A 144,179-nucleotide genomic window follows, 5' to 3' on the forward strand; every position below is an offset into this window, starting at 1 on the left:
TGCAGGCATATTGTAAAGGCATATACCCTGTGCATAAGGGATTGATCTCCTGACCCAAGCACTCTTCTTTCCCCACTCAAATTCCTCTTTAATTCACTTTTTCTGCAAAGGATTTAGGGATAATCTGCCAGTGAAAACTTTTTTTGTACACGTTCCTATTTAGAATTTTTTTTTTTCTCACAAAAGCAACATAAAAATCTGTACAGCAGCCAGGTTGGATAACCTTTTCTCCAGGGAATGTCACATCTCTCAGAAAACTATTCTTCAATTTCTTTCACCAATATCCTCTGCAGTTTGTCCTTAGCCTGTGATTTTGTTCCTTGTTAGACTCTCAGAGGCACTGAATTCCCACTGGAGTTGCTGATATTGAGTGAGATTTGCAGGTAGCAGCTTTGGAAATTCAGTGAATTATCTCAGTGCTTATAGAAGGAAATGCTGACGTTTTGTCTCCTAAATTCATCAATTCTATCAGAGATCTGGAAATTTTTTATGAAATGTTGGAAGGGCTGAAATAACCAGGGGAAAAACTGTTCCAAGTAATCAGCAGTAGAGGGATGAGTGTCCCAAGGAGTGTGGGGTGTTTTCAGCAAGGTTGTACTTGTGTCTAGGTGCTCAAATCCTTTTGAAACCTCAGGTCACTGGCCTCATTTCTTGGTGATGCTGCACCTGCTTCAAATTGCTCTCCTCAGGCAAAATAAACCATAAACCCAGAATAGTTAAGAGCTGACTCTGCCTCTGTGGGCAAGGAACAGGGATAATGGATCCTACACATCCCATATCAGCTGGGGATTTCTTCTGCTCTGTGGTGCTTGGCTAAAAACCATCTCCACTCAGTGTTACAGCCCCTTTGCTACAGTGCAGAACCAAAGGTGCTGGGGATGATCTCACACTTCTCAGGACCTTGTTCTGTCATAGTCAGAAAAGCCCATTAAAACACATAGCATAGAGATGTTAGGAGCTGATGGGAATTACCTGCATGCACTGCAGAGCCATGGGGAAAAGTGAGGTTTCTTGCAGGAATTAGAAATCCTCTCTAGCAGGGGGGAGGTTATGTAGGGCTTCAGTGAAAGTGCTACTCCAGCCCAGTGACTGTAATGGCTGCTCTGCAACTGCTGAGCATCTCTTTCCCACTCTTACTCACATTGCTCTGGGAAAATGGTGAGAATGTTAGTGCCTTCAGGTGCTTGTGTGTAGCTGTTAACAGAGAGAGAAATCAGAAATTCCCCGAGTCCCCAAAGTATCAGGGATTTATTGAACATGTTAAACTCAAAGTCTTGTTATGGACAAAAAGGAAGCACTCTGGGTAGGAGTGAGAATCTGCTGTTAGCAAAATTGAAATCTAAATGATCTGATCACAATAATATTATTAATCCAGATCTAATTAATATACAAGAGAATGGAAATAAAAGAAAAAAATGTTACTATCGAAAAAGTTTCAATAACAACGATACAGCTAAAATGGTTGTATCCTCTCCTAGTGTCTGGTCCTTCTTCCAGTGTTTTGCAATCCTTTCCACTGCCCTTCTGGGTGCTCAGATTGATGGCTTCACACCAAGGGGATGGGGAGCAACAGCACCCCTGTGTACCTGGACAAGTTTGCTAGTGTCTTCTTCCTGCCCTTAGGAGCCAAGTGGGATATTTTTTGTAAATTTGCTAGTTTGGTTCACACCTTGATTTGCCACTCTGCATTGCAACTGGATCTTACTTATGTTAGATACTTTTTCTTTGCTGTTTGCTACCCCTGACATGTGCTTTGTGCAGCTTCCAGGTCTTCATTTCTGGAAGTGCCCATTGGTGAGTTGTTTACAGCCCTGGGCTCTGCCATGTCAGACTCTGCCCTTTTCCCTATCATCCTGCCTTCCTTTACACCACTTCACTGTGCTGAGACATGAAGGCCTCATTTTGCATGGAAAAGATCTTGGTTGCTACTGTCAGTGTAAACATTATGGTTATAGCCTGCAAAAACAAGCAAAAGGAAAACTAGTCAAGCATAGCTGCCTGGCCATTGGGGGAAAAGAAAAAAAATAGCAGATACAAATAACTATGCTTAAAAGAAAGCGCTAGGAAGATTAAGGAAAGTTCAGACAAAAAAAGGCAAATGAACCTCAGCTCTGGGACCTTGGAAACTCAGCACTGCACTTAAGGGCCCCTTATGAGCACTGATACCCCAAAGAACTGTGATGACTGCAGTAATTTCCATATGAGCAGCATCCACAGCCTTCCCAAACCAGGCTTCCTGAAGGGCAAGCAAAGTAAAAGGAACTCAAATCACATGTGGAGTTGAAAGACCCCCCCCCCTACTGCTTGGGGATATATGGGGTGGGAACTGGAAGGCATGGACTATAACTTTGGAGTAGAAAGGCTCTTTCAGATTGTGGCAAGGAAAAGGTAGAGAGGGAATAAAAAAGGGCTGAGCTACTTTGACACCATCACTCTCACGTTGTGTTGACATCTTCCCACCAAAAGCTGACCATCAGGATCAGCCAGCTGCACAAACAGCTGTATCCCACATATATGTGTGTAGATATCATATTAATAAGGAAGAACCATGTGTCTAGACACTGAAGAACCCAAGAAATCTTTCCAAGATAAAAATGCAATATACAAAAAAATCCAAAGAGTGAGAAATAAGAAATAGGCCAATCACTAAAGTGCTGAAGGTATAGAAAAGACAAGAAAAAAGGCAGATTTCTTACTAAGAGAAAAGGCTATTATCCATTGCTTTGCATTTCTGAAGCAGCTAGCTCAAAATTTTCTCAGTGCTTGGATGTAGGAATGAGGACAGCACCACTGGAGATCTCAAAGTGGAAATACAGGTGCCCAGGAGGTCTAGACAACAGCAGAACAGTTTAGGATAGTCTCAGAGAGCTCGGGTCAGACAAGCTCTTCTGCAACATGTCAGAAATGGTAGCAAAGAAGGTTAGAAAAATTCTGATCCAAATTCTGCATGTAAAAATTCATTGGACCTGCAGCACTGGTTGAAGACAGACATTATGCAGGTGAAAAAAGGCCTCTGGGAACCTCCAGAAGAGCTCAGAGTAGGATCTTTTATTCACGTTACTTACATAAACCTGTCTCAGTAAAACCCAGCACTTAGATGGGCTGGCTGAAACACTTCCTCTTCTCAGCTGGTTGTGAAATTCTTGGTGACAGAATAGGCTAAGCTCTGAGAGTGTTGTGTTGGCCAAGCAGAAATTGCCAAGTGCTGTGGGATCACTCCAGGTTTTAGGAGTTGGCAGTCAGCTGTGCTGTGCCCCAGAACTGGATTTTGTCCTTCATACTTCATGCAGGGAATGCTGGAAATATTTTTGGGCAGAGCTGGGTAAGGGCACCTTGTGCTTCTGCCCACGGCAGCCTGCAGCACAGCCAGGTCATGATTGTGGGGTGGGAAAGGAAGATCTACTCATCCCTTCCTGAAGGATACTGGCAGTGAGAGAGAGCTTGGGCAGCAGGGTAGGAGACACTCAGCTAAAGACAAAAGAATGCATTGAAAGAGAAGGCAATTATGGAGCTAAACCAGTAGGAGTGATCTGGGCCCGTGTTGTGCTGTCTTGGAAAACTTTCAAAGCCTTTTTAAGCAATTGGCATGAAGCTTTCTGCTGGCTATAAAAAGGCCTTTTGAGAATCATCTCCCATTTGTACTTTTGCAATTCGTGCTTTTAATGTCAAAAGTGCAAGTTTTCTTGACAGTCTGAAATAATGGAGTTCAGTCCAGGCAACATCAGTAGCATCTCAGCATTATTCCTGCCCTGCAAGTCTCAACCCTGCCTTGAAGAGAAGTGTCTTGGGGTGAAAAGCAGGTCTGTTGGTAAGGCTGCTCCCATCCTTTGTGTGGCTGCTGAGCAGGTATGAGCTGAATCTGGGTTGTCATAGCAGCTCTGATCATGATATCTGTTGAGAAGGAGCTGCCCACAGCCAATAAGTGAATTTCACACTGACACAGTAGGGTTAGATAACGCTCCTTCTTGGCTGGGTTGAAGCCAGCAGGCACAGCCATGAGGCAGAGATTCCACTGGGAAAGCATTGTGTGTTTGGTGTACTTTACACAAGTTTCTGCTCCACTGAAGCAGAAGGGAGTTCGGTGTGTAAATGAAAGTGCCTCTGAATAAAGATGGAGTTCAGTGCCTAGTTCAATACTCCTGAAACTGGAAATGTAGCTATGCAAGACTACAGACTTCAACCTCTATTTCTTTCTTGATGTTCTGCATCACTTAGAATTCAGAAAGTTGTCTTTATGAGTCATCACTAGAACCATCTCTATCCTGGAGCTGAGGAAAGGAGTCAGCACCCCCCACGCTGGCACCACAGCACGAGTACAGGGCTTCCTTGTCCTGCCCCAGGATGTTGATTTGACTCCTGAGACAGCTGAAAATACATCAGAGTAGGCCTGAGGCTCTGCTCAACTTCAACCATCTTCTCAGGTGGTGAGGCTTCTTCCATACTCAGCAGAGAAAGAGCAGGACAGTAAAGTGAGCCCCTGCTCTGGCTCAGTCACAGGAGATCCTGGTGTTTCTCCATTCAAAATGGAGACTCTAATCAGATGTGCCAACTGACTGACTTCCCTAAAACTGTGGTGTCAGCATCCCTCCTGTGCACCCAGATGTGCTCTTGTGCCAAGCCCAGCTTGAATAATCTGGACCTCTATATTCCATTAACAATCCTTTAAGTTCTCCAATCTTCTCTTTTGAATGTAATGCATTTTTAATACTGCAAACTTGAGTGTGTAATTCAGTGCATATGTTTTGGGAGTGGGGAGTCTATGAGAATGCCAAGCAAATCAATAAAAGTTCAATCATTTTTCATTGTTGCAATGCCATGAGGCATTTTGTACGCCCTTAAGTAGGCAGGGGGGAAAAAAGAGGAAAGCTGTTATATGAGTAGTAAAATTTGATTTGAGAGGAAGAGTTTGCATCTGAATTGCATGAAGTCTATTAAAATTTTGGTCTTCCTCAGACTAATAGGATTATGCCATTCCCAAACTGATTGTTTCTAAGCAACGATGCAGATCCTAGTATGTGTTGGCTTATCTCTTTAGTTTGCTGCTAAACCAGAGAAGCTTCCAAAGATAGCTGCAAAACTGATGATATCAGGTGAAATACATAATTTTGAAGACATTGTTTTGAAAAGATGGTTCATTTATCTTCCATTTGGAAGTTGTAAAAGTGCATTGGGACTTGCGTAAGGCAGCTGGAAAGTGATTTTTATTTAATTTTTTTAACAAAGGAAATGACCTGCACTGTCACCAGCATGGAATGCTCCAGTATGCCATTTCCACTTGTACACAAACACCTTAGTGTGTTCAGGGGGAGCTGCTCTCCCTGAGGAACAAATCCTAAGTGGTAGCTATGAATAGCACTGCAAGGCTTCAGAAACTGCAGTTCCACAAGGCTTTCCAAATGCTCTCCAGCGTGGCTGCCTGAAGGGCCAAACTCCCCTACTTTACTAATTAAAAGCTTCCTTCATGTATTATAAAGGAATGCATAGCTATATAGACTGTATACTAAATAATAAATAGCCAGTTGGAAATGAAGTTGCCACTTTATATTCAGAACTGTCCAAGTTGTGTGGAGATTTTGAAAGGTGTATTAGGAAGAGATTAGAGTATTTTCTCTCTTTTCTGGATGCTTTTGGATTTGATGACATAATGGGCTAAATATCATTTAGGAATCTATGCTTACTCTTCTGGCATTTAAAAAGGCTGCTTGAAGAACTCTGTTGCTTAACATCATTCATGCATTTTCTTTATAGTAAAAAAATTGTGCATTTATACATAATTTAATATGAAGAAATGGCTTTTTAGAGTTCTCTGACAGCTGCATAAAGAACATAGTGCAGCTCTGCAGACATTTGAATTTCCATAGGAAGCAATTGATCACCTCAGAAGATAAATACATAAGCTATTTAGTGATATAAAGCAACAAAGAACAAAGTTTAGGACTGTAAGTGAAAAATACTACTATTGATAGAAATTTTAGAAAGAATTTACTGTGGCAGAATGTAATTACCCAACTGGATGGAGTGCTGTGATTTATGTTTGTGCCCATGTAAAGCACTTTGAGATGATTAATAACTGGCTCAATCCTTTATATTCATAACAACACTTTTGGCACAATAGCTCTGTAGTGGTCTGTCACTCCAGCTATTGTGTTAGTGGATATATAAGACCCCTGCATTAGGCAAGCATGGAGTCTTGGGGCTGGTGAGCAGGCAGATGCAGTCCCTTTGCTATTTGCATTTGCAGCCTTGCCAGGGATCTAATAAGGGCTCAAAGCCCTGCTGGGCCAGGTGCTGAGCAGTACTTGAAATGAAAGATGGCTTTCCTTTTCAGAGCTCACAATTTAATTATGTGATGGGAATCAATAGAGAGATAGAGCAGAAAAGGAGGGCTGCATCATAGGAGTTGTTGAACTTCATATAGTAAACACCAGAGTCCATCATCTGTTTGCATTTCTTACAAGACACACTATTTGATGAGAAATGAAATTATCTTGTGTACAAATTGAAGGCAGATATTTGATTTTCATTTGTACTTCAGCAGGAGCCAAAGATAACTGAGTTTGTACTGTTCAGAGTTTGACTTCACCATGATTTGCAGGGAAAGGAAGTAAAATATAAGAGAGAGACCCTGAAAACATCCTATATGATATGATGGTATCCCCTTTAATTTGGCTCCCTGGCTCTTTGAAGGAAGTAGAGCACTGAGGAAAAGGCAGTGAGGCTGGAACATTTTCTCTTCCTTGGCTGGTTTAATGGTGGTGCACAATGACTAAAAAGAAAAACAGAGTGAGCAAGATGATGCACAGAAGTGAGAATATAGTGGAGGAGAGGGAGAAGTGAGAATAAAGTGGAGGAGAGGGAGGCAGAGATTGATGTAAAGAGAGTGAGGCTGAGATGAAGACTTTGCAGGGCATTGTGAGGAGCCTATGAGTGGAGATTGAGTGTCCCAAGGGAAATTAGCAGTGTAATGATACCTAGTGTCTGATAGCCTTTGAAGACTGTTTCTTGCAGTTGTTTAAGCCAACCTGGCTGCCTTGGCTTTGAAGCTGGCACTTACCATACTGAACAACAGGACTTGACATTTGCAAGCAAAATTACCTGGTTTCTGAAAGAAGTGATAATGCGCTCAGGACACATTTTCTTTCCACCATGACAGTGAAAGAAAATAATATTTGTCACATAAAGAAACAATACAGAGGGAAAAGCAGAATTTTTTTCTTTAAAATTTTTATTTTTGTAAAATGAAATCACCAAGGTCAAATTTGTGCTCTCTGGCACTGTAAAGAGAAAACAGTTATACTGGAAGAGTATACCTGGACTTACACCAGTGTCAATGAGGAACATCTGGCTGATGTTCTCTCCCTGAGGAAGGCCATGGTTACGAGTAGCTGTGTGGTTAGAACTCTCTGGAACCGCTTTATTTTGTGCATTATTTTGGCTGATGCTTCCTCTCTTGGCTGAAGTGCACACTGCTCTATTTCTCTTCCTTGTTTTGTGCTTTGCTTGCATCAAGGTCTCCTCCCTCCTCCTCCTCCTCCTTTGCAAAACTGGCAAAAAAAAAAAAAAAAAAAAAAAAAAAAAGAGGAAAGAAAAGAAGAATAACAGAAAGAAAACTGACAACCAATTTCGCATTGCCCTTTTCAAAGGACACGGCAAGTTACGGAAGATACAGCGGAGCGCTGGCAATAAAGGCTTGCAGCTAAGAAAGCCGTCTAGCCAAGCCGGCTCCCCTCCCGCCGGCTGCCGGGCGGTCCTGCGAGGATGGGGCGGCAGTCTCGGGTATCCATGGGGTGGGCAGCCCCTCTCCCTGCCTGCCTGTCCCCTCCCTGCCTGCCTGTCCCCTCCCTGCCGTCCCTCCGTGTTCCAGTCCCTGCAGGTGCTCCCTGTCCATGGTGCTGAGCGGCGGCTCCAGCGTCGCTCCTCGCCCCGCGCCGGCAGCTCGGGAAGCATTTTTCCTTCAGGTTCCGTAGGCTTCTACCTTGAGCTGCTGCTACCACCTCCGCGGTGCAACAGATGTTTTCCAGCCTGGATTTTCCTCTTTTAGCCACCATAAGAAGGCAGGGAGATTAATTAAAGCCAGAGTCCCCATAGGTGAATTGGCTCCCCGCGCGCTTGCAGGGCTCTCTCACTTTCCCTGGCTGTATCTTCATCAGTTGCTTGCATAGGAGAGGGGATTAGATGAACACTGAAAACGCCTTCTGCCTTGATTTGTTTGTGTGTTTACTTTTAATTTTTAGGATATCTGCAGAAATAATGAGAAACAGCAGGGAATGAGAAACTGATTGAGATTTATCGTTTTGCGTATTTGGCTTGTGATGACCTTTGGGGAAAGTGGGTATTTAATTTTTACTGATGTTGTAAAGGCACAGACAAAGTCCTGACCTTTCTGATCCGGGGTGACCACTATGAGCATCCCACTGAGAATTAATTACAATTGCCTGGAGCGGCTCCAAGCAGCATTTATTAGAGCACTATAAATGTGGTAAAAGCGATCAGTATGCCTGGGAGAAGCCATTCCATGTGCCTGCTGTGACACCAAAGAGAAGCTCAGACTTGTCGGTTTGTTGTATTGTTTTGCTGTTCATTAACAAGACTGAAATAGGAGAGACAGCATTAGAACTCGAGGGCAAGCATTTCCCATCATTCTGCTCTCCACACAGATACTTTTGTATTAGATTAAGGCACAATAGATAGAGCCAAGCACAACAAAAATCAAACGCTCCCCAAGAGAGGACATGGTTCAATTCTCTGATTGTACAAAGCACAGTACAACAGCTTCTTTAGCAACCTCCTAGAAACGTAAAGTGGAAGTGAACAGAATGCTCCACACAAGAACTCTGTACAAGGAAGTATTTAACACTCAAGGTATGCTATGTTGCCATTATACTTTAGCATCTAGCACAAAGCTGGGACTATTAATCCCATGGGATCCTAAGTCCTTTCCCCAAGAGATCTGTCTAAAAATGGAAGACCAGCTACATGTTCAAAGTTTATGCAGAACTACTTTCTATGATGATTTTGTTTGATACTCTGAAAAAAGAACTGGAATTGAATAAGAAAGTTTAAATACAAACTGTAAAACCATCTTTTTTTTTTTTTTGAGAAAGATTTAATTGGGAATGAAGATGAAAAAGCTAGAAATGCGGATTAACCTAAAATGGAAAGGACAGCCAAGTTACAGCAGATGGCTTTTTCTTGTTCTTTGAGTGCCTTATAATGAGGAAAATATGCTATGTAATGACAGTTGTTTCTAAACTGACTTTTTTTTTTTTCAGCTGGGGGAGCATGTGTGAGATGTGGTTTCCCATGCAGCACTGGTTGAAAAAGGAGAATAAAAAAGACATGGCTGCAGACAGTCTGTACTGAACTGTTTTTGTTGCAGAGTTCTGGAGCTCGGTTTGATGTATAATAGGAAAGACAGCCATCTCCCATTCCAGCTAGAACTGAATGAGCAAATAGCCTCTATTTCTCCTTGCTGCCTCGCCTCCCTGAGCATCTACATTGCATAAAGGCTCTGCTATTCTCTTTCTGCAACAGAGCCTCCCAATAGCCCTCTCTGTGGGTTGACCAAGATTTTTTTATTCTGACAGGTTTTTGTTCTGTCTTGCTGTGGTTGCCGTTATTTCCTTTCAGTGTCAGTTAAGAATTCCTCTTATAATGTTGTTATCCAAACAACATATTTCCCTACAGCTGAAAAAATGCTGTAAAGAATTACTTAAAATCTCCTCCTCATTCCATTTTTTTATTCCTTCCTATCCAAAATGGGGTTGAGAGGGGGAGGGAATGAAAGAAAACGGAAGAGGCAGCCTATTCTACATGACATACGCTTGATTTCCCAGCAAGGCTTAATTACCATTGGGAGCAAGGACTCCTGTTCCTTTTGACACAGCGAGCATGCAGAGTGCAGCCCGTGCCTCTTGCCTATTCCAGTTTGCATGCACTCGGATGAGATTTGATTGCACACCAGGGCACGTGTGAACACAATATGAATTGTATATGAGAAAGGAGAGCCTAGGCATGTCCCCTGAAGGCCCCAGGCATCCATGCAGCTTTCAGGCAGATGTAAGAGCCACAGAAAGTGATACTTTTTGTGCTCTTTTCATATCAGGTTTCACCTTGCAAAGAAATGAGCATGCTGGCGGAGAAAGTGCAGGTGGAACTTCAAAACTCCTATGTAGCTCAGGCAGAAGGGCCTACGATAATGCAGAGGCAAGGGAGCCTTGCAGGATTGAGCTCATGACCGATATCTGAAGGGACTCGTGCTTCATGCTTCATGGGTACACAAGTCTGATTGGAGACAACAGGAGGCATAATGTGCAAGATGGAAACCCATCACGGTGATTGCTCTTCAACTTTGCATAAAGACATGTGCATTGTTCTTGAGGAGGAGCATGATTTCCCTTGCTTTTGAGTCTAAAATGTAGCAAAATTGAATTAACTCTAGCCAAAAAGGATAAAATCTAGAGAATTCACATGCTGAAGCTATGTTGTTAAGGACAATAAAGAATAAGCTTCAAAAAAAGGAAACTAATAAATACAGAATTCCAAAACTTCATAAAAAAGAAAACTGTCATTTTCAAGATCAATCATTGTGATGTGGACCCTCAGTCATGTGAGCAAACACTCACATACAAATTACTTATTGGTGCTCAAAATCTAAGGACTTTCTTTGAGTGAAAATCCAACTTTTCCCCACCTGGAAAAAACGCCCAGCTGTCACTGTCTATTCAGAAATATTGTTTTGTCTCTCTCACAAAAATACTAAATGTTCCATAACAGAAACAAGAGATAAGCAATCAAATTTAATATACTCATGAATTCTAAGGAAATTCTTAACTTCAGCTCCCTTTAAAACATTGGTATAGAGAGAGATTTTTAACATTGCTAGACGTTCTTTTAAGAAGTTGGAGAAGATTGTTTGGAAAGCAGTGATCAGGTAATAGTTAGCAAAGGTTCACCACTACAGTGGAAAACTGTTGCCTGAGACTCTCCAGGGATATGTCCTGAGTTTGGTAATGTTTTGTATTTACTTCAGGGACCTGGATGATGAAGTAGAAAGTATGTTTAGCACATTTGCAGATGTCACAAAGCTGGTGGAGTAACGATCAAAGTGATCCTGACAAATGGGACAGCTGACCAAAAAGACTAGGATGAACTTACTTCAAAGAGGAGAATGCAAGGTCTGCACTTAATCTGGAAAAATCAAGTGCATTAACACAGAATGGGAAACAGCTGACTAGGCAGCAACTTTGCTGAAAAAGATGTTGAGGTTGCAGTGACTCACAAGTGGGATATGTATCAACAGTGTCATACTATTACTGTAAAAGCAAACATGAGGCTTTGCTGTTGAGAGCTGCATGTCTAGTTCTGGGCAGTGAACTTCAGCATATGTGGAGGCAATTCAAAAGAAAGGAAAATGACCAGAGGATTAGAAAACATGTCCAATGAGGCAAAAAAGAGCGAGCTAGGGCTTTAGTTTATTGAATGAATAACTGAGAGGCTTTCAAATAATCACAGGTTGTATCTGTTCTCTGTATCCATTGTAGATATCAAGAGAAAAGAATGTGCTAAAATTACATCATGGAAGAGTTACATTAGATATTGGCAAAAAGTTTTTGACAATAGAAACTAGTCAAGAATACATGGGGACATGGTGAAATTCTCTGCTTTAGATTAAATACCTTAAAATAATAAAGCAGACATCCATCCATAACCACATCACTCTCATTTATGCAGGCTTGGCACAGGAAGGTGGATTAAGATAACTCTTTTTGCCATTTTGGCCCCATTTTCCATGTTTCTATCACTCCTCTCACAATTTAATGCTAGGGTTAACTTTTCTATTTGCAGTTAATTTATATACATTTTTGAAAGGTGGTCTCAGTAAAACTCCATCTCACCTCTATGATTCATATGTTTAATTTTCTTCTGGTGGTCTCCAATTTTTACCTCTACCTTCACATCTTAATCCTTTACATCTCAGCTTCTTCCACTCTGGGACACCAGATGCCAAATCCATTGTGCAAGCCTAACTGGTGATCCAACTCTGTCTAGAAGCTGGGGACGGGGAGTTGGATAGTCATGTCTCAACTGGAAAATAAAATCCTTGGTCAAGCTGCTGGAAGGAGACAGTGGCCTTGTGTCACCGCCCTGTCACATTGCAGGATATAACAGCTCACTTGTCACAGCACTCCTAAGAGGAAGCTGTGTACAGTGGGCCAGGGAAAGTTCAGAAGCATTTTGTACTCACTGTTGTGCATCCTCATACACATGGTCATTTGATCCCTGCCATCTACATGGCTGTGCATAAATAAAAAGAAGCTGATACTTGTGAGGCAGACACTGAGATCAGTAATCAGGGTGCTTCCCTGACAGCTTTATTCCCATGAGGTATGTATGCTTGAAACGGATGGATTTTATATTTTTTCTGGTTTTATCCATTTTTTACTGTACTCCTCATGTTTGTTTGCTATGTAATATTCCTCCTAAGAATTCCAGGATATGCCAGGGGCATATTTTGTATTGGCACCTACTATGATTTTTAAAATTGAATTAAAAAAAAAAAAAAAATTGAACGTAATTCATCCCTTCATCACAGCCATCTCCATTATTCCTCCCTCACCTTACCTTACATACTAGACTGCAGCTGATGTTGTTCAAAGGAGTGGGATGCTGCTGGGACATTCCAAGATTTTGAACAAGCTTGGGTTTGGCTCTGCAGTTTTGGGCATCCATGTGTCATTCAAAGTACTTTCATATTTAAGGCAAATCACAGGGGTTCAAATAGCCAAAGCCACTTCTTGTTCAGGTAGCTTATCTTCACCCTGTCCCTGTGACTTTCCCAAAGTCAGAGATGGTAATGGAGTACAACACTGAGGCACTCACTCTTTTCAATGGATGAGAAGAGAGATTTCTAAGGGGCCCTAAGGGACCTAGATGATAACCTCTTGCTGAAAGTCAGTGGGAAATGGATGGCTGCAATCTCTGTTGTAAACTTTACCCTTGAGAGAGACAAGAGGAACAGACAATCAGATGGAGCAGGCTACCAGTAACTATTGGACATCAGGCTGGGAGCAATCCAACACAGTTACCATGAATCTTTCAATATCCATGTCTGTTTATGGGCTTAGTAGAGTGAGAAAGCAGCTAGGGATTTCCCAGAACACTGCATAAATCCTTTAACACTGAACAATATGCTGTTATTCCTTACCCTTTTATTTTTCTCCAGGAAAGCCCATTTTTACCTATATAAGAGATTTCTTATGATATTACACCCCTGTTATGATTGGTGGCCATAACACAAGGAGACACAGAAGTTTAGGAAAGGACTGCTGGGTTTGTAAAAAGCTATAGTGAATCCAGCCAGGAGAAAAAATAAAAATGAGCTCCTCTTTAGCTGATGGGAAAGTGTTTGTTACAGTACTCTTTGAAACATTTCACACTGCCCTGTTTGCAGAAACCCAACTTTCCTTGTGACCTTCCCCTTCCCCCGGTTCCCAATTTTTAGTTTTATCCCATTAGTCCTACCTGTGCCACACTGAATCAACAGTGCACTGCTAAATAAAGCTTTCTGCATATAATTTTTTAATCTCTCAGGGAACTTGGCATCATGTCTTTCTTGTGTTTATTTTTATAAAGGGAGCTTGTTCAATTGGCAACGCTGTAAAACCATTGAGAGAGTCTGTCCACTCCTGCTATACATCACCAGTCCTTGCTTCATAGGATATCCTGCTACACTGCCCTCCCAAAATGTCAGGGCCAGCAAAGAAAAACGAATGCTTTGCATAGCAAATAGTTATTATGACTTATAGTTAATGGACCTTACTATTAATTGGCAGAATTACAACTCCTGTTTAGTTGATGAAAGTAGCTGTCTTGAAAAGTTATTAGGCTTCCTTTTGTTCTTGCTTCCCTGCATTTTTTTTTCTCAAGATTGATTACACAGTGACTCTTTGAACTTATGTTGAATGTTTCCTTTGAGGATCTACTTGCATCTTGGTTTCATATTCTTTGTTAGTCTCTCAGTATTCCAGCAATCCAGGGATAGTAGAAGGAAAACAATAAAGAAAAGCAAAATAATTAATAGTGTCAGGAAAGTATTCCTGAAAAATGTGAGTCATATGGTAATATCAATAACACTGAAAATACGAATAGTATGAGAAATACATATGCAGCCTTATCAAGGCTAAACAGTTTTGTGTTAAAGGAAAATAAACTCCATTAACAGAGACGTAGTAATTGATAGAGCATCTTAGGTTGTGCAGTGTCTGTACCTGCTGGCTATCCTAAATCAATTACTTCAGTCAAGACATGGTTCCCCTTTCTCTGGGGTGCGACTGTGGATGGAGGGAAAGCAATTTATCTCAAAAGCTGATTCAGCAAGAAACTCTGCAGGGGCCCATCAATGTACCATTAATAATCAGAGATACTGCAATGATTATCAGTGGCGTTGTAAATCATTTGCACAACACTATTTATTTTAACATTATTCAGCAATTTTGTGTTTCCTGAAAGACAAAAAGGTTTTCATATCATGAAATATGCTCTTCAGCAGGAAGCAACAAGCTGTATAACAGGCTTTCAAAATGTTGTTCCTTTTTACACTGTATCTTTTTTTGTGTGTGTGTGAAATTAACTATTCAAGAAGATGAGGTCCTTTTAAATTTGATCTAAACCAGTGATATTATATGCAGACATCAAGAAAATGTCATGCTCACTTCCACTAACTCATCTTGGTTTCAGTCCCCAATAACCCTCCCTTTTCATTCCCCTCTGAAATCTGGTTCTTCCTTCAAGTGAAATTAATAGAAGATCAATCCTGTATATCTCTTGGTGTGCCAGTCTAAGCCTCTATTTACTGCATTCAGAGGGCTTTTCTGAAGCATCATTTACCTTAAAAATAATATTGGTTGATACAAATGCTGATTCAATTATTCCTTGCATTTAATTTAACCACCTTTCTTTTTCTCTTAATGAAAACTCAATACCGATTCAACCCAAATTGTTTGGCAGATTTGCCTTATTTGCAAATTCAAAAGCAAGGTCAAAGCAGCAGTAATAAAGCTGTGCCTGAGCTCCTTTCTTACAAGATCTAGATGTTATTAGAAATGGCATTAAAAATGTCATGAATACAGAGGAGAAAAATGAAAGCTAAGAAGTAATCCAGGAGACTGGGAAGCAGCCGGAACGAAATAAATGTTAATTAATACCTTGCATCACATAGGCTACTTGCTTGTATTGATGGAGCAGAAAAAAAGTACTGGTAGAGATAGGTCTGTTTGAAATTAATATCTTTAAAACCTCAAGATCCCATTTTCAGCATGAAAAAAGGACCACTGAATGAGCATGTGTGCAGCTGTATTTTAACAATAGCAAGTAATTTTCCTTCTGTTTTGTTTTACAGTCTTTGAAGAGTTTCCACTTGCTGCATATGTGTTTCAGGAAAAAAACCTCTCTTTTTGGGTAGAGAATTAATTTTTCTAAAAACCTTGAGACTATTTTGCTCTTAGGATTTTTGTCCCACTAAGCCCTTATGCTGAGTAAAAAGCCTGCTGTTTCCTTCTTTTAGGGCTATGTTCCTTAAAGACTTCTTTTCTGTTTACTTTGCTAGTGATCATAAAACTGTCACCATCAGCAGTTCAAAGCTTTTTGCTGTGTAATCTGGAGTGATTACAGCAGTGGTTCTCAGCTGTTGCTTCTTACCACGACTCACACAAGTACCTCAAGTACAAATATTTTCTGAGAATTATAGGAATTCCACATACTGAGTTTTTGTGGGTTTTTTTGGTGAAAAGGTGCTTGCGAGCCTGCAACTTTGCTGTAAGGCAAGATGTGGGTAACTGAAGTGGCTCAACTGGGTTGAATTCAGTAAACTTTTGGTTGCTAATTGACTGGAGATGGTGTCTAAAAAACTCTACTTTCAGCTGTGATTATTTTTATTGACTAAATAGTATTTATTCAGTATGACTCCAGAGAGAGTGGCTGCCCCTTCAGCTTTCCACAGCCCGAGACATCACTGCCTCACCGCTCCTCGGAGTCCGAGTGTCTGCAGCAGAGCAGCCCGAGCCCCCATGCATGAGAGCAGGCTGCTGAGCTGGTTAGATCGACTGCTGCCCATCACTGCCTGCTCCCCTTCTGTAGAGCATTATTCCATGATCATGGGGGTCTTCCTGACCTCTTTGTCCCATATAAAGGCCAAGCAGAGGCTCTATCGATCTGGACAGCCTGCTGAACGGGGCAAAGCAGCTGGTCGTCACCTTCATGGGCTTGCCGGTTTTGGGTGTCCTGTGTTAGTTGCCATTAGTTATTGAAGTCGCCCGGGCCATTACAACAAATTTAGCGGTTGTTCTTCCCACCCTGCCCCTCCAAATCTGATTCACGTGATACACTCCCACCTACTTTTTTCCTAAAGGCTTTGCGTCGCGCAACAAAAGCCCCGCCGCAGGGATAACCACAAAGGCCGGCAGCTCGGGCACAGCTGGAAGGGGCACATGGCTGGGGCTCGGTCGGCAGCTGCAGCCCCCGCAATGCACCTGCCCAGCGGGGAGAGAGCCCGTCTGGATAAACATGGACCTCTTGGGGGCCCGGATGCCCAGGAGCTGGATTCAGCAGGAATTGGGTCGCAAGGGCAAGAAGAGGGCAGCGGGGGTGGGTGTGCTGTGGCAGTCGGGAATGAGGGCAGAAGGGCCGCAGAGGCCTCTTGCGGGCAGAAAAGGGGTCGGGGCGGTGGGTGGGTGACAGCACCGACCTCACGGGGGACGTAAGGGAGGCGCCAGATGGCCTCGGGGGCTGCGAGGGACTGGGTACCGCGGTCCCGCAGCCGGGGCCGGGCGGGGAAGTGGCGGCTCGGGCACTGAGGGGAGAGGCGGCTTCTCCCGAGGGGAACGACAGGGAGCCCCAGGGCAGCCGCCACACCCTGGGCGCTTAGGCGGCCTCACGGGGCCAGGCGGGACCCAGGCCGGGCCGGGCAGGGGTCGAAGTGGCGGGTATAGGCCCGGCGGCCAGGAGAGAGAGATGAAAGGATGAAGGGATGGATGAGGGAATGAGGGAGGAGGGACGGAATCGCCATCCCTCGCGCCCGGCCGCTCGCCAGCCCCAGGTAGGGGCCGCTGATTGACAGCTGGCACCGCCCCCCGGCGCTCTCATTGGCCTCTCCCCACGCCGATCAGAGCTCAGCCCCGCCGGGACCTGCTTCCCATTGGCGGGATTCGCCCCGCCCCTCGCGCAGGAATCATAGTGGCGGTGAGGGGGCGGGGCCTGCGGCTGACGGGGCGGGGCGGCGGCGGCTTAGCCCGCGAAGGCGGCGGTGGCTGGAGCGCTGGAACGGCGGCGGCTGGAGCGGGATGGGACGGAACGCGGCGCCAGGTGGGTGTGGGGCTCTGCTCCGGCCCCTCGTAGCCACGGTGCTGGGAGGGCAAGAGGGCGGGCGGCCGCCCTCAGAGGGTCCTTTCTCCGCCTGCGAGGAGCGCGGAGGGGGAGCAGCCGCTTTTTAGCGGTCTCCAGCCCGTGGGGATAATCCCGGCGCTGCCCTGCGGGAGCCCCCTTTCTCCTCCCGGCCGCGGCGGGGGCGCCGGTGGGTCGCTCGGGAGCTGCTGGCTGTGCTCCGCTGGCCCGGGCTGAGCTGTCCGTCCTCGGGCCCTCTCGCCTCAGCTTTGTTCCGAGTCCTTCGCCGGCCTCGGCCCCTCGCCGGTCCCCGGAGCCGCGGGGCGCGTTCCCCTTCCCCCCGCGCTCTTGGGGGGAGGCTCCGGAGCCCTCCGTGCCTGGGGTCGGGGGCGGGCTCTCGAACTGTTCCCCGTGTTCCCCGCGGCGCTCCGTTCGGGCAGCGGGAACGCGGCGCCCATTCCCGGGAGCCGCCCGCCCGGGTGCTCTTTCCCCGCTCGTGTTCGCCCCCCGAGAGCGGCCCCCGCGGCACCGCCGAGGCTTTCTGATGTCCAGCGCTCTTCAGTTATTTAAGAAATAATCGTCTTTGGCTTTGAAGGGCGCTTGGAGTCCTTGACAGCTCAGGAACTTTTAAACCCTTCCCCGCCCCACCACGTTTGGGATTTTTTTTTTTTTTTTTTTTTTTTTTTTGTTAATTTTTTTTCCCCCTACTTGGCTCTTAAGTAAATGTGTCGCTGAGAAGAAGCCTGGAGTCTGAGTGAGTGCGGGCGTGTCAAGACAGGGATTTATATCATCTGCTTAATGTGTAACACTGACCTAAAAGCAGTTAAAAATGCTTTGTTTATTCTCTTTCTTTCTGATATAGTTCAGTATTCGCTGCAGATATCAGGAGAAGGGCTGATAGTTTTAGGTTGAGCAGTAATCTGTGAAGTAGGGCCAGTACTTGAGTGATTGGATACAGTTGTGAGATTCCTTGATAGAAAAGCACTTCAAAGCACAAATGGTGTAGTGTGCGTGAAGTTTGTGCAGGAATAGAAAAAAAGCTGTGCTTCTTTGTGCCTCTTTTGTAAACTGCAGCAAATGAGGAGACGGTATTCCTATTAGAGAAAGATGGGGCAAATTATGAAAGCGGCCTGGAACTTCAAGAAACTTTAAATCTGGGAATGGGAAGGTTGTTTTTTCTTGCCTATCATGCAAGACTGGCCTTCTTTTTAAAACTTAGGGAATCAAAAAATATTACATTTAGAGGAGACAGACTGTTGTTTTGACTTTGGCTGATACAGTATTTTCCATAAACTAATAGTGAGTGTACTTGAGCAGAGGAATGAAGTAATGGAATAAGGTTGCAGTTCTTATCCTCCAGTAGGCTGTCCCACACGACAGTGCTCTGTAGTTCAGATTCGAAGTTATGTGGCCTCTAATATATAGAGGCTGACACGATACAAAATAATTATGCTGCACTAGTGCTCAGGCTGGAAATCTGTGAAAGTTGCTGGTTACCGGGCTTGCAAACTTCAGTGATTGAAGATTAAACTCTGTGTTTGAGCCGTGGAACTGAGCTTTGTTGGTTGTTATGCTATAGCTTTTTGCCTTTTAAGTTCTCATCAGAAGAAAATATGCTAAGATGGAAGGACAGTTATCTGCCCACAGGCCCCAAGTCATTCTTAGTAAGAATTAGGATGTTTTATCTGTAGCTATTCATTTGAGACTAGGACCATACTATGTTTCCCTTAAGTGATGTGGAAACTTGATTTGTTTCCAGCTGAAATCTGGGGATGAGTTGTGCAAAGCAAACTTTTTCTGTCCCTTGCTGGAAGATTAGTTCTGTGTTTATATAGCTAGCGGCAGTATGAATGGAGTTATTAGGCAGTGAACACAGAAGTTTTGTTGTACATGAAATAATGTATAATTGAGCCAGTCCTCTTCTCGTTTTCCATGGCTGTTTTCCTCAAATAAAGAGAAAATAGAAAACATTTTTTATCAGATACTGAAACAATAGTCTTGATTATACTCCATAGTTACAGAAATTGAATAGTCTTTGTTAATCTTCCTATTTGTCCATGGAAGTATTAAAAATTACTTTACATACCAGAAATAGAATTGCTCGGGCTTTAAAAAGGTATTTTCATAGCGGGAGTAAGTTACTGTGGCTTCATGTTTGATTTATATGGTATAACACATGTGACATTTCATAGTTCATAACAGCATAAATTTGTTTTGTTTTTCAGTATATGTTTTATCTGTAAAACATGCCTCAAGGGATCATGATTTTAGGAGTAGCAGTATTAAGTCCTTGTACGTCAGCTACTCTTTAGTGTCCCTACTTTAGCTCAGGTTTATTTACTTTATTCTTCAGTGAGAAGGTACATGCCATTTACTTTTCTGAAACGAGAATAGCACTGTCTGTGGGCAGTATTGCTGTATGGAGGAAAGAGAAAGAAAAGCCGTCATCTGACAGATGATAGAGTGTTTTGAAGTGTCTTATACAGTGATGAGAAGGACAGGGTTTCTGGAAAGCTAACCAAACCAGAGCACATACTTTGGTGAAGAATTCCAGAAGAGCTGATGGTGACTGAGTGTTTCCATCACTGTATCAGTGTGACCTGGACATGAATTAGCTTTCATGCCTTTGCAAGTCTTTTATTTTTTTTTTTTAATTAAATTTCCTGCATGAACAGTCGCATATTAGTGTACTCTTTGTTCTTTTGAGCAGTCTTAGAGCACTGTCTTCCAGAGTTCTCTTGACTGCTTTCTGTGAGGAAGAAGCAAAAAATACTACTGCAGGTAATTTCAGTCTGCTCTTGCAGGCCTGTCTTTAGCTGATGTGTACTTAATGTTGTCTTGTAACTGCACTGGAATCTTGTATAATACAACTCTTCTTGGACTTTTCAGTTCGAATGGGATGTGTTATGACTTCCTGGTTCATGTGTGGCTCCAGTTAAAATTATTAGACAAGTTGTGGTCATTACTTTTGACTTGTTTTTATTTTATTTTTGCTTGCATAGGATCCTGAGCCACAGGCAGTGTATCACATGAATTACACTGCTGGTGTAAGTTACTGGCCAGGCTGTGTGTGCCCAGTGGGTTATGATACTAAGCTTTGTTAATTATCTCCATAGCAGAAGTACATTAGGATACAGTACTGATGGGGAGCAATTGGTCTTGTCAGGTTAATTTCTTAGTTCTCTAATCTTAATGGCATGCAGTATATGGAGATCATTGATAGGATCAGATTACAAATGTCTTCCAGTGTAGGCTATAACTGTACTGTGCCTTTGGAAGCTTCCCTGTGCAAGGAGTATGATGAATCGCAGGCTGTCACTGCTTATTCTCTTAAAAAGAAAGGTGGAGGTAGAGGGTGACTATTAACTTCTCCATATGGGAGACTGACATACAGAATACCTGTAATCTAAGAAAAATTAGCGTCTTGACCAAGAACTAAATTAAAGCATCTCGAGCTTAGCTCTGTAGCAGAGCTGCCGTAGCACTTACATTCTCTCCTGAGAACTTAGTCTGCCTGTAGAGGTAAAAATGACAATAATCTCAAGTTTCACTAGAATTCTTTGTTACAGTTTAACCAAATGTTTTCTTTCACATTTAACTATTATTTCGATCCAAGCCAACCTTTGATAAAAGTTGATTAAATGTTGCATTGGGTTATTTTCTTAATTGGTAAAGCACAGTTGTTTTTCACCCCTCTTTTGAACAAAATTCAAATAATTGAAATATTTTTAGCTACTGATGGATGTAATTTCTTCTACCACAAGAAGAATCAAAATGCTTGGGAAGAAATTAAGAAATTTGTACAAACAGCTGGAGATCAAAATGGCGGCCTTTGTGCTGATTTAAGCTGCAAACTTGGATCTTATCTTTGATTTCTTCATTTTTGGCAGGGGAGGTAGCTGGAGAATTATTTTGAAGGCTTCTAAGTATGGTAAATATTTATTGGATTTGCTGGGGTTTTTTTTTGTGTTGAGGATTTATAGGTGTCTGGAATTTCAACATGTTGTGAATTAGTTTTTCCTTTCACATATTGAAGTATTCTCCTGTTGAACTGATGGTGTTTTGTGCATCTAGAAATGACCCAGAATGTATGGGGATTTTTTTTTTCCTGGACCTCTCAATTCAGCAGAATTTTAGTTAATCCTTCAAGATTCTGGATCCCCTTCCTATCTAACAAATATAATCTCTATTCCAACAGAGATTTGGCAGCCAAATTCAGTGCTAGAGGAGAGCATGTGTTTCTACTGAGTGTAAAGCATAGTATGCCACATTTCTTGGGCATATTCACAGTGGCAAACTACTTTGCTCATAACAAGTAATAGTTGGAGAGCTTGTGTATGTAATGGGTGATGTATAATACATCAAAACATGTTAGTAGTATCCAGTGAACATTGGAATTGATTTCTTGATGTTGGATTTGAAATCTCGTGGTTGAAAAGGTCAGTATCAAATGATGCTGAGGAAAACCATTCATTTACTATGGACGTGGTGTTGTCGTAACAGAGCAACAGGCAGCTGTGGAGACTAATGTGCTAGAAGACAAGGCCTGCAAAGCTTGTTTTATTTTGAGACTTCAAACAGCCTTTGGAAACAGTACTTTGAGAAGTTCTTCTGCCTCATTACATGTGAATGGATAAATGAAGTTTGAACTTGCGAATTAGAAGGGGGGCTTTAGTGGCAATGTGGCTTTTTAGTTTGTTTTTCTGCAGCAGTTAGGTCTTGCTGATCAGTTTTCTATAGAATGTTGAAATTCTCTGGAACTTGTATCAGCACAGATTTACTGCAGAGTTATTTCCTGGGAAAGTAGTGTTTTTCTTTATAAAGCTTGGCTGCTGCTTTGAATGCTTAAACAGCTGCAAACATGGATAAGAATACATCACTTCAAGTGAAGCCTTTGATTTCATGCTGAATTTGAAGACACTCTTGTATCAATGTTTTTTGCACATGGAATATTGAAGTTTCTTCTCACCTCTGCATGCCAGCTTGAGCTGGAGTGGAGCTGCAGTTAAATATGTTAATCTTAAATCATATTTAAAGAGGATGTCTTGGTACAGTTATACTAGTGGTTTGGTTACAGTATCAGATTATTTAACTGAATAATAGGAGAAGTGTATTTGCATTGCTAGACAAGCAGATGTGCAAGCCATGTGCTTTCTATCCATTCTTCTTTTGGCAGAAAGAACCAGGAACTAGCATTTCAGCAGCTTCTCTTTTTTTTTTTCCCTAGATGGAGGAGATCTTGTCTCCTGTTCAGCCAGCTTGCTTCTCTTGAAGCTTTACCTTCCATTCTACAGGTCTTGTACATGGTCACTGTAGCAGTCAGCAAGCACTGCTCATGCTCTTGAAGACAATGCTGAAATTTCAGTTATCCTTTGATTCAGGGTGGGTAGCTCCACAAAAGCACATAGTGAACATTAGGAGCTCCACCTAGTTATAGCTCAAGCTATTCATGCTGTAAAGACAGACCTTCATGTCTAGTTGCTGAATTTCTGTACTGGATTTGCACTGGTAATGACAAGAGAATCTTCCATGATGGTGGACTAATAAGTGGTAAAGTTTATAGCCTTAAGGATTTTTATCATCCTGAAATAGCTGCATCTGAAATACTAATGTAACATCATTGGGATTCTAATTTTTTTCTAGATTATGTGCCGTCTTACTGGAGAAGGTGTGTGCTTTGAGAAGTGTTGTTCTGGTTGCTGTGCTAACAATTCTGAGAGCCTTGGATCTGCAGCTTGCTGCCATGCTTGGTCACACAGCTGGCTGAAGCACTGTCTGACTAGTTGGCTTGGTGCTGGAGCGGGTTTAGCAATCTTCTGTAATTTCTCTGTCTTGGAGAGTGATGGCAAGGTTCTGCTCAATGGGATTTGGAATTCTGTTTGCAAAAACTGGGGAGAGGGAGATGATACTCCACAGTTGGGGAAAATTTCAGAACTTCTGTTGTCTTAGCTGCTTGGACTGGACTAAATATTTTACATTATTTAGTAAATGGTCCATTACTATTTCCGTGCATTATTAATGAAGGACAGAGTCAAATATTGTAGCAGACTGAACCCTCATCTTAAACCTCTGGCTTTCTGAAATGTACAGAAATAAATCTTATATAGTATATAGTCCAATCTGCATGTTTCTGTTAACCATTTTGTCCCTTAATCTGAAACTATTGAGGCAGCAGTGAAATAACCACCTTTACTGGATATGTGGAATGTATTACTGCTGCCTGTGACAATGACTGCTGAAACCCCAAATTCGTTGCCTTCTCTCCCCGTTTCATGCTTTAAAATGAAGCTGTTAAATGCTTTGTGTGCCACTTCCTCATTTGCATTTTCTGTTCCACTTCCTCTTGCTGCAAACTCTCGCTGATGCATTTTTTCTGAGGTCTTTTACTTCCCTTCGAAAGTCGCTCCTACATCCTAGTATTCCCCATAAAAAAAGACAAACATTATGATGAACTTCTGCTTTGTGTCATTTCTAGTAAAACCCACTGATGCCTTATTTTTAGAGAGTGAAATACTTGGAGATGTAAAAAAACCAAACCCCAGCAAAAACCACAACAAAAACCCTTCCCAGTTGCCACGTGCATCCCCAAAGAAATATAAAATGGAGGGAAGTAGATGCAAGACATGAAGTGTAAATCCTTGCCAAATGTAAATCCTTTTTCCCTTAGCTGAGTGAACTGCTTACTATCAAATTTCTTTAAGCCACAGAATGTTGGTTTTGGCAGGAACATCAGAAAGAGTTTTCTTTCTTTTAAACAGTTGTTGTTTGGAAAACAAGCATATGTTTGGCATCATTGTAGACTTCTAAAAGAGGAAAAAGTGATTTTATTTTCAAAACATATAGTAGAACTGTATTTTCAGCAGAATCAAATGTTAAATGCTTCTGGAAGCTTAAATATAATAGTATGTCCATACAGTTGGTTGTCAAGGTTGAAACAACAAGCACAGTTAGCCCCGAAGCTGCTAAATGCTAATCCAAGCTTGGCAAGTATTTTTCTCAGTCAAGTGAGCTGAGGAAGTTAGAGAAGCACATAGGCAGCCTGTAATAATCAAGTTTGCTTTTTAAAGCAAACTTAAATGTTGAGGTTCAGTTATAAAGAATGCAGACTTATTTTATACTTTTGTTAATGGTGATGTTAACTGTAAGATCCATGACTGTGAATCTGTAGTTTGAGTATCCTCACTATTATTCATCTTGGTGGAATTATTGCTGTTAATGCTTTTGAATATGAAGCATTAGAAAGTATACTGAATTAGGTTTTGTGAACCTAAGGGATGACAGTCTAAATAGTGAAGAGCATTGATTTGTTGGTCAAAGAAAGATAACTTTCTTCATGCCTCATGACAGGACAATAAACGCAGCATAGAGCAGTCTGGGTTACTCAAAAAGTTTGTGTAGGCTCATTCAGTTATAGGGGTAGGCTAAGAAATGAGAAAAATGACGTGTTTTAGCACTGGGTGGGAAACATCATGGAGATTGAACTGTTAGGGTTAAAGTATGGGTGTTGAATCTAGAGGAATAAAACCAGTGAATTTAACTGAGGGTTACTGAGAGTTGTTATAATCTCTTTGAGATGTTTAACCTGATATTTTAGAGCTTAAATATAGAGGAGACCTTCAAACAAAAGCTTGTCTGAGATGCAAAGCTTGAAGGACAAGTGTTCTTTTGTCAGAAGTGTATTTTTGGGGCTTCTAAATCCACTTTGAACAAAATACTAAAATAAATGTAACTGTAGGAAGATAAGACTGTAGAAATAATTGAATTCCACTGTGGATTAGTTAATTTGCATTATATTAGTAGTGTTCTCTGAAAAATGCTTTCCATACTTTTTTTGCTCATTTCTGCAGGTGTATAATGAAGTGTTCATCCTCTTTTCTTGTTCAAAGCATATAGGACTTGATGATTTAAATCAGATTCTTATTGGGTATTAAAAGAAGAACAAACTTGGCCAAAGTGGGAACCTTAAGCAGTATGGTTTTTTTTGTATGCTGGAAACAACTTTTGGTGATTCTGCATATAAGGGAACGTCTCCTATGGCACAGCTGGCCCATAAGAAGTAGTTTTGTTGCAGAACAGACTTATTTACATGTGAACTTGGTAATAGGCTACTCCTAAATAAATGCCTTTCTCAAGGGCAGAATATCTTTATGCTATTGTTATACTTGAAAATGAGGTAGTTGTGAAAACATTGGATCTTGAAAGTGTTGGGGGCACTTACCTCTTAAAAAAAAAAGTGTGATTCCCATGATAATCTGCAGCAAGGTTTTCTAAAATAACAAAGCCAGTATTCATCTGCACTGTGCAGAAGGAAACACTATATCATTTGGGATCAGATGATAGTTTTAAGTGGTACTTAATAAAGGAGGCTTTGAAAAAAAAAAACCAGCAAACCCCAAACATCAACAAAAACCTCCAAATAAACAAGGTTCCATGTCTCCTTGGATGATCTGTTTTAGTTCATTGTAGTTGATGCAGAATTTGCCAGAGGTTTCATAACCTGTAATAACATGAATAGTCAGCTCAAATGATTGTGGTGCTCACACCTCCTCAGCAGTTGTTGGTCATAGAGGTCGTGTCTGAAGAGCTACATGAGCACCGAGGTCAGGTGTGGTAGAAGAGAAAAGGCATCAAGTTCTGCCTCTGCTGTGGCTCTACTTGCAGCCTTCCACCCATCTGCAGTGCATGTGCTGGTGCTCTTTGAACAAGAGCTTAATGCACAGCATATCAGTAGTTTTAATTGAGCTTCCCTGTTTAGCTGTATTTTATTCCTCTACTGCTCTCTGGCCAGCACCAAGCAGCTGTTAAATAAAGAGGGAAAAAGGAAGCCATGTGTCACAGCTGTGCAGCTCTGGTCCTGCCCTCTGGGAAGTGGAGTTGTTACTCTTCAAAGCATTGTGTGGTTTCTGCATTTTATATGGAGGTGGGAAGAGGTGGATTTGAAGCTGTGCTGGGTTTCCTGCTGTTTTTTCTCTCTTCCCATCCCAGAATGAAGTGGTCAGAAATATCCAGAATATCATTGCTTCCATTTTTGAATGTAAGCCACACATTGCTGTGGAGCTGTCAGCTGCTGCCTGGGCAGGCATGGCATTGCCCTGGGACATGGCATCCCTTCTTTCCTGTGGCACATCCTCTGCCTCCACTCCTGCCTACATAGGGTTAAACAGAATAGCTGCTCTTCAAATGAAAAAAAATTCTTGCATGTTTATTGGCAGCCCATGTCTTTCAGCGACCAGTTGCCACATTAAATGTTTATTTTTTTTTCCCAAAAGTCAAGATATTTTGCATCTTACATGATGTAAATCTGTATTTAATTTTTGGAAATCTAAATTATTTATAGTTTTCAAAATGTTAATAGAGGAAGGCAAAATTGAAATGGGTATTTTCTGTTTGTTGGAAGACTGAGGGAGGCAGGCAGACAAGAAACCAATCCAGAACAGGATAATTTACCAGCAATCACATTATTATGGAGACATCTGAGATGTATATATTGTATGTATTAAGTAATTTAGGTTTTCTTTGTGGTCACATCATATCTTAGTTATTGTTTCTAAATCTCTTAATGGAAGTTACTTTGTAAGATGCTGCATTTGTGGCAGTTGACTGCCTCTGCTTCCTCCCCCCAGTAGAAAATACTAAACATGGCTGTAAATGTCATAGTGAAGTAATCTGAAGGATAAGATTTATTGAATTTATGGGAATATGTAGAGAGAACAGGTAAAATTAGTCTCTTTAATTAGTATCAACTGTGTGGTGTTGAATCTGTTGGTAAGACAGTAGGTGACCTGGATGGGTTATGTGATTAGGATAATCAAGTTGATATTTTTCATCACCCATATTTTAAAAAAAAGTATTTAAAAATTCCTTTTTATGAAAACAGGTCTTAATTAAAACCATAAAAATCCCACGGTAACAGCAGGCATGATTGTTTTAAGCCACTTCAGCCTTCTTTTCAAAAGAAAAAGTGGACTTTATTTCACATACTTCTGGATTTCTGGTGATTTGTTTGATCTTCCTAAACTGCTAAGCTCCTCTACATTGAGTGAGATTTGAGGTCACAGATCCATGCAAAACTGCTTTAGTTTAACTGGCTTATAAATAAAAATGTTTATAACAAAAAAGACCCAGAAGAAACAAACAAAACTGTCTGCTGCATCTGGCCCTTTAAAAACAGAAGGAGGGAGGGAAAAAACCCTAGAGAAACTGGGATAGACCTGAACCATGTAGCTAATGCTAAAGTATGCTAGTCTCTTTCAAGAACAGCTTTCCAGCTGGGATGAAATAAGGAATAATTCAATACATAAATTTCACCTGTTTAAAAGCTTTCATTTCTGTCCCTCCCTTCTCACCCACCTTATTTCTTTACTTAAGAGTGTCCAAGCCCATAGGTCAGCTGTAAGGAGTCATTAACTCGAATTGAATCGAGTTTTAATTTTATAAATGGTGGCTCTTTAATGATTACTCTGAATGAAACCTCTGTCTGTTTGAAAACAATTTATATGGTTTTTGAGACTTTAAAACTGGGGGGAAGCCCCACACATTTCACAAATACCTTCATAGCGATAAAACATACTGGTTTTATGTATATAGAGAGATCTGTATCTGTGTACACAAGGCTTTATAAATGAAATAACTACAGCATTAGCTGTAGTTATTTCATGCACACATGAGTATGTGCATATGAGAGAGCTGTTTGTAAGAACAGAGTGTTTCAGTTGGAAGGCACCTACAGCCATTGTCTAGTCCAGCTGCCTGACTGCTTCAGGGCTGACCAAAAGTTAAAGCATGTCCTTAGGGATATTGTCCAAATGCCTCTTAAACACTGTCAGGGGTTGAGGCATCAACCACCTCTCTAGAAAGTCTCTTTGAGTGAGTGACCCCTCCCTTGGTGATGAAACAATTCCTACTGTCCAGCCTGAACCTCCCCTGGAACAGCTTTGAACCATTCCCATGCATCCTGTCACTGGATCCCAAGAAGCAGGGCTCAATAGTTCTCTTTTCACATCCCTTGGGAAGCTGTGGAGAGCAGTAAGGTGACCACTCAGCCTCTCTTTGTCCAAACTAGACAAACTCCAAGTCCTCAGCCATTCATTACAGGACTTTTCCTCACAAGCCTTCTCCAACTTTGTTGAGCCTCTCTAGACACATTCAAGCACCTTCACAGCCTTTGTAAATTGTGCAACTGAGAACAGTAGACAGTCCTTGAGGTGAGGCTACTGCAACACTGAATGCAGCAGGACAATCTCTTCTTTTGCCTGGCTGGTGATGCTGTTTGATGCATCCTGGGATGGGGTTTGCCCTCTTGTCTGCCAGGACTCACTGCTGACTCAGACTGAGCTTCTGCTCACCATGTACTCCAGATCCCTGTCTCTCCCAGTTTATACTTGTGTCTGACATTACTTTGTCCCAGGTGCACAATCTGGCATTTGGACTTGTTAAATTTCATGCTATAAATCATAGCCCAGTGTTCCAATCTGTGTGGATCCCGCTCCACAAAGCTCCCTGTTTCTCATGAAAGCCAAAACACCTCCCAGTTTGGTATCACCAGCAAACTCAGTAATGGTGCACTGCACTCCTGCATCCAGAGTTCATTGGGAAGTACAGGAACAGGACTGGCCCTGGAACTGACCCCTGAGGAGCACTGCTGGGGACCAGTCACCAGCTGGATGTGGCCCCCTTCACTTTACAACCCTCTGAGCTCTGCCCTTCAGCCAGTCCTTCACCCAGCACACCACTGAACCTACTTGTCCTGCAGCTGGACAACTTGTCCAGAAGGATGCTGTGACAGTATCAAAAGCTTTCCTAAAAATCCAGGAAAAGGCATCTACTGCCTTCCCTTTGTTAGATCTGTGACTTTATCAGAAAAGGTTACCAAATTAGCTTATTAGTTATGACTTTCCTTTTGTGAGCCCATATTGACTGTGCCTGATAATTGCATTATTCTTTAAATGCCTTTCAGTATTACCCAGTATAATCTTTTGTTCCATAATTTTTCCAAGAGCTGAGGCTACATTAATAGGTCTGTAGTTTCTTGGATCTTCCTTCATGCCTTCCTTGTAAATTGGAGTAAAACTAGATCCGGATCAGCAGGGACCTCTCTCGACTCTGAAGACTTTTGGTAGATGATGGACAGGGGTGCTGCTGAAGCGTCCACTGGTTCCTTCAGAACTCTGGGATGAATCCCATCATTCCCCATGGAATTGAAAATATTCAATTGATTCAAAATATTCAGCTGATCCCTTCAAAATTTCATTGTCCATAAATGGAAACTCAGTGTTCCCACACTCATGGTCTTCCATCTTGGGAGTGGGCAGCCCCAAGTTGATCAGTATTGTGACTGGAGCAACCTGACCAGCAGGTTGAGGGAGGTGATTTTCAACTTCTGCTGCACTCTTGTGAGATCCCACCTGCAGAGCTGCATCCAGCTCTGAGGCCCAACCTAAGAAGGATGTGTTGGAGCAAGTCCAGTAGAAGGCCGTGAAACTAATCAGAGGGCTGTACCACATCTCCTGTGAACACAGGCTCAGAGAGCTGGGGCTGTTCAGCCTGGGGAGGAGAAGGCTTTTTGTGACAGGACAAGAGGTAATGGCTTTATCCTGAAGGAGAGTAGATAAGAAGAAGTTCTTTACTCAGAGGGTGGTAAGGCACTGGAACAAGTTGCCCAGAGGTTTTGTGGATTCCCCATCCCTGGAAGTATTCAAGGTCAGGTGGCTCTGAGCAGCCTGGGATAGTGGAAGGTGTCTCTGCCCCTGGCACAGGGTTTGGAACCAGATGATCATTAAAGTCACTTCCAACCTAAGCCATTCTGTAATGGAGAAAAACCACTGACGGCCATTGTTTTTAATTCACCACTAGCAGTCACTTAATCATCTCCCACAAGTCCAATGTTTTGTTTTAGACCTCTTGCTATTTATATACTTTAAAAAGCCATTTTAAGGGATATTAAAGCAGTTCCCAATGGAAGCAAGCTTCATATCTCAGTTGTGTTTTTTTAACAAAGGATGTGGCCTCTTAGGAGGATGTAATAACAGGGAAGGTGAATTTTTTTCCATATATCTACCCAGCTCTAGATCATAAAGCATTATTCTGTCTGCTAGGGTGAAGGATGTGCCTTCTGTTCTCCAAACATTAAATCCGAGTGCTCTTATGTTTTTTCATTTCTCTTTCACCACCAAGCTGTGGGGAAATTAGCCATGGAGTGATGTGAGTTGTTGCTTTCAGCTAGATCCAGATGTAAAAATATGTCTTGGCCCTGAATGGGGTGTGCTAGAGAGGGCAGCTGCTTGCTTGATCCAGGCTGTGACCATCTGCATAATTCTGATTCCATGGATTTGAAGCTGGCTGTCAGCTACAGCAGTGCTGAGTTGTTTAGTAGGACCTTGGTGCTGCCTCCTTCCCTGTTGCACTTCTTTATTGGTGTGGTGTTTTTTCTTCTTTTTAAAAACCACATCAGTTCTGTTTAATTTCTCTTTCTTTCCTGGACATTCTGAAACCTACTAGATTTCATTTCTCAATCTTGAGGTGTCTCATTTGTGGTTTGTGTGTGTGTATATATAGTTTTTTTGGCTAATGCTTTTCAGCTGGGTACTGTGGCCTGTGCTGATTCATGCTTCTCTTACTCTGCCACTTCTCTCTAACATAGTGAAACTGTAGAGTACAACATGCATGACCCTCTACAATTTCTGGAAATGTGTGAGTGAAGAAAATATTAAGTTTTGTGCAGCACAAGGTGAAATCTGTTATTTGATTTGAATGTTGGCTGTTTATGACCTGACAATATTTTTTGATTGATTTTTGTCACCAAATTCAGGTGCTTTAATGAAACATTTAACTTGAAAGTCACATCACCTAGCCTTGGACTAATCCCCTTAATGAACCTACAGGTTTTCTGTCTGGAGTACTTACACAAAGCATATGTCTAGATATTCATGCTTTTTAGCAGTGCCTGCTAACAACAAGAAGTGAGTTTGAATGCTCCAGAAAGTGCAATTTAAGGGACTTTTCTATTTCAAGAAACATATTCTTAAATATTAGTAATTGAAAAACTGTGCTATGTAGTGCAGGGTGGGTAACAACTGAAATCAGAGATAGTGTCTGCTGAGGATGAGCCACTTTTAGTGTTGTTACATGAAAGTAGGGATCCACTTGAGTAAAGGCATTGGCATTCCTTTTGTGAAGCATTAGGGAGATGTCTCTATAGGTTAGGAGTGGAGCTAGGAGGGAGCTCTTTGCTCTTCTGTAAAGATGTATACTCTGACCTTCTGGAAAAGAGTGCAGGGCTGTATTGGGAGACGGAGCAGGCTGATTGATAGTACAGAAAACTTGTACTGTGGTATTAGGGTTGTTATCTGTGAAGAATTTAGGGATGGTGAATGCTGCCAGCAAACCTTTTCAAGTGTTTGAAAACATTTTGATATTGATATCCCAAATGAAATCTGTTCCTTTTCAGAGGTTTTGGCCTTTTGTCTTTCCTGGTGATGGAAGAAGTCTCTCTTTTTGGAACAAAGACAAGAGAGCTACTTCCTGTCTCTTGTGATTGGTACTAGTCATTTGTGGTTTAATCTTTGTTTGGCTTCATTTGCAGTGAAGAGTCAGTGCTGACCATAGAAGAGAGTGTAGTCCTGGGCAGGCCTCTTGTTGAGACACCAAAGAAATTATAGAGGTGGGGATGGTCCTGTTTCTTACCAGTGAAGAACATCTGACAAGCCACTGCTGTTACTGGCTGGCTTTGTAGGCTTGAAGGGCTAGCTTTTGTAGATTGCAGAATCTCTGAAGGTCAAGTGTTTAACCTCAGATAAATTCCACAGGATGTTTAGGATTTTGCAAGCCTGCTGTTTAGATGGGTTTCCTCTGTCCAGTACTGAAGGACTGCTATACTCAGTCAAGTAGTGAATATTTGTACCATAATCCAGCAAGTGAAATGGAATAAAAGAGACACCAGGAACACAGGTTGGATTTTTTTATTTTATCTGCCTGTGCTCTGAAGAAAAATTTCCAGAACTTGAACTTGTTTGTTCCTTGGAAGGAATTGGTGGCAAAGGACACACTGGGTGTGGTGACTAAGTCTGACTGTCAGAGTGGTTTTCAAGAAGATGAAGAGTGGGAAAGTATCCCTTGAGGGCTTGTCAAAGGTTGTTCTCTACGCAGTTTGCTCTCTGCACTCCAAGTACAGTGTTTACCCCAAGTAACTTTGCATTTCTGGATGCTGCAGAGGCTCATGGATTAGATAACAGTAAGTGAATCTTTAATTAAAGACCACCTGGAAAACATGAGGTGCCATGTCTTTATGCTGCTTCTGTTCTGTGCTCTAATTTAAGACTGGGATATGGAACAATCTAGTTTAGAGATTTAAAGATAGTCTAATTTAAAGAGAATAAACTTTTGAGTTGTCTTGATCAATCTTATGAAAGCTGCTTAAGATGTGCTCTTGAGAGGCCCCTCAGTTTTAAGTAACTGATTGTATGGCTCTATTACAGAAAAGCCCCTGTCCTACTGTAGAAGTACAAGATCAAGGGGGCCCTAACCGCTAATTTATGTATGGTTCTATTCTTTGAAGACTTCAGAACCTGTCTGGGTTTTCCATATGTGTGTTGCAGTTACAGTAGTTTCTAAGATTGAATTTCATGCTTTTAAGATTGAATACATGCACAAATTTAACAAGGCAAACCAGTACTGAAGTTTTAAACCACTTTCTTTTTTGTGTGTATGCATTGGTAATGCAGTTACTTGAATTCAAACTACAGTGGTAAGCTTTGGGTCTCCATATATGAAAACATATTTTAAAAACCCTCCCCCTACCCCAGAAAGCAGACTTAAAAATAAAATCCTTTTTTCACCATTTTCATGATGACCTGCCATTTGGATACTTTTAATCCTCAATCTGTGTAAAAGTTATGTCTTGCATTAAATCCTTTGTTTTTTTCCTCTGGATTTCTGAAGTAATCCTCTGCGTGCCATACAGCTTGTTCTTCAAATTGCTTGCCTATAATATTCTCATTTCTAGGAGTTTTGTTTAGAAAGCTTTAAAACAATGATTTTAAACAAAATTCAGTTGGATATAAATTTCTTACCAGAAGTCAGTGTTACACTTTCTGCATGTCTAAATTCTTATCCTATTGAAACTGTTTAGTACTTTCTGTAATTTAGTCAGCGAATGCATCAAATGGGGCACTTGGCAGGAGTCAGTGATGTTCTTGATAATGAGTAAGAATCTTTTTATAATGCTTTTGTTGGGGTTGTTTTTTTTTCCCTCTTGGGGATTTCATGGGAAAGAAAGAATCCATTCAAAAGGGAATGTGTGTGTTTTCACAGTTGGGCAGTAGACAGGTATTGCTGGACTGTTAGTGGTGTAGCAAAACATATTTTCCTTCCAGTATCTTGTGTTTTCATTATAGCTATGCATCTTCAATGTGGAACACATAGAGAGTTCAACACTTTGTCTCTGGCTTATCCTGGACCTTTTTCAATATTCTACTTTAAAAAAAAAAAAGAATCAAAAATCTGATTGCAAAAAAAATCTAAAACTGCTTGGCATTGACCATGTCTTGATGTTTTTATTTAGCCAGGTAAGGATTTATACTGAAATACACGTCAAGATAGTTGATTTGATTTTCACTGTGAAAGATGAGATTTGTCTTTATGGTGTGGTAGTTCTCAGCTTTTCTATCCCTTTATAGGTTCTATATTGTTGATCTGAGTGAGTTCTTTTATCACAAAATGGATTCAGGGATCCTATTAATGTAGTGCAGCACTGCAGACAGTGTGTAAATGTAAATGATGGAAGTAAACTGCAGCATGTGGGCAAAAACATGTCACTCATGTGGGGAACTGAGAACTTCCTGAAGTGCCTTTGCTGCTGAGGATAACGTAGTGTGTAAATACATTCTCAGACACCCTGGTAGTACTAGAGGGTTTAAGATCTATGTAAAGTTCCAGTCACCTTGTACTACAAGTGCTTTATGATGTCTGTTCCATAGTGTTGTTAATGTTAATCCCATCTTATGTTAACTTAGGCAAATAACTTTCCCTGTATAGTACATGTGTCGTGGTAATGAGGACATGAATGAATTGTATGTATGTGAGCCTTTACAATGTGTCTCCTTAATTTTTCTCTAAGCAAATAAACACTTAAGTGAGGACCAAGACCTTGGCCAACTGGTAGATTTTACAAGCAGGTTAACTATAGGACAGTGTTTTATTTGGAATAGGTGGTTACTGCACCAGTGGTTAGTGGAATCAAGATCTGGGCACCTTAAAGCTGTGGTATTCTGAGGGAGAATGAAGGAATGTGAGCAAGGCAGGTGGTGACAGAGACCAAACAGGACACTGCTGTCTTGCCTTTGAGAAGTCTGTGTGGTGACTCTAACAGTATCTTGCTCTTCTAGATGCCTTGTCTTTCTTATACATCACAGTTTATAGTTGTGTCCTTTAGATAAAGAAGTTTTTTCCCTCTTGCAAATTTTAATTGTCTAAAATATTTAGGCAAAAAAATGCATAGAAGCACTTATTTAAAATTCTGTCGATAGCATCAGCCTTCTCTAAGCAAGTGATCTGTTTTAGAGATCATTTTTATATAGTTCTAGCAGAAAGGGCATTTATATCTTAACTGCAAAAAACCTTAATTTATAAAAATTTAGTGTATGACTAAGTGCTAATCTATAAGTCACAGTGTTCTCTTGATGCTAGGAACTGTAATATTTTCATGGAAACATCTCACTATTTAATTTTTGTGAGAGATTCTCTTTGCTTTTTTTTAGTCCATTTTAATGGGTTTCTGTTCAGTAATATTTCATTTGCTGTGAAGAATCTCAGAGGGATTTAAGACTGCTGTTTTATAGTGCATTACTATAGGCTGTTACATCATTTTTCCATCCCTGCAGTCTTCAAGTGGGTAAATGTTACTTTCTCTGCTGATACTTACATTTAAAAATTGATTATAAAATAACACAAGCTATTTTGTTACCTTGAAAAAAAATAGGCTGTATCATGAAATATTTAGCACAAAATGGTTAAAACTGTCTGGATTCTACTCATGCATATTTTACTAAGTTTTTTTTAGCTGATTACTGAACCGAGCCCCAGTTTTAATGAATATTTTTAATTATTCTCTTACTGAAAGGCTAAGTTAGATTTGTCTTTGTTTGCAGAAAAAGCCACCTGAGTGTTCCAGGAAGTTAGAGAACAGCTGTCTTCTCAAAGGCGTAAACAGGACGGATATTCCACGCTCCTTTTTAAATGGTAAGTCATTCAAGAGAGCTCTTGCTGAACGTTCCTTGTCACTTACTTAGCATTTGTGTGAATCTATTACAAATAGCTTGGACGACTGTGAGAAGTCCCTCAAACTGAAGACCAGTGATGAATTTTAGAAAATTTTCCAGAAGGTGCTGAGTTAGCCTTGGGAAGGAGGTTTATATTTTTGTGATATTGAAGATGTGCTGTATTAGGCCCTGAAACAAATGTCAAAAGCATTGCTCACCCAGGAGACTGGTAGCGTTTAAATTCTAATCTTATTGTAGAAACCGAAATAATTTACTTTATTCATGGTTGTTCATGAGCTGCTGGATTTATAAATTTGCATCTGTTAATTACTTTTACTCTGTATAATCTGTACTTTGTTGATGTATTGTCTAAGAGATTTAAACTAAATCTGCTGAAGTTGAATGTTTGCTGGCATCAAAGTGCAACGGATAATAAAAGATTTGTATTTATTGATATTAAACTAGCTGTGTGGGGAAATACTTCCCTGCCTCCAGTCTGTCTCACTGCCACACTTATCACCAGGGACCTTTAGATAAGGATTATCTGTTGGTGTTGCTGGCAGAGTAGCCCTTCCATCACTGTGTGACATAAGAGGTGGGACACACCTGGGGATGGGTGCTAATGAAGGACTGCTGGCAATGTGCAGACAATTTTGTTACAATAAGTAAAGCTGATAGGTGTGTGCATGTGTGTATTTACAGGGAGCTGCAGCTTGTTGGGATCTGCAGTGGGAGAGAGAAAGTTTTTGAGCGGGGGGAGAAGGTGAAGAGCAGATTTATTGTTCTTCCTTCTGAGAGGATGAGGTTAAAAGTAGTATTAGCTACCTGTAGGAGAGACTGTTTTCTTCCTGCATGGCAGCACTGCAGCGCTGCCTTTGACAGAAACCACGGCCAGCCTTGCTTCAAGGTCTCTGAGAACAGTAAAGTATGCAGCAGTGCTTTAGGAGGCTGTTGTTTAGGGTACTGTTCTCCCATGTCCTAGAGCTGACTCTGTCTATAACCCTGCCTATGATCCTTTGCCACACTTTACCCCTCAGCTGAAATTCATTTATGCTTCATTTCAGTTTTGAGTTCTGAGGATATGCTTGATGATACTCAAGATGCTTTTCAGCATATATGTTCTCAAAGAGATTGTACTTTAAGTTAGGAAAAAGAAGACTTCTGGAAAATGTTTGCATTCACAATTTCAAGTAGGAAACTGTTTTGAGGAATGAAGTAGAATAAGGAAGCAATATCGTGCACACTGGAGTGGAGAGTTATGGTAACAGCTTTTGAAGGAGAAGGGTTAAAGAAAACCCACTTTTCCCCCCATTCCCCCTCTTGCATTACCCATTAAATGGAAAGGTTAATCAATGGTTATATACTGAAATTGTTTGGAAAAAAGATCTCTTGCTGTAAATGTCAAAAATGGAGGAAGTGTGTCAGGGAAAGAAAGTGGTCTGTAAATAAAAAAAAAAGGGGGTAAACCAAATGGGCATATCCAAAATTGAAAATATGCTTCACTACTAGATTATTAAATTAGCATATTGCTTATTATTTAATCAAGCAGTGAATGTTACAGCACTGTTACATTTCAATTGTGTTTCATGCTGCATGGAAACATCCTTGCTTTTATTTACGGGAAGCTATAGAAATTAGTTACTACAGGAATAAGAACCTTGGTTTTGGAATATTTTACCTAGGTTATATTTATTAATAAAGCTTCAAAAATTATTTTGAGCTATTTGCTGTTCATTCTCAGTGTAATTTTATCAAGTATTTTCTGTTTCTTTGTGCAGTTTAAGCTCAGCTTTCATGTAGAGTTTAATTGAAGTGTAAAGTGTTTAACTAGTCTGGAGATTAATGTAACTGATGGGTGTATAAAGACAGTGCTGAACATACTTGAAAATATCAACCTTTGAGGTTTTTAAAAAATATTAAAACCTAATTCTAGTGAACAAATTGTAATTTTTGATTAACATTGATCATTCATGGATCACAAACATTTGGATTGGACATACAATTTAGAAACTACCTGATCAAAAAATGAGAAACTTGTATTTAAAAAAATAATTGATTTCTACAGAAATGTAATATATTTTCTTTTTAAATTTCTATTCAAACAATTTCACTTACAAGTCAATAAAAAATTTAAACAACCTAATTCACCTGCATGTGTAGTAAGGCGTTTGAATTGAAATTAAGTCACTCATTTTGTCACTTGGATTATAGTTGTGCCTTGTCTTGCTTCTCTGGACTTCCTAATATGTTTTGCTAATATAAATGCCCCAAAAAAGTTGTCAGGTTAATAAAAACACTATAATAAAAATTACATTAAACCTGAAACACTACAGTACAAAAGTGTCTTCCACAGAGAAAGTTAGAGAGCATGCAGTGAGAAATGAAATACCAGATGCAGGGCTTGAAAACAGCCTCTGATGCTTACTAGCCCGAGCTGTCAATTCAGTAGACTACTCTTTTGTCATCACATACAAATAATTCTAACAAATACGCCTTTACACTTATTTTGGCAGATAACTGAATACACTGTATTTTTACATGTTTTGAAAAAAAGATATTAAAATTATGTTTGTGATTGCTGTGTGGATAATACTCCAGTCTTTAGAAATACTTTTATTGGGAAAGCAGCTTGGATATTTTCATTCAGGTTGAAACCAAATTTATGTGCCAAGACTTTTGCTCGTACTGTCTGACTTTCAGTCGTGTAATCTGTATCCTTTAACCTTCATGGCTGCTTAATTATAGTTATTCAGTAACTTATATGTTTGATTTAAAACAAACCGTTAAGAATAGGCCCCTGAAAGAAAGCAGCTTTTTAGATTGGGGCAGACTGAGTGTGAAAAGTAGGTTGGCCAGGAGAGAAATAGTCTCTGGAGAATGGTGGAGGCTTTTTGGACTACTTGACCAGCCAAAAACTGGATTGCTAATTGTGTAGCAGGGGATGGGGGGAGTAGCAGGACAGTGTTTAGCCAGTGGTCTCCCAGGGGTGGAAAAAGGCCTATGAGAAAGGTGAAAGTCTGTGGAATTCTTGCATTGCAAATGGTAAAGCCAAAATGAGGTGGAACTGGTTTTGGGAGAGACTAACTTAAAACATGTAAGAGAAGTGATCACAGATTTCCATCTTCGTGCATTTTTGATGAGCCTTTTCTTGTTTTCTATCTGATATTGATGTTAGGAGAGGCTGAATATTTCAGCTTAGCTTTTGCCTATCTGGGGTTAAACAGTTTCAGTATGCACTTATTTACATTTTGGACTTGACTGTGTGGAGTTGAATTAAATTGCAGCCTGGCAAAATGGGTTTGATGTTAGCAAATTTCTTCTCTTTGTGTATTAAAACTGGTGTCTGCGCTGTGAGAGCCTTAGCATGCTCATCATATATAGAAGTAATCTTTGTTATCACTGTCTGAGACTGGAAAATTTTCATTTCTGCAAATAAATGCAGTCATTGGCCTCTTCTCTGAACTTTTCTGTGATTGGCATCATAATAACTTCCCTCTGAATTATGCAGCTAGTGCACAGGGATCTGCTTGAAGATGAGGTTTAAATCTTGGTTGCCTGTGCAATGATTAAATAAATCAGCTTCTAAATTTAACTGATGTAGTTAAATTACTTCTTGAACTGTGTGTAGATTAGTCTCTAATGGCTTGATTTTTTCCATATGTGCTTGTAGTCTATGTAGATTATACTGATTATTTTAAAGTGTAGTTAAGAGCAATGTAAGTATTGATAGATTTGTTACATAATTTGGTGGGGTATATGGAATATCCATGTAATCACAGATAACTTTAAATTACAGTCTTTGAGAGTTGGAGTCAATGTGTTTGTGCCTACAGTCACCCTGTCAGTCCATAAAAACAAACTGGTCTCCAGTCACAATGGGTTTTGCTTGGTTTGATGTGATTCTAAACCTCAGGAAGAGTGCCAGCAACCACAGCATTGCCCTTGGAGCCTCATCACAGAGATGGCAATAGCAGGCCTTTTTCTGTTTAGCAGCCAGCTGGTCACAGCTGTAGTTAAGAAATCTATTCCTCTTGGATTGGGGGATCTCATCAGCTCAATGGGTTTTAAACTAATAATTGCATTTCACAGGAGAAGATTTTATCACCAATATAACAGCAACAGCACTGCTGCGAGGGAGGCAAGTTTAGAGTAGGTTCACTTCAGAATTCAGCATCTTTCTTTGTTTCTGTAGTATATTTAAAGAAAAACAAAAGCTTCTTGAATATTAACATGCCAGGATTTAATTCCCCCTCCCCCCTTGTTTTCACTTCAATATGGTTAGGTTCAAAATCTACTTACTAGTGTTAGGAATGAACATCTAGGAAATCTTTTTGTTCAAAGCAATTTAATGATAGGAAATAGTGAAAGTGTTTTGATCCAGTAGGCATAATATTTTGAGGTAAACTCATGGCAAAGTTCACTACTAACCACTGTGGAATTGGAGGGGTGAAAAACATCAGTTGGGTTTTTCTTTCTTTGGAAATAGGTGCCCTAATTGATTTCCAACTGCTTTCTTTAAGTTTACAAGAGACTGCTTGATCATGATGGCTGCCCTTTCTTTTTTAAATTCAGGAATAAAGTTAACGCATATTTCATCAATAGTCATTGCAGTGTTATACATTTACTTGTAAATAAAACATTTAACATTTAAAGCTTCCTCATTTGTTATTTGGTTTGTGTATTTCATGGAATGGGTCAGGTTGGATGGGACCACGGTCATCATCTGGTCCAATGTCCCTTGCTCAAGCAAGGTCATCCCAGAGCACATGGCACAGGGTTGTGTCCAGGTGGTTCTTGAACATCTCCAGTGAGGAACACTCCACACGCTCTCTGGGCAGCCTGTTCCAGTGTGCAATCACTGCACTCTGAAGGAGTCCTTCCTCATGTTCCGGTGAAACTTTCTGTGGATCGGTTTCTGTCCATTGCCTCTTGTCTTGCTGTTTGGCACCACTGAGAAGAGCCTTCAAGATAAAACAGACTGCCCTGAAATTATCTGGTTGCAACTATGAGGTAGCCTCAGCTATGGATTAGAACAGTATAAAATGAGGCATTAATGGCTCCTTATACTTCAAAAATAGAGTGCTGAGTCTTTGCAGATAGCTACCTGGTCTGTAATCTGTCAGCATTTAGTAAGCTAGGTGCATTTTCCTTATTGTGTAGGGAGAAGCAGCATTTACTTCTGAGGGTTTGTGGAAAGAGTTGACAAGTTATGGGGTGTGTTGGAAGAGATTTCATGTTCAAATAAGAACAGCCTTTGAATAGGACTGACAGTGCGAGGGGAGTTTGGAATGTCTCTGAAGAGTGGATAGGAAAGGGGGAGGAGCAGCTACCCCATCTTATTCTTTTAGTTACTGGACTCTTTCTTCTGAGAGTAAGAAAGAGTCTTTAAAATCTGTCTCTGAATAGTAAACACTTTCAATAATTAAAAAAAAAAAAGTTTTGTACCAAATAGGACAAACACTGGATTGTAAAACTGCAGGAGTGAAAGGGTAATCAAAAGAATTAGTTTATATCTCTCCTCTTAACTACCAATACCTCCAACTCTTGTTGGACCAGCTGGCAACTTCCAAAGAAACAGTGAGACATGGCATTGCAGAAGTGAGGTGTAGAGAGCAGAGTCCAGGTGAGTAGAGGAAAGCAGCTGTAGGGCATGTGAAGGACACAAATCTTGGCTGCTGTGTTGGCAGCTAGAGTGATGAATATGCACAAAGCAGAGGTGCTGGATCTGAAGGAGGAGATAAAGCACTAGCAGTAGGACTCCTATAAAGGAGGAGAAGGTTGGACTGTGGCTCTAAAATAGGGGCAGGGCATCCTATAATCAGTATAAAACTGGGTGGCTTCAGGTGTTTGGCTGTGGGATGCTGATAGATGCAACTGGGAAATATGAATGTGATCATTTCAACATGCAGTCTGCCTGTTTGCATTTTATGACTAGTGATTAATGGTAAACAGCTAAAGAAATACTCTGTTCTCTGTGAATTACAAGATCAATTTGGATGAAATTTGGATTTTAGATAGAAAACATAGAGGGAATGGTTCCTTAATTTTTTGTAATGGTTTGTCCTTGATTCTGCCTTAGTCTCTTGGAAAGAAAAAAGGGACCTTCACAATTTACCAGGAGCTAAGGGCAACTACTTTTCTCAAGATGTGATGGTACCTTTCATCAGATACGTGACTTCTTGTTCCTGAGAAGAGGATACTAAATTTTGTCTTGAGTTGTTATCCACGCTTCTGTTTCAGAGTACTGTGTATTTATTTAAAAAAGGACACTTTTAATATATCATTCTTTAAATATTTAAGACCAAAATTATTTTTATAAGTCTACGCTGCTTGTCTCTTTTTATAAACAAACCACAGAAATCAATGTATACCAGGTTAGCACTCACTAAAAGCGTGTTTTTCAGAAAGAGATGGAAGGACAGACATAAATGACTTATGTGGCTAACATGATAAACAGAATTTGTAATGCACACATGGGATATCTGTTTTTCTTCTGTTCAGTAAATTTTTTGTTGACCTACTCAGAGTTTAGGATGCCTATGTGATTTTTGGGAAATGTGTCAGCAGAAAGTTCCTGAAAATTGCAAGAGTTCTGAGCTCTTTAGTGTCACTGGTTTTTGTTCCTACTAATAAGATGGACTAGGACTAGAGAGAACAACTTCTGAGGAGCAGATGAGGGTACTATGTGTAATCTTCAGGAAGATTGTCTACAACTTCCTTGTGAGGGGGGTGGAAAGGGAGGTGCTTAACCAGCCTGTGTCAGGTGTCCAGTGACAAGATGCAAGGGAATGACATAAAGCTGCATCAGAAAAGTTTAAACTGGATGTTAGGGAAAAGTTGTTCACTGAGAGTTGTGGTCAAGCACTGGAACCAGCTCTGCAGGAAAGTGGTTGTGACCCCAAACCTGTCAAGAGTTCAAGAAGAATTTGGACAACACTTTTAAGTACCTGGATTAACTTTGGGGTTGCCCTGTATGGTCAGGAGCTGGACTGGACTATCCTCACAGGTCCTTTCCGACTCAGCATATTCTATGACTCAAGTAAAAGTCTTTTAATGTGACAATATTGGTGCCATTTCCTGTAGGAAGCAGTTGCTAATCTTTCAGTCTTGTTATCTAGTCACTTGGGCTTAGCTTACTGTTCACCTACACAACTGAACACTGTAACTGGGTATGAAATGGGAGTTCAGCTTGAATTGCTTTGTTTTTGGTTTCCTTTTTTTTTCTTTTGTCCTGAAGCAGATTGAGTGCTTTCACTATCACTTCCATGCTCTCAGATATAAGGATAGTAATTCCATAAACTGCTTTGACTTCTTTCCCCTGGATTAGATTTTTGCTGACTTCCAATCTGATTCCAGCAGGAGAAGCAGCTCAGCCAGGAGCAGCAGCTGTAATAGCACAAATGTTGAAACAGGAATGGGAAAAAGAATCCATTTAATTAAATCAAGGAGCGGTTGGCTTGCAGCTGTCTTAAAAAGCACAACTTTAAGTGGAATGGATCTTAAGGCAATGACTGGATTTTTCTTCTGAGAAGGAAACATAACTCATCTTCTGGTTGAAACATTTGTTGCTAAGTATTGATGTGATCTAGGTCCAATTTCTGATCCTTCTGCAGGCCTTGATGGTGCTGACCAGCACACAAGTGGCTCTGGTGCCTCTCAGCAGTATGAATGAGATGCTGCTTCTTGCCTTTCTCATGTTTGGAGAGTAAGTTTAATGCCAGGGTGTACAGATACTGTAGGAGTGCAGGTATTTGGTAACCTTACTGTAATAGGCTTGGGGATGCTCCTTGGCAGTTGCAGCCTTGCTAGGTTTAGGCAGTCAGTTCCTCTTTCAGTGGGTCTGAGTTGGCTCTATTGCCAGGATTTTGTTGTGTGTTTGACTGACAGTAAGGAAGATGAGGTCCTTCCCGAAGGATTGGGAGGCTGAGTGCATTATAGGGAGTTAGAGGATCAAGGTAACACTGACTCCTGTTCATATTTTTGTTTTATTCCTCCCTTTTCCATGGAACATTAATTTGTAAGTATTGGAGGGAAGCATAATTAGAAAATACTGTGACATATTTTTAGCCCTAAGATGATTCTTTTTCTTTCTAACCTGTATTTGCCTCTCTTCTTACATCTTGTCCTGACAAAATTAAAACAAAATAAAACTACTCTTTTTCAGCCTTTATATAGCAAATTAAAGCATGCTGAAACAACATTGTAGGATGTATTATGCTGTAGGTTTGGTTTGGATCCAGGATTATATTTATGATGCAAATTCCCCAGATGTGAAGTATATGAATTCTTTCAGATGAGTGTAAACCCAAAACATTGTCTGTGGGGGCATATGTGACCGTGTCAGCATCTGATGGTCCAAGGACTGGGAGAGCACTAGCTTGGAACAACTATTCCTGTTTCCTTACAAAAAAGAGTGTATGCAGGATGGACTCGGGATCATCACCAGCAGCTATTCTGCTCTGGAAGTGCTTATGCTCCTATTGTACCACACAACTTGCTAATGCAGTCTCTGAAGTCTTTGAAGATCCCCAGAGGCTCACAGGTGAAAAACCTGATGGCTCATGCTGTTCTTTATTGTGGACTCCATGTATTTTGATGGTTTGTGCTTTTATTATTTTAGGTAAGACTGTTTTCCTTCAAGCTCACACTTAGCAGTCACCCACACTTGGCATTGACTAAAAGAAGAGAATTACAGACATAGCTATAAATCACTGTGATGCTTTCAAGTACTGTTAGGTTCTGAAATTTCATAGTTCCTTATAAAGCTAAGTTTACATTTTCAAGTCATATATATATGTATATATATATGTCTTGAAGAAAGACAGACAAAAGGTTCCACAAGAGAACCTTTTAAAGCATTGATTTGAAATACAGGAATAAAGCAGAAGTAAAAAATTTAGTGTTATCGTTGATAACTTCTGTATCCCCAGTAATCTTAGCTGTGATTTGATGATTTTTAGCTAGGAGAAAAATTTGCTTAAGCCTTCTTAGTGATTATTTGTACATGGTAAGAATGCTTTTTTCATTGAAGCTGGTTTCTGGAGCACTCTTATCCTGCCAGCTCCATGGAGATGTGTTGATACGATGCCAGATTTCATGGAACACAACTTTCTTTCCAGCCTTCAAGTATTGAAAGGGGATTTTTACAGAAGACTAACTGCTGAATTCTGTCTGAGACTCACTATGGTTTTACAGTAGCTTGTTTGTCTCACAATGGGAGTTACTGTATGTGTAAGAAGGAAATCTCTTTAATGCTGAAAATGAGGTTTTGTTTGTCAGTGTTACTGTATCAAAGCATGTTATTTGTAGTACTGCCTGACACTGATTTTAGCTTTAACACCCTCCCAAGAAAACTCCAACCAAAAAAAACCAAAATAACCAAAGCCAAAAACCCCACAAAACTCCAATACAAAATGCTACTAAAACCTCAAAACAGCAGAAAAAGAAAAGTCTGAGGCCAGCATTATACGTTGAATTATTAAGAAGGAAACGGTGGGCAGAACCTTGACATCTAAATTTGTGATCCTAGCAGGAGAGAGGATCTGTCACAAAAGAGCCAGAAACACCAAGAGAGGATGTGATGTTTTGTACCTGTTTACAATCGCAGTGTGCCTTACATATCCATAACAAATATATCAATTGTGTTTAGATTCAAGTTTTTTACTGAGATTTTATTTCTCTCAGTATTCTGTTTCAGGTGAGAGGTACAAGTGATATCTGCCCATGTAAATTAGGTTTGAAAAAATGTCTTCAGTATTGATAAGGGCAGGAAAAAGGAGTACGATCTATCTTGATTTCTGCTGGACCCCGTGTTACTCACTTGTGATTCTGTTGTTGGGGTACAGGGAGCTCCTGTACTTCTGATAAGTGGATGTTCTGCTGTCATCTGTAACTGTTAGTGTTTCATTTTATGAACTGAAAAATTACACATTGCTTATTTCTCATGTGTCAAGCAGGAATGTTTTTTGTGATTAACTTGAAGATGTTAACAGTGTGGAGGAGAGTGAGGAAGATTAGCTGGGAGAGGGGAATAGCATCCTTAGTGCTCAGGTTACTGTACACAGGCAGATCACATAGGAAAGATCATATAGGAAAGACATAAAATGTGTCCCCACCATGGGAAAGTCTCTGACCAGAGCTCAGCCTTCTTTAGGCAACAGAGTGAAATAACCACAACGCAAAAAGCTGTATTAACAGGGGACCTGATAAGGCTGCTTGAGCTTTGTGGTGATTTTTTTGGGGGTGGTGGGTTGGGGTTTTTTTGTGTTGTTTTTCTTTGGTTTTTACTTTTTACGACTGTCTTGAGTGTTGCTTTCTGTCACTCATAGTATCTTTCTTAATTTATACACCAGTCCTTGATCACATGGTACTTAGTGATAATGCTGTAGTACATAGCTACCAGAAGACGGACTTTGTGGGAACAGATGGCACACTTGGCTCAGGATAAAAATAGTTGGGAATTTTCAATTCACTTAGACTCAGCTGTTGGATCCAGACACAAAATATTTAGTTCAGTTTTTCCATGAAAGCACCCAAAATAAATCTGGTTTTCACTCACATAGGTTAGTTGCCATTTCCACGTTTCTGGTATATAGGTAAAGTCAAGTATTGGTAGGAGTGTCAAAATCAGGAAAATTTGTGGTGTGGATGTAAAGCTTCACTTGGAGGAACTCCAGGGATATGGCTTTATTTTGTAATAATTTAAATCTTCTTGGGCTGTCCATGTGTTTCCTTACACACAGTAGGAAATTTCTGCTGCTGTTGTGTGGCTGATCAGATGGATATTGAAGTTGCTTTGACTGCAAAGTATTTTAAGGATTATGTTACATAGTGTGGTAGATCATAGTGTGATGCCATAGAAAAAGCATCATTGCAGGTGTTTCCCAGTGGTAAAGTATCTTTCCTGCCTGGTGAGAACTGGGAGTGGAGGAGGTTCGTTGGGAGCAGAGGTGGAGAAAGTATCATGGCAATTCAACATTAATCTTAAGTGCTTTTTCTTTTGCTGTTTGACCCACATTATTGGTCTCTTCCATCATCTCTGTGTGTCATATGTATAATAAATGAGTATAAACTGTGTGTGTATATATAGAACATAAATGTACACAAAATGTGTGTATATACATATGTGACATCCAGAGGGTTTCTTGTGCAGAAAAGAGCTATAAGAAAACTTGACACTTCTCTGTGACATTTTAAATTTTGGATTAACTGAATTATGTTAAAATGTAACACTTCCATAGGACATTTTAGATCAACTGCTGGGAGTAAAAACAGTTTAAGAACAGATTTTTTTTTCCTGAAAAATCCTGTTTTAAAAGGTTTTTCATGGTGAATATTAGATATGGGAAATGGGCAGCACTGTGTATTACCATAAAATGGATATTATTTGACAAAAAATTCAATCCTTCATTCCTTTTTTACTTTCCCTTCCAATTTAAGGTTAATTGGAGTTCTGAGAAACAAATTACTGAATTTGCTTCTGGTTTAGCTTGAGGTCATTGGAGGATCTGAATGGCATGTTGTCCCTGCAGGAGGGCTCCTGAGGCCTCACCAGGTGGCCTTTATCACATGGACTGTGACCCAGACAGTTATTTCGAGCACTTTAAATCCAGTAAGGCTCTGTTAAATGGGATCAATGTAAGTCAGCAAGCCTAGCTGCAACTTAGGTTTTCTTTATATAAGCAAGGCATTTGCTTCTGATAACCCCTGCTGTTTGTGAAGGAGGAAGGCTGGGACAAATGTACTTTAAATGGTCTGCAGGAGTTATTTGTATATTACTGTAGTCTGAAACACTAAGAAAAGGCTTGTTTACAGCTGTTTCAATATTCTATTACGAGTTCTTCCAGCATCAAATTGTCTGAAGCAGTGTAAAGAAATTATAGGATAATGGTTCTTGTCACAGAATTTTTCCATTTCTGTATTGTAGATAGAATGCCACTGTATATAACTAAACTCTTAAAAGAATGTTCATCAGATAACCAAAACAGACTTAAAGTAAGCAGTGCAAGGTGTTTAATGCCATAATTCAAGAGACTATTGAAAGAGTCATACTTACTGTAGCTTCTCAGTGGTGTTTCCTAAATTGGGACACGAAAAGCTGTGTTTTCTCATATTTTAATTGTCAGATAGCTGAAGAAGGAATGTACTTGTAATGATGCTTTTTGGACTGCAGTAGGTGGGTACGGAGCAAAGAAATTTCCTTCAGGTGGGAAATATCCTGGTATGGTTAATTGTTATTTACGTAATAATGTTTATTCAATAGCAGTTCTCTTGGTTTTGTCATATTTTATTTTTTTAAAAATTATTATTGTTGCTTTGTGGTATTGCTGTGGTAGAAAAATTAACAGGTACTAAACAGGTGGGAATGACTAGCGTTGCAGCACACAGCAAGTTACTTGAACCATGATTTACATTTAAGGCTTAATTAATCTTAGCCAGTTCATGGGAATACTTCTGAGTTTTGAGATAGTGGCCTGTAGACATTTTCTCAGCTGTCTGGGCTGCTGAGTTTTGCCGCGGAAAGTGAGAACTGTGTGGCTCTGTCTGCATAGCAAACTCTGCTCACATCTGATTAAGATCCAAGCCTGTTTCCAGATGACATCTGGAAGCATTTCGACCTTCTAGTGGAGGGCTGTTCCTGACCTAATTAGCTCGGCGGTATAACTAGCTCTCTGCTGCTTTGTGATTTTGATCGTTTTGACTTCATCTAGTTTACACTTCTCACTGAATGTTACCATGTAGGGTACTAAAGGTTAAAACAAAATTAGATTTTACAATCTGCTGCTCTTCCAGTCAGTGTTTCAGTACTTCTAAATTTTCATACATGTAATCATTAGGTATTCCAAGTACAAAGAGCTGAATAATTCAGCAGCCGTATGGCTCGCACATGTCAAGATGATACAAAAGGGGGGATGATCAATCTAAGTCTTCTTTCCTGTGCTGTAGGACAAAGCACTGCTTCCTCCTCTTTCTGTTCTGAGTTTCTCCTAGCTCTGCCTGGGTGCTTCTTTTCAAGAAAGAGGTGGTATTTTTAAAGGGTAAATGCCACTTGAGAGGTAGACAGTATAGTGTAGTAAGGTATTTATATTTTCATTTCTTTCAACCCTGCTTAAAAAACAAAAGGCTACCACTATTTCTTTATATGCACAAGCAGAGTATTTTTTCGCTGCTGTATCAGACTGGACAAATGAAATTTAAACAAGCTCCAACAAATGCATAGTGTGTGTCTTTGCTGTAAAGACAAATAATAAATTCAAAGGGAAACAAATGGTGACTCAGTTCAATTCTGTTTGCTTGAGTAGGAGAAGGGATGATAATAAATTCTTGGGGTATAATACAGAAAGGTCATATGAAAGAAAACCGTGTTTTCAGTGCAGCACAAGTATTTCATGATTGAAACAAGTCCGTTCTTAAGATAGCAAAAACGAAACAAATGCTCTTACATGATTTGAAAAGAGGTTTTTTCCTTTCTCAAGTGCATGCATAACATTTACACTGTGTTTGGTGTTAGTCTAGCAGTGTTAGGTTGAAATTGTAAAATTGATAGTGGCGGTAAGGTTTTTATTGTTATTTTAAATGTGTGAATGCAGTGGAACAGATGTTCAGAACAGCATGGAATACTCCTTGTTCCCCATCCCACCATCTCTTTCACACCGAGCCATCTGGAAGGGACTAGGAGCAGGATGAGCAGCCATCACGCTAAGAACAAGATTAACGTGTCGGCATCTTTTGTTGAGACTTTAAACTGGTCACTGTTTGTTCAGCGGAAAGAAACAATGGGACATCTTTCTCATGACTCCCAGTGTGCTAAGATCATTCACGTGGCAATGGAAAGAAGGCAGAAGAGAAAATGTGATTTATATAGAACAATTAATAAATTTAATGGTAGTCGGGCTGGACTTAGACCCATACAGGCAGAAACCAACTTTTTTGCCATTCCGCTGTATTGATGTGACTGACCACCTTTTACCATGAAGCACAGTGTCAGGGAATAGCATTCTGGTAAAATAGATTCTAATTCACGTATTTGGGAAGAAACTTCTGTACATATTTTTTGAGTTCATACTCTTAAGGAGTGTTATTTTTTTTAACCTGAATTTTTCTTTTTTACAGAAACAAGTATGCCATTTGTGGATGTCTTTCAGTTTCCTCAGTTGAATTTCTTTACTTCCGTTTAGCCTTATATCTTTTGAGATAAAGCATAAGTGTTCTGGCTAAATGAACAAAATTTTGGTTGGAGAAAGGACAGCTTGTGGTTGAGAAGCGAGGGACTTTAGTCATGTGTGAAGGTGCCCTGGGTCATCTGTATTTTGAAACAGAATGAGTAGAAAAGGGTGGGTGGATCTGGTGCTGGCAGAGTGATTGGATTTACTGCAGCAAGCTATTGTTTTGTGCGCTCTTTGAACTTCTCTTAGATTTCAGGTAAGCAAATCTGTTTCTGAATAGACATCTGACTAACACTGGGTGGCAAGGAAGACTAAAATGTGTTAGTAAAGGAGAAATTGGATTTCAAAGCTTAACACACAGGTCCAGTGGTACCACAGTGTATTTCTTGCATTGTTTTGTCTTTCCTTCAAAGAAGAGAATTTTAAGGAATTGAAATTTGAAATCAGATTCAGGAAGGTTATTTGAAAATGAAGTGCCTAAAGCCTGAAACTACTACTGCAGTGCCATAAGCTGTTCTAAGGGAGAAGATAATCAGAAGAAAGTGACACAATTGAAGATATCAGATTTCAGATCTCCATTTTCAGAGTAAAGATAAGCATGAGAAAAATAAGAGAGGGTAAAACTAGTTAAGGGATATGCATAGATGTTCCGGGGAAAGCTTATTCTGTGAAGAAATGGAGTGATGGAATTAAGTAAATATTAGTGTTTAAAAAATACTTCAGCACGACAAATATACTGTGTATATGCTTTTCCTGTATTTTTATGAAAATGATAAGACATGTTTAAAAAGTATAAAGATTTAAGTAACAGGGGTTAAAAAAATCCAATGCAATTTACTGGCAAAGATTTTTGCATATTGGGCAGTGGAAAAAATGCCATGAGTGCAAATGACAAAGTCCATTCATTTGAACAGTGAAAACTTAATACAGGAAATATATTCTGTATTCCATAGGTATGTTGCAGTTGGGCTTGAAAAGTTGCCTACTTGGAAATTAAGATAAACCAGTGTTAACCTTTAATTCAGTGGCTTCATTAGCAGAAAGTGAGAAATACCTTTATTTCTTCCTTGAACAATGATGAAGCCATTTAATTGGTTGAGATGTACATGATCCCTTATTTTGGAGTAGGAGATGAAACTTCATCATAATCTGTCTGTGCTTCCTGATGGTAAGCTTTTTATTTTCTTAGAAACTGCTGTGAAAAGTATTGTGAATGGGAAAAATTATTCTTGGGATTGTGACTTTGCAATGTTACAGTTCTATTGAGAGGAAAAAGTTAATGCAATAACTTTGTAGTGGTCCTTCAGTCTTCTTTTCTTCACTGGGGGACTCTTTACTTGGCAGAAAACTGTAGACACAAGTATTTAATCAGAAGTTGATGAGACTTTCGACACTATCAAAGGATGGCAGGTGCCCAAAGATTATCTTGAGCTACAGTGGGTAGGTAATGCAAACATGGGGCTGCATAACAAAGGGTGAGAAGACCCCAGAATACTCATCCTGGAAGCTGTAGAGAAAATAAGTCAATTTCTGATATCATAGTTGTTGTTTTGTATTACAGTCTGCAGTGTCAAAGAAAGAATAGCTACTTAATTTTAGGTTGAATCATGCTCAGGGCCTCTTTTCCTGCATTTGTGAATGTTATCTTTTCTATGCATGTTTATTGTTAATCTGAAATACTGAGAACTAAATGTAAAGTACCTGTAAATGTGCACTACTGTGAAGATCTGTTCACTTTTTTCTCTTCCAGCTTTTTAATTAATGGAAATTCCTGAATTAATGCATTCACCTTTTAATGGTCCTGCAAACTTTTGTGTTGCAGGCCTGTTCTCTTAATAGAGGTAGCTATTGTTCTGCTTCTTGCAAATCTTTTGGAGATATGAAGGGATGACTAGGAAAATGTACATCCATACAATTTTAGATTGCAGATAAGCAAAACTAATTACCATCCCTTCTCCTGTTGTCCTTTCTCTTGTCATTACTTAATGCCTTGATTTCCTTCATAATATCACTGGACCATAAAATCTGCCCTGAAGATCTCAGCACAGAGAGAAAAACTCCACCAAATAAAGAAAAGAAAAGAAAACAACCGTCCAAGTTGGTGAACCTTCAGAAGCAGCTCATTGCAACAGACATTGAAGAGCTCTATTAAAGAAACAAAATAGCTTTAGGAATTCCTGTGCCCTTTTCATCATTGCTAGTACTTAGATTGGTATGATGTGAGAGGAAGATGAGATGTGGTGGTCTGATACTGAGAGGGAAAAACCTGCTTTCATTCCAGCCTTGACTCTCATCCCTTTCACACAGACCTGGCAATCAGGAGGAAGATCTGTGGAAACAATGGTGATAGAATGGGCTATATATTAACTTTTAGTGAGGAGAACACGTTCTAGGCATTTCACTTTGTTGTTGAAAGATGAGGTTTGTTGAGGATAAGAAATGTTCCTGATTTTTAATTATCCTTGGGAAATAGAATTCTATTTGATTTTGTGCCTAGTTATATCATGTCCGCCCTTGTATCACCAAACTCCTGTCAAAATCAAGAGAGTTGCATTAAAAATTATGTGAAATGTGAAAAAATGTGTATATTAACTAAAAAATACAATGTCCATTAGATTGGGTTAGCCTTAATAAAAGTAAAGTACTTGGTACTTAAAGCATGATTGTGGTTTAGTAAAACAATATTTTGTTTTGATACTAATTACATAGTAATGTGGCAGAGAGAGGAATTGCATACTTGATAAAATTCAAATAGCTAGAAGAGACTATTAAAAATTAGTCTTGTTTGGCTGCCTTTAAAAAAAATAATAATTCTGTGGTATTAGAGAACATTGTGAGACAATAACTGGTGGCTAAATATTCGGTATTGTTTTGCAGTGTACAAAATGTGGATTCAGATTCTTGTTAGAATGAGGCCAGTTAAAAAAAAAGAAAAGAAAAAAGCACAGAACTTTTAAAAGTACAGAAGAATGACATTAGATGAATCTTGAATTCAATAATTTCCAGAATATATGCTAGTTATTGTTTGTTTTTAACTTGTCATTACTGATCAGGTGGGAGATGACATTTAGAGATGACAAGTTGGAAATGTTTACAAACTTTAGGTTCTCGGTCACTTAGGATAAGGAAAAAACCAGAAAGGAGCATGTGTTAAAGGCATATTTATTCCTTTCCTTCCATTAGGATAGGAGGGATAGCAGTATTTACTCTCCATGTAGCCCTTTTCTTTCATCTCATGAAGGATGAAGAGCCTTTGGAGGACATGGAGATCTGTGATAATGGCACCTCCATGGGGGGAAAAAAATGGGGATGGGAGAGCATCTTGAAAGCTGGTGCTTGGGGTCTTTCACATTTCTGCTTTCTCTTCTATTCCAGTTTAGCACATACATGAATCTTGAAGGTGGGTGATGGCAGGCTATCTAGAATTACAAACTTGAACAGGAAAATGGGCAGTATTACCAAACTGGGTGCTATTCAGAGATGGAAATTGTGTGTTGAATTGACTGTTAGGACATCAGAAATGGGAAAACTTAACTGTAAAAGTTTTAAATGTTGAAATGCCCTAGGCATGGAGACTGTGATTAGGAGGTAGTGTAACTTGATTGTGTGGCTTGATGTGAGCAATTCAACAGTATTTCTCTGGTTTTGATGAGGTGAAATGCAGTTGTAGATTCAGACACTGAAATTTAGGTGAGTGCCTATCAGAGTTTACACGAGGTGTTTGAGCACACCGTGTCATTCTTGTATCTGTCAAGAGATGCAGGATTTGGTTACTCTCTGTGCTTCTGCTGAGCTCATATATATGTAGTCATACAAATGTAGGTGCTTAATTCTGAATGGAATCCCATCTGGTACATTACTCATGGCAAGCTGTGTATTCAGTCTGTCTCATTTTTCTTTTCCATAGAAAGAGAATTATGGTATGTTCTCTTTTTATAGAGAGCTGGGAGATTGATCAATGGAAAGCTCCAAAGCTCTCTGAAAAGAATAGACTATATTCAGGGAGAATTTAGAATTGATGTATAGTAAGCTCTTTTTCATGGTAAAATGTTCAGCTTTGTAGTATTTTACTAGAGAATATAAGAAGAAATCTTTGAAGAGTTTAAGAAAGGGATTGAACAGTGTCTTTGAGAAAATGTAATAAGTAAACATTCACAAGTAGGGAGGCAGTTTAATGAATTTGAATTTGTTTTGTGGCATTAGTGAGTATGTAAAGAACTTAAAATAAAGAACTATGGAATTCAGGTACATTATTCTTAGCACTCATGTAAATTGCAGTGCCTTTTTGGGGATGTGAAAGGAGAAAAGGCAGGTTTGGGGAACAGCTGGTACTTCAAGTTTTTGCCAGTAGCTCAAATATTTGAAAAATTCATCTTGTCTCTTGTAATAGCTGTGCTCTGCTGTTGTTTGGAAAGATTGCACATGGTGTTTGTCATCTTTCAAGTTTGTTACTGTACATCTGCTTTCTACATGATTTTTTAGGAATCTGGCTTGCCAAGGCAGTGTCAGACTCCTTGCAAGCAGTTTAACAGCTGCTGTCCAGGGGAAGGCAGTCTGAGTTGACCTGGAGTGGCCATTTCTGTGGCTGTGGGTGAAGCATGCAAAGAAAAGCAAAAATGCTTTGATTAAATCTTTCCATAGCACACTTGCCTCTACAGCAATGAGTACTGGGATAAGTGCCTTCTAATTTTAAGACAAAAGGCAAGTTGGTTTGGAGTTGTTATGCAAGTTTTTATGAGAGGGGAAGAGAGAAGAGAAAGGGAGGTGAGAATACTGAGGAAGCATGCAAAATCTGAATTTTAAAGGGTTGATCTAAGCTAATTCAAGCTTTTGATGTCCTGTCCTTTCAGAATGTGTGTGGAAATCGAGTTGCTGATGCCTGGAGGGTTTGGAGAGCAGTGTCCGTTTGTACTGCAGTCAGAGTTCAGTCCAGCCAGATGTCGAATCTGATCCACGTCCAGTGAGGCACTCATGGGTTTAGTGAGATGTTAAGCGACATCTCACCCTCTTAGTTTTCTTCTCTTCCCTTTTGACTCCTCTGATTTTCCTGGTCTGACACTAATGTGTCATACATTTCCACTTCAGCCAGTTGTATATGTGCAATATAGCATCTTTCTAGAGTCTTCCTCTCTTGTGCTTGAGGCAGCTGATGGTTTAAAGGCAGCTGTCAGGCGTAGGTAGCCTCACAGTGGAGATGAACCCCTTTATCCAAATTATGTATCTTAGGTTTCATTGTGTACTTAGCTGGGGTAAAATGAGTAAAAAGTTGCCAATTTAGGATTGGGGCCAACCTACTGCACTAACATAATTTTTGAAAATAATAATTTATTTGCATTAGGTTTTCAATTATTTCTGGATGGAAGGTGTTCTGGTTTTGGCTGGGGTAGAGTTATTTTTTTCACAGGGGCTACTAGGGAGCTGTGTTTCAGATTTGTGCTGAACCCAGGATTGTTAAATTAAAGGTACTGTTGCTGAGCTGGGCTTACAAAGTGCCACAGCCTTTTCTGTTTATTGTACTTTGACATTGTCAAGGAATACTGGGGTGCTTGGGAGATTTGGGAAGAGACACAGCTGGGACAGGTGACCCAAAATGACCATGGGGTATTCCAGACCATGTGACATCATGCTCAGTGTATAAAATGAGAAGAAGGAGGAAGAAAGGTGATGGTTTGGAGTGATGGTGCAGTATTTTGACTTCCCAAGTCACCATTATGTGTGATGGAGTCCTGCTCTTCTGGAGATGGCTGAACACCTGCCTGCCTGTGGGAAGCAGTGAATTAATTCCTTGGTGTGCTTTTCTTGCATGGGCAGCTTTTGTTTTCCCTATTAAACTGTTTTTGTCTCAACCTATGAGTTTTTTATCTTTTACTCTCTTGATTCTCTCCCTAATCCACCTGGTGGGGGGCAGAGAGAGGAACTCTCTGGGGGGCTTGGCTTTTGGCTGGGGTTAAACCATGGCAGAAGGGAAGTTATTAAACCTTTGTACTGCAAAATTGAATATGATTTCTAAATGCCAGTGTATTTAAGATAGTGACATCACAGTGTATTTCTTGTCTTGAAAGAAACTGGGGCTGAGTGTGACTCAAAGCAGTGGAAGATGAATGTGGAAGGCAGTGGAATTGCCATTACAAATTCTTGGTTTCTGCTCGTGGTAACACATTCCCTTCAGTCTGGTTGTGTCTCATGAAGACCCTGTAATTCAGAGGCCTGTTTTGTCTTGATTCCTCATCTAACTTCTTGCTACATAGATTTTGAAATGAATTTAGCCTCACTTCTCATGCATTTTCTTTTAAAAGGATTAAGTTCATGTGAGTTACGTATGATAAAGAAAAAGGTGGTTGTGCTTTAGTAGTAAGGACACAAGCTTTTTACTTAGTAATAGGTTAATATCTAAATAGGTCTGTAGTGTTTAATTCAGTTAGGTAAAGGGTTTAAATTAGAAGAAACTTATTGCAGTTGCAGAGTTCTTTTTTTCTTTTCCTCTGATTAGGAGCAGGTGGATTGCTTAATTTGTTGCATATATTTACGCATTGATGTTCAGTTTACCTCTTGGAACTAAACTTCAAACTGAAATGAGGTTGCTACATAATAATTTAAATCATGCATTCAAATATGAAAGTTGTTTATTTTCCCCTACCCTCAGCCCTGGTGTGTGCTTTAGCCTGCTCTTTAGAGAAATGGGATTTCTTGTGTTGGTCTGTCACGCCCCTGGTAGCTCTTGAACATACTGGACCATTTTGTCAGTAAGTGACAAGAAAACAAAAAGCTCAAACTGCAATTGTATGTTTTCTTCAAATTAGTTTTTACAGGCAAAAAAGAACATGTGGAGAAGGGACTTAAATAAGAGCTCCTGGTGGAAGGCATTCTGATTGTACTCAGCACGGTAGGTGTTTCAAGAGGTAGAGGTGATTAGCTGGGCAGTGCGCTGCCAGCTTCCAGCTGGGCCCAGAATGCTGTGTGGGCTAGTGAGGGAGCTGGGTGAACTGCAGAAGGTAAGGGCAGGGGGCAGCTCGGAGAGAGCTAGACAGAAAGCCATGGGAAAAACAGGCCTTGTCATATAATTAATTTAGCACTAATTTGTGCTCCTTTTAATTTATTTCTTACAAATTATCTTTATATGAAATGCATTTTCACTGTAAGATTTACATTACGGTGGAAGAATTCCTCATAATGATTCCTATTTTGTAGCTCCAATGCACTGGCTTGTTGGCAGAGTGTTGGTGCTAGATGTTGCTCTTCAGTAATAGTGAATTTCTGGTTTTGACTAATTTTTGATCAAGTTCAGAAAAGTGTCTGCAATGGGTATGAAGTAGTATTTTGAAATATATATGTTTGTAGAGAAATACAAAAACATAGAACAGAAACAGGAAGGTTTTTTAATCAAATGCAGAAATTGTTCCTCTGTTACCTCTGATGTGCTGTGTAAAATTTAGCAAACTCAGCTAACCTTAAATTCTGACATATTCAAATTTTCCCATATTAAGAAAGATGTACAATATAATTCAAGACTACTGCTTAGAAGTCATGAGTTTGTTCCTTCCTGACCTGTTATGAAGTAGTCTTATAGTTAAATAGTTTCTTTTTGTTCATTAAGGCTGTTAAGCTTTTAGAAATGCTCTTGAGAATAAAATATTTTAAATTTTCAGGCGGAAGTCATTACAAAAATACTATGCAACATTTGAAAGGCAAAAGGATTTTTTAATTTACTGATGTGATTTTAATTAGAGAATTGAAAGGCTACTTTAATTGCTTTAGTACAGTAAAAAAAGAAATTTTCAGCTAAGTCTTTCCCAAATGAACTATGTCCTTGGTAATAATGTAACTTCTTGTTCCAGAAAATTTCCATGCCACATGGTTTTAAACAGAATATTATTCATGAGTAGTACATAGACATTGAATTGACCATAGTTTTAAAGAAAACTGCTTTAGATGTTTTTGTTTTACATCGCTTCCCTCTTGGGAGAATTCTGTCTCACTTGGGCATCTTTGCTCTCAAAGCTGCTCTCTGCAGGACAGTGTTTTCTATGCCATTGTGCTCTTTTGTTATGCTTTGAGATCTCTTTTTGTGTTTGTTTTCCCCATCTGTTGTCGTTAAGAATGGTACTCCACACTTTAGTTCTCCCCCTGAGACTTTCCAAACCACACTCACTTCCTTGCTCCCCTTCTCCCCCTCTTCTGCCCCCCAGCCCCTGGGGTGGCCAGAGAGGAGAACTGGATGCACAAAAAGCAGAGATCACAGCTTGAGCTCAGAACAATTTACTGGAAACAGCAATGAGATACGAAAACAAACAGTAGTAGCAACAATATCAATAAGCATATAAAAAGAGAGAATGATTCATGTGCAAAAATGCTCAAAAAATGCAGAGCCTGACTTGACAGAAGCCAGGTTGTTCCTGACTAGAGGAATGCACTCCTTGGAAGTGAGAGAGGAATCCCTTTTCCCTGCCCCTGGCAACGATGTGAGATGGTATCAAATGACACAATGTCTTGGCCTCTCCCCTTGGTCTGGGCTGGAACCAAGACACCATCCTCATTTATTTATTTTTTCCAAAACCAGTTCTGACAACCTTAGTTTTCTCAGATAAATGTCTTCCTGCATCTGGCATGTTCCCAAAAGCCATTCAGTTTGAATGCCCTTATCCCATTCAGAATGCCATACAGCTCCACCTATGGAAAACCATCTTCTTCCTCATTCTGAGGAAGCCTAATTCTGAGAGGCACTTGCCCTTAGGTGTCAGATGAATTTATCATTTTTACTGAAAACTGTCAGAGCTGGGGTAGGTCGGTGTCTGACGTAATTGGGGGCTGTAGTGCTTGGTCGGTCTGTTGGTGGCCAGCTTGCCAAGGCAGGATGCCAGCCTGCTCCAGACAGTGACCTTTCCTGCCACTCCTGTGGGGACTGCCAGTTTTTTCTAAATGCAAATGTGCACTGAAGTCCAGTGATTGTGGAACTGCAGCACAAGTCTGTGCATACAGTAAATCTTACACCAAATGTAAGGCAAAAAAGCCCACATTACCTATATTGCCTTTACTTATTCTGGCATGAGTGCACAGCTCCAGTGCCCTGGTAGAAATTGTGCAGTATCTTACAGTGGGAAGGCTGAAGCAAGGCTTTAAAAGAAGAAAGGTGAAGTACTTTTTGAGAAAAAAGCCTGAATGTGTGCAACACTGATTCAGAGGTTTTCATTTCATTTTTGTAAATGTCATACGTATTTGTTTGTAAATTCCAGATTGTGAACCATGCCTTTGGTGAAAAGGAACATTGAACCACGGCATCTTTGCCGAGGAGCTCTGCCAGAAGGAATTACAAGTGAACTGGAATGTGTAACAAATAGCACCCTTGCTGCCATCATACGCCAGCTAAGCAGCTTAAGTAAGTATCTGTAACTTCCTGCAAGTATTTGATTCATGCTGAAAAGCTTTGAGATGGATTGTTTTAAATAGCAAAAGTATGGTATGGAACATTACCATTTAAGTATTGAAATAAAATGCTATAATAATAATTGCCTTTATGCTCTTCTATATTTTGAGGTTTATTAAAAACCCAATCTTCTCCCCTCCCCCAAGAAACAAGACCAGCACTTGGATTCTACAGGATCAAGCCAGCAAACTCTTCTGCCTCTTGGCATCAAATAGCACATTTGACTGAAATTTTAGTTTTTCGTAGTGTGCTAGTATTTCTTAAGCCTTCTCTTTTATATATGTGTGTTCTCATTTCATATGAATGAAATTAAACACATTGAAAGGATGCCATTTGCTGAGCAGGCTTCTGTTGAGGCAGGCTAACATCAGCTCTGTACAGAGTAGCCTACACCCCACACCTGTCAGGTGACACCACCACTAGCAATTCTAGAAGCATGACTGGAGTGTTTGCAAGATGAACAATATTTTTGATGAAAGGGATAAGAGATGTTTTTCAGACAGTCTTTAACAATCAGCAGCTGTTGTTTGTGCTGATAACGCTGCTCCTAGAAAAGAAATTACTGCTTCATCAGTTGCTTCTCTTTATAAATGGACGTGGTTTTAAAACTGAGAGTCTGTATGGAGCTCAGACTATGGGGCCCACTGGTGTTCATTTCATGATGATAGGAAAAAGCCTTTGCTTAGAGAAAGAGGACAAGAGACACAGCCATTTCCTCTTTGCAGTAGTCAGGGATTTAGGGATTTTTCTGAGCTGGAGGTCCATCTGAATCAGCCTGTGTTATGAGCGTTTGTAAAACTATCATCTGTGGTATTGCTTAGATCTGTTGAAATAAGGATTACACCTTCTTCTTGACCAATGACCTTTGGCAGAATGTCCCACAATGGAAGTTGACCTGTTTCTTCCTTTTGATATCTTCTCATTCTAGTGTGATGAAAAATAATGAAAGGTGCTTTCATCTTGTGCATTTCCATAATAATTTGTGATTTTGCTAAGTCTTTATCCTGTTCTCCTGGTGATATCTTTTCCAGGTTGAAGTGTCCTGATCTGTAAGTGATCTTTTTGAATAGAAATAATTTTGTATTTCTGATCACTGTTATTTCTGCTTAGCATATGTAAGTTAGGGTATGTTTTGGGTTTTTTAAGGTGTTGTGTTGAGGACTTCAGATCGTATTCAAAACAGACTTCTACTTTATCATTGTTGCCCCAGGAATTTGTAGAATTTTGATTGTTGCTAAGCATTGAATTATTATTTTCAGATAAGCTTGGAAGTGATCCTCTGATCTTTCTTGAACAGCAGCTGATGATTTCATGTCTAATGTTATTTAGAGTTACTTTGTGTTTGTGTTGTCATTGAGTTTCATCTTCTGTTTTTTCAGACAGTTGCTTAGTCGTGCCATCCTTACATTTCAGAAAAGTGAGAATGGCTAATGTTCTAATTATACTGAAGGAGACCTCATTTTGCATGATAAGACCTCATTTTGGTTTTGTGCTGTGATTGTCCAAGTGTGGAAAAAACACTTGGACAATCACAGCACTTTTTACTTGTCTGACTTGCTAGGAATGTGTGCAGCTTTCATTTATCCAGATTTGGTCTTGGGGCTAATCTGTTATACAGTGTATTTAGATCCTCTTATGATTGTTGCTGAGGAACTGACTACTTATATTCATATCCGGCAGTTTTCCCTTAGCAGATTTCTAGGGCCGTCTGAAGTCTTTGTAGGCAGCCCCTAAAGTTCTGTTAGTGTCAAGTTAAAGATCTGTGCAAATAAATGATGTGTCCTTAGTCTTAACAGATGAATACATGGTATTTAACAAGTGAAATGTACCACCATTCTCATGCACAGTCTGAAATATGTCATGTTTGCGGAGGGTTTTTTCCTGCAGACAGCATTTGCTTTGCCTGTCTTTTGAGCCAACTGGGAGCAAGGAAATGATCACAGAAAAATGCTGTGCTGAAGTTGAGGTAGTATGTCCTGCTGACTGCATCAGAGCTGGTTGGTGTTCCCACAGCTTGAAGCACAGAGCCAGCAAGTTCAGGTCTATCTTGCAGTCACACTGGTTTTTAATGTTGGATTAAAAATGCTGTTTTAATAATTTAATGCTGTTCAGTGTGGATTTTAAAAACTGGCAGGTCTGTACTATTGCATACAAACTTGGCTTGCTTCTGCCTCTGCTCCTTTTGGGAAACGTGAACAAGTTCCTATCCAAAGGGAGTGTGCTCTCAGGAGAGCTTTTTCCATGTTATGTTTTCAGATTTGGGCTTGTTTCCAGCCAGCTGGCTCAGAGCACAGGCAGAGTGAGCAGCGGCAGAATCTTGTCTAGGGGATTCAGTGCCACTTGGGAGGAGAGAATCTTCTGGATGGGAAGGACAGGGAGCACTTGCAACCCGTGCCTCTAAGTAGCACGGAGGAAGTGTAATCTGTGGAAACTTGGAAGACTTTTTTTTTCATGCAGAGAACAACATTCACCAACTCTCCTCCTAGTATTTTCTTGGGTAGATTGGCTACTGGCTCAGTTTCACTAGTTTTTGTGCAGGCCTGAACACACTATATCTCTGTGTCACTTTCCTCTGTAGTACTGCTGATCCAGGCTGGGTTGGAAAGGTGGCTTTTTTGCCAGTAAGTATCATGCTAGAGGTACTGTGAGAAAGGAGATGGGAATCAAGACCTAGTCAGTAACAGCTTACCACTTTTGCATCTTTTAAAAAAAGGAGGGTAAAGTATGATTCTAATGTTTCTAGTTAATGCAGTTACAAATGGGTGGGTGGAATCACTGTCTTCTGTAGTTGGAGGAAACCTTAGAAGGAAAGACTGCATAATTTCTTAGATGGGTTTTTAAATAATTGTATAGGTTGGCCACATGTTGGGCAACACCTATTGTTTTTAAATTATTGTCTTACAGTACCAACTCAGCTCTCAAATTGAAAGACACATGCTTTTTTTGTGTTTGTTACTTTTTTTTAAAAAGATCTAATTTAAGCCATGGCAACATAGAAAACACTTGAAGTATTATTTTATTTCTAAAACTTACTGCATCATGTTAATCACAACAGCATGTCCAATACTGCTTTGCCATGTCACTGTTTCCACAGACAGGAGATTGACAATCTGTGTTTGATATGTTCTGGGCTAGCAAGTGTTGAAAAAAAATCAAGTATTAAAAGAAGTATGCTCCCACTTTGCCTTCTGAAAGATAACTGACAATCCATCTCTTCGACTTCTCTAGGGGTAATATGTTTAATCCTAGGATGTGGCAGTCCTCTCTCAGCAGGCTGATTTCAATATATTAACATAAACTAACATTTATTAAAATTGATTGAGCTCTGAATACTGGTGGCTGAAGAATGTAATAACTGCCTTATTTAGCTGAAGATTTGAAACGCTTATTTTTTCCATGGCTTGGAATAACATCTTCATTTGAAGCAACTAAATCTCGTGGGGCTTATAAGTAAATTTCAGCTAGCTGCTGAGAACACTTAGAGAACACTTTTAGTGTGCAGGCACAGGTAGCCCAGAGGAGTTGTGGAGCCTCCATCCTTGGAAGTGTTCAAAACCCATCTGGTCAGAGTCCTGTCTCATTGTGCTCTGAGCTGGGAATTGGACCAGATGATTTTGAACTTCAGCTATTCTGTGGTTGTGTGTGACTTCTGTTTTGGAGGAGGAAGAGATTAGGAGCAGGTAGACAGCATACCTTTCTTATCCACTTTCCACATATATATGTATTAAGCAGAGCTTGCATACACTGACATATCTTAACATTTTAGGTTTTAGTTATTGGCTGATCTTACACGTAGTAATGAAAACTATTACTAGTAAAGTCCTTCATTCAGTGGCAATCACTTTTTTTCTTGTGATTCACAGTGTTTTCAGATACTGTTTTAGTCTACTTGTTGTTTCCTCCCCTCCAGGTAAGTAACCAAGAAAAGGCCAGATTGTCCTGTTGACTTCCTAAGCATGGCCATTTTTTTAGACTGAGTTATTATTTCCAGATGTTCGCAGAATGGGATCTTAATGGAAATTTTCATTGCATTTTTACTTTTCTTTATGAAGTATTAAGTTTGGTTATTGGACCAACTTAAAATGTCAATAATGGCTGCTTTGGAAGTCCCTGTAATTTAGGTAGTTAATGCATATTCCATATTCTTCCAACTAATAAGATAGTTTTACTTTACCCTCTTCCCCCCCCCCTTCCATTTTTGCTCTTCAGACTTTTCTTGATACAGGTCGTAACAAGATGAGCTTAATTCAGAAGTAGGGTTTTAAAGTTCGTTTTTGTTTAAAAAGCATGTTTAAGTGCAGGAGGCAGGACTTTTCTTTCTGCAAGGATTTCTTGAGGGGGTTGGGCTGCAGCAGTTCTAGAGGGAGACATCTTAAATGAAAATCAGTATCTGGGTAGGCGGGACCATCAGTTCAGTGAGTGAGAGCAATGAGTTTGGGTGGAATCTGAAATTTGTAAGGGATGTGCTGGGGCAGATGAACTATTAAACTGGGGATCCAGAACCACTGATCTGGGGTGGATGAGAGTTGTGGAGTGGGGCACAAAGAGAGTCAAACTGTGGATGACAATGCCTAGTCCTGTGGAAGGGCTGGGAGAGGAATGGCCATGCACAATGATCTGTGCATCAGAGTGGGGTTTGGTTTATCATGTGGTACCTTCTGTCCACTGTAGCACTTCCAGGGAAAGGCCTGAGGCTGCAAATCTGTACTAGGCACAGCTGAGGCCACACTTTGTGTATGGTATCCAGTTCTGGGCTCCTCAGTTCAGGAAGGACATTGAGGTGCTGGAGTGGATTCAGGGAAGAACAACAAAGCTGGTTAAGGGTCTGGAGCACAAATCTGAAGAGCAGCTGAGGGAGCTGGGGGTGTTTTGCCTGGAGAAAAAGAGGCTCGGGGGAATCTTATTTTTCTCTACAAGTATCTGAAAGGAGGGTGTAGGCAGGTGGGGGTTGGCCTCTTCTCCCAGGTGACACGTGACAGGATGAGAGGACAAAGTCTTAAGCTGCTTCAGGAGAGGTTTAGGTTGGACATGAGGAGGAATTTCTTCACAGAAAGTATGATTAGAAATTGGAATGGGCTGCCCAGGAGATTATGGAGTCACCATCCCTTGGAGGTGTTTAAGGAAAGACCGGATGTTACACTTGGTGTCATGGTCTAGTTGATGTGATAGTGTTTGAACATAGGTTGGACTCAATGATCTCAGAGGTCTTTTCCAACCTAATTGATTCAGTGATTTGGTGATCTGCACTGCATTGTCTACTGTCACAGTGATTGAGAACATAGAGCAGGTGAAAGGGAGGCTGGAAAGGCTGTGCACCAAGTCCAGTGTGGTCAGTGGCCTCCAACCCTCTCTCAGATGACTCCAGGGACAGCAGCGTTTGCAGTCAGCAATTGTAGAGGTAAGCGGGCTGCTGGTTTTGTCTGTTTAACGCTGTTTGAATTTTGATGTTGGCCTGTGCTACTATGAATTGCAAGATTTTAATTTCAAAATTTACTTCAGAAGCTTTTATTGACTGCAGTAACTTCAGGTCTTTTCATCACAGAGGCAGGTTTTAATGCTCAGTTGTCTGTCAGTTGGCACTAGCTCAGCTACATAAGGATTAGAATTTGTAAGTCTCCCTGTGTTTTTAAAATGACTGCTAACCAGGATGTCCAGAAGAATAGACTTCAGACAGAATTTATGGTATATTTTGACTTTTTTGTACAAATCTGTTACCCCGAATTTTGCTGAATGACAAACTGCGCTGTTTTAATCTTACAGCTACTGTGTTTTATTTTTCTTCATGACATTGAAGCCATTTGTCTTGTGTTTTGTAAGCCACTAGCAAAGGGATTTCCTTGTCTATTTCCTTATACAGGCAAACATGCTGAAGATATATTTGGCGAATTGTTTAATGAGGCCAACAGCTTCTACATCAGAGCAAATTCCCTCCAAGACAGAATTGATCGCCTTGCTGTCAAAGTCACCCAGCTGGATTCAACAGTGGAAGAGGGTAGGTAATTGCATGAAAGCATTGAGCCAGAAGTGATGTTGACAAGAGCACAGTATTTAATTGCACAATAACCTCTGTCTTTTCAAAGTAATCCTGTAACGATATTTCATCTTGTTGTCTCGGTAAGGCAAGCTGGGAATAATCACTTTAGCAGAGCAAGTGAAAGTATTCTTGAGTCAAGAAGCCCCTGTAGTAATGGAGCCATTAAGCTGCCTTTTTTATGAGGAAAACTTTGAGTTTTTGAGTGTAATAAATCATAAATGAATAAATATAGACCTCACTGGGAGTAAGTCAGAATATTGGAAAAAGTTTGGACTGGGTGTCCCTATCAGTTTCGGAGTAGGTTAATCACAAACTACATTAGTACATTAGTCTGTTCTGTGGTCATCAAAGACCTTATAATACTCTGTATCTAAGCAAGGCACTGTGTTTGGATCAACTAGGAGAAATTCTTTAGGGGGTTCTACTCACTAGAAACTGTTTTTCCTTTAAAAATATTTCCCTCTTATGATCTTGGTCATTCACTTCATAAATACACAGTAAAAACAAAGGATTTAAGTAACATCATTATATTGTTTGAAAGCACTTATTTGGGTAGATAAAGCGTTTCTCTGTCTAGCTTTAAAAGCTGTTAATGTGCATCTTGGCCTCCGTGCCACAAGTCTGAGCCATCTAATGCCTGTACTTCCTGTTTAGATGATTCCTGACATTTACTAAAATGGAAAAGCTTTTTATATCAGTACTGTAGTGTAATATTGACTCAGTAGTAGTTAATGCTACTTATGATATATTTAATAGTGCTATTTATATGGCTTATATATTTCACGTGCCATTCAGATTTTTGTAGTTTACATACTTACAGTGCCAATTATTAGTGCCAATATTAAATTTTAGTGTTGATATTTAATAGTGTAATGGTGTAATATTTAGCCTTCCTTTTTTAGCTGGTTACTGTCTGGAAATTATTATGTGTTGTCGTTTTATGGTTTTGGATCATATGAACTGTTAGACTATCACAGTTGGCCAGAGAAGCTGTAGATGCCCTATCTCCAAAGAGACAGACCTGGCTGAGTGAAAGGTGTCCTTGTCCATGGTAGGGGGTTTGAAATGAGATAATTTCTAAGATCCCCTCCAAACTAAACCACTCTGATTTTTTTGGTACAAGCATCTGCATTTTTCTGTCTTAGGAGTCAAGAGCTATATGAGAACATAAACTAACCCCTTTTGGGATCACTATTCAGCTTAGTTTTTGAGGCATATTGTGTGGGTACTATGAGCAAACTAGATTATGTTAATATATTGTACTTTTGGAAATGGCAGTTCTTGTCCTGCTTTTGCTGGTTTTTGTTCCCCCCCCCCCCCTTTTTTTTTTAATGCCTCATTAATGTCTCATTAGTGTTATGCAGTAGCACCCAGCTAGTTTTCAGAGTTTGGAGGATAATTAAAAGCAATCTTTTGGAAGGGGAAACTAGTGTATGGACTGAGAATTTAATCAGTGTTTATTTTAAATTGACAGCAGTTGTTATTCTTGCATTGCTAATCATGCTTCATATTAATAAGCTGTCACCTTAGTGTCAGTAGTAAGTTTTATTAGCTGTTTCACTGTAGGAGTTGAAGTCTTTATAATAATTAATTGTATTATCAGAAATAGTATGTTACTGGATAGCTTTGGCATTTAAGCAAAATGTCAGTTGCAAGGTTGTTTTAAAAAGCCCTTCAAATTTGATTTCATCAGTGATGTCTTATATTCTTAGCTATAACTAATACAGTGTATATAAATATTTTATATAAAAACTACAGTTGAAAAACTATTTAAAAATAATTGTGGTAAAGTTTTAAAAAATATATAAATAACTTATTCTAAAAATCTCCAGAAAAATGGTGGGTTTTTTTGATTCTTTTGAATGTCTCTCATCAAACAAGAATGAAGCAATTCAGATATATACATCTAAAAAATCTGTCTGAAATACCTTTTACTTACAGGCAGATTTAAATAGAAAGTACTTTTAGAAACGATGTTTTGATACTTCAGATGATGTGAATGGGGTAACGAGTATTAGACATTAAATATTCTATTTTTAATTTTTTGCTATTTGCAAATGCTATACATTTGCTTTGTAGAAATTTTTAATCTTTTGCTATTGTAGAAGTTACAGAAGCGACTAAGTAATTCGCGGAGTGAGAAGCAAGACCTCAGCACAGATAACAGAAATAGTTGGGCAGAGAAGTCTGAGTGGGATTTGGTGTCCATCATGACAAACAATAACAGTGTAAAATTTCATCCCTTTGTCTTTTTCCAGGTCATCAGTATACTACATTTTTGGCCATTATTGTTCATTTGCCTTGTGAATTTTCTCACAGTTTGTCCTTGAGACTCAATAAATTGGATGAATGGGCGAGAAGTATTAGATAAAATATCGATGGGAATAAAAGCAAACTCAGTTGGTGCATTTTGTTTGCACAAGTCCCACAGCTTACCCTCTTGTAAAACACTTGGATTGAATCCAGAAGTGGTCAGTGTCATTGTAGACAGCCTAGTGAAGACTTCAACATCCTCTTCCACTGCAGTCTAAAACCTGTATTTCAGGGTGCTTAGGAGTGGAAGATGATATCAAGAGCTCACTGTCATTTTTAAATTGTGATTGGCCTTTAACTGGATCTTCTTTAACAATAATTGCTGCATTTCATGAAAACTTGTTTTAAGAGTGAAAGAAAGCCTTGATAAAAGTGACAGGAACAATTAAAACAAACTTTAGCCTTTCATTTGAAAAGAAAGAATGAAAAGCCTGGTGTCATTTTCCCCAGAGCTGTGTATGTGAAAAGACAAAATGAAAGTACGAGAGAGCAAGTATTTCTCTCTGTAGAGACATAAGCAAAGCATTAAGATCAAGGAGTGTTTAGTTATATGGGAAGACATAGGAGTTGAAAGAGAGGAAAATAAGAGGAACTCTGTCTCTCACAGGAGGTTGTTGCAGCTGTAATTTAGTTATACTTAGAATGGGCTGGAATATGTGTATAGATAGCATGTACAATTATAAAACACACTGTGTCAGAGGAATACGAGGCCTTGTGTTTCAGTCTTGAAGCCAGTCTTTCTGCTGTTAAAACTCCAGAATAAACCTTATAGAAAGGGGAAATGGTTGGACATCTGCATGTGACAGCATTCTTGCATCATTTTCCAAGATACAGTCCATGGTCCCATTATTTTAAGTGATGTTCTGGACCAAGTGAGACTTAAATATGTTTTATTATGGGAATTCTTACATGCCTTTGAGCCTGGTTATCAGGATTATCCATTGAGGTAAAACCTGTCTTTGTGTTAACTTGCTGAAAATATTTCAAATAATTAGTGAAAAAAAGGATGTTGTGTATCCACTTTAATTCCTTTCAGACCTATGGTGAATGTATTTCTGTTTCTAACAGTATCCTTACAGGACATCAACATGAAAAAAGCATTCAAGAGCTCAACAGTTCAAGACCAGCAGGTAGTTTCAAAGAACAGCATTCCAAACCCGGTGGCTGATATTTATAATCAAAGTGACAAACCACCACCTCTGAATATTCTTTCACCTTATAGGTAAGGAAATATTGATTGTTTACCTTCTTGTACTTTACCCTTTTTTTCCTAATCATATTTCCTAATAATTATAGCAGAGGCAAAAAGCTATATTGATTATTGAGATTTGATTTTTCAAGATTGATGAAACTCAGTCCGCAGTAAATAATTTATTTCTTTTTTAAGAATGGTATAGCACAGCATTTGCAGTGTATTTTATTTTTAAGAATGAGAATTTTTAACTGGAAGGTAAATGTGTAGGATTTATGACCAAGGGATGTGTTATTGCTGCTGCTACAGACAGTGGTGGTATTTGTTTATGGACCTCCAGCTAATAAGGGTTGTTATTGATCATCTTCAGGCTTGGATGATCATCGAAGGTAAGTTTTCTGGATTTAAAAGACATTAGTTCATGTGTTTTTAGCTTTTCTTCTGCTGCTTTTCCAGGGATGATAAGAAAGATGGACTGAAGTTCTATACCGATCCTTCCTATTTTTTTGATCTTTGGAAAGAAAAAATGTTACAGGATACCGAAGATAAGCGAAAAGAAAAGAGGAGACAGAAGGTAAAAGCAGCAACATAATAGCACATTTGTGCATTACAGTTTTATGTGCAGTTGTCCAGGCATAAAAATTTCCAGGTCATACTTAGTTTGTGTGCATGGAAAGATTGTTCCTCTTATGTGGCTGTAGATTCAGAACATTCCATTTTTATAGCTTATCCTGTCTATTTTAAGAAGGCAGCAAATTAAATTTTAGGAGTTCTGTGGTTATCTTCCAAGATGCTGTTTTGAATCCTTTGCCAATATCTGTTTACTGGTACCCTGAAAAATGGCCCTGTTATGCTCCAGAAAAAGACACTGTAATGGCAGAGGAAAGGAGTTGGAATTAGAGTTTTTTTCCATTCCAGTGTCCCATTGTTTCCATTTTGATTTTAAAGGAAAAAATGCAAATGCCTTTATAAGAATTAAAAAAAAATCACTTGAGCATTTCTTTATTCCTATAGAACAATTTCTACAAAACTACTTGATATATATATAAGTTACTTTTAAACTTCAACTTAGGCAACACATCCTGCTTATTTCCATGCATGGTATATTTTCTGTAGATTTTAATTGTCTTATTACAGTCTACAAAAGCAAATATGCTCAATTCTGATCATGTAGTATTATAGCCATACATCACAGAAATACCCCTTGATAAATTCTAGCTGAAGTACTATTTGATTTGATTAAATATATGTCAAGTCCAACTAAGAAGAAAGCAGCATAGAATTGAGTCTGTGTGGATAAAGTTCACTTTGTAATGGGAAGAAATCTCAGGTTTAGCTTTCCAGAAGATGGTTTTCAAGCATCTCATGATCTGTGTCCTTTGGAGACCAGGATGGTTTGGATGAGATGTGTCCCAGGCACACTTTGTTCCTCAGCTTGCTGAACCAAATGTCCTTTTTCTTTTATTCTTGTCCTTACGGTAGCAGTAACCAGGAATGAATCCAGAGCATTCATTGACAATTTGATAGCTGCACTTAAATTTTCAATCTGTTAAATGAGAATTCTTTACTCAGTATGTGGTCTACAGAAGCACAAAACTTGCTAGTTGTTGAGAAGCTGTGCAGGTGAAATAAATGTGTATTGTTTAACAAAGTACAAGCTAGACATCCAAATGCCATCCTACTCAGCTGACCAAATACAGCTAGTTTTTAGCCTCAAGTTTTTAGGTGCTTGGTGAAATCTGAGAGTAGTCCCTGCACCAGAGAATCAGCTTTTCAGTATTATTTTGATAATTTGCCCTAAGTGCTCATGCTGTTGCAGCAGGAGCTTTATGAGCTGTTTTATTTTCTTCAATATCATGTTTTTTTTGTTTCTGTATACAGTTTAATTGAAAATATCTGACAGATTTCCTCTGATTTGGTTCTTTCAGGCAAGCTTTTTTCTGAAGAAAAATGTAATTTTAATTCTTTAAGTTTAAAATCTATGTGGTCTATTTTTTTTGCTGTCTGTAGATCAGTGTCTGAGAGTTCAGTGTAGTTTTGACTTGGTATGTACCAGTAGTATTCTAAATTGAATGGCTGTAGGTAGGGCAGTTGTGATTAAACAAAGGATAAACTGTTGTAATTTGCTCTTTATTGTGCTGGCTTTTTATCTGAGAAAAATTAGCTATTCAAACAAGTAAAAATTCTAATATTGGAAAGCTTATATTTCAGAAATCATTCTTGATGACTTGTGTTTTGATAGGATTTTATAAATTTGTGGTCAGGAAAATAATCTAGGCTTGTGCTTCCAGTTTTATGAAAGTATTGTAAATACTTGCTGAAGCTGCTTTTATTACTAGCTCTTAATTCTTTATTAAGATGCTTGAAATATCATTTGCTAATTCTTGATGCAAATATCAAACTTACAATTAACTCAACCCTGTTTGAAGGCTCTAATATGTTTTGTGTTCACTGAAGTAATTTCCTGCCAACATGAATGACTTGTTTTCTGGCTTAATCTACAGCACCCACTTGTCTGCCACAGCTTCTATTACAGCTAGTTAAAAAAAAGTAACTCCTCTTAATATTGCTTTAATTTTCTGAGAAATATTTCCAGCTGTAGTTAGCTAGAAAGGCTTCAGCTCCCCTACAACTCTGTCTCTTTGCCCTGGGTTGAAAAGCTAGAGCTGTAACCATTGTCAAGAGAATGAAACTGCTACTGAAACAACTTAAAACTGCTCTTAGAGGTACATGTGGCTTTGTCAGCTGCTAGTAATAGGGCTGCCCCACTGTTTTGAAGACATTTAATGTTTTATAGATGTATTGATAAAATATTTAATCAAAATATCGCTACCAGTAGGGTTTACTACTGCTTGAGTAAAAAGGATTCAAGTGTATTTATTCATTAGCATGCTTACAGATGCTGATCTGGAACAACCTGTCCAGCTGAAATCTGATCCAATCAAAACCAGCTAAGCTTTGTGCTTATTTTTTGTTGTTTATGCATCCACATGTATAAACATTTTTTAAACTTTTTAAACTTTTAAAAACTGTTTATAAACTTTTTTTTCATTGAAAAAAAAGCTGATCTCTTTAAAACTAAACTTCTAAATAATAAGCAGTAACTGTAAGCAGTCATGCAAGCACTCATGGTTGTACAGGAATTGTATCAAAATGATTGTCTTCCCAGTAGCATCATATATTGGTCAAAAGGTGAATATTTATTTTACTTAGAATCTTGCAAGAAATATATAGTTGTGACCCCCAGCTGACAAAATTGTTGTTCTGAAAGAAGACAAAATGAAGTGTTTTCAGTGGAAATGCTTACTTGAGCTTTCTTCTGAAATATAACATGACTCAGGAATGAGGATAAAAGTCAAAAGTTAAAAACCCCCAAAATATTTGCAGCAAATAATTGAAAAAGACAGATGAAAAGCTTTTAACAATCATGTATTCAACCATGGCAATTAGCAAAACTTATATCTATATTTAAAATAAAGTGTGACTAAATCTGTGTCCTTTCTGCTCCAAATCCTCTTTTGGCAGAATTTGATGTGAAAAAGTGATTATTAGACATAAAAAGGGTTGTGAAGGAAAATATTTTGGGAGAACTGATTGAGAACCAAGATGATCATTGTTATTAAACATAAGTCAGACCAAAAATCTGTTTACAGTAGAAATGAGCAAGAGTTGTCAAAACATTTGAGTGTTGAACTTCAAGAAGTCTTTTCTGACATTCTAAATGTTGGGAGGGTCAGCAGGTCCCTCATGCAAATATGCATGAACGAGCAAGAGATCCAAAACAAGGACAAGGAAGCCATTTGTTGGTTTTCTTATTAGATATGTAACTCCAAACACATTATTTCAGAATTATTTACTCAGTGCTGTTTGACAGTTGGAGTAAAAAACCTGTGTTCGTGTGTGATGAACTTTTTGTTGAGCTGGCTTTCCAACTATTATCCTTTATTTTATGGGTCTAGATTCCCCAGTAAAAGATTTATCAACCAGAATTTGATCAAGCTCTTCTCTCAGTACAATTCACAGACTGCATTCTCAGAATTGCAATATAATTCTTTTCTGAGAAACTATTTTTCTAGCAGCCAAAAGCCTAACAACAGCCTAACAATAGATCAGACATGTATTCTAAGGTGTAGGATCGAGAGCTGATTGAAAAAACCCCTATGCTCTCATGAATACTGAGAAAAGGAGTAGCAGACCCTTCTCAGTCTGAATTGAGCAATCTTGTTCATTTTTTGTGCAGAAGTACCAGTATGAGTTTTATTTTCATACTGCATAGTCAGAAGTAGGTGAGTACAACATTTCCAAGGTGTGAAAGCATTGGGTCCCAATGTTAGGAGATGTTGCTATCAGTGGGGTAAAGATAATAGGTATGATAAGCACTGACATTGGTTGAGTCTGATGTTATATTTCTTGAAAGATAAAAGCAGCCAAGTTTGTCATGAACCTATGAAGCTGTAACATAATGCTGGCCTGAGTATTGCTGACTCACTGCAGAGAGAATTAGTGTAATTCATTTTTATATCAGTGGTGAGGAGAAACTGGGAGGAATTTCAGTAGATAATTAGATCTAAGAAGGGAGAGGAAGTTAAAACAAACAAAAATAATTTCACATAGGCTATGGAATAGGAAAGTGTGTCCAATTTCTCCATACTTCCCCTGGCCCGGTTGATTGTGACCATAATGAATAACCAGAATAGCCCTGAGCTTATTTTACATTTTCAGAAGTTTGATTTTCAGGAGATGAAAATTACAAGTGCTTCAGGGTGGTGTTAAATAAAAGACATGATGTCAGAAGAAGTTAAACTTTCTGGCTTTTAAAATTGGTCCCATTTCTGTATTAGGAAAACCAGGAGATTAGCATCACAGTAGCATGTGCATCCTTACAGAAGAAAGGCAGATCAAAAGTCCTGCTACTATGGAGGTTCATAGCATATGGAGAGATTCTTATTTTAGTGCAGAGAAATTTTATGAAGACTTGGCTTCATCTGTAAATCTGGTCTTACTTTCATGCACTCTAACTGCATTTTAACCAGCTTTTTTCTTTTCCTTTTTTTCTCTCTCTTTGCATGCTTTATTTCTTTTGTTTGGACATTAGGAGCAAAAGCGTATAGATGGCACCACCCGTGAGGTGAAAAAGGTTAGAAAAGCCAGGAACAGACGCCAGGAGTGGAATATGATGGCTTATGACAAAGAGCTTAGACCTGACAACAGGTTGTCTCAAAGTGTGTACCATGGAGCATCTTCCGAGGGATCACTGTCCCCAGATACTAGGTCTGTTTACAGCAAAGCTGTTTGTTATACCACAGTTGTATGTTCAGCAATACTGAGTAGAATTAGGTGGTTTTACAGGATGGGGATAGTTAGACAAAACATACAATGCATGTTTAAAACATTCTTTTCAAATTTATTTTTAAAAGTAAATGACATAATAGATTCTGTAATGATTTTTTTCTTCCTCAGCTTCACATGAGCATTTTGTCATCTTAATGTTATGTATTGCAGAGAATGAAGTGTTTGCTGCAGGCTTTGTATTTCATCTTCAGTAGCTGTAGTTACAAAGCATTTAAGCCTCTACTAGATAATGTCAGTAGCTCTTCCTTAGTGTCTAGTCTGTTGTTTGGTGCCCTGCTGGTAGCTTAATAAATATTTTTCTGTGATCTGCTCAGTCGAGAATACTTTCACCTGTAAGGAATACTTCAGTGGGAGAAGAGTTCAGCTTTTTGATGTTATATTAGTCTAAGAACCAAGCTACAAAACCAGATAAGATGTTACTGCTTGAAATAACAAAAAAATCTCTGCTTAGAGATACACAGCAGAATTCATCTTCATTGACTGAGATTCCCTTTGAGCTCAGTGGGAGCTACCTGATGTGCATTGAAGTCTTAGTTTTTGCACTAAGCTGGTCTCACTAGAGGATTTTCCCACTTACTTTATTTCCTTTGTCTATTGTGATTAAGTTCTAGCAATAAGCATAGAAATAAATAGGGTCCACTGCAGAAAGTGTTTAAATTGTTGAATGGCTAGGTTGAGGAAATAGCTACCACTACAAGAGTGTGGAATGAAAGCTTTAGTGCACTGTACAGTGGAGATTAAAAGATAAAAATCTGCTCAGAACTTTGCAATGTTGTGGTCTTTGTGAAAAGTAATGAACAAGTAATTGAAACATAGGATTTGATATTGCTATTCGTCTTTCAATAATGTATTCAGACTCCCTCACTGTCTAAAAACTGTTTGTTTAGTTTTATTTTACAGTTTCTAATGCAAAACTTTGACTCCTGTTAGTCTTAATGAAACACTGCAGACTGACAAAGCTTTACTTTGGTTGATCTAGTAAAAGCTGTGGATTTTTTCATCAGGAGTTCTATTTCACACTTTTTGAGTCTTTTTTTTTCAGATTTAACACCTTGCTTCCAGGATTCCTGAGTTCAGATTATCATATTGAAGTGATTTATTTTTATCTCCCAGCAATGTCAACATGTATTTGGCTGTTTGCAATCTGTGGGATTTTTTAAAGCAGAAATTGTAGGATACATCTGTGTTAGATTTTGATGTTGTTTGTGTGACAGATACCTTGTACTTACACATGCCTTTTATATTTTATAAATTATGGAGTATTTTACATTTTAGTGAATCAAATATCTCAGATTGAATCCTGAAATCTGTTTTATGTCCATGAAGCATTAATTCTGAGAATGGTAGTGAGGTGGAAAGAGGGCTTTCTATTTTTTCACCTTGGAGTGGTCTTAAGCTATAAGAAACCCATACATATAGAAATATGTACTGGTTTGAGAGACATTTTTATGCTGCCAGCTACTGCATGAGCAGTGGTCTTAGGTCAGATCCCAAATACGTGTATTTGGTTATACTGTCTTTTTTTTTCCCCTACTGCTAAAGTAAAAAAACAAAAAAGAAAGGTCACATATCTACTCGTTTGTTACTTATAAGACTTAAGCATTAAATGTTGACATCCTGGTGTTTGGACTGTGGCAATTCACAATGTATTTGTTATACTTATTGTACTTTAGAGAGAGAAACACAAGCTGAATCCAAACAGAAACCAGCAAATTAATGTGAGAAAAGTAAGAACAAGAAAAGAAGAGTGGGAAAGAAGGAAAATGGGCATTGAGTTCATGAGTGACGCAAAGAAAATGGAACAGGCAGGAAGCATGAAAGAGGACAAAATGCCCAAAGGGTTTGTTATTTTGTTTTGCTCAAAGCCCTGGCTTTTTGTTGCTTACCTTGCTTCCAGTCTCACAGATAAGTGCATCAGTTCACTGTGTTCACTAAAAGCCAGGCTGCACCATTGTTCATTACTAAAACAAGTCTTCACAGTAATGGGATGAAAAGATCCTTTTGCTCCCTCTCTTGGGCTTATTTGACAGAACATCCTAGACTTTGTATCTTTATGAACTCTCTGCTCAACTAATACTTACATTTCCCAGTTTCTTTAAGCCTTTCCAACAAAATTAATTGTGCAAACAAAATAAAAAGCACTTTCTAACTTTCAAAATCGGTTTTCTCTGCATTGGTAAAATATGTTCTTCTGCATAATTGCAAGTGCTTGTAGTATTGCTTTTCTTTTTCTGCTGCCACTGTTAACTTGAGGCAGGCTGGTAAGTATTGCCATTTCCAACAAGGGACTGTCAAAATCATTGACAAAAATCACAAACTTCATTATGGCTACTAAAATTCTTGTGCTTTCTGTGGACTTAAAAGGGAGTGATAACTGATAAATCGGGGAATCCTCTTGCAAGACAAATAATGCTGATTGTATTCTTTTTTGCTTGTTTTGTCAGTTATTTAGGTAATGCCCTGTTACACTCACATAATCTGTTCTTTTGCATCAATTTACTTTAATTTTAGGTCCCATGCATCCGATGTTACAGATTATTCTTATCCTGCTACTCCGAATCATTCCCTCCATCAGCAGATAGCAATGCCTTCCTATGGAGCAGGAGATGGTCCACAGTACATGGCAGCATCCCAAAGCCACGAGCATGAATACCGACCACCCTCCACCACTGTACGACACGCCACTTTAAACAGACCTCAGCAACCACCTCCACCTCCACCCCAGCCTTCAGATGGCCAGCACAGCTCAGTACCTGTGGTACCAGCAGAATATGGGTAAGTCTGATTTAGTCTAGTGGATTCTTGGCAAAACTGGAGGAATGCATGTTTTCCATAACCATTGTAACGTGTAGTGCGTCAAAGAAAAAGACCCCAAATACATTAGTTACCTCTTTGGGGAGGACAGAAGAAAATTGGTATAATTCCTATGTATGAACTGAATAGAAGTGAAGAAATAGTGAAAGCAGAAATAACCAAGCTTGTATTAAATGAAGTGTGTATTGGTGAAGTCATTATGATTGTAAAATATTAAGGGTGCCTAATACAATATTGAAGAAGGGATAATTTTCCTCTAAAGTGGATAGTTACAGGATAATTTGGATAAGATTTTAAACTTCAGGAAATGTGCAGAAAGAGTATTGTTGATTGTGATTAATCTGGCAGTGTTTGTTGCATCACTGAAAGGCCTTTTTAGAGAAGCTTGTGACGGAACTGGATGGGGCCTCCTCAGACACAAGTTCCATACGGCCACAGGAGGAATGCCACTTTTTAATTCAAGACAGAGATTTATCAAATGCCTGTGTAGATATTTTGCCTGAATGCATTCTGAAGGAAGGCTTGCTCCAGAGTTCTTGTTCTCCTGTAGCAAGAAAACATCTGTTTTCTAATAAGTCTGTGTCTCTGTGTCTGTTCTTTTGTGTAAATAGCTTAAGCTTTCAAGTTGTAGCCCCAGGAAAGTTATAGTCATTCTTGCCTGTGTTGTTTTTTACTATGCAAGCCAAGGTTTGTCATCCTTGCTTGGTGCATCCTGGGATAGCCTTTGCCTGATTCCTGGCTATCGTGCTGCAGATGACTCAGTTAGAAGGGACTGCTCCAGCCTGCCCTTTCTCTGTTGTTTCCAGTGTGTAAGACATCACTGTGCTTAATCCTCAGGTCCATGACCATTCTTGGGGTGTTGCAGTTGACAAACAATGGCATGTGTCATTCAATGTCATCAGTCACTTTGCTTCAACTCCTGTCTCCTGTATCTAGTTCTTTACCTACTTCGTAACTCTTATAAAATCTCTTTTTTTTTTTCTGATTAAGATTTATTTCCATGACATTTTAACAAAGAAATGAGCTCTTTCCTTTGCCTCCTATTTAAAGAATTGATCAGATGTATCAATTTAATTAAATGTTATTTAAACTGATAAATTTGACTGAAGAAGCACATGAGATACCTTTACCTTTGGGTAAATCTTTCCTTTCATACTTTCCATTGTTCTCCCTGTCTGTGTCCTCTGTTACCTCTTGACCGTCTATGGAATTGAAGGGTGTAGTCTGCAGTTTTCTTGGTCCCTTCTTCTTCAAAGACTTTGCACTTTGCAGTCCAGAGTAGATGTTTAATAAGAAATGCAGCTTCCTACTTTACTGGGCAGGAGAATTAAGATAAAGAAGCTCACTTTATAGAGTGCTGAAAGGACTTTGCTTTTAACTTCAATATTTGTCTTGAATCTCAATATATCAACAATATTTGACAATTCTTACATGTATAATCACTTGCATAATTAAGTCACCAGTTTAAATTGCTTTTGATTTTTGTTTTAACTGAGGTTGGATAAGTGCAGTTTAAGGGGTGATAATTTTGGAAGTTCTAACTTTGAATGCATTAAATGTTTTTGTTCTGTTTTATATAGGATGCTCCCAGCTCAGATGGTGGATTATTACAATCCTACAGGTCCTCCCCCTCCTCCTCCCCCTCCTATGATTCCTTCAGCACAAACTGCATTTGTTAGTCCTCTTCAGCTTCCTGTGCCACCTTCCCATTCCGGACTGGTGACTGGCTCTACATATGCAGCTACTCATCCTCCTCCTTCTGGTGGGCTTGTTGTCACTGCTCCTCCTCCTCCTGGCCCACCTCCTCCCCCTCCAGGCCCTCCTGCTGCAGGTGCATCCCTCTCTTCCTCCCCCATGCACGCTCCTCCGGCGTCGGAGGTGAAGCAGGCACCGATGAGCGATGCACGGAGTGATCTGCTGGCTGCCATCAGGATGGGTAAGTGCACGCTGAGTTTTAGGTATTCCTTTTTTCAGTGAGAGTACTGTACTTTCCACTGAAATGAGTTTATGGCTTCTTTTCCCAGCTGGGAAGATTTCATTAACCATAGGTACCACACACCTGTTCCAACATTTGTCAGCCATGAGGTTGGATCATTTTCTAGCACCTAAAGCTGCACAGCTTTGTCAAGCGTGTTCTAGTGTTTGTGTGGATGTAATCTAATGAACACACAGCACTTGTGTTCATTATACAAAGTGCCAGTACATGTACGTGGATTTTTGCTTCTCTTCAGAAGAACTGAATTACCCAATACCAGGCTTCAGCCCACTGATTTTTTTTTAACCAGTGACTTGCAGCTCTTCCTGACCTCCCTTACAATATGGAGCTCTAGGTCTAACAATATTTCCAAATATTGTTTTGAAAACTTCCATCTTGAGATCGAAATGACCTGTACAGTCTTGAATATTTAGCTTCAACATATTGTTGACAGTTTTAGAAGTCCATAAGCATTCAGTCTCTTAGAATTATTTCCAATCTGTTTTTTTTTGTCTTTCCCTCTTCTTTGCTCAAGGAGGCTCTATTCTCTCAATGCTTGCTTTCTTTTTTCCCCCCTTCTTCCCGAGTATTTTCTAAGAATACAACAAACTCACCAATAACAGTGTCAAATACGAAATCTCTTGCCTGGAAAGCTTTGCCTGAGAGTGATTGTCTCTGCAGGAATTCAGCTGAAAAAGGTGCAGGAGCAGCGTGAGCAGGAGGCGAAGCGCGAGCCCGTTGGCAATGACGTGGCCACCATCCTGTCGAGGCGCATTGCCGTGGAGTACAGCGATTCCGACGACGACTCCGAGTTTGACGAGAACGACTGGTCAGATTGAGGATGCTCCAAGCCTGCTGGCAACTGCATTAAATACTTGGCTTCAGTGATTGCTTTGGTAGCAAGATGTAAAGCAGGAGGTTGACGTGTATTAAGGCTAGTGAGGGAAGTGCTAAAATTGAATTGGTATTATTCAGAATGCTGTAGCTTAGCAACTCTGGTAATAATGATGTGATTATGCTTATGCAGATCAGAAACTTGTCTTACTTTCAGTATTTACTGCATAATACTTAAGTGCCACTAAATGTAGCAACTCTTGTGCTGCGTGCAAAATATGATGCAGTTGTTGCACTGTTACAGAACCAGCATTTTATTTTACTTTCCTGTTCTTGAAGGGATAAAATATATTTTTTTGACTTTACATCTTATTCTTTTAATTATGTAAGCAATTTAGATACTTGTGAATTGGTCTGGTTGTTAGTCTTTGAGGGCAGCTAACTGTACGGCTGAGTGAAGTGTTGAGTTCCATAAATGTGACTTTTAGCTTTTTTATTAGGTACTAATTATGCCCACCTTGGTCTATTTTTAAACACTTCTGGGCTTAAGTTTTTATGCATACAGAATTGATTTTATACTATCTTCCTTTTTATCTTAAAAATGTAGCAGATGATGAAATGTATACTTTAAAGAATTACCCCACATGATCCAAAAAGAACATTTGGTGAGTAGACAGATATGTCTGTAACAGTACCAGCTCTAAGTTGCTTGTTGCTTGTTGGGAAGTGTTGGGAGGGTAGCAGACGCATGTCCATGTTATAAATGGAAATGAAAATACCTGTAGAGCTTTTCAGTCTTACAGTAAGATCAACTGGATGCAGGGTAGACCTGATGGAAACCCTGTCGCTGTTGCAGTGCAGAAATGTTACTGCTATTGCTAAAGATTGGAAGAGTCTGGATCTAGCAATCAGATACATTTCACAAGTATTAAACTTGGTCTTTATGCCTGTAGGTATAAATGTGTGTAAATAAGTTCTGTTGTTGTTGATTTGTACATGTGTAGTCGTGTAGCACATTGACTCAGAACTCTTACTTTGAATGTATTTCTTTCCCAGTACATCCCATGGATAAAACAAGGGCAGTTAGAGCAGTTTTGATGGCTGTTGAGGTATATGTGCCATATGTACATATACACTCACTTTCTTGGTCCTTTCCTAGGCACAGTTGCTGCCATAAAGCCTGCTTTGACTGTCTCTGTTTTCCTTGTTTTCCATTTTTTTATAAGCCGTACGGTATAAAAATGGTTTGTTTTGTTTTGTTTGGGTTTTCTTTTGGTTTTTTTTTCTGGACCAAGAGTCAGGCTGCTGCTCTGCCTAATGAGGCTTTTAAATTTTATTCATAGCAGGGGAAGATTTCTTTCCTCACCAGATTACAGTTTTAATCTTTGTAACAGAAGTCTCTGTAATTCCAGGTCTAATATTTGGTAAACCTCCTTTGTTCTGTGAGGCACTCCCATCTGTTCTTCAAAGAAGTATGTAAAATAAAAAGAGAAATGGAAGGTGATTATCTAAACCTGTGTTTACACCATTAACAGTTTTAGTCCTGAGAATGTAACAGTCTAACACGATGTTTGCATGCAAACTGTTGGCTACTGCATTGCTGTTTAATCTGCATATGATTTTGCAATCCATGGTGGCTGCCTTTATGGTAGAGGGATAACATGCTGCCTCAGGGCTGGTGTTAAAATTTATCACACAAAAGTAGGACCAATCTCTGCATAATGGTGAGCAACCACAGCTCTTGGTAACCAGGGGCAGCTGAAGGTACTTGCTGATCTCTGTCCCAGTTGGAGCTGGTTTTGTCTTTGCCTTAAAGTGCAGAGTTGAAGTGTGCTTTATTTTGTGTCCTGGAGTCTGAGGTCTGTGTGTCCACCAGGGAGGACAGAATTTAGGCTGTAGCCTGATGGTGGCTTTCATCACCGTGTGGGACATGGCTTGTCCTCACCATCACAGTGTGCTTGCACAGTGGCCTGCAAAATGATTCTTTGGAGAGGTAGCTAAAGGTGCAACTGTGACCTCAGTGTTACATCACTGCATAGGTGGTGAGAGCACTCTCGATGTTCTTTTGATACATGCTGAAATGAAATGTCTCAGCAGAAAATTCTTTCCGATCTATTGAAATTTGATATGATAGAAGATATATTTTATGAGCACAGAAGTTGGGTGTGTCTGAAATTTTGTAATTTGTGCTTATTTTAAATAATAAGCATTAAACAAGCAATCAGTTGTGACCAGTGAAGATAGTGTAGATTTTTCAGTCATAGTAGCCAACCTGTTTTTCTGAACCTGCAGTGTTGTCAGTTTTCCTTTTGGTATTTTATGGACGAAATGTGAATTGAATTTAGTGATGTAAACACTATTCTAGGCTGTTTTTATCAGTTTTATCATACTTCGGGTTGTGCATAAGTAACAAATATGAATAAAATCTCACTTTTAAGCCTCTGTTTCTTTCCTTAGATTAGTAAGATTTTGCTGTTAATCTTTATTTTAACTTACCAATAACAGAAGTGAAAACGTAAGACTTCCAAATGCTGTCTCTGATCCCAAGGCATGATGTTCCTGGGGTGAAGGATGGAGTCTACAAAACCAGATTCCCTTGAGGTACTGCTGCTCCTGCTAACATCCATACTTGGTTCTTTTGCAGCCTTGATTCAAGCTCCAAGTTCCTGGCTGGTCTAAGCAGATATGAATTTCCCTAGAGGTAGCTTTAGGGATTTTTTTCCAGTGAAATGCATTAAATGCCAGTTTTGCTTCCAGAAGGAACAAGGCAGAAAATACAAGTTACATCAGCAAATCTTCTTGCCCACTTTTTTAATAAGAAGTTGTCTTTGTGGGTTTGTGACACCCAGCACAATACTTTAAAATACAAACCCATGTAGGCCTACTAGAAAAATACTTTAAATTTAATCTTTTAATTTCAATCAGATTAAAGCCAGGAGAGGCTTTTCATCTGACTGGGAAGAACTTACATAAACCAATTGTGTAATTTAGTAGGTTAATTGTAAATTAAACAGATTTGTTTATGCATCTTAGACACGGTTGTTTCTTGGGAAAATAAATTAATCTTTATTCTGTTCAACTGAAAACCCCAATCCCTCTGGCTCTCAGTTCTTCTCTCAAATTTCCCACTTTTTGATTTGAACTTAATTCAAATAATTTAGACCAGAATTCTTAGATGCCAATTCTATATCGAAACCGAATATGCAAGCTTGAGATTTTTTGGTTGAAAGGTTCTCTTAATAAAGCACTTATAACTGCTTGTTGTAGCTCAGTTGGAGTTAGGACTGATGGTCACTCAGCATGCTGCTTCTACAACTTTTGTGGTTGCCCTTTGAATTTTCATGGAACTAAACTGAACTGGATTTTGGGGTATTTGAGATTTCTCTTTACTAAGATGAATGGAGAAGAAAAACACCTTTATTGTAATAGGGGTTGCATGGTGTTGAGAACAAGCTCCAAACTGAGCTCATTTGCAGTATGCAGATGGAGTTTGGAGGAAGGAAAATGTCTCCTTGGAACATTGGTGCTTGATGTATTTTTCAGCTATGTTCTCTCTCCTGTACTGGGCACTGTTTTAATAATGAAGAGGTGTTCTTTTCCCCCTGAAACAACTTACCTAAGGGTACAGCAAAGATGTAATTTCTAAAGATGTTTAAAATCTCACTGTGAACTGAACTGAGTGTAAACCTGATAATAATGAAGACTTCATTAGAGTCCTATGGCTGGAAGCTGAAGTTGTACAAATTAAATTTTGAGCTGAGGTATTAGTTCCTAGCCAGGAAGTAAAATAAATATTAGAACAGCTTATCCAGAGACTGTTTTTTCCAGTGAATTTTCTTTAAGGTGATATTACACATTTTTTCCTTCTGAAAAACCACACAGAAATTCAGCCTGCTTTAGTCTGCTTTGGGGAAAAGTGCTTCACCTGTGGGGATGTGGATTTTTGCTTCTGGATCTGAAGCATTCCTGCTAAGAGTGAGTCCATACATACATGAACTCAAGTCCAAGGATTTTTAGCATATTGAGGCAGATCTGCATTCAGGTACTACAACACTGAGGGTGATACATAGGGAATAAAAATAAATTATGATCCCTGCTAGAATCCCTCAGGCCCTGGTGTCTGCTGCAGGACAGTCATGAGAGACTTGAGCTTATTGCTGAACACCCTTCCCAGTTTCCTTGGACTTTAAAAGAAGTTAGGTTACTGCAGAAAGACTGTGGGTTCCCAATTGCCCGTCTATTTTTAGAATGATGAAGAGAAAGAACCCTGAGAAAAAGTTCTTCAGGTATAAAGCAGGGAGATAGAATTTCATATCTTGCTTTCTCTACTAAAAGGCAAAGGATCTCTTTTTATGTGCTGTCAAGTCTGTGTAGGTTTCTCTGGAGCAATGTGTTCTCATCTGTGGGTGACATAGATATGCACTCCTACAAGAGGAAAGTACTCTCAGGTTTGTGCTGGGCTGAGCTTTTCAGCTACATAAGAAGACAAGTTGCCCCTAAGAATCTTAGCTAAATATAGTAGTCTCTTGGAGATTATTCTTACTGCTGCAGATAAATAGAGAACTTATTATCTGATTAGCCAGAGTAGGGTGGAGTTCTGTGCTTTTCTCTTGTCAAGGGGTTATGTGCAGAGTGATTTGGAGATTAGAGCTGAGGGCCACTGTTCGGAGATGTCTCAGCAGCTTGTCTTAAGCTGTTGCCTTTGAGTCACTTGGCATTTCAATCACTCTGTGCTGTGGCACCACGTGAAAACTGCTCTGTTCAGCAGTCACTTGTTGCCAATAAAGTCTAGGGAAGAGGGGCCTGGGAATCTGCCTGAGTTACCCTAATGCCACTTAATACTGGACAGCCTGTCCTCTCTGTCTGGAGCAGCAACTGTAAACAACTACACTGAGGGGGATGGCAGAACTCATCTCTTTCCCCTCTTCCTGGAAATCAGGTCCTCTCTTGGTATCTGCCAGTGCTGATGAAATTTTGAGTCAAGTTTTCCTGAGTCATCCTGCTGTTAATGTTTGATTTCTCTACTGAGTTTAACTTTCTAGTCTCTTACCAGTCACCTTCTCTACTTTCTGAACGGCCCATGCCCACCATGGCCTGTCAACCTTCACAAACTGGATGCAGTCAGCAGCCATGGTGGCAGTGCCCTTGCCCTCCTGAGCTCCACAGCCCAGCACAGGCTGTCACCTGCAGCCCGTCCCTCTGCCTCCTCTTCTCCTGAGTCTCCTCCTTTCAGTAGATGGTTTGCATGTTACCAGCCAAGGATATTCCACTCCCTGTTTCAGCAGGACCTGGGGTTTGGTTGGTTGGCCGTGGTGTCTTTCCCTTGGGTAGATCTTTGTTTTGTGAGTGTGCTGGTACCAATTAAAAGGGGTGCTGATTCAGGGCACAGGGCTTTTCCTCTCCACAGGGGAGGATGATGATAGTAGGGTTGTTTATCATAGAGTCACACTTTATCACTAAGCTAAGCCTTTTTAAAGTTGCTGCTTATCCCAACCGTGTGGAGCCTCACTTTAGACACTCTTTCATGCTTGTTTGTATTCATTTTCTCTGGTCTGGTTTTGAGGTGTTTTCAGCTATACCTGTGATGCCTTAGGTTTTAGCTTTTATATTTTTCAGATTCTGTACTACTTTAGTGTGTAGTTCAGAGCTTCATATTAGGGGATGATAAGCTCTCTTCACAGAGTAGGTAGACAAAACAATTTCCTTTCCTAGCTTGGGACCAAGTACAACTGATCCAAATCTCAGGCCTGAAAGCATAAACAATGTGGACTGAAGAAAGAAAAACAGGAAGGGTGGGACTTCATAACCTAATTGGACAATTTGCTAATGGAGCAGAACTTAAAGTGAGAGATCTTGTGACCAATCATCCATTTTGTGACTTTTGGGTTGATCTTGGGTGTAGCCCTGGCTGAGCTCTTGTACTGCCCATGGTGTATCCCTTGAGGCCTTTTAATAGATATCTGCTTTATGCTTTAGCTCCATTTAGCCTCAATTCTAGGTCAAGCTTTCACAAGGCATTACCTGCAGTGGTTTGTTTTTCTGTTCTGTTGGTGTTTCATTCCAAATTTATTATGCTTCCTAAAACTCTTCTTAGGTTGCCTTCACACAGCTGGGTGCACTGCTTATGGTTGCCATTATTTTGTAATCATTATTTCTGTCTTTGAGGAAGAAGGATTTTTGTTTGCTTCATATGCTCAGAATGACAACCAAAGTAATGCTTTCAAGAATGGCTGTTAAAGTTTCCCCACAAATTTATTTCTACATAATTTGTACTTATGGCGCATTTTGCTGTAACAAAGGTTTAGAAGCTTTGCTTACAGCAGATGGTAAAGTTTTTGTATTGCTGTGAAGAACTTTTGTATAGGTTCATCAGAACATTTAATGACTGTGTTGAGACTGTTAAGATGTATAACGTGTGCAGTGCTGCAATGTGAGCTGGATTCGTTATAAATGTCTGCAGTTCCTTGGGGCATTTGGGGTTTACCTTAAAATACCTGGATCCTGCTGGCTCAGTGCTCCTCCCAGTACCAGTCACTGATTTGGCTAAGTGATGCAAGGCACCACTGTGATATTTCACAAATGTTTACAGAAAGATAAGCAAGATTGCTGCCTTGTACTGATGCCTTGAGAGGCTACCTAGAACAGAGGCTAGACAGAGTTAAAGGAATAAAGTAGGTATTTATTTAAAGGCCTTCGAAGGATACACCTTGGGCACTTCAAGGGCACATTTGGCTGAGACTACACCCAAGATTGACAACGGCTCACATGTTTTCACACTTTTATAAGTTTTGGTCCATTCACACACTGGGGTTCATTGTCCAGTTACAGCTTCAGGTTATGAAGTCCCATCCTCCCAGATTGCTCTCCTCAATTTACTGCTGTTTATACTTTTTGAGCCTGAAGCTGCCATGGTGTCCTTGTTTCTTGGGCTAGAAAAGGATTGTTTCGTCTAACTAAACTGTAAGAACTTGCTAATACATTAGAAAGTTAAGTTCAGAGTCACACACTAAGGCAGTCCAGAATCTAAAAAATACAAAAGCTAAAACTTAAGGCAGTACCCAACTAACTGCCATTAGCCAAGTGCTTACCTAAAAGAGTATCCCATTTTTGATAATATTCTGTACTCTCTTCAAACCCCCCAGTGACTATCATGACAACACATGCTTTGAAAATTTTTAAAAGCCGTCTTTATTCTATAGAAAACTGAATTTAGGTCTACCACAGGCTTTTAAGTAAAGGACACTCTATCCCTGTGGGAACTCAGCACATCGCTCCTGATGTCCAGAGCTACCAAGAGAACCCCGGGGGGGCGGGTTCGGAAGTCTTGGAATGTTGCCAGAAGCACTTGGTGGCTTGATTTTGATCCCTCTAAGGATGTGCCACCTGTGTATGAGGAAATGAAACCTATGAGAATCACTCGGGTGTGAATGGTGAAGGGAAGACATAATTAGAGGGTAAATCACAGATTTTGGGGTTTTGGTACAGGGGGGTTGTGGAGACAAGTTGGAGGAATCAGGGCATGTTACAAGGTTCTTCTTTCTTCTTCTTGTTATCCATCTTCTGTGGTGATGTTGGCACTTGTGGATTGGTCTGTGATGAAGGTGCACTTGGTAATAAGGGTGGTAGGTATTGGGAATGAAAGGAAAATATGATGTACGTAGATTTTACTATAAAAGATGCGACTGCCTCGTGGGCGGTCAGAGTGCCTTTGGCTGCCATGCTGGTCGGATCCCAGTCGGGCAGAGAAGGGACTTTGTAGATAAGAAATAATAAACAATTCTGAAGAACCAAAAAGCTAGAGTCCAGACTAGTCCTTTGAGGCCCAGCGTGCAAAGAACCGTCCTACGCGTGTGTGGGAGCAGAGACGAACAGCCGAACCCCATATATCCCTCTCCTGTGATGCCCTTCCTGTCTTATATTATCTGCTATGTTTCTAGAATTTATGTGAATAATTTATATGGCTTGATCGATTTACTTTGTACTTTACTGAAAGTATAATAAATCCTTACTTTAGGGATTTTCAAACCTAGTTAAAATACACCAAATGGTGAGGCAGCTGCCAACAGCTAGAATTATTTGAGAGGAGATGTGGGAGTTGTCTATAACACTGCTGCTTATTTACTGTTTTAGCCAAGTAAAAGCATTTAAGCATGGATGCCTCACTTACATGGGGAGAGTAACAGCACAGATCTGTGGCATTCTTCTCTCTCTTAAAAGGGAGGTAGAAAAATAAAGATTTTTACAACAGAGATGGGGAAGAAGAAAAAGGTCCAGAATTTTTTTCTATTCTAAACAACAGGAGAAAGTGCTTCTGTGAAATTGATGATACTTCTCTTTGTTTTATCTCCATACAGAAGCCTCCAAATGGTGAAGGCTACATTTTAACCTTTTCCCTGAAGATCACCTTCCCTATTTCATTCTCTTCACCTTATCAGCTGCAGTATGCAATGACCTTTCTCTTTGATTCAGCCATCTGCCTGCCTCAGCTTTTATTTCCTTCACTGATCAGATGAGACATGAGAGTACAAATGGCACTGGCAGCTCTGCTGGCCTCGGTGACTGATTAGGATGAATAGACTTAAGCTGACATTTTAAATAGTAAATAGATCTTTTCTAAAATTCATGAATATAAAAATTGCTTAAGTAGTCTAGTGAACTGGTAATGTGTTCTGCTTAGAAAGCAAAATATACTATACTCAGGGTGGTAGGATATATTAAAAGAATGTGTGGATAAAGCACAGCTCTAAAGTGCTGCTCTGTTTTAAGGCTTCCAGATGTGAGCTTTGCACAATTGCTGCAATTACCAGCCCACTGCAGGTATTGCTTCTTTCAGGGTTTGGGCTGCAACCATTTATTCTCACCCAACTGCTTGAATGCTAAAAGGGGTATCAGTGCTGTAAAAGGATGCAGAAAAATGTTGTTGCCTTAGGAAGCATATATGGAATGAAATGGAGAGCTAGTGGGATGGGAGGAACAAAATTTCCCTCTGAGAACATCAGTGATCTTGGCAGGACAGAACTGAAGATACAGCAGGCACTATTATTTCTTAGCATGGTATTAAAGACAAAGTAGAGCTTAAAAGTTCTAGGTCTTGCATGGGGACTGTCTCGCCTCATCAGTCTTAATGCCTGAAGCTGCAGCCTAGCCAGCCCTGGTGTCAGCTGGCCAGTGAGATCCTGTCCAGGTGACTCAGAAGTGGGGCTCAAAGGGAGCCAGTCTATAGACCAGGGCACGGCAGGTGCTGGGCTTCAGTTTTGCTTCATGCAAACTAAATGCCTGGAGATGTAGTGAGAGCTGGTCTTGTGCCTGCCTGCATCTGGCAGGAATTGCATTCACGTGCTGTTCCATGATGGGAATTACAGCATGGAGAGATGGAGTGAGCAGGTTTGCTTCCAAAGTGCTTCTGATCCAAGCTAAAGTACTGGTATGGACTCCAGTGCCTGTGCTGTGTGTGTGACTGCCAAACAGCCCCATTCTCGTGGCTGTTCACCCTTCCTTGCCACGCTGCCTGGCTCCCGGTCGCTGCGGTTGCCATCCTTCAACATCATCTGTTGCTCAGCCTCGGAGAGGCAAACACCCCTATCTTTGTGCTGAATGTCTGGCAAAGTGTTGGCAGTAGCTGAGGAAGCCTTGCTAATGAGCGGTGTTGCTGAAAGCAGCGTGGTGCAGCACCTCTCCCACGCAGCCTGAGCAGCAGCCGAAACAGCCGCCTTCTCTGGAGCTCATCCTGGCACACGAGCCAAGTAGGATTTACTAGATAGTAAAAGTCTGTTGGCTGGTAATTACACTTCAGTGTTTGATTTACATACAAAGCCAGGTAATGCAGAAAGCATGAAAATGTTTCAAAATGCTCATTCATCAGTTACAAATTCCCTGCCCAACGAGATGCTTTTTTACCCAAGGATGAGTCTGGCACTTGGCTTCTGCAGTGCTGCAGTGGTGGTGGGGGAGCTGCAGGAGGGCACTCGCAGCTTTTGGATTGAACCTACTCAGTAGCTGGGAAAACACTGTGTTTGAGCTTTCTGCAATTCTTTGGGTCACTTTGACTGGGAAAGGCCATGCTAGGAGCAACCTTCCATTATGGACTGCACTAGGCTTCTCTCCTCATCTTGTACCCAAAGCCTTAAAATCCAGTGACAGGAAAATGAAGGGCTGCTGTAAGATTTCTGTGCCCTGCAGACCCACCAGGTAAGAGGGACCGTCTTTCCGTAGCAAGAGACTGACCTCCAGTGGACAAACGGGGCAATCATAAGAGCTCGTTCTAATTAAAATTTAGCTGTATGGAGACAGAGAGAAGGTGAAGTTCAAGTTAGAGAGATGTTCCTCTCCCAGTTATCGAGTGGTAATGTGGTAAAAGTGGATGTACAGAAAAATCTCTGTGCATGTGCAACTGTGCTGACTGCTGGAGACTCGGAGTCTCAGTCCTTGACAAACTTGGAACAAAGTGCTCTGAAATGTAAAACTGCCATGAAGCTAAAAGCACTGAAGCGACAAGGTCTGACAGCTGAGGAACTTACTGCACCTTGGCTGAGTCCCACCTCTAAATGTCCTCACAAGTCATCACCTGAGCCTGCCCTGGTTGGGAGGTGATGAAGAGAAGCCTCCAAGGAAGTTGGGAGAGGGATATGAATTGCTTAATGTTGGATGTTTTAAACTTTTCATTCCCAGAATCACAGGGGGCTTGAGGTGAGAAGGAATCTCTGGAGGTCCTGTGCTCCAGAGCCCTGCTGAAGGAGGATGACCTAGAGCTGTTTGCCCAGGACCATGGCCAGATGGCTTTTGATTGTCTCCAAGGAATGAAACTCCACAGCATCTCTGGGTAACCTGTGCTAGTGCCCAGTCAGAGTCACAGGGAAAGAGCATTTCCTGATGTTCAGAGGGAACTCTTGTGTGTCATTTTGTGCCCATTGCTTTCAGCTGCGTGCTTGAGCTCTACAGATGCTGCCCATCAATGCTTAAAAACTGTGTTGCTGTAAGTTCAATGCTTGTGTTGAAAAATCATGAGTCTCTCTTTTTACATGGAAAATGATGTGTGGTTAAAAATGGATGTGCTGTTCAGCTTCTGAGTGACAAGGTAATAGAAATCACTAAAGAAAAAGTTAGTTGCACAGCAAGTTTTATCATCAGACTTCCAATGGCTGGAGCTGAGCCTAATACGAAACTAGAAAACCTTGATTATTCTCCAGCCTTGCTTGGCTAAAGTGCTTTGAATCTCACCACACAGTGAGGGTTTCTAAAGCCTATCAGCAGCCTAATGAAAATAATCTGAGGGTCATGCTAGTTTGTTTTTCAAGGAAGTGAGAGTTTTGGGGTAAGGTTGTTTTTCAAGGAGGTGAGAGTTTTGTGGCTGCCTTTTAGAAAAGGACTGGAGGGTCAGAATGGGGTTTTGGCAGACTTAAGTTTCCCCACATTGTGTTATGTGCAAGCACAGGTTTGGATGGGGAGGTGATTTGAAACCCATCTCCTAGTCAGGAAACAGCATTAGTGTGTTCAGCAACAAGAGCTAATGATGTTTCCTTAGATTCCAGTGCTGCTCCTTTGGGTGGTGGAAGCCACTCTTAGTAGAAAGCCTTTGCACTGCTCTTTCATAGGATCACAGGGCAGTTCAGGCAGGAGGATACCTCAGGAGCTCTCCTGTGCAGTGTCCTGCTTGTAACAGGGTCAAACCAAACTGCTCCATGCTTGATGTGGCCCCCGATGCCTACAGTAACATTTGTTTTTTTTTCCTCCCAGTGTGTGACAAGGACATTCATGGTGGGATTAAGCTTTCCCCTGCCAAATGATTGAGACCACAGTCTCAGTTGCTCTGAGGAAGAGAAAAGAAATGCTTCCTGGTCACTAAGGGACAAGCATATAGGAAATACCTTGCTGTGGTATGGGGAGAGCTGTTGGCAGTGCCCACGTTCCCTGCTCCCCATGTGTGTGTTAGGAGAGAAGCTGACTGGGGTGCTGTGTGGGAGACCTTACCATGCAGATGCTGCTGCTTTATTATATTCTCTCTTCTGGAAGTTCTCCAAATATCTGAAGGATTTGAGTAGTTGGTAGTTGGAAGACTTGGCCGTCTTCCCCTGTCCTCCTCAGGTGAATAGAAAGGGAGTAATTATTCCCCCAGGACAATGATGGTAAGTGATGCTTTTTGCAGCACTGCTGTGCACACCACTTCTCTCACAGGAAATACATCCCAAATTTCCTTATAGTGTTTGATGATGTGCCTGTAGATGTGAGTGTTAATGGGCAAAGGCCTAACCAGATTTCACTGGGTGTTAGAAAGAACTGGGTGTTCACTGGCTATTGCCTGGAACTTGCCTGTTGGTATGAGAATTGATCAATGCTTGAATGACAACTAATCTATATTGTAAAGTATATTATGCAGTCTTTAATTTACATAGAGATGAAGTCTGCTTATAGGGAGTGGAAATCAATAATGGCTTTTATATCATCCACTGGGTAGAATATTAAGTCTGAAATTCCATAATATCTAAACTGCATCAAGAGATTACAAGTCAATAGTACTAGTAGCATAAAAGGTTTTATCATTTTATTCTCTCTTAATATATTTGATATATCTGCTGTTTCCAGATGGGTTTTTTTGTTCTTTCAGAATGAGAAATGTGTTGCAGGCTTTGTCATTTTATTACTTTTTGAGGTTATGGCCAGAAGCTTGCAATGCAGGTGGTGTATAAACACAAAAAGAAAAGGTAGTCCCTGCAGTCTAATCTGAATTTGAGGGGTTGTTGGTGGGCATCCACATTATCTGAACAGCAACCTTGACTTTTTCCTGATTCAAAGCCTGCCCATTTGCTATGGACCAAGCTGTACTCAATTTAACACTATACTGATACCAAGCAGGGAGTGGATTCAGATTAAACCCTGCCTTCTCTGCAAAGAACCTGTTGCCAGTGCATTCCTACAGCAATGGTGTGATTCCCAGTCCAGCATCCATCTCTGCTGTGTCTTGGAAAGGCATTGCTGCCACTTAATATTTTTTTGTTCTTTCCTTTGAGCTGACTGGAGCCATATAACAATCTGCTTCAGCCATTCTGAAGGCTCTATTTTGCTATAATTTGCTTTGACTCTGAATAGATGGGAGAAGTGAGAGTGAAAGAAAACATTTCAGCCAGAACAGTGTTTCTTTTCAAAGGCATGTCACAACAGGAAATACAATTTAAATTGACTGAATGGCCATGGTTGGTACATAAAACCTTGTGCTGTGATTCACAGTAGCAGAGCACAGTGAACATGATGTGCTGGACTATTGATACTCCCTGGCTGTTTCTCTGCAGCTTCTCCAAGTTGTGCTATTTTTCTTTCACCCCCCCTGCAAATGCTCTCTCTCCTTCTGTATGATGAATACAGACATTAGTCCAAGATTAACTTTATTCAGGTTCTTTACATCACCTCTTCTCCTCTGGTTTTAATCAGCTTGCACAACCAAGTTAGGTCTGTCTTGATTTTTCTGTGCTTACAAAAGTGCAAGAAGAACCAGCAGGTGCACAAGGACTGAAGTAGGGAGAGGAGGATGACAAAATTGTGGGAGTGGGAGTGGGAGGAAAATAGGTGGCTTTTCAGATGGGCTGACTTAATAGTGTGAAAAATTACCTTTTCCAGAGAACATGTAATGACTTCCAAGTAGTTTACTCAAAACTGACTTTTTTTGACTGAGGTTTTCTCAGAATTTCTTGGGGATTAGAAATTAAAGTGCTGAGCCTATTTGATTAATAGCCTTCTGTAATGTAGTTGCTTTTGTGTGCAGCAAAACCAGGTTCAGACAGACAATTTTTTTTTCTGTAAAACTGTGTCTCTACTGCAGCATTTAAAGCCTGTGTCTACTATGCATTCCTTATTTCCCATGCTGTCATGAGGGATTAATTTGAGTTCTTTGGTTGTGCCCTATCTAGGCAAAAAAATATGGAAGAAAACTTTAGATACTGCAAATTTTATTAAACATATTGATGTTTTCTAGGAAAGAGAGCAGATTCTGAATTATTTCTTTCAAGGTAATTAACGTGGCTTATAGATAATTCTATTGAAATGCCTAGAGTTTGTGAATAGTACACAATTAATTATTTTCCTATCTCTATAGCTCTCTAGCCAAAATGAATTCCAGGGCTGGCATTTTGATTTGTGTTCGCATTTCAGCTCTGCCAGATGACTGCTGTTTCTTTAAGTGAACCAGACTAAAAAAGCCTCATGTGAACAGGTGGCAAGAAATAGAGCAGACAGGATTCTTCTCATCATTCTGTTCCTAGATTGCCTCCTCAGCAGTGAATCTCTTTTAGGATTTGATGTAGCAACAATACATATTTTTCCCGGCCCATTAGTATTTTTAATAATTCCAGGCCTGTTTAAGAGTGGACCTGAGGTAAAGCTTATGCACATCCAAAATTTCAAATTTCACTTGGAAGGATTGAAGGCTGGAAGCTTCAGCCATGGAAGCATAGCTGGGACAAAAGCAAAGTCAAGAGCAATCTGCAAAGTTTCAATGTAATCTGTACTGTTATAGCAGAGATCTGAAAAGCTCTTAGCATCCACTGAGAAGGTGACTGTTCCTGAAAGACTGGGTTTATTTCATACATTAGGGAAGTGTTTGTGATTATCTTCATCTGGGCACCCGTGAGAGTTGCTGTATTACTAACTTATGGTATGGGGCATGGCGTTGCAAAGATGTCTGGTCTCTGAGAGCAGATGGTTTGTTATGATAGTGCTGATGCAAATAATGCAGTGAAGCCAAAAAAGTGACTCAGCACTGGATCTGGTATGAGTTACTGCTCTTGGTAGCAGCTCTGGCACAGCTTGACAACAAAGGGACCTGGAAACAGAGCTGCTGTGCCTTGGTGCCATTAGAAGAGGAGGTGGGCATTTCAGAGCTGTATTTGCTGTCCAGATATTCCAGGCACATGCAGAGGGCATAGATCATACAACTGCTATGAATTTCTTATCACTCTGTGTTGGAGAGGTGCTTAGGGTTCAATTTGCTCTCTGTGTGCCACCTAGTTGTGATGCTCTCTGTGTCTGCAGTGACCTTAGACAGCCCAGGCCTACTGCATGTTCAGCATTTTCTCCTTTTCATTAATTTTTAACCAGTCCTGTAGGCTTCCCAGGTGTTCTTTCAGCTGTCGACTCTGGCTGTGCCACAGCTGCTGCTGCTAAGCCTCTCAGTGTGACCCTCTGTGCTGCTCACTTCAGGCAGAGGAAGAACAAGACTCAAGAATGGCCTGTGAAATGCAAATTATCTCTGCCAGGTAGGAGAGCAAAAGCGAAGCAAATGAGGATGTCTTCTAATTAAATGTAATGGCAAGGAGGCCAAAGAGCATCCCCTGCTAATTCCTGAACTACTTTGGCAGGAGGCAGAGAAGAAGCAGAAGGGGAGAATACCTGCTAGAATGGGGCAGGGAAAAAATAACAGGACAAAAAGGGAGGTGGCACTGCAGCTTGTCCTGCACATCCCCCTGGGCTTCAGTCAGGGCTCCTCTGCCCCACTGCTCACACCAGGGCTGCCTTGCAGCAGGGATCCTTCAGCTCCTGGGGCTTGGCTTCTCCTCGGCAGAGCGTTACACAAGCAGCCTCTCATTGGTAGGCAAATCTTTTGGATGAGATAGCACTGGTACTGGTTTTAACCTGTTCCCAATGCTTGCAGGAATATGCATGGGCCTAAGAAAATTTTTGTAACGTGGTTTCTGTAATTCCTTTTTATTGGTTATATAGAGCTGAGGGAAAGCCCTGCTGCCCTGGGAGTTGTGCTCATAAAGACAAAACTTCTTCCTTCGTTTATTTCAGTTTCTTTGTCTTTCAAGTGAGAATGTGCTCTGGTGCACCTCAGATCAACTTCTTGGCAGGGCTCATGCACGGTTTTGTGCTGTAGCAGAGGTAAGGGGCAGGTACCCTGCACAGCTGGTGTGCAGCTCTGCTGGGCTGTGTAAGCTCCACTTCATTTTGTTGCTCAGACGCCACTTGGGAAAACACCAAAGCCAAGCAGGTTCCCTCAGGAACTCTCCTCAGCTGCTCCTTCTCTTGTCAGGGAGCAGAATGGTGCTGGACAGGCCTTACCTTATGGATGGGTGTAAATGTGTGACACTATTATTTTTGGTACATCTGGAGCTTCATGATCTCTCTTTTGTTAGTCTCCATTGTGGAATACAGTCCGTGTGGAAGGGATTCTCCACACACCTTCATTTTCACAAGTGTTCAGGGAATGGTGTGAGCACGTGTCCCCCAGGTCTCACTTTCTTCTACACCTTCCTGAGAACTTTCCTCCTACCCAAAGCTAAGAGGTTTGGTGGCCTTTGGTGGTCAGTAGAGTAACCCAGGTTGATATGGCAAGGAGGGACATTTTTTTTTTTTACCCTGTTCTGTGTGGGTATGTTTCCCTCCCCCCCCCCCCCCATATGAAAAATTAGGAAATAATGCTTTTCTTTTAAGGTGAGACCTGGCACAGTTTATAACCCACATTCTCCTAAAGACAAGCTCTATCCTCCCTCATCCTCAGGCTAAGTGATGACTCTCCCTGGCAACCTCACACCCTCCAAAGCTGGGCTGCTGAGGATTTGTAGGGCACCTTCTGCTCTGTTTCAGGGTGGGCTCCCTGAATGTCACTCAGGAGTTAGTACTCAAGGCAAATGAACTGGGGACATGTTTCTCTCTCTGGCTGATGGAGATGGAAGCTGCCAGGTGAGCAGGTTTTGGCTGGGCAGGATGGTGGTGGGCCCATTGTAATTGGTCCAGATGGCTGATATGGAGACTTCCATCAGATACTTTTTGAGTGTGAACGTTTCTTAAACATTCATGTAATAAAAGTCAGGAAAAAGTTCCTGTTGCAGATTCAAGACTTTCAATGAATCTTTTCAACAGGACCAAAGCCTAAAAGCAGCTTGACCAGGATTCCTAGCAAGGGTTTTTTACAAGTGGCTGGGACACTGACGAACAAGCTGTTACTTCACTTACTCAGGTGGTTTGGTCCACTGTAAAGACAGAGCAGGGAACAGGCATTTCTAAAAACTGGGGATGTGTAGTACTTTATTCTGTTATAGTAGCAAAATTGGATTATATCTAGAGAGATAATGCCAGACATAATCATATGGAAAATAGTATTAAGGAATATATATAAATTTAGCAGTGCACCAGCTGCCATAGAAAATGTTCATGTCATAACCATTAGTACTTGATTAGTAATGCTGGCAGAAGCAGGATTTTTTTCCTTCCTTTTTTTTCCCCTTGTGACTTCAGCATTGGTAGTCCTGGTGACTGGAAGGCTCACTTCATCCAGAAATTGTGCAAGCTTTTCCTTGTACCTCAGTCCTGTGGAGGACAGGATGTCTTTAAGTTACTTTTGCGCTCTTGGTCCTTTTCCAGTCTGTAAATAAGAGTCAAACATCAAAGGAGTAATGGATCAGTCACCACCAACTATACTGATACTCTCAAATTATTTCAAGTAGATAAATAAATCATAGTGGACTCATAACTGTGATTGATAGTTTTGCATTAAACAGAGGTTATCCAGGATTTTAAGGTGAGGACCAAGGTATGTTGTGCCAGGTACCGTGCAGACACAAGGTTCTGCTTTAACTCTTGTATTGTGCCTACAACTTGGGCTGGAGTTGAGTGACTGTGAGCTGTTTGGTTTGACAAAGAACATGTTTAATGGTATTAGGAAATTTTTCCCACTCAGAATCCAAATGCTAATGCTGCCTCATACTGTAACTTGATCATTCTGTTGTTCTGGTTTATCTGTTGAGTAGACTGACACACAAGTGTTAACTTTTTCTTTTAAATACTGCCTTTGATATGACATCAATCTTCTGTGGGCCAATGAAAATCTTGGTATAATTTTAATTAATTTTATTTCCAATGCTCATACCCCAAGGCAGATCTTTTTGTAATGTCTGAAATTTTTTATGTCTGCTGCTGTGAGCACCCAATGTTATGAATAGTAGGGGAAATCCTTAAAATTATTAATGGCATAGTGTAAAAAGTGGGGAAAAAAATGGCTGGGGGCCCATTTTTTCTCTGCCCATCCCCTTTGGAAGGCACCAAAGATGTTTGTTATTGTTCAAGGCAGCAGATACCAAGAGGTATAGGAGGAAGATCCAATATGTTACTTGTGGAGGCTGTGCCAATGCCTCTGGCTCCTATTGTTTAACTCCAGAAATGTCAACTAGATCTTTGAGCCATACCACCAGTATTTTGTAGCTCTTTTAATTTGTCAGTCATTTATTCTTATACTAAATCCAGTAGTTTGTGCTTGGCTCAAGCCATTTCAGTAGCTGATCTGCATGTCAGGAGACGGAGATCCCCCATTTCCTAGGGAGTATCTTCCAAGGCTTGATCTCTATCTACCTCCTTGTTATGACCTAAAAATAAGACAAAGAGTAACAGGTACAAATTGAAAGATGGGAAATTTAGGTTAGATATTAGGGAGAAATTTTTCACTGTCAGGGTGGTGAGACACTGGAACAGTGTTTGTTGCCCAGAGAAGCTGTGAATGTCCCAAACCTGGCATTGTTCAAGGCCAGGCTGGATAATGCCTTGAGCAGCCTTGCTGAGTGGGAGGTGTCTCTCTACCCATGGCAGGGAGTTGGGACTGGATCATCTTTAAGGTCCATTCCAACCCTTAACATTCTGCAATTCTATTATAATGCTCTGTCAAGGTCCAAGCCTTCCAGATCATGGTATGAACACTCACTATCCATGAGAACCACAGGATAGTTCAGGTTGGCAGGAACCTCAGGAGGTCTCTCGTCCAACCTCTGTCTCAAAGCAGGGTCAGACCAGGTTGCACAAGGTTTTATCCAGCGGAGTCTTGAAAACCTCCAAGAGAGATTGCACCACCTCTCTGGCCAACCTGTGCCACTGCCTCCTGTTGGGATGGGGAAATGGTTTCTCCTTGTATCCAGTCTCCTCCTCACTGTTTCACTTGGGCCTGCAGGCTCTCAGCATGCACCATGTGAAGATCCTGGATCTGTTGCCTTGATAACACCCCACAAGCTTTGCTGGGTACTTGTGAAGCCAGATATTCTCCAGGCTGAACAAGCCAAGCTCCCCCAGCATCTCCTCACAGGCTGTTGTGCAACCTCTGACTTACCTGTAGGGGTGTCTGTTTATAAAACAAACCTCTTAACACCCAAATGCAGCACAAGATGATTTGTTGAGAAATCAATTTGTTGGGCAGAAGTTGATATGTTGAGCAGTCTGACCTCTGTTACCTTGATGACAATTTACGTGTTATAAAGCCTTTGTAGGTTAAAGGACAGATGTCTGTATGTTTTACATAAATGTCAGAGCTTCCCATCAGGTCCTCTCTAGTGATTTCATCCGCTAAATTTGATTTTATATCAAAACTTAGGCATCAACATTAAAATCCTTCAGGCTTGTCCAAGCCCTGCTGGCTTCCAACCTTTTTTTGTCTCGCAGTGATCTGAAATACCATCTCTATACCTCACCAGCTACCCAGACCTCTCTCCTGATGCTGAAACAGAGGGAAAGCAGAGCTATCAAAAAGTTTCTGCATTGCTTCCTGAATTCTTTTACAATGCTCGTTGTAGATAAGATGAGCTCTCACATAACACCAGCTCATTACCCCGTTTATTTCTGGAACACCGTATCCCAGCCGTGATGCTGTGCACTCAACAGCAACATCCTGCTCTTCCACTTACACATTTGCTCTGCTTTTACCATCAGTAACAAACCCATAATCTCTCCTGGGCAGGATTTTGTTCCGAGTTCTGGTTCTCACAGTCAGCTGCTACAACACAGGGGCAATTACAGCGCTTGACAACTGCCAGGTGGTTTTTAGATGGAGTTTTAAGGACTGCTTTTGACTTGGAAAGCTGCAAATGGCCTGTGACCTTTCTGCAGGAAATTGTACCTCTGCTGCAGTTGAACCAGTGGATGCTGGTTGCAAAATATCTCTAGGGCTCCAGCTTCACCAAGAAAGAAAAGCATCTGGTAAAACCCTCTTGGAAGTGAGGCTTTTAATAACTTTTAATGGGTCAGCTAAACCTTAGGCCTCATAGGTTCTAACCTGAGGCACTGCCCAGAAACTCTCAGTTGCCGTCTCTCCCCTAGGGTTTTCCCTGGCTCAGACTGGAGATATGTCTGCAGCACGCAAGGGGAGGCACAGTGCCCAAAGCTCTACAGAATCTGTGAAGAATCCCTATCTCTCCCCTGCCCCATTACTGGAAGCCTTTCAAATTGCCATCTCTTTTTGCTTCTGCATCAGCAGAAGGCTGATGCCAGCCTGTTTTACACTCTAAGATTGAAACAAGGCAATATTATGTTAAGCTTTACAACTGCTGTGTGGTGGTGCACTCTTCCAGATGATATAAGCCACTGAGAGGGAGACATACAGGTGATGTAATGTGATGTAGCCTAGTTAAGGAGTGGAAATCGTTCAGAACTTTTAAATAAATGTTAAATTCACTGTAATAATTTCTTTTAGACATTAATCCCACAAATGCACAGTGACAGAGAGCACTAGTCTTATCTGCCACATTCTCACAGCAAACACTTAGGGAGGCAAGAAGGAAGAGCAGCAGATATTTGTGTTTGCCACATGCTTGATATGACCTCTTTGTGCTCAAGTTGCCATCTGTTGTGAAGCACTTTAAGGGTGTTTGTCAAGCCTTCTGTATCTTTCAAAACAATATTGCTAATTTATCATAAAAGGTCTGAATTATTCTATACATGGCCACACCTTTCCAGGAACACTGACATCTTTACACGGTACTTAGCTGCTCCTCAGGATTTTTGCTGCTGATTTCCACTAGGGGGGCTGGAACCCTGCTGACTTTTGTCCCTGAACAGCTTTCCAACAGGAACCGCTCTCCACAGCCATGTAATATCATGCAAGCTATTCACAGGGGAAACTTTACCTACGGCTGCAATGCAGCTGTGTCTGTTGTTAAATATGGAATCCACTGATATATTGACACAAGGGGAAGACCTGTGCTCAGGGAAGTCCTTTTATCATATGATTAAGCTGTCATTTAAATGGTATAAAAAGTAACTTCTAAGCAGAGGAAAAAGGAACAGTCTTTTGCAAATGACTGCTGAAGGTGAGGTGATTGGAAGGGACATAGAGCAGCATTTTGTTCTGTTTTTAACTTGTCTTTAATGAAACACTGTATCATTTTGTGAAGCAGAGGAAATTATGGAGATTCTGCTGTTTAGATCTCTGGAGACAGATGTCTGTGATCAACAACTGCTTACTAAAACAGCCACTAATAGAATCAAGGAGAAGCAGAAAAACGCTGAAGGGAAACTACTGAGCTCTGAGGAATGTGTTATCTCATCTCTGAAGAAGAATACAACATTCCATGGTAAGGCAGGGAAATACATTGAACTGATATGAGCTGGAAGCCAACAAGCTCATGTGGGTCTGCAGTGCACACACTCCTACAGCACAGCCTCAGTGCAGGTCCACAGGGCAGGGCTGGTGTCTATCAGCACCCAGCCAGCCAGGTGAATCTTAGAGAGAAGATGCACCATGGATGGCTGAGCAGCAAACATATCCTGGGCAGGTAAATGTCTGTTCCTACACCTGCACACAACCTGGGATCGCAAGGGAAGGAAATCAGCCTCCCTGAGCACTGCCTGTTGCTCTCTGTCCCTCACACCCACCTCCCCAGACCCCAGGGATGTGGTGACCACAGCAGCAGCAAACAGCACAGCAAGAAACACTCTCTCGGCTGCTCCTTCTGCCAGCAGAAACACGTGATTTTAGCAAAGGGTCTGCTGCTGCTGTTCCTGGGGAAGGGGGCAGCTTCTGAGCGTGATTCCAGAGCTGACACATAGCTGCTGAAGGGGAGCCAGCCTGAAGGACCCTGTGATGGCAGACAAGGGGTCTGCAGATCTAACACCACACTCATCTATTGGCAAGGCTGACTGTGTTTTTGCAAAGGCTGTGCACAAGCTGTGGCTGGGTGGAAGGCAAACAAACACTTTCCAGAAAAAGCGTGATGAATGAAACGGACCGAACATTAAGAAACCACACCATTTTTCTGTGACATCTTCCTAGGAGAGGGTAAAAACCCAACCAAAACCAACATCAGCACAGAGAGCTCCAGGGACACTAATAAAAGCTGGTTAATTAAACAACAAAAACCAGATCTCTTTTATTAGTTCCCACAAAAAGCTGTGGAGGGATTGGGAATCCAGCATTGACAATAAATCCTGGAGCCCATCTGAGCAAGAAACAAAGCTGCAGAAGGATCCAAAGTATCAAGGGAGAGATGAGCTGCTGCTGTGTGGCCCTGGCTCGGTGTAACATATCCTACCTTGCCAGGCAGGGAACTCAGCCCTATCTGCAGAGTTATAGAGCAAATGGAGTATCTGGAGGCTGGGTAGGGACCAGCCCCTCCACCCCAACAGTCCCTGCCTCTAGGCCAGGGCCAGTGGGAAAATCACTGAAAGCAGGGGGGCTATCCAACCTGCTTGGATGTCAGGGAGTGTTTTTTCAGTTGGGCTAAACTGACAAATAGCGAACACTTCCTTCTCCAGCCTCATGCCCTTGCAGATTCATGGTTTGCCATGTTAACAGTAATTTCCATGTACACCCTTACACTGCATCACCAGTGGCACTGCTGAGGAATTCCATTTCTTGGGGAAAAAAAAAAAAGTGGAGCTGTAGGCTGCAGCAACTGATGCCATGTGTGTGTGTGGGGGGGGGTGGGAACAAGAACCAGCCCCCTCTTTGTCACCACTCATGCAAAGGTGAAAGAGTAGGAATAGCCAGGGGAGTGAAGGAAATCCTGAGGTCAGTTTGGTATTTTGGAATCTTCTGCTGCCATTTAGACCTGTCTAATGCCTGAAACTGGAGTGGTGAGGGCTCTCTCCCACTTTAGTTTGCCATATCCTCTGTATTCCCCTTGTAAGCTGAATGATTTGGAATGTGTTGATCCTTGTTCTGGAAATCGTGTGTTTTTGAGCTTGACAGCTCAAAATGATGATGATGGCAAACTCAATGTATCTTAGAAAATGTGTTTATATAGGCTTTCAGTCAAGCACCATTTAAATGCCATACATCATGATAAAAATGAAGGTGAAAACAACTCTGCTAGGCCACTGGTGGGAAGGCAGTGTCCTGGTTACATTAAAGTATCTTTTGTTGTCAGAGAAAGAATGTCTGCATTGAAGGGCCCCCAGCTTCACAATTAGTGTAAAATACAGAGATGAAAGGCTTTTGCAGATATGAAAGAAAATGCCAATAAAATTCACAAGCAGAATGTGCTCAGGTAAGAGCTGATTTGCATGCAGCAACCAAGTGATGGCTGTAACATGCTGTACAGCAGTGGGGTTGCTCAGCCCACATGCACATTACAGGAATGCAAAGTAGTACCAACCCCATGGAGCATTTTTATTATGAGGATGACATTTCAATTTAAAATAATTTAAAAAAAACAAAAAAGAAAAAATTATATTTGAGCTGCTAATTTTAACAGCAATTTTAGAGGAAAAAAAACTTGGATGTGTATGATTATAGATAATTTCAAAATAACTTTAAAATGGAGGATTTTTAAAATATCTGCAAATGGAGTTGTCTTTGTCATACATGCCAGATTGATGTTTTCTCCTATAATATTTTCAGCAATGAATGTAAATTCTCCATTAACTGCACTGGCCTCACACTTTGCATGGACATCAGAGATTCATGGTATAGGACAGTGGTGAGGTAGTAGGCACTCTCTGACATCCTGCTGTAACTAAGACAATTCATAAGAATTCAGTAAGAGGGTAAGATGTGCTGCACCGTGTCCAAAAGTCTGTCCAACTCAGCAGCTCATCTCTGGTGTGACTTACAGACACTTAACCTAAGAACAGGAATGCACACCTGGAACGATGCAGTCAAACATCCTTCAACTAAAGGGCACTGAAACTACACTTTTTAATTTCCACATTTGGGCCTCATACAACAAAACTTTGTTTTGCTTACTGTAGCATGGAAATTATTTCATGTCCTGACAGCTTTCAGCTGTTTCATCCTTACAAGTGGAGTGGCCATTTATTATTGGCCACATAAATTGCATACCCATTATTCATAATTATGTTACCTTTATCAAATACATCCTGGTCACCACTCCTCCAGGATCCATCTGACATGCAGGACTGCAGTCCTACATAGCAGAAAGGAAGCAGCCCCACTCTTGATCATTTACCTGGATATCTGTCAGTCGCTGTCCCATTTCCTTCAGAAGCCACATTTCAATGGCTATGGTCATGACAGTCCTGTGGTTAGAGATGTAACTCATTCCATCAATTTATGTGCCTGGGAAATAAGATGGGTGTGCAAGAAAACCCATTCAGAGGAATTAAGTTGTACATTTTATAAAAAAAATTAATTTGGAAAAGGAGACAGTCCACTGTTTTCTTTTAGCCTGTCTAAAACAGTCAAATTGGAAATACAGAACTGTGATCATGCATCTGATTTTTCAGTTACTTAATTCAAGGATTAGAACCAAACTTCTAAAAAACTAGGTTAACACAGTTTCTTACTTCCATAGTAACTTTTACCTCTCCTCTCCAGTAAATGATTGCTAACACAAATATTAAGTATTTAGATCCATTTAGCATGACCAAATACAGACCCTCTTATAATCCATACTGTATTTTGTTCTCCAAAACTGAGTGTATACAATGACAAAAAAAGGCAGCATGTCAGAAGGAAGTGCAGTATAGATAAATTAACCTGAATAAGAAAGGTAGACATGGAAGGTTACTCTGGCTACTTGAAACTCTACGTTCAAGAACTCCTGTCAGCTCTTCTGAGTTTTTGTCTGTAGTGCCTGGTATTTCCAGTGTTGTAAATGCAGGGGATCTGCAGAAATTCAACTTAAGTTTGCACATCTGAATTTAATCCCCCAAGTTTAGTCAGTGTCATCCGTCATCTCTTTGCAATGGAAAACACTTAAATCTCATATTTGTAGAAGGACATAATTTTTTTTATTTGAAACAGAATGGGGAATTCAATGAAATGAAACAAACAATCATTCTTTTTTTAAAAAGGAAAATTTATTTATGGCTACACACACCACATATAAAATTAACATTTAACTGAAACATGTGATTGTTTCAATCATTTATGACTAAACACAATGTTGACTACAAAACTGTACAGTTTATATTTAATAACCAATTCTTACAGCATAGTGCAATTGTAACATTTTATAAAGAAAATAATTTGTGCCTTTTTAAATAAAGTGCATTAAATTACTATCTTGTATACAACAAGAAGCTCTGTAGTTGCAATTCAAAGCTTTAAGCTTAAGGGAAACTGAGGCAAAGATGTTTCACTTCCTTTAAAAATCACTTCATACACTGTCAAGCCACGGTTCAAACTTCAACCACAGTTAAATTAAAAAAAAAAAAAAAAAAAAAAAAACACAGACCAAAAACCTAAATTAGTATAAAAAATAACCACAGGCCTTTATGTACGAAACCAGAAACTGGTTCTCATATGAAAAGCACAACATGCAGGATTTCAATCCACCTGGCTCCTATTGAGATGTCCAGCATGAGAATGATCCTCCATGCAGATGCTTTTGCTAAAGCTTTTAGAATTCAGCATGGAACTACACTGCAGTCAGCAGTATCAGGTGTCTACCTGAAATGTACAATGTTTCCTAGGAAAAGTTCTCTCTGAGGATTTGATAACATGAACATGGTAAACTACAGGTTATTTTTAACTGCATTTGGCAACAAAAGATGTGGGGGTCTAGTCAGTAAATCTAGAAAATTAGAAGTGGTTTTACTAGCCCAGGAATTCCAAATATCACGGCCTGAAATTAAAGACAGAGTTTATAGCTTTACTTTAGAGGCAAACTTATAGCACTTATCCTATGAAATTCCATTTGTAAACACATTTACAATCAACTTTTGTAGATTTTGGCTGTGACAGTAAAGCTCAGACCAAACAAAGGAGGGCTTTAGCCCCAGAGAGTAAAAAGCTATAGACATCAAAATGGATGGAGGTGTAATGTGTCTCTCTCCAGAAACAATGACAAAACCAAGAACCCCCATTTCCTTTGGTTGCCTCTGGCTGAGGCCCAACAGGAAAGTCCATATTCTTCTCCTTCTCCATACATATATGGGACTGCTATCAGCTTCAACAAAAAATGTATTTGAGCACATGCAAGTAACCCTAGAGACTGCCTGACTATTTTGCTGTATGTGTAATCCAGGCAATTTACCTGCTTCTTCAGCTGCAATACTCATTCCACACTTCTGGCACAAATCACACACACTGTTCCTACATTCTGGAAAAGTGCATTTTCTTCCTAGAGGGACCTGCCTGAGTTCAGCACCAGATTACTGTACCTTCAGCTGCTCAGCTCTGGGAGAGCTGCTGTGTAATAAGCTGTGTCCTGGAGCGTGCTAACTCCCAGCAACCACTCACCCTCCTCCTCCTGGACTAGGGAAAGTCTCTGCTTACACTGAGAGGGCTATACAAAAGAAAAGATTTGGCTGGAATGTGATTGAAGAAGGCTCCCTGTTTTCTATCATGTCTGCAGAAAGCTCTGTGCTGAGGGCAGAGCTCCCTTCCAAACCCATCAGAAAAGCCTCACCTCTGTGCTCTTTTCTCCTGAGCCCTCTGGGGCAGAGGCACCACAAGGTGGACTGAGTGTTGATCATATATTGAGGGACTACATTGTCAGAGAGCAACCAAAGAGTGGCAACAAAACCCATGGATGGGGCACAACTGCCCACACTCCATGGGGACACAACCCTTTTGTCCTTTTCTGGATTTGGATATTTCAATTTTGAAAGGCCAGGTCATGCTGCTTTTATTTGCATATTATAAAATACCTCTCCCCTGAAAGCAGGGGAAGCCAAATTTCTCATTATTTTGATGGGTTTAATCTTAGTGAACACTGAAGTAAGAGGAAAATTCTATGGTGACCATAAGCAATCAATGCATTAGAACTCTATACCTTGGCTCTAAATCTTAGAGGTCCGAGGCCTTTTTTCCAGAAAACCCCTGAAGCATATATGTATTTTATGTGCCCTTTAAAAATGAATGCATAATTTTTTTTAGTTACTCTAACATTCCCCAGCTTAGCCATCAGCCAGTGCAAAATGTCCACCTGTGTCCCATGACTGTGTGGAATCATGATCTGTGAATTCCTGTTACCAATGCACCTATGGAAGACAGAAAAAGAAGAGAGAAAAGGGAACAGTGTGTGGAAAAAGTTATAACTGCTTTACAGACCCGTGCTTGTGAGTACCATAGGCCCATGCAAGTACCCTTCCTGCATTCTGTACCATCTGTTGTCATGGAAAACATTCCTGGAGTCTCAAAGACGGCAGTGGGACTTGTCCAAATTAAAGATATAAGAATTTGCTTCCCTTCCAAAACCTCTTGCCTGTCTTTGTTTGCTGAAATGTCAATTACTGCTGAATCTTTCAGTATTTGCAAGACTCATACAAGTTGGGCAATATTTTTCTTTGATCATAAGAAACTGCTGAGTAAAAAAGTTACACTTTAACCACATCCACAATGAAGGTATAAAGCATGTCATACATAAAAAACTAAATTAAATAATTGTAATAATTATGAATATATATATATATAGTATTTAAATATGTAATTATGCTATTTAATAGTGATAACTCATCATACTTAATCAAGTTAATGGCACACTAAAATACTCTTAAGAAACTGTTTCTCTATTCAGCATGTAATGTAATTAGTATGTTAAACCTCCACATAGGTATTTCCTTTTAGGAATGAGTTTATACTTAAAAGAAAAAATAAAAATAGTCTATTTTGTTGGCATCTATTTCTTAAAAGGGAATGCCCCCACCATTTTCTAAGGTAAATCATTGCAGGATGCAATCTTCAGCATGTGCAGTTGGTATTGGCTTATTTTTTTCCTTAAGAAACCAGGACTAGGCCTGTGCTCGGGTATCATGGTAGATCATATGGTTGGGATCAAGTGGTTAGAGGAAAAAGAATATTACCAGTGTAAAGAAAACAGTAGTAGTAGACTTGCTTTTCCTCCCCACACGTGAATCAGACATTTCCTATGTAAGGGAAATGCTCACTGAAGTGGTTCAATGAAAAAGGGCTGCTGATATGTTTGAAAGGGTTGTAACCAACTATTAAAAACTTTGGAAATCAGCTTTTACCTAGGAATGCGCCACTGTACTTATGAGAGGCAGGTACTAGGAATCACAGAATCATTTAGGTTGAAAAAAACCTTTAGGATCATTGAGTCCAGCTGCAAACCAATGTTTGCCTTGAAACAAAAAGCCCTGTACCAGACATCTTACTGCTGGGGCCTGGTGTGATGGGGACATAAAGGAGAAAAAGAAAAATAACCCAACCTGTAATCCTATGGCCATCACTTAAAATAATAGTATAAAAAAAACCAAACTCCCCTATCCTTTCCAAAGGGGCACTGAATTAGTCTGCATCACAGCAGTGACGACACACTAATTAACTGCAATATGGCTTCATCTAACCTACATTCAAGTTTGGATTTTTCCCTTCTCTTGTATAAGAAGTTTGTGTAACAGTGAAATGTGCAACTCTTTCTTCTTGTGGGGCTTATAAGATCACAACAATTTTGTGAGTAAACCACAGCATGGACTTTTTTTAAAGCAAAGGCATGCTGTTTTCAAAGAAACGTTTACTACAAAGTTACAGGCTTAGCTGCTCCCCGAAAGGAACAGAAATACATAATGACTTACTGTAAAATAATCTTCTGGTGGTCCTACTTTGATTGTTCAATATTTTTCCACAAAAACCTTCTTCTGATTTCAAGTGGGGCCACACAAGACTGTGCTAACAAGACACATAATAATCAGAATAAAATATAGAGCAACATTTTCAAGGAAGGGAAACCTCACTTCTGATCATACCTCCTCCTCTCTGCTCTCTGAACACCACTCACGAGAGGCAGCTCCAGGGACACAGCACTGCTGCACCACACCCTGGAACAGGGGCAGCCCCTGTGTCCCTCCTCAGGATATACCTGGGGTAAGGTTCCAAATGGACAGTTCTAAACACCCTTCTTACAGGGGGTGCATTTATTCAAGCATCTTTCCCGCCTGAGCTCAAGCGCCGAGTGATTGAATCTGGCTGATTCACCAAGCTATAAAGACTTCCATCTCTCATCTTTCATCATCCACTTAATATGAAAGTAGATATCCTTGCAGTTCATTCAGATTTCTGATCCATTGTAAGGAACTGCATTTTCTTGATCTGAAGAAGACAGCAGCAACCAGTTTTAAGGGGTAATTTCCTCTTGTACCAAAAAAGTATCTCCGGTCCGGAGACCTTTCAAGTTTATTCGGAGTACCATCTTTCTTTTACTGAGGGACAAGGGAGATACATATGTCTAATTTGTCTTTCCTGACCTATTGCTTATTCATGAGATATAAATTATACCACTCCCTTATAGTTCCTTCCTTTTAGTTCTCCATAAGGAGAGATTGAGATCTTATTTTTTCTCCACAGAACATCTCTGGACTACCACTAAGCCAAGTTAGAACCACTCAGTATCTTAGATAAAGTGACAGGATTGCTGCTGGGTTTTTCAATAGCAACTGCTCTGTCCAATTCTTATTTTTATTTATTGTACATAGAAAAAACCAGACCCTTCAGAGTTTCTCGTCATAAAAGTCAGAGCCAACATGTTGGAAACATTGTTCTGAATGTTACAGAGTCATTTTTTTCTCTCTTTTTTTAATTTTTTTTTTTTTTAAGTAATGAATGTGTAGTTATGCTTCAGGGGCTTGATTTGTAGCAATGCTATTTTATCCCAACCTCCAGTCACACTTGCTTATAAGGTTGCTTATCACCTTGGGGAAATGAAGTCACATGTATTTAGTTTTATTTGTAAAAGCTAAAAAATCCCTAAGAAAACAAGGCAAGAGAATAATAGCTCTTTGGGGACAGCATGAGCACTGGTCTATGCCAAAGCTCCCTGCTGTCCATGGAGGTGTTTTAGCAACTCCAAGATGCCTCAAGGCTGGTCCCTGAACACTAAAGGATGGATGCTTATGTCACTGAGTGTCCATGGTAGGAAGACACAGAAGCAATATCAGTACTTTGAGCTTGCTTCCAAAGAGCCTGGGTATTGGCAGGGGTTTTCTTCACTGGTATCATAATCAAGCTGCCTTCAGAACAGGCTAGCACCATTTATCAGTCACCCTGATGAGCATGACCAATTCAGGTATTCTCAGGATCAAGTTATAACTGGAAATCTTGAACACTATTTATCCACAGAATGCTGCACAACTAAATGCCAAACTATGAAAAGAATAAAACTCCCCAATGCAGTACATAATTCTTCCAGCAAATAGCACAAATTCAGGATCCAAGAATTTAGGTAAAATGTTATTGCTGTGTAATTCTATTCAAGAATTCAATGATTATAAAACAAATCAACCAGAAATAATGTCTTACATTGGTCTGATAGGATCTGCTTAACAAAGGAAGACTTATGCTTACTCAAAGTCCTTATGCAAGTTACTTATTTTTGTCTTAAGTATATATTGCTTCCTCTCTATTGCTCTGAGTTTACTCAGCAGTTTATAGTATCCACGTCATGGAGGATTTTATTGCTCTTGTGCTAAAAACATATTTCTCCTTATTGCTGAAATACTACTATTGGGGGAAATGGTTAGAAAAAAAAGAGAAAAAAAAAAAGACAAAAATTCCTCTCCTAAGCTTTGAGGATTAATGTATGAAAAAAACTGACCACAATAAATTTTTCCCATCAGGATGCAACCTGTTACTAACTTTGGATCAAGTGCGTTAATAAATAAACATGAACTTCAATTCTTTAAACTAAATTACATCTTAAGGAAAAAAACACCTTTTGTCATTTCAATGGAGATATGAAAGGTACCTCACTGTACACAGAATGGTGAACCTAACCCCCCTGGTTTTATGCACTGTTGTTGTTAGATAAGACAACAAAATATCAGAAACTGCAGGTTGGCTGGATTTCTGCCAGTTTCAGGAGGACCTTGGATGGATACTGGCACCTCACCACACAGCACGGGGGCCTCCACTGTCATTCTGAGGGGACAGCAGAGAGTTGATTAGTTCTGCAGGGTCTGAAAGGTGGCTGGCTGTCAAGCAATTCTTCTGTGTGAGCGAGGTAGGCAGCTCTGCCCCTATTTCCCAGAGCTCATTCAGAGGTGTGTTATGTAGCACCCATCCCGGTGCTGCAGACTATAGTAAAGTTTGGCCTGACAGTGCAGTAGGATTTTCTGGCCTATCCTGCACAGCCCCAGTTTTGGAACATATTTCTGGAAGAGGCAAAATCCTTACTGGAGGTCACAGCAGTATCTTTGGAGGCAGAACCATGTTTCTCATCTTTTTGTGGTGGAAGGTAACCATGCACAACTCCTCAAACAAGGGCAAATCACATCCCTATGAGCCAGCTTTGTGGGATTGCTATAATTAATCCTTCTTTCCTCCGTTTGACTTGCTCTGCTCCTCAGGAGAGAAGCTTCCAATTACAAATCTCTCTGCTCTGGAACAAGGAAGAGGTCGGCTCCCCTGGCACACTGGAGAGCCTCTGCAGAATTGAGCAGTCTGTGGAGTGAGGAAGATGACAAGGACACGAGGTGAAACCACATGAGAAGAGGGAATGACATTATCTCCCTCTGTGCTGTTTTTCTCTGGCTTTCCTACCACACAGGTGTTGCCTAGAGAAAAGCAATAATGCCTATGAGGTTATCCAAGAGGATGAGAACACATCTGCATAAGGAAAACAACAGTTGCCCTCAGGACTGAATTTTGGTCACAGTTGTAGCTGCTCATCTTCATCATACTTCTAGCAATTTGATACAGAAGAACAAACAAGGGAAAAGGCAGGGGGAACAAAGTTTGCATGACTTGAACTTTTTTTTTTTTTTAAGTGCCATCCTACATTATTCAGCCTCTCTACCTTATTCATCTCATGACTTTTACTGCCATTATTTCCCCATAGTTTGCATACTTGCAAAACTGCACACATATGTATCATGGATATTTATGAAATGAGTATCTCTTATACAAAAAATTGTAAGAAAATTCAATGACTTAACTTTCAGTAACATTCGTAAGTAGATAAAGAACACCGATACCCTACACGGAGCAGAGGTCATAGTCTAACTTGCTGAGCATCTGTAAATCACAGGGAAGCCAGGGGAGCTTCAAATTCACAGCTCTACTGGGTCATGCCATGCAATTATTATTAAACTAATCAGATTACCAAGTAAGAACCAAATATCATGAAGGCTGAACCAAATAAATAATGGAATTTAAACCCAGCATTGCAACTAAAATTAATTATTGCTCATAAAAATCTCTACAGAGCCTTGTTTACAGACAACTCACATCTGAGATTCAGCTTTGTGTATAGCATATGATTCTTAACGTCACAGAAACTTTGCCACAAAAAGATACAGTCATCCAAACGTCCACGTGGAAAGGACAGGTTCCATTTGGAAAAATCCAGACCAGCAGCGCAGTTGTCTCTACTATCTCTACTACACAGGTATATTTTTTCATTGAACTGTAAATATTGCTATTTTTACATTTGAGTTTTGGATTTTTTTTTTTTTAATGGAAGGTATTGAAGCAACAATACAATATGCTGACTTTGACATTCAAGGGAGCATAACCTCCTGCTGATGCCAGGGCATGAACACTTTGAGTTCCCATCAACACTAATGGAAGCTGTACTCCAAACTCCCATGCACTGACATGAGGGTACACCGTAAGTTTCATGAAGACAAGTGCCAGGAAGATTTTCTCTCTGACAATCAAGTAGTCTTCAAATCAGAAAACAATGCTTTATTTCTAGTGCATTTTAATGTGGCTTCAGTGGAAGGTTAGAAGCAGTTTGAAATTTAACCATTCACGAGAGGAAGCTCTGCTTTCTAGACCAGAACTATAACGAAGTGAACTGACATGTGTACAGTGCAAAGAATGAAACCGCCAGAAAAGGAGAAAACACTGTTTCATCTTGCAGTCCTGGTTGCATGCAATTATGAACCAGATATGCTTTGAGAATTTATGAATGTCGGTATTTAAAATTACATTGGAGAACAGCGAAAACAAATGGTAATAGCATTGACTTGGTAAAAAATGTAGGGGAACCATTTGATGCAGTGCTAAGCATGTGCTGCGAGCAATCTATAGATTGTTTTATGAAACATTTCTCATACTGTTCTGAAAAGATGAACTTGTCTGAGAAACCTAGTTTTCAATCTATTACAAAAGCATAGCTGAAAGAGGCCATATTGTTTCATCAATTTCAAAGAGACCCTCATCAGTTTTAAAATCAACAGCATAGCTCCGATGTCCCACATGCAAGTGAAAAGAATGTCTGATTTTTGAAAAGGAAAGCAACGCATTTCTCTTGCTTTAACATCCAGCCAGAACACGTGAGAGAACAGGTAATGCTTGAAAACAATTGTCAACCTAGTTCATGCTGAGATGAAAAATAAAAAGCTGCACAAGTACTTTCTCACTTCGAACAAATTTGTTGCACTGATATAATTACAATAAATTCCATATAAATCAGTACAATTGGCCATTATTTTGAAGAGTGTTCTGATGATATACAGATGGGGTAACAGGACTTGGTTTGGGGTTATTTTTTCTGTCGAAAAAAAAATTAAAGAGGAAAAAAATATCTAAACAACAGATTGTAACATGCAGTATGACTAAACTCAAACACATAAACAATTTTAAAGAAGTATGCTCTTTCAATCTAATTTTAATTAGAAAACTTAATGTAAAATCATGGTAAACATGGCAAAGTCTGGGTAATATGACAAAAAGACCCTGAGCAACATTATAAATCTGTTAAGAACACTGATTATTTTGATTTTGGAAATCTTCCTTAAACCACTCGATTGATTTCGGTCGCTGGGGTTTTCTGTTTACAAAAAGGTCAGTCCATCCTGTGGCTTTTATGTGAACCCATCACACACCATTTAATGAATGCATCTAAACCAAAGACAGAATGTCTGGAAAGTAACATGTTAAGGAGCGTTCTCGTGGCTGCCAATCAGACATCACTGGGTGATCTTGCCCTCTGAGACAGGTTAGAAGGAATACAGCCACAACAGACGAGCCAAAGTGCTTTCTGTATCTCCTGGTTTCTAAAAGCATATATTACAGGATTGATGATGGAATTGTAGGTAGCTGGCAGGAGGGTGGCATAGGTGTATATAGAAGGATAGGTGTAATCTGCTATTAAAGAATAGAGCGTAAAAGGCATCCAGCAAGCAGCAAAGGTCCCCAAAATAATGGCCAAAGTAGACACTCCTTTTCGGGTGGTCACATAGTGGGAAGTGGCCAGGAAATGGTGTTGCAAGGCAATCTGATGGGCATGGCGCATCACGATTTTACAGATCTGAATGTAGAGCTGCAGCATGAGGGCAAACATAAGCAAGAAAGAGACCGAAAGGACAGCTGCATTATTTTTAGTGAGTGGTCTGATAACACTGCAGGTGGATTCATCTCTGAGGCAGTTCCAGCCCATTACAGGCAGCAGTCCAATACAGATAGATGCTCCCCAGAGCAATATAAGCATGACATAGGTAAAAGTGACAGTCCTCTCTGAATTGTAAGTCAGAGCATAATACAGGGAGAGGTAACGATCGACAGTGATAGCCAACAAGCTGCCAACAGATGCTGAGAAAGAGGCAACAATCAGTCCAATCGTAACCAGTTTCGTAGCTTCTGACTGCAGAAGGTAGGCAAAAACAAAATTGATGATCAATCCAATGCCTGCTAAGAGATCTGCCAGCGCCAGGCTGCCTATCAGGAGGAACATGGGGGCGCGAAGACTGGGATTATGGAAAATGATCAGAACCACAATGGCATTTTCGCAGGAGATAAGGGTCCCTGAAGTACACAAGACAATGTCCCAGGGGTTTACCAAAAGCTCTGGCTCAGGGTCTACAGCAGGAACCAGGGAGGAGCCTGCAGCTGAGGCATTCTCTGTAGAGCTGGGTTCTACATGATCCTGAGGCAGCCAGCTCAAATTAACCTTCAGATCTTCATTCATTTTAACCCCTGTCTTCTTCAACAGAAAGACATTGTTTTTAATGTTCAGCCACAGCACTGGATACATCGCCCCCCCGGAGCATGCAACGCCCTAGACAGCAACACCAGCCCGATGTGCAGGCAGGCACTTGTTACATAAATGTGACAATAGAAAATAAAAACAAAACAAAACAAAAATAAACAAAAACGGGGGAGGGGGGAGGCTATTTAAAACTGCCCGAGATTATCCTCCAAGGGACCGATGCACGGAGGCTGAGTGCTCCTTAGGGTAACCTGCACAGGGAGGGAGGCACGGGCGCGGGAGGCAACCCAGAGAGCAGCCAAAGCCCGCTCTAAGCGCCGCAATTTGGGGTGGGGGCCGGCTGCGGGGCGGCGTACACCCCGCTAGCCTGCAGCCCCTAATGATTGCAGCACGGGGCTCTCTCGGTCACGGAGGGAGCGGACAGGATGGGGAAGGAGGAGGGCAGGCGGAAAATCTTTCACCGACCCCCAGTGAGGAAACCCCGCCCGGGCTAGGGGGAGAGTAGGGCGATATCCTCTGAGAACTTACAAACTCGACGCGGACACCACACACACACATACACACACACACAGCTCCCCCACGCACCCCCAGCGGCGGATCACCTGGGCTGTCCCCCGGCGGCTCGGAGGAAGGATGGATGAAGGAAGGAGGAGGAGGAGGCACGGAGGGGTCGCCGCGGTCCCTTCCAGGCGCCAGCGGGGCCGGCGCCGCGCGCGCGGTGGGGGTGGGGGGGGGGGAGGTGGGGGGGGGAAGCTGAGGGCGCAGCGCAGGTGCGCGCCCCCCGCGCGCGCGCGCGCAGGGCGTGTGCGTGCGCCTGGGTGCGAGTGAGGGAGTGAGGGGGCGGGGGCGCGCCTCGTGCCCGCGCGCCTGCGCAGGTGCGCGCGTGGGAGGCGGTGAGGGGGGAAAAGGGGGCGGACGCCCCCGGCCCGCTCCTCCTCCGCCCCCGGGGGACCGCCGCGCCCGGCCCTGCGGCCCCTGGCCGCCCGCTGCTTTTCCCTAGCAGCGAGAGCCGCCTGAAATGATTTAAATGAAAATTATGCCTGTGGGGCTAGTCAAGTGCCGGCGGCACGGGTTTGCCCGGAGAGGTTGTGGGGTCCCTGCCTCTGGCGGTAACTCGAAAGCTGATGACATTGCCGTCCCTGGTAGTGTTCCAGGCTGGGTAGAGTCCTGGGTGACCTGATCTAGTGGGTGGCATCCCTTCCCATGACAGGACATTTGAAACTAGATGGTCTTTAAACTTCCTTCCAACCGAACCATTTTATAGTTTTGTGATTCTGTGGCCCGGAACGACCTGTTCTAATTGGCAGTGCTTTGGGAAGTGGGGCTGGAGCAGACCATCACCAGAGGAACCCTGGAGCCTAACCGTGCTGTGATCCTCTGGTCTACAACCATATGAAAATGAATCATAGAATGCTAGAATCAATTAGGTTGGAAAAACCTCAGATAATTGAGTTCAACCCATTACTGAACACTTCCATGTCAACCAGACCATGGCACCAAGTGCCACAGCCAGTCTTTCCTTAAACAGCTCCAGGGACAGTGACGCCACCACCTTCCTGGGCAGCCCATTCCAACGTTAAATCACTCTTTCTCTGAAGAAATTCCTTTTATGTCCAACCTAAGGCTCCCATGGCACAGCTTAAGACTATGTCCTCTCATCCTTGTCACCTGTGAGAAGAGGCCGACCCCCACCTGGCTACAACCTCCTTTCCAATATGTCCTGAATGACCTCCTCAATTGACCCTACTTTGAGAAGTGGGGCTGGACCAGACCACCCCCTGAAGCACCCTGGAGCCTCAGCCATTCTTTGATTCTGTGGTCTACAACCACATGAAAATGAAAGTATGGTTTAAAAGATTTAAAAGGGTGATGCCCAGTGTCTGGTCTAGAGCAGGAGCTTCTGCTTGTACAGGGAGCCTGCTGGGGTCGCATGGGCATGGGGATGCCTGCTATCTTTGGATGGTGACATTAGGGATACATGGGCATATTTACAAAGGTGTTAGATATGGAGGAGTGCAGGCAAGCCCGTGGGACTTGGGAGTGAGTTGGAACTAAACTGGGATATAGGACACTAGGTCAGAGGAGCCATGCCAAACAGCTTTAAATGCCAGATAAGGATGGTTTCTGCACAGAAAATAGTCTCCCAAGGACCTCTCTACAGTCAGTGCAGAGAAGTGTGTCCTCCAGGGCATGTCAAAACAGTGGGATAAGCGGGTCTACAGAGAAGCCTGGGAAATTTTAGGAAAACATACTTTGTCCTGATTTACACCACTATACACCTGAAACCCTCTGGAAAATCAGGCTCTGGGGAATATTTGGAATCTGGACGGAAGATTTCCTTCTCCCTTGTTGTGTTATGGACTCAGCAAGTCTGCATGGTGCCATCTTTCATTCAGATCAACTTCAGTCACTGTGCTAAGCCTTGTGAAACTTTGCTGGATGACTCAAGATGATTCATTCATATTTCTGGTGCCCCTCCTTCTTTATAACAAGGACTAAAAATGGATATCACCTTGCTGCTGATCATTGTCTTCTAGTTTTATGCAGTGATTTCTTATGTGACAGTGTGACAAATACTTTCCTGTGATCTGGACTGAATATGTTTGGTGTGTTTCATCATCTGTCATTCTTCCATTTAGAGCAGTTGCAATAAAAATGCAAAAGCTTTTCTTCAAATGTTTTAACATTTGTTTCACAAATAGCAAAGACAAGCGTTTCAATTGAGTATTTTAATTTAGTACTTTGGAGAGCTGTGTTTATTCACTTATTTAATTTGTGAATGATTTCCATTCCAATTATAACACATTACAAACAAGCTAATGTTTGTATCCTGTATTGCAGGATATTGCCAGTTTGTCACTTTTTCCTGAGATGGTGGACTGTTGTCATTAGGGTAAATGGCATTGGCATGGATTTCACCCAGTGAAACAGAACACTTGTCACTTAGAGGAAAATCTCTCTTTAGGCAACATGAAGATTACCAGATGCAAAAATTAGTGATAGGTCATAGCTAAAGAGCTTTTGTACCACTACCTTGCTGTTTATTTCTGTCTCTCATGAAGCTGCTGATAGAGATGTTTGCTGACCCTCAAGCTAGCACAGAACAGCCTAGTGCTGGAACTGGAATCAGAGGTCGGGCTGTGCTGCCTTTGGACCCAGGATCTTGGGATCTGTGTCTGACGCTGTGACTGCCATGGTGACGTACAAAGATACTCTGGCCCAGCTCAGGTAACACAACATGACTTTGCATAATAATGGCATATCCTGAGGAATATATATGCCTGTGTGGGATAATATACCTGTGGAGTCTAGTGTTCTTATCTGTCTCAGTTGTAGTCTGGGAGTTTCTCACTCTTCAGGCAGGCAGTGTCCTGCTGTGTCCAGGAGGTTTGGGTGAATTCAGGGACATGTCCATCTTTCCTTCAGTTATCTGTGACTGGCAATACATGGCAATTTCCTCTCCAGGGTCATGCCTCAGCCATGTCCTGAGGGGCAAGTCTGCTTCCAGGACCCACATGCCATGGATGGGGAGCCTCTTCATACAGCGGAGGGATGAAAAATGCCTTCTGCTCCATTGCCTTCCTGGTCTGAACAGTAGGAGCATCAGGCTTTGGGATGCATCCTGAGTTACCAGCCAATAAATTATAGAGCTATCCACAGAAACCAAACAGTACCATTCAAATAGAAAAATCAACCTGAAATAACACACTGACATATTTTTCATCTGGGTCTCTACCATCTAGCAGGCCTCCCTTCAGGAAATCCAACAGGGTCCCATGCTTCCCTTATTCCTTCCTAATCACCCTCCCTCTGTTCTTAATCTCTGTGTTTTGACTCCTAGTCTTTCATCCATATAATCAAAACCACCCTGAAGGAGCACCTACTCAAGTGTGAGTCCTTATTACCTGGAATTATTTTTCCTTTGGATTTTATTTTTCCCCATATGTAGTCTTACCGTAATTGAAATAAAATTAAGAAAATGAAGTTTATATTCTGGTAACAACTTGCAGATAGTAATGGTTTGCTGTACAAAAGAAGTGTGAAAACCCTAAATATATGACAGCAGCCTGTGTGCATTGTAGAAATGGCTTTTGTTAGAATTTCCTTTCAGGAGATTTCATCTTCACATTGATTTAATCTTTAGTGTTACATGAATGTCATTTAGACACTCATTACTTTAGTGTTACATGAATGTCATTTAGACACTCAGACCATGTAATGAACCAAATTCTTCCCATGCACAGAACTGTGCAGTTATTATTGATTTTTCACAATCTTTGAACCAGCATACCCTGGGCACCACACAGCCCATTTAACCTTTGTTTTTTATTTTAACTTTGTCTTTTTTTCTCTCCCAAGTTAATCAAGTTTTGAAGTCTTCACTTATTTTTCCTGAATTGCTAGGCAAGTTGGGAACAATTAGGAGCATAACTAAAGTAGGGGTTATATAGAGAATATTTTGGGTTTATTCTAAATCAGTCTTTGCCCATTTCCAAAGGAAAGAAAAAGAATGGAGCATAAAAGAATACTTGCCAATTTATATCAATTTAAAAGAAAATAAGTCTTGTCACACAGATATTATTACAATGGGAAGACATATTTTGTTCCTCCACAGATGCAATAGATTTTTGAAAGGCACTTGTCTTATCATATGCCATTATAACAGAAGTGCCAATTTTGATTAAAATTCTTGTGAAGGATATTAATACCTGTTTTCTTACAATCTCTTAAAACACCAGCTTCCAAGAGAACCTGTGCCAGACTTGCAGGCACAGGCTCCATAACCCACAGAACAGGCAAAGAATGGACATCTTATAAAGACAGGTGGACATCATGGGAAACAAAGAAGAGAGCAGAGTATTCAGGGTGAGGGGGGAGCTTTTGTCACACAACTTGTTCAGGCAATTTAAAAAAAATATATATACAGCTATAAACATAAGTGTATTTCTGAGAAAAAAATGATTTAGTCATTCCTACATTATAGGGTACCAAGTATGGGACAGCATTGACTGTGAATGGGAAGTAGCTGGTTGTAAATAAGTTCCCTATGCAGAGCTGTGACAGAGGGCTGCTGTGAGAAAAGGAGAATCATGATCAGAAGCAGACAAATAATTATTTATTCTGGATGGGGAATTGATGAAATCAATATTTGAAAACTTTGTACAGTCCAAGCCAGTGTGTTTTGAAAAGTACTGAGAAATGAGAGTGAATTAGTAGTAATTTAATTTTTTTCCTTTTTGTGAGACATTATAGCAAGGAGAAATTTCTTATAACTCACCGTTTGTTCTCTTCAGATGAAAGAACATAGTACTCTGATGGTCTGGGATGTTTGAAAACAAACCCTTTTCCCTTGGGTTCTCAGTAGTCTGGGCTGCTCTGAGGAGTTGTCCTATCCTGATGGGCTCTTTGCCCATGTCTGATAAATGACTGAGTATTTATGGTCCTAAAAATTGTCTGTCTTGGGGGCATGTTTCCCTACAAATATATCTCATGTTTTTCTTGGTATCTCGTGTCTCTTTCCTGTTCCCTTTAACACAACAAACTGTTTTTCTTCTTCTCTTATGTACTTTAAATGTACTTTAAATAACTTCCTTCTCTCTTTTATTTTCTTTTTTTTGGGGGGGTTGTGGTAATTTATCATGGGTGGATTATTCTGGCACTGAAGAAAGTGCACTTTTATAAGCTGCTTTTTGCTAGTTTTTTATTACATGGACAAAAATGGTTTTCATTACAGTCTTCATTTACTCATTGGGCATAAAGCATGAGATGAATGAGTGAGAAACAGTGAGCTTCTTTAGAGCCCCACAAAGTACTTGGAGTTCTTCAAAAGACCACAGAGGACATCAGGGAAGAGAAAACAAGGCAGCATATTAAAGATATTAAAAGGTGTATGTTGTCCTGGAAAAAGTCAGTGCTAAAAACCCCTATATTGACCATGCTTAAGTAGAAAGGCTGGCTTGCAGCTATATTTGGTTGCTCTGTTGGCCAGCAAAGTAGTATCCCAAAATGGAAAATTATTTGAGGCACGTTGGTTATTCTGCTTATTTTATAAGGAGATAATGGACATCAGGCTCTTAAAAGCATGGAGAGTAATTCTGGGAGTATTCTGAAAAGCGTGTCCAGTTATAATAGATAGTTCTCTGAAGGGTAAGTGACAATATTGTTGCAACATATAAATGATTAATTGAATGCTCATGCTTGCACCTTGGTGGAAATTGTGGTAATAAGGTTTAAAGATATGTTATCAAGCTCACAAATGTCATTAAAAATTGAAGTCAGATGTGTTACTGTGCATGACATGAGAAATGTTAGCTGTGTGAGGAGGCTGGATGTAGACCCCTACATGTCCAGCAACATGCACTCCTCCTGCAGAAACATTAGCTTCATTGTCTGATCAGTGCTTTGTATTACATGGGATGTTCAGTGAGAGGGATTTAGCTGTGAGCTTGATTGGTGGCAAAATCCACTCAATGGAAGAGTATGACTTCCTCTTCTGTGTCAAAGCAGAAAATGTCAGAAATTCTTTGTGGATCCAACATGTCTTTCATAAAGTTATCACCTCCATAGACATGATGCTTCACTCCAATCCGTGTAATTAATTAAAAGTTAGGTTGTTTTTTTTCCCTAGGAAAAATCCACCAAAAGAAAAGGCTTGCAGTTCTACTCTGAATGACAGCACCTTTCTGAATTGTTTGTTTGTAAATACCAGTGTCAGACATCTGGAGAATCCAAGTGTATAATAATGCAAGTGCAATTTAGGACAGGTCAGACAAAAGTTTCATTATCTGTGATCATAGTTAATGAAGTGGAAAAGTGGGGAGCTGGAAATCATCACTGTTAGTTTTTACTTGAAAGATATATTCTTTTGGTTACTATACACTTCTTAGCCAGACCTCTCAAATCTTAAATATTAACAATGGGTACCACATATGACCTTGTCTATAAAGCAGCAGTAGCAGAACCGTTTCTAAGTTTTCTATCAAGACATCACAACAAAGACAAGTTAAAAATTGGTGTTTTTTCATCCAGTCATCTTCAGAAAAAGGAAATACATGTGTGTGTTTGTGTGTGTGTGTGTGTGTGTGTGTGTGTGTGTGTGTGTGCACTCCGGAGGGAATGCACGAGTGAAAGAAAGCATTCCAGACAGGAGCAGAAGCTATTTAGCTATTTCACCCCATTTTATTAAAAGGGAACACATTAGTCGTGTTATGAAACTTCCCTAGAGTGGCATGGCTAGTCTTATCTCTTTACCTGACTTTGCAAGTAATTTCCTGCCTTGGTCAGTGGTCACCACCCTACTTATTTTTCATGGGTTATTCTCCAACTCAGCCCTGTCTCTTTGCATTCAGACTCAAGCTATGTCCTTTAGATTATGACACTGCCTTTCTTGACCCCCTTCATGGTGATAAGTCTTGCCCAGTCCCTCATCATGATTCTATCCAACCTCAACAAATGGAGCCTTCTCCAGCTGATATCCATCCAACATGCTGCTTGCGGAGGTCACTTACCTAGAGCAGTGCTTTTAACAACTTAAAAGGCTCTTAACAGCCTTCCATTTACTGTGGTCTCTCAAACTTTAAATATGAAGTTATATTCAAATATATATTCAAGTATATTCAAGTATATACTTCCAATACCCTTCAAGAAACATTAAATTTAGTATTGAGATGTGTTCACCACCTGTAATGAGCTTCTGGAGCCATCCTCTGCTACCTATTGATCACTTCCTTTGACACTTGGCATGTGTGTCCTGTAAAACATCTTTGTCACCACCTCATTATCCCCTTTCAAATGACTGTTTAAGCTGTTGATTGATTAATTCAAATGTAAGAATTATTACATGTGCTCTTACAGAGGTCAGACTTGTTGATTCAAAGATACACTTTGGTCCTCAATGTCAGGAATCTCAATGATTTCTGAGTTTTATTTGATCTTTGTGCTCTGCGTGTTCTGTGTCATGTAAGTAGCTGGGTATACTTGTTACATTTTACTTCTGTGTATAAAACAGAGATATTTAATGAGCCTTTTCTGTATTTTTCAATTAACCTATGTGATATCTAAAGAAATAGCCTCTTCAGAATCCTCCTGCTCCTGTGACTGCTTTTGCTACTGAGCTGTCTAGGCATCATCTTCCCATTTGGCTAATGCAGACCAAATTTATACACAGAAAAAAACTATCATTACTGTTATTGCTGGTGCTGGACATTAGACAGCAGACCATGATCCCAGTGACAGATAATGAAACATCAGCACATGGGCTTCTTTTTGATTGCTTTCGGAATTCCCTTTCGAAGGCAAAGCTGTGGTAAAAATTAGAGCTTGTGTATCCTATTGACTTATCTTATATTCATTCCCACTCTTCTGTTAAACAAGTAGTGATAGAATAAAGTTACTATTGTACTTTTTGGACAATACAGCAATACTGAAATTTTAAAAGTTAGGTTTGTTTTGTTTTGGGATGTCCATGTCAAATACGAATAAACAATTTCTTCAAAAATTTTGTAATTTACAGATATATATTAACAAAATCATTGGACTGGGTGTTGAAACTCTGGAAGCTGCAAAGGTCTCTAGAGCAATTTCTGTTTCAGGAGAAGAATGGATTTTTTAATATCTGTAGGCCTAACTATAGCCTATCATGAATCATAAACTAGATCACAGGCTTCTAATATTTTACTATCTGGACAGTGACCCAGAACAACCTCTTTCTGTGGCCATAAAAGTGATTGATTTTCTTGGATCATTCATCCATAGAAGTATTTTCACCTAAGACGACCAGTTTCTGTAATGAGAATAATTCTGAGTTACAGATTTCTGAAGTTCACAGAGAACATATCTATTCACAAATCAATTATTTGTAACCAGTACCAGTTCCTACTATGGCATTTATATGCTGGCATGCTAATTATAGCTCGCACCTATTTTTGGTTCAGTGATCATACTTATAATTAATTTTTTTATACTAGCAATTGTTCTAATTTAAATTTTAAAATTGGCGATTTTAAAATATGCATTCTAGGGTTGAAACTAAGCCTTGAAAATTACATGCTTACTAGCATATATTGTCTGAAAATTAGTGTATTGTCATATTTGTTATAATGCTGGTATTTCCCTAAAGGTCAAATATTTTATACATCTGACATTTAGAAGCTCTGAAGGAAAGAGGAGTGGTAAAATACGTGACCAGAGAGCTGATAATTGAAATGTGGCCTTATAAATCCAGGTCTATAGGGCTGCTACCCTGGTTGTAGATGCAGGAGGTGTGTGATTAAGTATCTGAACCTGTGAAGATTTATAAGAGCCATCATTTTTCACAGCAGTCATATGAAACGAAAAAAAAAAGGTACTTGAAAGACAAATTGAGGACCAGGAGGAAAAGTGTGATGGACAGAGCTGGTGGTTCATCATGATTTTATTTACATGATTGTAAATCCGTAACTGCTTGATGTCCCCTGTACATATTTGTGTTCAGTGCCTGACTGGTATTTAATAATCCCACAGTCCTGGTCAGAAACGCAGGCCTGGTGCAGTGATGGTGCCAACAGTGCAGCTGTACAGCTGCTGTAGACTGGGAACGCTGGGCTGCCTTGGATTACCCTCATGGAACAACAAATACAGGCCCTATAAATACAGCCACTGTTTCTATTGCAATAAAATGTAGGAGAAGCTCCTGAGTACAGCATCTATTCAGAGACCTCTGTTCTCTTGCCTTTAAGAGGGATGAATATGCAAGGAATTCCTGAGATGAAACGGTTGCTAGAATGATGCCTGATTATGATGAAGATTCTATCCTTCAGTCTGATGGTTTGCAGTGTAATTTTATCTGCTCATTCTGCTAAAAATTGCTCACTGGGGAAATTACAACCACTAAAAGCATTTGGGGATTTCAAGCCTGGTTGAATGATTTTTCTCTCATTTTTCTTTCTCTGGCAGGGGTGGGAATACAGCACTTCTTCACAGGGTTGAGAGGAAAGGGGGGGTGGGACAAAAATCACTGGAAGTGGCTCTCCTGGGAGCCTTCCCTGAGGAAAGCACCACTTCTGAATCTAAAGTAATGCTGTTCCAGTGCCTTTGTGTGAAATTAGTGCATACTCATAGCTTAACACTGTAGCAAACTCATTCTCAGCGCGGAAGAATCTAGCCTTGCTTTTTGTATCTTTATTGCTTAGTTTAGCTCTGTTTTTAACAATCTTGCCACAAAGGCTGCTGTAATCCTTCAGGTTTCAGCTGTTTCCAGGAGGACTGCTGTTTTGCCAAAACCAGCAGTGCCAATAATATTGGCACTTATTATACAGTGCCAATAACCACTGCAGAACTGGCCTGACCAGAAGCTATTACAATACTCTGTCCTCTTTTATGGGGGCAGTGACTGGTACATTTCTTCTTTCCATCTTTCTTCCTGAAGCCCTGTGGCACAGGGATGGTTTATAGCACATAGGACAGAAAGTAGCTAAGTGGCCAGATGAAGGAGTAAAATGCTGACCAACTGAAACATGAGAAGTTTCTGAAGTCTGTGTGGTGGCTATTGTATGGAAAAAGTAAATATACCTGTGCTTACATCCTTGCCACTGGAAAGTTCCTGTGGAAGAAATGCTCCAAGCCATGAACTGTAAGCATTCTAGCTTAAATATTTCTTCTTCTTAGGTGTTTTTGATTAATTCTTTGGCTATTCGTTGTCAGCTCGATATTAGCTTGTCATTACATTATTACTTGTGTGCTGAGCAGGACAAGCTACGAGTACAAAAGCTGTGATACTCTGAGCTGCAGATGTGTTAGATCTTGAGCGGTGCATCCAATGACAGGACCTTGAAGTTGTTATTGCCCTTAATTGTCATAGCACTCTTAAAATTCAGATAGGCAAGTTGCAGAAGATTACACCTTTTGGGGGTTAGAATCTTTGTAATATTTTGTTTAAAGTCTTTTAGTCTCAGAGCAGCTCTTGGGGAAATTTAGTATGAAATAAGTTAAGCAGAACTACCTTCTATAGATGTAGGCCAAGTCAGTTCTCAGTGACATACTGATGCAACATTGATCTGAAACAGGTTTGCAAAATATTGGGCTGAGGTTATATCTGTTTGCTGAGTACACACAAGACAGGGAGATCTGGATCCACCATCTGGCAAGCACGAGGCCTGTATGCTGGTTCTGAAAATGCCCCAATTATGCCTGTAATTAGCTGCTTGAAATGGGTGCTTGGAAATGTGACAAGTGTAGTAAGTGAGACAAGAAGATACAGCAAGTGCATTATTAAGCAAAGCAGTGAGTTAGAGAGCACATGGTCATCCCTGATAGTAGCTGGTGGATAGTGAATAGGAAAATATGTGATATGATGTAAAGAAAAAATAAATACATATTATAATAGAAGCTGGCATGCACAGTTGTTGCTCTTGGACTGGTGGAGGGTTTCACCTCTCTGTCTGCATTTTGATTTCTAATTTGCCATGCTTTTGTGTACCCTTCTATAAGTGATTAATCTTATAGTCCTGATTTTAGTCTATATTTCAGAATTCAAGCCTGTGGCAAGTAAAAGAGGAAAATTCTGGACTACTCAGTAGCTACACAAGAGTAGGTAAGAGACCTGTTTCTGAGAGAAAATTATCTAGCAACCAGTGACTGACCCAGTATATTTTCATTTATGCCTAGAATGTGTTTCCTTGATTTTTATTTTCCTGTTTGCTCTTTTTTCTTTTTTTTTTTGGGGGGGGGTTTGGTTTTTTGGTTGTTGTTTTGTTTGTTTTGGCTTTGCTTTGTTTTGCTAAGTGCCTCCTTCTGGATATGGATATTAAAAAGAAAAAAAAAAAAAAAAGAGGGACATTATAGAAATCCATAAATTACCAGTGCTCTTGTGTTGTTCCTTAACCCCAGCTGGCAACTAAGCACTACACAGCTGCTCCCTCAATCCCCACCCTTGCCAGAAGGATGGTAGGGAAGAGAATTGGAAAAGTGAGAAAACGTCTGGACTGAGATAAGAATGGTTTAATAATTGAAATAAAATAAAATAATAATATTAATATTGATAGCTTGTAATGAAAAAGAAGATAATAAAAAAAGAGATTAATAAAACCCTAGAGAGATAAGTGATGCAAATAAAAAACAATGACCAGTGCCCGGCCAGTCCCTGAGCAGCAGTCTCCTTTCCAGCCAACTTTCCTTCTAGTTTGTATGCTGAGCATGACACCATGCCCACTCTGGGATATCACGTTGGTCAGCTGGGATCAGCTGTCCCTGCTGTGTCCCCTCCCAGCTCCATGTGCACCCCCAGCCCACTGGCTGGTGGAGCGGGGTGAGAGGCAGAAAAGCCTTGACTCTGTGTAAGCCCTGCTCAGCAGCAGTAACCAAAACATCCCCATGTTATTACAGCACAAACCAAAACACAGCCCCACACGAGCTACTGTGGAGAAAATTACCTCTACCCCTGCCCAAACCAGCACATCTTGATGCAAAAGGTCAAAGCACACTTGCATCCGTTTTCAAGATACAAATGTTGTCCACTAAACTGAAACCTCCAAAGACACGCCCACTGGTTTGTACTATTTATGAGATGTGTATTATTTATTTGACCTAAATATTCATGTGTGCCTTTCCATCACGTAGAAAGAGCACAAGAGATATTACAGCCAGTGTATTGACAAGCTGCCTGAAACAACTTGCCTAAACCATAGGAACACTCTGCAATGCCTTTTTCTTTTTTCTTTTTTTTCTTTTTTTATTCTGTAGCTGCTATGGTGTAGTTGTGTATCCGTTCTACAGACTGACTTCTTTGGTCTTTTATTTCAGTGCTTTGACATTTCCTTGACTGTGCACTATGTAAACCCTGGTTAGCAGAGTAAGCAAGGTTTGGACTACATTTATTTTAAAGAATTTTGGTTCCTCTTTAAAGTTGTAGACATAGGAGCAGGCTCATTAGAAGTGAATCAATATGAATTGATTTCAGAATAAATACAAATGTTGAAAACCAGCCAGGTTTGGTAAAGAAAAAGGAGTATTCCTCATTGTGTTTCTCAGCTGTACCACAGCATACAAAAACAAGTCCAGCAGAAACCAGAACTTTGCCTGAAATTCATAATTGATTACCTTGGTTATTGTCAAATCATTGTAAGAGTGAAATAAATAGAATCACTCACTATGTAAAACCCAAAACACATTGGCTGTGACTCAACTTCCAAAATGTGGAATACATTTAATACTAGTTTGAAGAGACCTATGGTTTGGCCACCCTTTTTCTGTCTGCTCTAAACACCTGTTTTCATTTAGCTGTGCAAGATGGACCACAATTCTGCACTTAGCTTTACACTCCAAACAACTCTCATGAAATCAGCAATAGCAGTTGACTTTGAACACAACCCACAGTATCACACTTCATTTCTTCTGGAAAAGAAATCTTGGGGAAAAACTACAGTGCAACTAGCCAAACTGATGAGAATTTTATAAGATGACTGTAACACACTTAAAACTCAACTATGCTCTTGTGGCTTCATTCTCTCCTTTCTCTTTGGATGCTAGCTCATTTCTCCTGCCCTTGTATTACTTGAAAACTGACATATTTCAATGCTGAAGCTCCAGGAAAGATTTGTGACAGAGGAATGTTTCAAGGAAATAGAAACAAAGTAAAGAAAAAAAAATAAAATTATGTTCGACAAATGAACAAGATGGTTCCTTAAATCCACATTTTTAGTTGATTAGTTGGTACATTTTAGTCCAGATATCCAGACTGGTTTTTGACTGCCTAATTTCCTGTTCTAGTGGATTCAAAAGAAAAAACAACTGCATGATCTATGTGTTTGATGACTTGCTGCATGCAATTTTGAGTTGTTTGTAGTATTCAGCCCTGTCACTAGATTTGCCATTCTCATACGTGATAATTTTTTCATACATTTTTTTGTACCTATAAAGCATTTTCAAACAAGCTACTTTGGTCAGCATCTGTAATAGCTGTGTTATAGAATTATTGATAGGTTAAACTAATCTTGTAGTTTCCTCATTGCATCAAATCCATCAAAGAGGAATTTTAGCAAAGGCTTATTTTATTGTCTTGCCCACTATTTTTTGTTACTAAATAGTTAAGATGTGGGCTTGACTTTTGAGAAATATGAAGTCAAAATTATGTTTTGCTGCATAATTTCTTTGTTAACAGAGTCCCTATGCACAGGAACAAAATTAGTGTCTTGTATCCTCTAGCACTACAGTTTCTCCACGTATCTTGTTTAGGGTGAGATAATGTCTGAGTTTAATTTCAAGTGGCTTACTTTAGGAAGGACCAGTCACTTTGAAAGTGATTGCTTCTCTTTTGCTTTGTGATGAGACAAGCTCAGGTTGATAATTCAGATTAAGAAATTCTAGGAGATGAACCTCAGTGCTTCTGATCCTCCTCTCAGCATGGCAGCATTACCATACCTCAGGAAGCTGCAACAAGGATGCTAATAATTCTGAGATATTTATGAGTCATAATTGAAGCTTATATGAATATAAATATTTATCTAATATGAAAAAGAGAGCTTCTGTCTCCATCCAATTGACACTCCTTGTAGTTTTGCATTTACCAAAAATATTTTTGCTACCATTTAGTATTAGAAAGATTTTGCATATAAAATATGGGAAATCTGAATTTTTGCATATTTTTGCATGTTTCTTTAAAAGCGAAAATGTAATGGTATGTATATTACCAAGACTTCTAAAGAATAGACAGATCCTTAAACTGTCTTTTTGCACCTTAAAAAATAAGCAGCAATCCATTTTACAGCCATCCCTGAGAGAAGTTCCTCTATGAAGGGCCACAGCAAAGAGGGGTTTGAGACTTTCTAAATATGGTGCAGAAGTTTTTCCATTGACTGTGGAATTTGAAGGGCATCTGCATTCTGGAGTGCCATTTCCAGCAGTAAATGTAGTAAAACATAGACTGCTTGAATGAATCATGATGATCTCATGTCACCTCACAAAAACAATAGGAAGCTGAATAATCAAAAAGCATGTTAAGCTGGAGAGAGGCACTTCAGAAAACTTTCCTAAGTCAATCTGACCTTTTTTTTTGTTTTTTTGGTAACAGAGTGCATGGAAGATGACTCAGTGAAATGCCCAAGTATGAGTCATTATAACCAAAGAAGGAAAATAAGGCATGAAGTGGCACATTGGATGGTGACTTCCCAAGTCTCTCTGGTGGGCTGTGTTGCTGTTCCATGTAACTCTGTGTATGTAGGAGTGGATCTCTGGAGAAGCTGGGCTGTCTGAAGCTGGTTCCTTCCCCAAGTGGATAGTACAGGCCGTGTGTAGGGGGTGAATATTGGTGTGGTGTGTTTCATGGGTGAGTGCACTCCTGCATTTGCTACAGCATTCCTGGTGCTATGTCACTTAGTGTTATGTCACTCATCAGCCTTTTTTTTGTTCTTATTGCAGCTCAACCGCTGGTAAGTTCAGAATTAATGTGCAGCAGTAACTCCCCAGGGAGCAGATATTTAAGGTCAGTATTTCAATATCAGAATCCCATAGGCACAAATTAAAACCACTCTCCGTGCGAGATTTACAGCTCTCCTTCTGATTAGCAAAAGCTAGACATTGTTTCCTGAAATGCCAGTTTTGCTGCAGCTCAGTAATGGATGTGATACTAATTAAAGAAAGCAGAGGAGACAAAAGCATTGCTGTTGTAACTCTGGCAAAGCTGCAGGCAGATATGCATTTGACTCTAGTGTTGCACTTTGGATACCTGCACAGAGCAATACTTGCATTTGCACCAGTAGGTTGTAGAGCAGGCTACTTCTCTTTTGCATACCTTCTTTTTTATTAGGCACCTATTGGCAGTGCAGAGGCATTTAGCTTTTTTCTCCATGGAGCAGGCTGTGTGCTTCAGGGAAAGCACATTTTATTTCACATTCATTTTCCTACAGACCAATCTGCTCTTCTGTCTTTACAATGAGAATGAAAGAGGCCTGAAACTCTTGAGAGCCCTGTGAAAAGTGACAGAAATCTCTGATACAAACGTTGGGATGGAATACGTGAGAAAGAAAGTGTCAAAAGTCTGTATGTCCTCATTAATTAAGAGGAAATGGTCTGTGCTGCAGTACTTCATGAAGGGAGCATTCTATTTCTGTATAACTGGCTACAGACTTCTTGAAACAACCAAGACTTGGAGAGAAGGCCCTGACCCTCTGAGATTCTCTTGGTCTGTAGCACTGACCTGACAGCTGGAGCTGCCAAGATATAAACTGAACTTCCAAAAGTGCCAGCAGCTCTGTATCAAAAATGTAAACATGGATCAAAAAATTGCTGTAAGGGAGAATTCAACCAGTCTTTGGAGTCTGGAGGGCCTTTGTTTTATTCCCTCTGTTTATATAATTTTGAACAGGTTCCTGATGAAGAAGCCTTAGACATCAAACCCAGAAATCAAGAAGTAGTTTTCAACTTTAGGGTTGTTGGGATTCAGTGCCTTGGATAGGTATATACAAAGTGTATGGATGGGGAGATTAAACATAGCAGTTTGTTATTTCCCTGATTGTACATCTTTTGTAGAATACATTATTGAGCTGGTAAGGGAGTAGGTAACTGGGATTTACTTGGCTGTGACAACAGCCAGTGCTGAGTGAAATGTTTGGATGGACACAAGTTCTAGAAAGCTGCTGTGTTTTCCTCATTAGCCTTTTTCAACCCCTGTTCAAACAGTCAGATTGCTTTAGAATTAAGGTCAAAGTTAAGAAAAATGGTTAGTTCCTCCATAAATCAAGATGTCCAGACACAGGGAAGGAGAAATTCCTCCCTGCAAAGGTAGCGTGGAAGTATAAAACAAGGAATATATGCCTAACTTAAGCATTTTTAGGTAAAAGGGGAGGGTTACAAATACTCCACTTTCTTACTTGGCACCGTGGTTTTGTGATGAACACACATCCTCCATCTCTGTTGACTGGGAGAGATGGAGTAAGACAGGCTACTTTATGCAGACATACTTTATTACATATCTGTGCAAGTATAGATCATGTGTGGCATGCAAGGGACAGTCTTCTACTTTCTAGAAGGAACCAAAACCTCCAGTCTTTACACACAATTCTTTGCACACCCAAGTGGTCACTGTCCCAGTCCAGCCCTGTGCAGCTGCACAGGGTCCTGCTTTCAGCAAGAAGCTGATCTGGGTCTATGCCAGGTTCTCTGTAAAGAAATTGCAGAGTTAAATATTTTGTTCACTTCAACATTACTGCAGTATTTTTCAGATGTCTTCTGGCTGGTGTCATTACTGGTTGTCACAGCATGCTTATTACAGCATTGCAGGGAGCTGTTGCCACTATGGAGCAAAAGCAAGCCTGTCTGCTGCTCCCTGCCAAGAGGTGAATGCTTTACTGTTCAGTGCATGAAAGACAGACTGCTGTTCAAATAAAACTGTCCAGCACTGTCTGTAATTGTAGAAATGGTTAATTGTGCCATGAATTAAAATTGTGAATACATAAAATGTTGGAATAGCAGCCTTTGTTTCCTTTAGGTAAATGTGTTCAGTGGTTCAGGTGAAAATTGTACTGAGCCAGGGTCCCATTATTACCCCACTACTGCTAACTTAATTAATAGCTCGGTACTGGCAAGTATAATTTTTTGCTGCTTACTATACAATGATGCAGCACAGGGCTTACCAGTGAAGACAGTGGAAGGTATAACGGATGGGGGAAAAAAACACTGCAAACCTGATGAGCTGAAGAACAGGTGGTATGTGTGAGAAGGGAGGAGATGACAGTGCCACAGGTTTTTATAAACCTGATCATTAGTTGGGCTCATGTATCTATTTACTAGGTATGCTCATCTAGAATACATCATAGAGCTCAGTCAGGAGGCATTTAAGGGCACAGTGGCTTGGTAAGGGAGGAACCAGTTCACATATGAAAGACAGAATCTGAGAAAGTTCTGACAGGAGGGGGAATTTAGCTTTTGAGCAGATTTTATCCTGCCAATTCTTGAGATGTATTAGGGTAGCAGTAAAAGTTATCTCTGGCTTAGCTGAACAGACAAGCTGCCCTCACTCACTGAGTTGGTGAGTTGGCCTCTTGGATCTTTTTTTATTGTTTTATTGTTTTTTTATTGTGACTTGATGACCCAGCTGGCAGCTTTTAGTCTTCTCTTTCAATGTTTAATTAATTACATATGTTTCCCATGGAGATTCATTACACAGCTTGACTCTGAGTCGCTTTTCGTCAGTCCTCTCTTCCGCACAGTTTGTGTTTATGTGGCTTTTCCTCATAGTAATGTGTTCTGCAGCAAATATATCTATCATCTCTTAACTAAATAGCAGCCCACAAGAAAGAGTGGTACATAGCAAAGGTAAAAAGGGGAAAGTGATGAGAAAAAGGGTTTATGAAAAAATCTAAGATCCTTGTCCTATATCCAGAAGAATTGTTTCTCTTTTGTTTAAGCAACAAAGTGAAACTTCCTGAGGGGTAAGAAACAAACAATTCCCTCCATAAATGAACTGTGAATTATTTTTGCAAATAAGATTTTTTATCTATACCATATCTGATCCTCCCACCGGTGGGAGGAAAATATAAGAGCCTGTAAACCAGAAACCAACCAGTTCTACTGAGTGTTTATAGTCTGTTTTTTCAGATTACACTTGTAGTTTGTTTAGCCATTCTCTAACAGTAAAAGAAAAAGGTGAGAATTTTGCTGATTCATACTTTTAAATCTACAGATTTTAAGACTGCAGCTCTTGACATATTGCAGAATAACATAAAGATGTGCTTATGATGAGACTGATGCTCTACTTACAGGCAGCAGAAAAAAATGCAGGGGCAAAGGCTGCAACCTCAAATATTTGAAATCATGACTTGTACATCTAAAGTTTGTGGGAACAGCCTTCATAATACAAGGTACTTTCTAGTTTATTTAGTAATAAATTGTGGTTGTCTTATTTTTCCTCTGTCTTTCAGCCTTTAGGATTTCTACAAACATGCAGCCCACAGTTGTAACTAATGCGCTGTGTTTTCCACATACAACAGGGAAGCTAGAAGTGCTGAAATAATGCCTCCATTGAAGTATGTAAAAGTTTCTAGCTACTTAAATATTTTACTGTCCCTTTTTTCCGTGGTAGACACATCACCAAGAATTCTGAGCACAAATGCCACTCTTAAAGGTCATGAACACCAAAGGCTGAGAGACTGAGACCATCCCGCTCTTCCTTTTTCATATTAGCTTCCATTGTCTCTGTAAACTGTGTGATGCAGAGGACTGTCTTCATCTATACTGCACTATGTATAATACAATGCCACTGGGATATAAATAGTAAACAATGATGATAAACAGATTCAGATGACTAAATAATTGCCTCTACCTTTGCTGCTTTGAGAATTTGAGATCTTGTCTTTGGTATGGGAATAAGGCAGACATGTACAAATTGCAGCCTTTTTTCTTCTTTTTTTGAAATTAAGCTTTGTACCTTGTGTTTGAAAGATATTGTGGTTATTAAGTCCCCAAGAGAAATTAAATTGTGCATGGTTTAATTTGAAAAGTTGCTTCTTTATGCATCCAGAGTGCTAGTGCCAATTCCAGAAATTTTGTTGGTGTTTGGGGAGGGAATGCAAACAAGCAGAAATATCCAATATATATTTTAAGAAACCCAGGAGAGAAAATGGAAAAAAAAAAAGGAAACAATATGAATCTCAGGTATACAGAGGATCCATGAGCTGCTACAGAAACTACCTGTTTAAAACCATCATATTTTATAAATAATCCAGCAAATTCTGGAGTGTGTGTTTCCCTGTCTATTGTTCCCATGGCACTTTCCTTGGTTTGATCCATGCTGTTTTATATAGTCAACCTGAGTAAGAAAAGAATGCCAGTTTTTCAGCTGAAATACATGTGACCTGCCAGCAATGAAACCCCAGCATTTTTAAGATAAAAGGACATTTTAAATTTGTGAAAGGCATGTCTCAATCACTCAAAACATGACAGTGAAAAAACTCCAAAGCTTTAATCAAAAAAGCTAAATAATAAAGGTAAAATGCTGGACCTTGAGCTGGATGTCATTTGGTGCAGATTTGTTGAACCCTCATGCTGGTTGCCAGGATAGAGATGTGATGCATGTTTCTGTTTATGTCTCGGGTTTTATTTGGATCTCTTTATTTTTTTCCCTCTGGCGAAGTTGTTCTTTGACCCAATCATCTTTACAATGCAAGCAAATATCTGCAGTAGCTATTTTCTTGCTGAAACAATTTATTTTCTTATTATTGCAAACATTAACTAGGCTCAAATGGGAACTGTAACAAGGTAATACTGTAAGCTTTGAAATAAGCTGATTTGAAATGCTGAGTAGTTGTAGGATGCCTTTGGTGTAAAAAGAGGTATAGCAGTAAAATATTTTTGAACTTCAGTCTTGAAGTTAATTCACCAGTTGCTCTCAGAGAAGGCACTTTGCTAAAATCTCTTTTCAGTGTGCTTCTAAATTTCCTATTGTTCTGTACCAGCCTTCAGAGAAAAAGAAGAAAACAGAAAGACAACAACAGATTTTGTTTCTCTCTCTCTCTTCCCAATATCTTTATGCTTTTGTAGGGAGTGAGGCGAGGGTCCTGCTTGAAATGACATCTTTTTCCTTTGTTTTGAGTCAATGCCCTCGGAACCACAATCACACTATCAGCTATTATCTCCCATCCTCTATGAACCCTCTTTGTCCTCACTCCATGAAGAAACATCTGCACAATTTTTCTCTCTATGCCCTCTTCTTTCCTACCTCTGCCCAACCGCTAAATCATAGCCAATGTTTTCTTCCCACTCCCTGGGTGCTTCCCTGGGCCCTCTGCCAGACCCACGCCTGTGTATACACACTGCCAGGTTGTCCTTCAAACAGGAGGGAAGTGGGAAATTATAGAAACAAGCTTCCAGCCATCCGCATCCTGTGTCTGCACAGGCCTGTCAAATCAGCCAGCAAAATACTACAGGCAGCACAGGCAGGATGAAAGTGGGAAAGAAATGACCTCCTATCAGCTGATGTGCTGCAGCTGTGCATGCAGTCTGTGGCAGAAGCAAATCACAGCCATGAGTCTTTCCTTGCAGACATTTAACAGCATCAATGCAGATAGCTGCTGCATGGTAGCTGACACACAGCAACACGTCACTGCCTGGTAGCTTCTCTGTATGCCTGAGGCTTCTCATTTTTGGCCGTGTTGCTAAGGTACATTCAAGTTAGCTATGGTAGGAGAGTGATCTTTGTATCTGAAAACATGTCCTGAAAACAGTGCTTCAGAGAACTGCAGCTAGAAACCCACTGCATAAATGTACTGCTCTTATCCTGCTGCACAGGGAGCATGTGGGGTATCGGTCCTGGTGCAGGAAACTGTAAGGACAAGGCAGACAAGAGGGACTGATGTGATATTGCTCTGTGTGTAACTTGCTCTGTTTTTTTTACTCTATGTGCCACCTGTTTGGACATGGACTAGTCTTTGCAAAGCCAAGAAAATCATTATTAGAAGCAAACAAACAACAAAACCCCAAAATGTTTATAACCCTGTTTGTGTCTAGATTGTACCTGCACAAAACAGTTGTTTGGGCAGTTGGAATGCTTCAGTGCCAAAACAGAAAAATAGCAGGAAACGGATGGGGACCAAGAAGATTGTAGGACCTACTGTTACTGGAGAAGTTTCTGTTCTGTATTGCTGGTTTCCTTCTTGGGATTCAAAGTTAAAACCAGGTCACTCATGGTTTTTTGCACCTCTGGTCCTCACTGTGTTTGTATCCTTCAGCCAAAGATTTCAGTCCTCCAAATTCTGCTGCATTTTATACTGAGAAAGTGAGCCTTTGCAGTGGTTTCCTCAGTTTTCCTAATATTTTGAGTGCCCATGTACTTCAATCTCACACTCTTGTCTCCAGCCTCATTTTTTGAAATTTTTCACCTCAGATAATTTATGAAACTTTCAGTCTCTGTACAAAACTTGAAGGGGATTGATTTCTTTTTCTAGTTTCAAAGATATTGCTGAAGTCTTCTGTGACTACCTTGGCACTCAGAACTCAACAGCAGCTTGCTACAGGAAAACACCTGAAGGCCTGATCTTTCCCTCTGAGTATTGAACTTACATTAGAAATCCCAAAGAGCCTTAGTAAACCTGTTTTTGAGTCCTGCCAGAAGCATTAACTTGCTGCTCAGCTTCTGAACCCAGCAGAGCAGGCTGGTGCCCGCAGGCAATATGCCAGTGATATTTCAGTGCAAAGTAAGAGTGTGCATTAGCAGCAATTGCCCCCTTAGCATGCTTTGGTTCACATCAAAAATTGGTCTTGGAGCACACAGATTGAATTCCCTTCAAATTTAACAAAACCAAAGATGCCCTTCAGGAGCACCCTGTGCACTGCTGCTGCTTGTGGGGTGTAGGTGGCTTGTGCAGGTGGCATGGGGCTGTTTCACTCAGTGAAGGCATTCCTTTTCCTCCTCAGTATGCCAACTGTAGGTATCACTTTATTGCCTTCATAGCCACTAAAAAGCCTTTCTAGAGGTATGAAACATAATTTCTTTTCAACTTATAACCACAAAAACAAAGGTTTAGGGAAGTACCTTAGCTGATGAAGTCTTAACTGAGAATTCTGCTTCATAATTTTTAGTGCAAGTATCCCATTCACTGACACCTTGTGTATTTCCTATGAGGAAATACAAATAGCTCTACTGGTTTTGGAGGAGCTTTGTCATTCGTACTGCTAAGGTACTATAGTTTTTCTTTCAGGCTCCGCTCTGAGTGGAGCTCTTTAGAGGCTTAAGTAGCTGATTCAGAGCTCAAGATAAAAGAATCTTTAGCATCAGAGGTGGGGACAAACCTGTGGAAAAAATCAAGGAAATTAAGGATGTCCTTTAAGATATAGACTGTTTAAGGGTCTACCTGAAGATATCCCAAAATCAGCTCGCAGTTGTATGGATTCTATAAAGTACACCTTGAAGCAGTATTATTCAGTCTTGTTACTTTCAGTTAGTTCCCTTGCTCATACCTAGTGAGCTAATTTGTTCTTTTCCCAGTGTCCCAATTAATTTTTTTCAGTCACCAGGATATTCTGCAGTTATTTCGAAAAGCTGGCAATAATGTTTGTTGCATTTAATCTTTCACCTCCTTAGTTGCCTATATTGATATTACTTTGTCATCTTGTTGCACAACTTGCTTTACTTTGATGTGCTTTGACACAATTTTGTGTTTTCCTGAAAGTATCAGGTGCTTCCCATGGATTCCAATTATTGTTGTTTTGAAGTTATGACATGGCACAGCTCTTGTGACAATACAGTCTTCTCAAAAGGCAGGTAAATGAAGGTGGCTTCAGGTAAACAAACATCCACAGCTGCTGTAGTCACCATTTAAAAGCCAGTCTTTGTTCAGTATGTACCACAGGCAGCAACTATTTCTTGTCATATGCTGCAGAAATGAGCATCATTTTGTGATTACTGATAGCAAAATCCAAGATTTTCAAGCCTGAGTGTCATGTACCAGGGTTGATTTTTTAAATGGGATAACACCATGCTCACAAACAAGTTGAAATCACTGAAACCATAATGTTTCCAGACCTGCCTTGGAGACATTTTGCTGCAGTGCAGCTATTAGAGTCTGGAGTTTTAGTTCACACTGAAGCTCACCTGGTGCTGTTTTGTAGATGTATTCAGTCAGCCTTTGCAAGAGTTATTCTAGCAAGCTCTTACCCGCAGGCTCCTGGAAGCCCAGGAGTGATCCCACAGACACCTGCAAGGCAATTCACAATTTTAAAGCTATTCAGTCTTAAGTGCCTTTGTAGAGTGAAGCCTGAAATCACTTTGATAAATGTAATCTGCCTTTAACTACTGGTGATTTATATACCAAGGAAATATCCTTTTAGAAGTAATTTTTAAGGGCAAAAGATTATTTATCTCATTCATAGTTTCCCCTAAGAGTTCCCCAACTGCACTAAGTTTGGGAGAATAATTTCTTCTTTGCTAGGAGTCACTGGATAAAATGGTACACCTAATACATGCGGTGGTTATGCAAGAGTTAATACAGGCTAAATGATGCCAGAAGTCCCTTTGGGCTCTAAAATCTATTAACCTATAGGATAATTTACAAATTGAACAATTTGTGGAGTGAGAATCTGTCTACTGTGCTTGAGGAATGAAACTGCATCATTCATTCTGATAGAGCTCCTGTTTATGCAGTGTCTGCACACATATTACAAGGGAGCAAGAATAAATTAGTGAAGACTGATGAGTGTTAATGCAGTATTACACAGGCTATCTGTAATCAAAAGTCTTCTCTAAATTTCATGTTGTTTTATAATAGATTCCTTCTGCAATAAATGCAGCATTGTGGAATATTCAAATCCAAAGGCAATAATAACAACATATCGTGGATTGGCCAGGATGGGGCATTGACAAACAGGAGTAATTTGTAGCAGTAGTGAAGATTTAGGCAATTTCAGTAGCCTACAGCACTGCAGGTTGGGTTCCTCATAACAAGCCATTCTTGCAGCTGTTCTCAAGGCTCTGCTTACAGTGAGAGACTTTTAAATTTTAAAAAAGGAGGCAAGACACATTATGAATAGGTATGATTTCATCTCATTAGTTTTAATGAAATCTGATAAAGCTGGAGTCCTTGAACATTGACAGCCAAGCTACTGCCAGGGTCCTTAGTGCACTAACAGGGCCTGATGGCCTTGCTTGACCTCCTCTAGGACGTCCCCCCATCCTGCCCATGGGCCAGGGCCCCATTCCAGCCCCTGCCCTGCCCATGCAGCAGCAGTGCAGGTCTCCAGCTCTCCACAGCCTTGGCCATCCCAGGGCAGTTCTGACCCTGGGTGCTTCTGTGGAGCGTGGTCCTGTCCTGCAGGACCTGCCCCATCATGACAAACCTGCTGGGTAACCTGGGTGCTTGGTTGACCCTGCTGCCCTCCAAAGTTTTTCCTGTTTTCCTGCAGGAGCAACTGCCCACATCAACTATTTCCAACACCACAGAACTAGATGATTAAAAGGAAAAATGATCCCAGTGGTTTCATTGGCTCAGTCTCATGTTACCTGAGCAGCCAGTCCATTTCACAAGATCCATTTCCAGATCTCCTCTAAACACAGGTCTGTATTAGGCAAAATTTGGCTTCCACAGTGAGGGAAGGAGGCAGGTACCTTGTGAGAGGGCTCAACCCAGTCTAGGATGCCTTTGGAGTTCTCTTTCCTTCTCCTTGGCCTGTAGGTTTCCAGCCTCTTCCTTTAAGAGCCAACAGCTGGATCTGAGGAATACATGTCTGGCATTAGCCTCCATGTAGTTCTACCAGCAGTTTCTTTGCACTGATTTACTGCAAAAAGTCTCACTGGCATTTTCTACCTAGGGATTTGGTCACCTTTCTAAAAAAGGGCAGTTTCTAAATAGATGCCAAATAAGCAGCATTAAATATGTCCTTAAGAATTCATTTCAAAGTTGCTGCTGTGGCTACAGAGTCAGCTTTTATTATCCCAAAGAGGGAGAAGGATCCACACAAATTAATTGGGAAGGAACTGGGAGGGAAAAGGAGACTTTTTTTTCTATTGTCTATGCTATGAAAATGTACTTGCTGCATGGATCTGAAATTTGTTATTCCAAATTTGGAGGTAAAATAAGTGCCAATGTAAAGTATTTGTGCATAAAAGAGATTTGCAAGGAGGTGGTTACGGAGAGGAATCCATGAGAACTTATCTTTGTATCATCCTGTAGGAATTTTGTTTATTCTACTTTACCACTGTTGACTGGTTGCTCCTTCTGTTAAAATTTTTCCCTCCTGCCAGAATCTCTCCCTTCAGCTCATCAGCTTCTCATTCATTGGCAATCATTTACTTGGAGTCTTCCACTTAGATTATCTCTGTAATCTTCCCCCTGTAGTCCTGATCCAGACTCCATCGGGGTTAATGGGAGTGTTGCCACTAACCTGTGGAGGTTTGTGTCAGGCCCAGGTATCTCCCTGTCAGCATGCACCCCAGGCTGGCTGCTGCGCTGCTCTTGGAGCTGGTGCAGTGCTCCAGGTGTGGGCCAGAACTGTAGATTTATTCCCACCCAGAGCCTTACACACAGGCAAATGTGGTGAGAAATGAGGATCCTCAGAGTGGATAGCAAGCGGCTCCAGGTGGCACCTGAGACATGGGAAGTGGCAGTGTGGGGGACTTGCCAAATGGCAGAAGCCCTCTGCAATATGAATGCCAAACCACATCTAAGGGCTCTCTGTGTGTGGGCCTTTATTGCACTCTAGAGAGCTTCCTAGACTATTTTTATTTTTGTGAAATGAGTATCTGCCATACTGCCATTTGACTTCCTTGGGTTGTGCTCAAAAGATTTTGGCATCATTTAAACTGAAATTAGAAAGTAGACAGATCCTTCTTAGCATTCAGCCCAGAAATAAATGTATGTGGGGAAATCTGACGTAAGGGTTCCAGTGGCTTTCATTTGCTAATGCCTTCACCCAGTGCCTAGCATGCTAAACTGCTTCCCCTCCATCTCCCACACTATTGTAAATTAAGTGATGCAGTCTTGATTTTGCTGTCAGATATTGCTACCACAAGCTTTTGAAACCTGGTGGGTCTCTGGTGACTTTGGAAGTCTGCCGGAAGTCTGCTGGAATGCACCCAGTCACTGAAGCAATGAGCAAGCATAAAAACCTGTTCTGTAAAGTGAATGTAAATCAGTGATCCTCAAGGAAGGGGCCTTTATCCCTGGTGCCATAAGGCTTTGAACAACACTTGGGAGGTTGGCAGAGGGGTGACAGGTAACCACAAGGAGCCCACATTAAGCAAATGTAACTAGAAATCATCTGGATGTAGCCTTGGTGCTGAGGAAGGTGGCTCCAAACTGGTGGGGCCATTTCCCTGCCACTTGGATCCATTTGCCACTTCCCTAAAGTGCCTGCAGCAATGTTAGGATTTGCCTGTTACAGGGGACAGTGATATAAAGTATTAGAGATACCCAGTGCCGAAATTGTTCTCCTGGGCTATTATTAAGAACAATCTTTTTTGAAAAGCTGTCTACCACTGAAATGGCTGCTGAGGGAAGAAAAGTGTTTGATGTGAGAGCTGAAAGTTTTTGTGTGTGCCTCTCTCTCTCCTACCATCAGTTACTGGGAGAGACAAGGAGAGGAATCGTTCCCATGGGGACTGTTCAGATAACATGAAAAGGGAAACTCGAGAGCAGCATTATTTTTTCCTGCTCTATGACAGTCTTGGGTGAGGTGATCTGGCATTATACGAGTTCATACAGCATTTTTGTGGATGTTCTGGCACTGTGATTCTTTTACTGGGCAGATAATTATCTTCTGTCCCAGAGAAAGCTATTGAGGACGTACCTGCCATGAGAACAAGTTATTGGCACAGGAGCCCAGCCGTCCCTGTGGGCTGGTGCCAGCATAGTAACAAAGCTGTGTGTTTAAATTATACAGAGGTGGTTAATGAGTTTTCACCTTGTCAAGAGAGCAGTCCAAGGTTAACAAATGATATGTCCCAAAAATGAGAGTGAGAAAAGCTGAGTTTTGAAAATATACAACCTGCAGGGTGAGCCAGTATTTTAAAACAAAACTGTGATAGTATCTTTCTTTTTATGGAAGCAAGGCTCAGCATTACAAGAAGCAGTAGAGAGGCACTCTGATTCTCAGTACAGTGTGGCAGCTAGAATTTGCTTAGCATGTTATTATGCTATCAGTGGAAGTGTTTAATGAGATTTACTAGATGTTCCCAAAGCTGTCCTGTCATGTTTATGTATTCAGACAGGGACTCAATGAAGTGGTCTGTGATTTATTTGGCTGGCAAGCCAGGGCAAAGGGGGATTTCAATGTTTCATGCTGCATCTCGTCAGGCAAATCTGCTTTCATTTTTGCTGAGATTATAAATGTTGCACATGAAAGGAACAGAGCACATGCATTTTCTTTAAATTTGGAGAGGCATTTGTATCTGCCACTTGATGTTTGGATTGCAAAGGTACCCTTACATTATCAAGAATGTGTACATTTAACAGATTAGTATCCAGCTAATTGGTGGAAGCTAAAAAGAATCATATTTATCAAAAAAAAAAAAAAAAGAAGGAAGAAAGACTTGTAAATATTTATGAGAAAAAGCTTTTGGATTTGAATACTAGGAGGTCCCATCCCTGCTGTGCCATATCCTCAAAGCAGTGCTTCCCACATCTCCTTTAAACACTTGGATATGAAGTTCCATCCTCTTTTCTCACCCCATGTCCACAGACCAGAACCCCAAATCAATCCCATCATCCTAATTGCTCTCTTTTCCTGTTCCTGATAGTCTCAGGTTGGCCCTCCCTTGTCTCCACAGCCCTGACTGCTTCTGGCTCACATTTGTAAATAGTCACTGCAGAGCAGAGCCTGTGGTGGGTGGGGGGGCTGGGAGTGCCTGCCTCATGCTGACACAAACTTCTGATGTCTGTTAATTGGCACTCACTGGATGTGTAAAAGCTCTCACTCCCACCCTGTTCACACTTCTGCTCGCTTTATCTTGATACATCTCAAACCCGGGTCCGTTTTTGTTTTGTGACAGCCATACTTAAAGACAGACTCTTTTGGACTGTTCATAGAAAGCAAGACATGAGGAGCATATAAGGTATATTTTTGGAGCAATATTCATAAGAACACCTGGAACTGTCTTGAATTTGCTTAAGTCTAGGTGCTTGTCATAGGAAACCATTGCCAGATTAAAGTGTATCTCATGAAAGTCTTCAAGGCTCCATACAAATGCCAGCACTACTCAATATTTTTGGTACTGAACTCAAAGCCAGAAGAAAACTTGCAACTCACACAGAGACTGTAGAAAGACCTGTAGAGATAAGAGGGCAGATCTACAGAGAAGTCTGGAGTGCTGGATAAGCTTGCCTTGTTACATGAAGTTTTATTTAACTGTAATCAAAAAGATGCTTTTCATAGGAAAACAGTGGTGCTGGTATAAGCTTAAGAATCCCAGTGAGCAGGTACCTGAATATGAAATTCTACTTTGGTGCTACAGCAAAAAATTCTCATATGATATATAGCTGAAATATTGCTGAGTCAAAAGGGAGCTAAACTCTGTACTTAGCATTGATAGGATTAGTACTCAAAGGCTGCACCCAGTTTATATATTAAAAAAAAAAAAAAAAGATAAAAATTTGCAGAAGTTGCGAAAAGGTCGCATACTTTTTCTGAAGATAGTGTTTTACAATGAGAAATATAAAGGGCATTTTTAGTCCTGGATGCTCACTTGATGTTGATCTTTATCACTTTGCTTAGAGTACCTGAGTCACTGTGAACAAGATTCATGGTCAGACATGGGAGAAATTCTGTATGTCACTACTTCTTCCTTTAATTATATCAGACACATGTTTACTGGCAGTGTCTTGGCACTTGTGTCCTCCAGTATTTACATCCAAATCAGAGGGAAAGAACACAGCTGTTAAAACACAGACTTTCCTCTCTTGATTCATCTCTTTATTCAGATTCTGTATTTTAGTGTACATTCAGTTTTTCAAAA

The 144,179-nt window shown here is 40.3% G+C and overlaps 2 protein-coding genes across 4 annotated transcripts; one reads left to right on the forward strand and one right to left on the reverse strand.

The window, feature by feature from the left end:
• The first annotated feature begins 17,257 nt into the window (after nucleotides 1-17,257).
• On the forward strand, nucleotides 17,258-82,175 carry WASF3 (WASP family member 3). Of its 3 annotated transcripts, XM_050979386.1 has the most exons (11): nucleotides 17,258-17,361; nucleotides 35,523-35,613; nucleotides 56,599-56,681; nucleotides 59,029-59,171; nucleotides 65,077-65,211; nucleotides 68,635-68,788; nucleotides 69,215-69,332; nucleotides 75,784-75,950; nucleotides 76,622-76,885; nucleotides 78,505-78,860; nucleotides 79,581-82,175. In XM_050979386.1, exons 4-11 carry the CDS (start codon nucleotides 59,039-59,041, stop codon nucleotides 79,736-79,738), a joined length of 1,485 nt encoding a protein of 494 aa, XP_050835343.1. In that variant the 5' UTR covers nucleotides 17,258-17,361; nucleotides 35,523-35,613; nucleotides 56,599-56,681; nucleotides 59,029-59,038; the 3' UTR covers nucleotides 79,739-82,175. The 3 variants fall into 3 exon arrangements, with proteins under 3 accessions (XP_050835343.1, XP_030090892.1, XP_030090893.1); XM_030235032.2 differs by lacking the exons at nucleotides 56,599-56,681; nucleotides 75,784-75,950 and adding an exon at nucleotides 73,854-74,029; XM_030235033.2 differs by lacking the exon at nucleotides 56,599-56,681.
• A 31,568-nt stretch (nucleotides 82,176-113,743) lies between these two features.
• GPR12 (G protein-coupled receptor 12) lies at nucleotides 113,744-114,748 on the reverse strand. Its single transcript, XM_030234729.2, has one exon. It carries the CDS (start codon nucleotides 114,746-114,748, stop codon nucleotides 113,744-113,746), a length of 1,005 nt encoding a protein of 334 aa, XP_030090589.1.
• Nucleotides 114,749-144,179: the final 29,431 nt, after the last annotated feature.

This window comes from Serinus canaria, chromosome 1 (assembly GCF_022539315.1).
Source record: "Serinus canaria isolate serCan28SL12 chromosome 1, serCan2020, whole genome shotgun sequence".
Classification (NCBI taxonomy): Eukaryota; Metazoa; Chordata; class Aves; order Passeriformes; family Fringillidae; genus Serinus; species Serinus canaria.

What these genes read in the sequence shown, in the direction of transcription:
- WASF3 (XM_030235032.2), top strand. Translation starts at nt 59,039, where the DNA reads ATGCCTTTGGTGAAAAGGAACATTGAACCACGGCATCTTTGCCGAGGA. An exon ending in GTGGTACCAGCAGAATATGG is followed by an intron (nt 76,886 to 78,504) that starts GTAAGTCTGATT and finishes TGTTTTATATAG; the next exon opens with GATGCTCCCAGCTCAGATGG. An exon ending in GCTGGCTGCCATCAGGATGG is followed by an intron (nt 78,861 to 79,580) that starts GTAAGTGCACGC and finishes TTGTCTCTGCAG; the next exon opens with GAATTCAGCTGAAAAAGGTG.
- GPR12 (XM_030234729.2), bottom strand. Translation starts at nt 114,748, where the DNA reads ATGAATGAAGATCTGAAGGTTAATTTGAGCTGGCTGCCTCAGGATCAT.